This window comes from Athene cunicularia (assembly GCF_003259725.1).
Source record: "Athene cunicularia isolate RWA chromosome 1 unlocalized genomic scaffold, athCun1 chr1_part1, whole genome shotgun sequence".
Lineage (NCBI taxonomy): Eukaryota > Metazoa > Chordata > Aves > Strigiformes > Strigidae > Athene > Athene cunicularia.
In genome coordinates, this window is record NW_020799091.1 from 25,669,463 (window position 1) to 25,813,641 (window position 144,179).

Consider the following 144,179-nt stretch of genomic DNA (forward strand, 5'->3'; position numbering starts at 1 on the left):
TGAAGTCTGCAACTTTTTTTTTGGTGGTTTTAATCTTAATCTTAATAAACCACATCTGCTTCATTCTTTTACACTTCCACAAATAAGGCAACTTCTCAAGCACTAGATCAGTGGTTAGTGAACTCAATTTCATTGAGTTCAATGGGTTCAATTCCTTTTCATATCTGGAGGGTTCAAACTCATCCTTAAGTGTAGCAGTGTATTTTGGAGTATGTCCAACTACTTAACCATAAACTGTCACAAGATCTCTAATCTGCTCCTGCTGCAGTGAATGTAGGGTCCATAACTAAAACCTGAGCTAGACAAAGATTTGAAATACAAAGAAGTAAGGTTTTTAGTCTTGAGATTAGAATACTTTATGCTGGAGTACAGCTGTCCCCAAGGACAGTTTACTGGTGTTATCAAATGGTTGCTTAACATGGAAGTCAGGCAAACTAGATCAGGAATTAGAACTGAGGAGCTCCACTTCCCAGGGCTAAATGAATGGGATTGCTAGCATTACATTTGCTACTACTATTGCTACTACTACTACTACGTACATTTGCTACTACTATTGCTATTACTGTTAGTACTACTACTGCAATCACTACCACTACCATTACCATTATTTTTGTGAGGTTGCCCTACTCACTAAAGGTGTCGGTATCTCATAAGGAACTTGAAGATGAATTATGCTGTTGTCCAATTTGTACCTCTATGTTCCTAGAAGAAAACTTGATACCAAATGTTTTGAGCTGTATTCAAAAATTCATTGCCTCATCACAATCTTTAAGCATGATCTGCTTCTTTTCTCTTTCATGCTACTTCCCAGAATCTGTATAAATATTCATCTGAGGCTTAGAGAGGAAATGGGATGTTACAGCCTTCAATACATATATAGTAGAATTTGAGAAAACATATAATAATTTCTTTGTATCTTTTGTCTGTGTTTTATTCCTGTGAGGAAGCTATGCAAAAATGCTCCTGAAAGGTTGGTCCAAGAATGCTGTTCAGGAAGATATGCTTGTTTCAGAAATTCTGTTGAAGAACATCTGGGTGCTCAAATACCAGAAATTTCCTCAACTTTAACATCTCTCCATAGTTATATCTATGAAGAAGATGTAGATTCTTCTGGAACTAGACACTACTTATTCACAAAAAAACTCAGATTAGTAAAATTGTAGAATTTCTCATTAAATCCTGACCTATAAAATATAAAAGCTCTGCATGCAAGGTGCCTCATGCAAACAGTACATATGAGATGTTTGGCCCACACCAATCAAAAATGCAATGGTCATTCTGTGGACCAAGAAAATAAGATTAAAACCAGCTGCAGAGCCATGTTTCCCCCCTGAGAGACATTCTGCACTTGGGCCACAACAACCCCTGCATGGCTACAGGCTTGGGGAGGTGTGGCTGGAGAGCTGTCTGGAAGAAAAGGATCTGGGGGTTCTCATTGACAAGCAGCTGAACACAAGCCAGCAGTGTGCCCGAGTGGCCAAGAAAGCCAACGGCATCCTGGCTTGTATTAGAAATAGTGTGGCCAGCAGAAGTAGGGAGGTGACAGTCCCCCTGTACTCTGCACTGATGAGGCCACACCTGGAGTGTTGTGACCAGTTTTGGGCACCTCAATACGAGAGAGATATCGAGGTGCTGGAGCGAGTGCAGAGGAGGGCAACGAAGCTGGTGAAGGGCCTGGAGAATAAATCCTATAAGAAGCGATTGAAGGAGCTGGGGCTGTTCAGTTTGAGGAAGAGAAGGCTGAGGGGAGACCTCATCACTCTCTGCAGCTACCTGACAGGACGTTGTAGAGAGGTTGGTGCTGGTCTCTTCTCACAGGTAATTAGTGACAGAACAAGAGGGAATGGCTTTAAACTGCAACAGGGGAGTTTTAGACTGGACATTGGGAAAAAGATTTTCACAGAAAGAGTGGTCAGACAGTGGAATGGGCTGCCCAGGGAGATGGTGGAGTCACCATCCCTGGATGTGTTTAAGGGTCATTTAGATGAGATGTTGGGGGATATGGTGTAGGGGAGAACTTTGTAGAGTAGGGCTGATGGTTGGACTCGATGATCCCAAGGGTCTTTTCCAACCTGAATTATTCTACGATTCTATGATCTACCTGCTTGCTCTCCAGTGATATTTGATCACATACAGGTAGCACAGCAGCCTGCAGCCAACAAACAGGGCCTTGCGGTCTGAACCCACTAATGCATGGCTCCCACCTCTGCCATGCCCTTGAAGGCCAGCAAAGCATGCAGAGTCACAAGGAGGTTTTGCAATTTTGTTTTGAAGGTATAGCGTGAAGTCCTTACTTCTCTGACCTCTTACTGTGAATCAGTGAGTAGCCTGGACAGACTGGAAGTTAAACCAACCTTGATAAAGATACCCACTACCCAGTCTGTTTTGGCTCAGACTTGCTGTGCTTGGGGGTCTGGGTTGCTAGAATTCAAGCTGCCTCCTGCCCAGCTATACCAGAGTAGAAAAGTCCTGCTCTGCTGTCTGCACTCTTTCTGTTTCTCCAGGAGCTGATGAAAATGCAAAGGTCAGTCAGTTTTGGCTTTACAAAAAAACCCCAAAACCAAAAAAAAACCCAAACAAAAACCTGAACATTTTGAACAATCTAATATTTGGATTAAACCCTGTTGCATTTATATAATTTTCTAACTCCTTGAAACATTTTATGATTTTAAGCTCTGCTTTGAAAGACTGTCTTTTATAGACGTTTATATCCTGGGTTTTTGTATCTCTCCTATATTGATGCTAATGGAGGCTGCAGGCAGGGACAGGTAGGTTTGAACGTTTTATTTCTCTTGAGGAGAAAGTATGCTCATGTTAATAATGCTTCTGCTGTGGCATTACAAAACTTTCTCTGTGCACCTGTAAATCTTTCTTGGCACAGACGTCCTCTTGGAGATATTGAATTATAAATGTGGGGTTTTGGGCTGTCCGCAAATCAATAAAAGTCCATTCAAATTTGGACAGATTTTGGGCTCTTATCTGTTTTCACAGAATAAGGTGCTTATTTTCCATTAAATTTAAATGGAATGTGGTGAGGTCCTTATTGTTGTCAGGCTTCTCTGCCTAAGAATCACATGAAAATAGAGCAAATGTTGATTTGATGTATGCTTTATTTAATAGAACATTTCAATATTTGGTTGTAAAAGAAAGAAAAGACAGCAAAAGACTGACCACCTACTGCTATGCAATATAATGCCATGGTCCTATGCCTAAGTAACTTGCCCACCTGCACTGCCTTTGCTGTTCTGTATCTTGTATCTACTACAAGACTTTGTCTCCCAGCACATTGTGGTCATAACATTACAGCAAAGCTGATGGTTCAGATTAACTGTCCTGTGGTTTTGCCCTGTTGGGAACTTCATGTACAGGACAAACAGGCTCTTAGGATGGCAGAGCTCTTTGACCTGCGGTAGTTAACTTGTTCTGATAATGGTGCTGGTGGCATTATAAATACCTTAGGCACATTTTGTCTGGAATGAAACCATGTGGCTGGAATGCATTGCAAGCTGTTTGGAGCAAGGACTGTTTGTTTTGAATTTGGCTAGTGAAAATGTAGTAAGCTTAGGCCTCCAAGGTGTTACAAACCATGATGAAGAATGAGAAAGTGAAATCAGTGGTGGAGTAGGACTGTTAACAGGGATATAGAGAACTTTGTGGCATGTGACATATTGGCTTTATGTCATTCTTAGCACAAATGTTACAGTAGAAAAAACTCTCTAAAAGAGTTGTCCTAGTAAAAATGATATGAAGGTATTCCACCATTATTATTATTATTTATTTCTTGTTATGCTTTTAATAATTCAGGTGCTTTCCAAACAGAAAAGCTACAGGCCCTGCTCCGAGGAGCTCACAATCTAAAAGTGGACAAGGAGAGAGACGTGAGGAGAGGGAGTCCACAGAGAAGTCAAGACGCCAAGATGGAAATCAACCATATCTTAGCAATCAAATGTGGTTTGAATGCATTGCTGCAAAGCTATACAAATTATTTTCCAACTATTGCCCATATTTTTCATTCTGGTTCAACTAATTCACTCCTAGGTGCCATGGCATAGATGGATGTGTAGGAAGGAAGCTTTCAATATGTGAGCTCAGAGAGAGTAGCACATGTTTAAAGTAGAGCTGGAAAATTCACCTAGAACTACAGAGATGAAAGGGGTTTGTCTGGATTTTCAAAACTCAATTCAGTACCCGGATAGTTTAGATCCAGAATGGTATGGCTTTAGGTCAGGTCCTACAAGGTGGGAGTTACATGTGATGGATTCCATCTGGAATGTAAGTGTAGTCTATGCATCTGGAGGTTCCTTAATACAGGCTAATATGAACTACAAAATCTATCATGGCAGGGCTAGGGCAGGTAAGAAAGAAATGACTGCACTGATGTGGTATATTCATGTGTTTCCAAGGGAGGAGAAGGATGGTGCTGAGAGTCTGAGGGTGGTCATTCTTAATGTCAGTTGTAAAATTACATTTTTAATAATGTAGGACACCAGTCACTGATTAAAAAGAAACAGACTGTTTAATTTTAAAAATACTGTTTTTGACTAAGACAGTAGGTCACTCATCAGTTATGAAAAATACTATTAGGTTTTCCTTATACATTTAAATGTCTAAGTATTTTTTATAAAACCTCCACTCAGGTTCCCCCAAACTCTGAAATTGTCAAAGAAACTCTCTTAAGGCTTGCCTTTAAAAACTTCTCAACAAATTGCCATGTTTTTCCAAGTACTCAGGGGATCATTGTATGTTTGTTTATTCCTGAAGTGTCTTTCTCTTAGCAAATACGAGTGTATTGTGAAGGCAAAAGCTAATAAGCAGTTGAATATTAAAGTGCATAGGTTGTCCACATTTAGAAAAATAAATGGTTGAAGAAGCAGTAGCTGTTGGGATTACAGATTTCCGTGGAGTAATCCATCATGAGTTTTTAGCAAGCCACAGATATTTTACTATAAGAAACATTTATTTTTTTTACAGTCTTCAAATCCTGCAAATGCATTTCTAACAATGGTATCAGAGTGGTGATAATCCTCCTGCTGAGAGGGAAAAGCTGTAATTAAATAATCAAATAGACTGATCTTTCATAACTTACAGGTATTCATATTCCTTCAATAAATAAAAGAATATACTTTATCTTTTGATTCTGTATAGCTTTTGAAACAAATCAAGTTTCTAGCACTTTAAATAAATGATTCTAAGAGCTTGACATGAATTATGCTGACTGGAGCCACTTATGATAATTATGGTGCCCAGAATCTTTTAAGAACCTACAAAGTTAAATAAAGGCTTACAAGTCTCTTAAGCTATTTTTATTTGCATAGAAAAATATTTATCATAGGAGTCAACTATCTTATGAGAGAAATTGCATTTGTCGTAATTGAAAAAGATAGCTAAAAAGTTTCTGTGGGTTATTGCAACAGTACAAGAATACAAGATGCTTCCATTTATTAAAAAATGTAAAACAAATCGTGAAAGCTAAAGCAGGCTACAAAACAGAAGGCCCCCATATTCTCTTTCTCTTGACTACTATGTTACAAGATCATGTGCCACAGTTGAGTACTATAAAGTGTAATTCTGCATTTGCTAATATAATTCTTAAAACATTCCCCCCCCCCAAGCACTATGCAAAATATATATATATATTTGTAAATGTTTCCTTCTGTAAGCATCACAACCTTGTTATCACATAATCACCCTGATCAATTGTTTCCTGTTTCTCATCATAGTCAGTGCTGATATCCAACTCCTCGTCCAGCTGGTCCTGTGGTGTGGCTGGTTCTGAATTATGAAATTCCATTTTTTCTGTTTCTGAAGCACAAATACTTCCCTCTTCCTGTGAATCTGAAGAGTCACTGTTATTTTGTGACTCATCTAACATGCATTTTTCGTCAGGACTTTGGACTTCTAATTCACAGTTCATGGTCAGTTCTCCCTCTTCCAGTTCAGCAGTTTTCTCACATTGTTCTTCTGCCTGTTGACGTGAAACTTCTTCAGAAACTGTGTATATTTTATTTGTACTCTGCTCCACAGAGTTTGTTTTTGATCGTCTGTGAAATAACCCAAAATTTTTTATGTCTGTTACAAAATTCACACGCTTTTGTTTCTCCTTAGTGGACTCTGACACCATCATTGCTGAGCCGTTGCTTACATTATGTGCTTCAGAGGCAATAGTGGCTGATCTTGGATGAATCATTGTTGTTATGTCAAAAAGGCTGAAGGTCTTTTTCTTTGCTTTCTTGGTTCCTTCACTCTCACTGTTTTCCTCATTTTCTGATAGAGAGGCAGCATCTTTGTTCATCTTTGCAGTCTGCAAATTAGACAGTTTGCTTCCTTTTAACAAACCCAGGACTTCAAAACGAAAGCTGGAAATATCTTGTTTTAACTCCTAAAAATTAGGAAGAAAGACGAAACATCAGAGCATGAAAGCTAATTTGACTTTTCCTCTTGTAATTTTTTTTTTTTTTAAAAAGGACTTATGCTAGGGATCAGTAATGAACCTCACCATCTGAATAATACCTGGCATCTTCAAGGTGCTTTGCAGACTCCCTAATGGGTCTTCCAGGTGAAAGATCAGCAATTTTACCAGAGAAAACTTCAGAGGAAAATGTGCCTTAGCGTAGACTACTCATAGAAATCACCAACAGTGGTGGAGGAAGGATCATGGGCAACTTGAAGACCTACAACTAACCTGCTAGGCAGTATTATCCCATCATGATAACAGCATTTTCATCAGCTCTTAACACCATCCCTTACATATGCACACAGGGACACAAGTACACATAAGGCATACACGTGTGCATGCTTACCTGTGAATAGCAGTGCAGGTATGTCTTCATGCATTTCCACTAAATGTTTGGCAGATAACAGCTAAGTCAGAGTTAATAATTGCAGGCTGCTTTCAGCCAGCGAAACCTCTGTCTTTTAAAGGCCTGTCTCAGGAGAAAGTACCTTGCCTTCAAGAGGTCCCTATTTCTCTTCATTTTCTCTAAAGGGATAATCATAGAATCATTTGGGTTGGAAAAGGTCTTTAAGATCATAGAGTTCAACTATAAATCTAACACTGTCAAGATCACCACTAAACCATGTCCCTGAGCGCCACATCTATGTCTCTTTTAAATACCTCCAGGGATCTAGACTCAACCACTTCCTGGGGCATCCTGTTCCAACACTTGATAACCCTTTCGGTGAAGACATTTTTCCTAATATCCAGTCTAAGCCTTCCCTGGTGCAACTTGAGGATGTTTCCTCTTATTCTATCACTTGTTACTTGGGAAAAGAGACCGAAATCCACCTCACTACAACCTCCTTTCAGGTAGCTGTAGAGGGTGCCGAGATCTCCCCTCAGCCTCCTCTTCTCCAGACTAAACATCCCCAGTTCCCTCAGCTGCTCCTCATAAGGCTTGTGCTCGAAACCCTTTACCAGATTCATTTCATTTCTTTGACACGTTCAAGTGCCTCAACATCTTCCTTGTAGTGAGTGGCTCAAAACTGAACACAGTAATCGAGGTGTGGCCTCACCAATGCCAAGTACAGGGGGATGACCACCTCCCTAGTCCTGCTGGCCATGCTATTTCTGATACAAATCAGGATGCTATTGGCCTTCTTGGAAACCTGGGCACACTGCTGGCTCATATTCAGCTGTCTGTTGACCAACAACCCCAGGTCCTTTTCCACTGGGCAGCTTTCCAGCCACTCTTCCCCAGGCCTGTAGCATTTAATGGGGTTGTTGTGACGCAAATGTAGGACACAGCACCGAGCCTTGTTGAACCTCCTACAGTTGGCCTCAGCCCATCGCTCCAGCCTGTCCAGATCCCTCTGTAGACCCTCCCTACCCTCCAGCAGATCAACACTTCCACCCAACTTCGTGTCACCTGCAAACTTACTGAGGGTGCACTCGATCCCCTTGTCCAGATCATTAATGAAGATATTAAACAGAACTGGCTCCAACACTGAGCCCCGGGGAACACCACTTGTGACGGGCTGCCAAGTGGATTTAACTCCATTCATCACAACTCTTTGGGCTTGGTCATCCAGCCAGTTTTCTACCCATTGAAGAGGACGCTCATCCAAGCCATGAGCATCAATTAACCAGGAGAATGCTGTGGAAAATGGTGTCAAAGGCTTTACTAAAGTCCAGGTAGACAACATCCACAGCCTTTCCCTCATCCACTAAGGGGATCCCCTTGTCATAGAAGGAGATCAGGTCAGTCAAGCAGGACCTGCCTTTCATAAACCCATGCTGACTGGGCCTGATCATGTCGTTGTCCTGTACGTGCCATGTGATGGCACTGGAGATGATCTGAATGAAGCAATAATGAAGCAAGTAGCTCAGGCTCTGGCAGTATCTTCTGTACATGTAAACTGAGGCAGATGAATATAATTTTGAATGTTTGGAGTTTGAGGTGTGACTAGTATCAAAAATGTTTGATGCTAGAACTACACAGTGATGGATATTTTGGTATATGTATGTGATATATGGCCCAGTTCGCTTCATCTGTGTCAAAGGATTTTAATATGACTGCTTCTTTAAGTTTTGTTTTTTTCTTTTACGTCATAGAAAATGTGTTCTGTAAACAAATAAATGCACAACAGAACTCTATGGCAGAAAAATTTTATTTCCTACAGCACTGAAACTATTTGCACCTTACTTTAGCAGATGTTGTTACACACGCTTAGTCCCACTTTGGTGTCCCCTTACATGGGCACAATTTAAACTAGCTGATCAAACCAATTATTGCTGCAGCTAAAGAAAGACTTGTTGGAGTCCACGTACAACACTATCTCTGTGTGGTCCAACAGGACACAGACAGTGCTCTAGGAAGCAAGTTATATGCTACCTGAACAACTGAGGAGTGTGAGAAATATGCTTCACAGTCTTACAGTATCTTACACCTATAAACATATAAATAAACACATACCTTAAAATTTTCTTCTGTCAGTCCTTCCTCAGTTTTGGCATCTCTTATCATTGCTGCAACATATCTCTTAACCAGATTTCTCATAACTTCCTAAAAATATAAAATACTGTGTTAGCTTTTTTGGTACTAGTTACAAAACCTACACTCACTGGGCCTGATTGGACTTCATTGTGCTTTACGAACATGACAACAAAAGTACACACCTTAGATCTGGTTGAAAATTTGTTCTGCTTTTCAATGTAAAGTGCTAATATCAATTATCCTGAGAACAGCTGTATTGGATTTGACCAAAGGTGTGTGTCATTGCAGTCACATGCAGTCTGACAATGAGTGGTTGCTGATCCCTCATGAGGAGCTTAAGTCTCGTGCAGTTGTATAATGTTATTTCCAGCTATACTTTCCCAAGCCTCCTGTGATGTGGGATTCAGAGACTTTCTGAATCAGAAATGATAGCTCTAAGTTTAATGGGCTGTAACAAGTTTTCCTATGTATTTTGAACTCACATAAACTTTCAGCATCCACAAATCTTCTGCCAATGAATTCCACAGTATAGCTGGACTAAGATTTCATTTGGCGTTTTGTCTATTTTTAACCTGCTCTCTGATAGTTTCCATTGTTGCCTTCCACTTCTAAGAATCCTAAAATTATTTAGGTTGGAAGACATGCTTGGAGGATGTGTGATCCAGCTCAGGGCCATGTCCAGTCAAATGCTGAATATCTCCAAGGGTGAAGATGATGCAGCCTCCCTGAGCAACTTTTTCCAGTTCTTTACTACACTCACTGTGATGATTATTCTCCTTACAGAATTTCCCTTCTTGCAACTTGTGTCCATTGGCTCCCCTTCTTTTGCTGTGCACCTTCAAGAAAAATCTGTCTCCTTCTTTTCTCTAACCGCCCACTATGTTATTGAAGACAGCAATTAGACCCCCCTTAAACTCCTCCAGGATGAAATCCAAGCTTCTCCTTCTGTATCAGCCCTCTAATCATCTTGGTGGCCCTTTTGTGGATTCTTTCCAGTTTTTTAACATCTGTTGTGTAGTGGGGGGCCCAAAACAGGACACACTGCTCCAGATACAGTCTTACAAGTGTGGGCTGGAGGAGAATAATCACTTCCCTCAAAGTGCTGCCTACAGCTTTACTAATGCAGTATGGTACGTGTCTGGTATTCAGTTTGTGGATAGATGGTAAATAGCTGCTCTGTATTCACTTTCTGCATGATTTTATAGATCCCTGTTGTACTTCCCACAGCTGTCTCTTTTTTCAGGTTGGAAAAGTCCTAGTTTACCTAGTTATTTCCCATATGGAATCCATTCATTACTAAACTTACAACCGTACACCCCACATCTTGCTTAACTTCCAGCCCTTTTAACACAACAAAAATTGAAAATAAATCTGAAAATTATCCCTTGTGCTACAACAGTCTCAAATAATCAAAGGTTGAAACAGTAAGGATGAAGCAGAAGAACAGCTTACAGGGGATCTAGGCAGAAGGGTTATTAAGGGACAGGAAATTGTCTATGGGAGACCAGAGCTGGAGAGATGGAAAGCAGGTTCTGATGGAGCATGTCAGTGAGTTGCACATGCGATCCTGATGGATACCAACAGGGAGGTGGGACTACACGTTTGCTTTTATAAAGGCAATCCATGTTAGAGTGGGCAAAATACTGGTTAGTATATTATTACTCTAGGAAATATACTTTTGCACCCCAAAAGTAGAGAACCCTACTTCTCAAATGCTCCTGTTTAAACACCAAAAAATACTATGCTTGTTTTCTGAGGATGAAATAAATATGCATTTTGTGTTTTCTTTTCTTTTCTTTCTTTTTTTTTCTTCTGCTTTTTCTTGAAATTCTTCCTTTTTTTTTTTTTTTTGCCTCACAAAGACCTTTTTGAGGCATAGAAAAATAATTGCCCCCCAAAATTAACATGGGTCTGTACCTGGTATTGGTGATGTCTTCTCAGGTTGTCAGCTGCACGCCTCTGAAAAACAGAAAAGAAAAGAACAAAAACCATGAATCCCTGTCTGGTAGTAAAACACAGCATAGCAAAACATAAGGTCTGTGCAATATATGGTATCTAGCAAGCTGAGAGAGATGGTTCAAAGTCTATTGCAAAAATGGCGGTGTTGGAGCAAAGCCTGTCATTAGCTTTACAGAAGGATGAATGTTGTTCTTGGGAAGGTAAAGTGGATTTTCTACATTTTTGCCAATGTGCTGCTATTCCAGCATTGGTATGGATGTGATGGGGCAGTCAGGTCTCTAGTTGCAGAGCCGCAGAGTCACTGAGCTGAGACAGAAGGGTAACAGCGTGATCATGTCACTCTCTTGCGAAGATTAAAGTGTATTTTAATGAGTTGAGAAAAGCTTGACATAAGCATGGTCTTAGCAACACACTTCTTATGACTTCTAATGTTTCATTTAAGATAGAGCTAACCAAAACCTGCGCTATAAAACCATATTAAAGAGAAAATTTCCTTCTTAGTTCCCTGTTAAAAACACTTGGTTACAGAGAGGAATATGGAAGAGAGAAACTTACAATGCTGAGTTCGGTGTTGATAAGGAGGTAGGGTAAGAGGGATAGTAAGTCTGAAAAGGAACACCAAAATGATGTGTGCTACAACGAAAGCATGGTACAGGCTTCAAGCAAGTATTGCATTAGATTATACTGCCATACCTAAGGGCTGTCCAGAAGAAGATGGGGGGAAAAAAAGTCCCAAATTAATTAGTCCTTGAATTACTGTCATCCTGAATAGCATACTGAGTCACATCTTCCTATTCTCTACCTTAATTATCCCTCACTGGTTAAAGACAGGTTTACAATTTTAACTTGAGTTCTTCTATCAACTGCTGGTGAGAAAAGAAGGTATCTGACCACTGATTGTATTCTACAAAACAGAATACTTGCCACATCTTAAAAGAGGGTAAAAGGACATCCAAGACACTTGTTAAAACTGACCTCACTTGCATAATGAAGTAGGCACAGTACGATAGTCATCTTCCTTTACTTGAAACTGATTGGTAATTTATGATTAACAATTTCCCTGTACTAGGAATCAGTTTACACTTCACGGTTGATTTGTTGTTTGTAATTAATTTGAGGGATACAGTAGCTGTGTGGTTGAGCTTGACAAAAGGTAACAGAAAGGGGACGATCATTATTTCCTAATCACTCTGAACAGCCACTGTGGGGTATCAAGATAGACAAGCGTCTTCAGTATTTTTCCAGATTGTGTTTCTGTATCGATGCCTCATCCAAATTCTTTTTGCTTAAGGGTGGAGGGACGGATGAGCCTGTTCACCACCAGGGCTGGAGGGGGCAAGGCAGCCATGGGAAAGCCGATACCCTCCCACCACCTGCCTTTAGTTGTTTTAGAAAAAAAGTTATAATTTTTCACAGTTGACCACATGATGGAGATGTTTCATTCCTGCTGAGAGAGCACTAAGGGAGTTCGTGGCTAAGAGAGCTCTCAACGACAGATCTGACTCACAGGTGAAGAGAAAAACACTTCAAGGTGTAATTGAAATGCACTTCAATTCAGGTAAAGCTAATAACTCCTATAAATAAAACAAATGCTGATTCTTGTCTCACAGAATACTTTCTGCCGTTGCTGTCTGTTTTGCTTTATTTTACAGTGAAATGTGAAATAAATGTATGGGTTTAATTCTGTATCCATAACAAGAAATAGCTAAATTAGGTTTATCTTTTTTTTTTTTTTTTGCAATCAGTTCTGAAATTCCCAGAAATAGAGGCTGTGGCTTTTCCATTCAATGCACTGTCCACAAGAGCAATTTGGGATGACTATGTAAACGAATTTATTTGTGTAGTAACGTGTCCAGAAATGTTCTACTGTACTTAACAGTTGTTTTCAACCCATACCACTGAGAAGCTGAAAGAGAATGTATTTAATGGTGTGTTTTCATACACAAACACATGCATAATACATAGGGAATTATGCATACACATAACCTATCAAAGTTGTTATCCCCAGCAGTTCTCTAGCTCTGTTTAAATGTTTGATTCAGTCTCCAGTTCATAATCACTTTTTGATTCCTCCTGAAAGCAGAATAAATCTTTGCTTAAACACATCTGAAAATCAAGCTGTTCACTATAAATAAAATGTCAGTAACACTCATATTGTCCTTATTTAGTTCTTAGCCAGCCTGCTTTTCTCTACCTGGTCATAGTCTAATTTGGGGTTCAAAACTTCTTTCAAGAAACCGTTGTGCATGAAGTGTTGAAAACTACAGCTGACTAAAAGTAGAAACAGGGGGAGAAACACTCTTCTGATGACAATGTTGTATGAGATCATGGAATTGATGAGGATACTTTTATCCCTTTACAAAGGGGACATTAATATCCTTAAGGAAGCTTTTAATACTAGTTCTACTAGTAGTGATAATTATTTTGGTCTTCCTGCTTATGCTGTTCCTAGTAATTTGTATGGTTTGAAAGAAAAATCTCTTTAGCAGTCAAAATTTGTTAAATTACTTCTTTTGAAGTGTTTTATCGAAATTATAACTTTTATAAAATAGGAATTTAAATTTAATGTCTGCATTTGACCTCAAACTGCTGAGTGATAAAGGTCCAGAGAATCTAAGGATTGTCTGAAGTCATGGTATATATTCCTAATCTTGAATGGAAGCATCCCATAAAAAGGGTAGGTAAGAACTTGACAAAGAGGTTTCCCCATGAAAGAGGTTTCCTTGGCTATACAACAAACACTTCACACTACTGATTTCCATTCCAGGTGGAAGGCGTTATTTCTTCACTAAACTTTCAGTAACACACATTACAGAGAAAATACAAAATATGTATATTGACTTAGGAATTGCATCATTTTGCACTTGAAGAGCAAAGAATAGGAGAAGAGGAAAGAAGATTTTCTATTACAAATTGTAATAATTATCATGTAGGTTGCTTGGAAAAATGGCATAAAAATCTAGATAGCTATAAAAGAGATAACTGTTTATCTAAACATCAGATGCACAAAGAATAGTTAATTACTGAAGATATCCCTGACAATCCTTCCCATTTTCTCCTCTGAAATACTTGAAATTATAGGTAAAACACTTTTTGACAACTGATCAGACATGAAGGGAAATGTAATTTGAGGAAAATAGTCCAATTTATTCCTGTGGGACTGGGGTTCATTTTCTTACATCGCTTCTTTTTTTAAAAAATAGCAATGGATTTCAGATGGCCAACAGGAGTTGTCTTGAGACACCTGAAGGCCTTGGGCAGTCAGGAAAACTTCAGCCTAATCAACAGAATTACATTACTAATCTGTTTTTTGCAAAGGCGAGCTGGCAAAGTTAACAGAACTGATATATAATTATATATATATATATAATTATATATATATATATATATGAGCATCACACACCTTTATTTCAGAGTTTTAAGTGTAGGAGATACTTTGCGATAATAGCTAAAGAGAATGCTGCACACCCAGGATATGTCAAAATGACAGAAAATAAAAATGTGCTCAAATATGAAAGGTAGAAGATCTCTGATTAACAGCAGAGCTGAAGTATTATAGTAAATCACATGTAAGTGTCCTGGCCTTCCTTCATCAGTAGCTGTGACTATCTAATCTGCCATCAGCATGCATAGGCAGTGTATTGCTTTGGAGAAAAAACCTTGAAAAAGTTCCCCTTGACTCCACCACTCGCAGCTTCAGCTGTCCCAGTAAAACAAAGGATGGCAGAACCACAGAACTGACATCCAAGGAGAAGCAAATGAATCAGCTCTCTTCAGAGGCACTTCACTTCCCTGCAGACCCTGTTCTTTCCCATGATAGCTTTGTTATAAGCAGCACTGTAGATGGTCCTCCCAAGCAACAAAGCCTTACTGCTGACATTTTTCTTCAGATGAGTCAGATAAATCCTTTCACTAGGATGTCTGTTGCAAGTCTGTTGCTGACCCTGAATGAGTTCTGCCTGCATATAATGAACTTGCAACTGTACATTTATATATATTTCTACAGTGGATTGTTGGTGACACATTTAATACATCCTTGATTCATTCCTAGCTCATGATTCCTGGCTTTTTGGTACTAAGGTTCCTTATGCGGATATCACGCCTAAGCCTTGAAAAATGCTGGCTTTAACAAGCCAACTTCATTCTGTCTATCATCTGTTTTGCATCCTCCAGCACTGACTCATCCTTTGGATGCACACTATTGCTTTTTCTACTGGAAAACACCATAGTACGTCACTATTGATAAGAGCTTCCTACTAGAAAAGTTAGCATTTAGAGGGTTCAGAACAAAATGTTTTGAAATCTGAGTTCTGTCGTGCAGACAGCATGGCATCCATACATCCGTATAGCCAATGTAAGAAAAAGAGCCTGAAACTGAATCCATAGTAGGTATTTTTCCCTAGTACTTGTCATAGGAAAGGAATCTGAGTTCATAATGCAGGACTCAATGAAAAGAAGTCAATCTGAACAAAGCTTATCTTGTAGCTCTGGGGTCACAATTATTACAGGGGAGATTCCAGTGAGCTGGTGTCAAAGAGCTGTCAAGATTTCTGAAAAAATGGCAGAGAAAACTTTTCATTTCCCTTTGGTCGAAAGGGCATAGAGGTTCTAAATTTAATTTGTGATGCACGTTGTTGGGACAATTGAAGAAGTTTGGGAACCCAAGGTTGAACTGTGGGTGACATAAGTAAGTTTTTCAAAGCCAGAAAGCAGTGAACTCCCCCAGGATAAACTGTGAGATCACCATGATGTGCACATTCATTCTCTGATGACTTAACCTATTGGGGAAAATCCAATTAACAGCATCTGGTTTACATCTACCCAAATTCTGTGTAGACCTGACTGCTGGAGTGAATAGTGGCTTTCACACTGATGGGTACGGACAGATTTTCATAGTGTGGAAATCAGAGTGCGGAGTGCATACCCACACCTTAGCCCATTTTGGAGCCTGGGCACATAACTGTTCCAAATTCAGATAGCCCTTACGGGGCTTCTGGTTATAGCAGAGAAGCTAACTGAAGAACTTCATATATTTATGAGATGCCCAGATGTGTGGACTGAATTTGCCTGGTCAGTCACAGCCACTCATGTTTTCCAGGCAGCTAGAAGTCTTGTTGCCTGGTGAGCCCTCTGTTTCAGAGGGATTTCAACTATACTTGCAGCTAAGCACCTAGTCTGTAGTGGAAACTAGCAATGGCCCTACTGTTTCACAGACTTTGGGATTTCCATTTTCTCTCATCAAACAATTTCTTTACAGAAATTAACCAAAATGTCCTGTATCTTTCCCTCACCTATGTCCTCCACTCTCCAACAGTTCAGTAATTAGTGGTTCACGTTCAAATCATAAGGAAGCCAGGTTCAGCTCCTCAATTTTATTCTCCCAAGAGTGTGCTTCCCCCCCCCTCCGCCAGGATCTTAATGATTTTGAGATGGAAATCTCTCCTCTCAGAGCTGCTCTGCTTGGGGTAAATAATTAAATATCCACTGGAGAACAGAAGTGAACCTGGGTCTCCCTTAGCCCAAGCTATTTGCTTTACTTGGCACCTGCTCCTTCTCTCTCCAATCAAAAATTCCCTCCTGAACCTGAAAAGTCTTTCCCAACAAAAGCTTATTTGAAACTGGTATATATTAATTAGTTTGGGTTTTAAGGATTTGTCACAAACTGTTCATAAACAAGAAACTTTATAAGAGGATGTCTCAAACAACTCCAGTGGGATGCCCTGTGGGGGGGGAAGTGGAGCAAGCCCTGCAGAGGTGGGATGGTGGGCTGTTTCTCTCCTCCTCCCTCCTCTTGTTGCCTAGAGGCAGAACTTGCCTAACTGCAGGTACAAGCCAGAGAAAATGAGAACCTTCTGGAACAACCTATTGTGCATGTGTAAGAATGAGTATATAAAGGCAATACCCCATGTGTGTCTTTGTCAACTCACCACCTACAGACCAAGCTGGCTACTCTGAGATAATGCAGGATCCAAGGGTGGTGAGTTCTCCTTTTCCTATCTCCTCCTCCTCTCTTTTCTCTTTACTCTTACTGCTCTCTCCCTCTCTTACATATATTCATGTGTGTAAGTTTTGTAGGAGTTGAATTGAGATCGGTTGATCATTGAGGTGTCTCATTGCCAAAGTGCTTTTATTCGTTCTCCCGATGGTGATCAGTTGATCATTTCCAAATTGTCTCCATTCACTTACTAAAGTGGTCAGTTAATAAAGTCACCAGCACAGTTCCTCTGAGCACTGTGGTGACTCGGCTGCCCTGTGGCTCTGCTGAGCAGAGACCGGCTCTTCCACCACATTCAGGCTCTCGAGGAACTCAAAAGATTCAACCCCCAACCCCTGTAACCCACCGTGTGGGATAAGACAGGATTTTGAATTTTTTTAATTTAAAAAAAAAAAAAATCCAGTTGGAAAGCTTCGCAACCAGCTCTGTGTTTAGACTGTCTGCCCTTTGACCCTTTGCTGCACCAGTTTTCCAAACCCAAGCTGCTAATTTCCAGAAGGTGGCATTTATGTACCCCAGCAGGAGATAGCCGCAGGAAACCTCTTCCTCATCATGCCATTCAGCATGGGACTGACAGCACCCTGTCTCTTTATTATTCCACAGATCCAGGAATGAGTTACTCGCTGAGCTGCAGTTCAGAAAAGTCTGACAGAAAATATTGTACTGAAGGTTTTGCTAGGATATATAACGGCATTCTGGATCTGTCTCAGTCAAACAGGGATTTTATGTTAACCAAGCCTAGATCCTCAGCTGCTATACACTGGCATCACTCCATTAATTTTAATATCACTCTATCAGTTTACACTAGCTAATCATCTCTACCAAATGTTTAACAAATGCCTAGAAGCATTGCCCACTCCCCCACACAGACAATTACATCACTCTCTTGATTTTCTCTTTCTAAGAAAATCTCAGTCTTTCCTCCCATTGGTCTCTGCATTTACTTCTTTCCCTTGTTGTTTTATGTTTTAAATTCTTCATCATTCATGCTCGTTCATGTCTTTTATTTTCATCTCTATCTGAATCACCGTTCATCTATCTTCACTGCTTTTCTGATATTAATTTTAAATGGATTTTTTAAGTGTTTCTTTCTTGTAGTCTATTACTGGTTTGTTTCAATGTCATCTTCATGCTTATAAGCTTCTTTTTCTGGCTGTTTCTTTTCTGTCTACAAGCATGATGGATAAGTGAAGCATATTTTGCTTTCACAATGTAGATACTGGCCAACAAGATCAGGATACTGCAAAAAGCCTGATTAGAAGCTTTTCACAAAGAGGACAAGATCATCATTCATCAGCTGAGGAACTGTGGATTAGTTTTATATGTCACTCTTCCTCTTTACTGTATATCTGTACAGTCGTGTGAACTTGTTCCTCCAAGTATACCTGGTGATTAAATTGAATGCCAGGATATGACAAGAGAATACATAGGAAAAGCCTATCCTTATTATTCACTTCTCAGGATACTGGGAAGAAATATAAAGAAAAGGTTGTCAGAGTAATGGTCCAGCAAAGGATTGTATGATATCCCCTGGCTTCTTCTAAATGAATTGAAGTTTTGCTACTAGGGTCAACTGCATGAGTACTATAACACTTTCTTTTCTCCTTACCCACACATGACACTCATACTCTCACTTAATGATTTGCTATCTGAGTTCCTAACAGACTTGAAAACATTTATATTCACCAAATCCCTATGGTATAGGGAAAGTGCCATTATCCACATTCTATTCACGATAGTTTTCTTTATGTTGGAGCTGACTAAATACAGTCTAGTTACTGAGGTACTGACTTGCTTAGTGAGGGAAATGCAGAGAACATTAACTAGAGAGATTTAGTTGTTGTTGGGTCAGGTGGTTGTCTGGATATTTCCCTTGAAAATATATAACAACTGTGCTGCTGTCTGAGGTATCTCAACTGGATAAATCTAGGAGGTATAAATTCAAATCTGCTATACCCACTGCAGCTATCAGAGAAAGTCCATGGCTGAAATATTACACAGGCATCTGCTGAATCCAGGTGCAGAACTATTCTTGCTCTCCTTGTGTGGTTTTTTCCCCTCTTTTTTTTTTCCAGAAATTTCTCTGCTAATCAGCACTATTAGAATGGAGTACCAATGTGAAATGCTAAGGCTTGGACAATAAGCCCAAGCCAGAGTTGACCTATAGATGAATCCTGCATATTTTATAACTGATAACCATTGTGCTAGTAGGTATTGTACTAAGTTATAACAAAACACATGTTCTGATGTCAAAGGTGAAAGTATTGAAGCCTGAGCAACAGGCCCCAAGCCGAAGCTGCTAACTTAGTATGTAGTCACTAACGAAATATGTATGTTCATTAATGAAAGATGTAGCTTAGATACCATATACTCATTACTGGTGATGGATGTAATGAAAACACGTCTATCCTGAAAGTATCTTTCTTCTTCTCTGTGCAGGGGTAAGTTATCAAAGCCGTGAAGCCAGCTGTCCGGCCTTGGGACAGACATATGGCCTTGTTTTAAAAAGAACATAAATAAATGAGATAAGGAGGGAAACTCCCTTAGCTTCTCCCTTGAGCCCTGGCCAGGCTCTGGAGGAATCTAATGAGAAAGTGAAACCAGATGTTACGCCCTAAACAAAGGTGCCAGCTCTTCTGGCTTGCTGATTTTTAATATATAAGGCTGGACCCACTCACAGCGACTCTGGAAGCCTCACCTAGGGTGGACGCACCGCGTAGGGTTTCCCCCTTGCCGGGACAGGCTCCCCAAACCCTCGCTGTAACCGGGGCTGCCCAGCCACTGTGGGTCTGGGTGATGGAAACGTATGCAAGTGGTGATGGATCTTTCTTAATTACTATTTTCTCTCTCTCAGGTAGTAATGATTTGATGCATTACCCTGTATTTTCCTATTTGTTTAAGTGCACTGTTCTGTCTTTTCTTACTGTATGTTTTCTGTATTATTCTGTTATATTATTTAGTTATTTCTAGTAAAATATGCCTGCTCTTTTCATTCTGGTGTCTGAGTTTAATTGATATCCCTAATCAGCAAAACACAATGTGATTCTGAAATAATTGTACCTGTAAATTCAAATAAACCATTCCAAGTAAATGCTGGATTTCAAAATGATTTTTTAAATGGGAGCAGGTTTTGGTAAGAATACTTTTATGGTAAACCCACTTCATTACAGGGAGAGAGAGAGAGAGAGAGACAGAGAGAGAGAGAGAGAATATCCCATGATGAATACTTTACATGAGTCTGTGATTCGTGATACATCAATGATACTTGAACTGTGACACTTGAACTAGAGACCATCAACCACACTTTTGGGATTGGCAGACAAGTATATACATTTGATCTCTCATACTTGGTTTGCTTTTAATCTTTTTTGCATTATCTGTAGATGAGGCACAGTCATGGTTCATATTGTCATTGCACAGGAATATGATGATGCTTTCTCTTCAAATACATTGACATAAATGTAAAAAATAAACATTCTCGGCTAGAATTATTCCCTAACTCATATGCACATTATTTGACAGTTTGGATGCTCTGTAAGGCTGAAAAAGACTCATCTAGATAGCAAAAAGCAGGACTACAGGTAGAATAAAACACAGGACTTACCCCTATTGTTCCAAAACTTTCAGGCTTCCTTCTAATTTTTTTCTTGCAAAGGTGTCTCCATAACCATTTGATCAGATACCACAGAGACTTTGGGCTTGGTATAACATTAAAAGGAGTGGGCAGAGTTCCTCCTTCTTCAAAGTAACTCATCCATAGTTTTGTTCGAGCAAACTTCCACTCAATGTCTGCATGATCCTGCGCACAAGAAACACAACACCAGCAGAGATGCAAATAAGGAGATGAATCAAACCTCTACAAAAATCTGTAAACCTAAAACTAGAACAACCCTGAAATACTAATGAATATTCTTGTTAAACTACTAGCATATTCTTTTGACACAAAGCAAAGCTAGGCTACTTTACTTCCATTAAGAGATGTTAGATATGTACAGTATATTTCCACTTTCAACCTTTCTTTCCTTGCTACAGGCTTTTAAATAATTAAAAGTCTCTCAAACAACAGAGGACAATTACAAGCAGAAAAATGCAACATTTCTGGAAGAGATGTTTTGTTATAATAGCAGCTCATTATTCCACATAAATCACTCTAATTACTCTGCTGTGTAGCAGCTTCAACAAGTCTGTAAGTCTCATGCACTCTCTTAGTAATTGCCAGCCCCAGAAATTCACAAATAGATTATCCAACAAATCACGAGGCTACTTAAAACTGTTGAGTCAAGTATCTTTTTTTCCTCCTACTTCAGAAATATATTTAGAAAAGGTTGGGGGGTGGGGCAGTATTTTTATTTGAAATTTTATTTCTTTTGGATTCTATATAATATTGTATAAATTTGAAAAGTTTGAAACAAATCAAAACTAAATTCCATGGAAAGATTGCTAAGTCCTTGCAGCTGAACAAGAAGTTTAAATTACTAAGATTTGGAGAACAAATATAGTAGCCAAGAACTTAAACTACAGGTCTAGCTCTAGTCTTCAATGTTTAGTTAGTAAATATTAAAATATTTAGCCAGATCTACAGTAATCAAACCAGTAATTTAGAAGCTGTAGTAGGAGAAGTATTCTACATTCAGTCTGAGTTTTGATGAATGCTAGTATTCTGTGTTATTGTGTATCAGACTTTGCCAACTAGCAAATAGTCAGTATTTCTTTTGTGGAAAAACTTGTAATTTCCAGATTAGCAAAAATGCACATTTTAAAATCTTACGACTGTGAAGCTTTCTTTTATTTGTTTGCTTTCTGCATGATCATCTTTGAATTATCATATGACGAATCTGTTTATTTTCATTAGTCTTCACTGGCAGCTGAGAAATAAAAATAAGCCAATAGCTCTGATAAGGATAGAGACAGTTTTCACCAAAGGAGAGAAGAGGACACTGCTGAATAAGAAGTCATAACCTTTTGCTTGAATTGCTAATGGGTCCAAAATTGTCCATGAAACAGGAGCACCCAATTTCTATTAACTGTATATTCATGCTATATAAAAATCCAAAAATAACAGCCTTTGAAAGGTTAATAAATATAATGTATTAAAAATAAAGCAGAAGTAGAACAATCTTTGGCAGAGTCTCTTTCTTAGGAGAGGTCCTGCACAGTGCAGCTTGGGCAAGGCTGTAGCCCGTCTCACTTGCCAGCAATTTCAGGACACCCTTCTCAACCTACAAGCTGTCTTCTGCAGCAGGGCCACCTCTTCCCCATCCAGAGTTGTGGGGAAATTCCCTTCTGGCCAAGCCCAGTGGGGTCTGGTTTCTGTGTCCTTCCAGAACAGTGCAAAAGAATTAAAACAAATCAGGGAATTTGTCCCAAAATCCTGTCCGTAAAAAAGATTTACTGCCAGAAATGTGGTATGTAGGAACAGAGAGAAGGTATATATTATTATGAATGATCTAAGGATAAGGAACAACTTACAGCAATAAGTTGGTAAGAATTATTCATCATGGCTATTAGCATGTTGAGTAGAACAACCAGAGAGATTACATTATAGGTACCAAACATGGTGGCCCCAACAAATTCAGTAAATTCATGCCTTGCTTTCACATTGGTCACATAGAGATTGATGAGTCCAAATATAGACCAGAATAATGACTGTAGCGTTTCAAATAATCTGAAAAACAAAACCCGAAAGGAATAGCTGTATAATAACAATTCATGTACTTTTCAGATTGTTGTTTCCTAAACACACAAAAGTCCTTGACTTGACAAGATGAATGATACTTATCACAATACAGGCAACATGGAATATCTTTCTGGGGAAACAATGGCTTAATATTTCAAATTCAAACCTCTAGATATACAGTACTGAATCTATAAATAGCCTACAAGTAAAAGGCTGATTGTGTCCAAACTTCTGAGGGATAAAGTTTTAGAGATCTTATTTTGGACATCTGCCTTTGAATTTTGATCCTTTGCCTTGACTGCAGAGGGTAGAATAAGGATCCAAAAGTAACTCAATGATTGTGTTCATGAAGATGTTAAGACAGTTATGGTATCCTTGCACCTTCTTAGTGTTGTCAGTTTAAGCAATTTCTGGTTTGTGTTGAGAGCCATTGAGATAAAAGGAGCTGTATAATTAGAAAGACATTATTATCATTAGCATATGTTTTGTTTTGCAAAGAATGGAGACATTAAAAAGACAAACATGTTACTCTCAAATGAAATTTGTTTTTATAACTATATTTTACGATACTGCCTTAAGAGAAGTTTTGGACAACAGCTAGGAAGATAAATAACAATAACCAACTTTTAAAAAATCCTCTGCAATTAGGTAGCTTGACATAATTTCACTTTTGTACAATGTTCAGCTACACTACAGTGTCGTAAGCAGGGGTTGAATTGTATGGACTTCATTATAGTATGCAATGAACATTATTACAGTGATGTAATGTGGTTTTTTTTTTTTTTTATTAGGGTAACTTTACATGTGTTTGTCAGGACACCACTGTAATACCAATAGAAAACAGACAGTGTCTTTCCTGTAAACAACATCTAAGTGATTAAAATACTGGGGGCAGAGAGGGGGGACAGAAATAGATCAGCCACTTACGTTGAAAATGCATTATTCTGCTTTTCACATCGTATTCCTTTGCAGTTGCCAGATTCATTTGTCTCATAGTAGAAGTACAGCTGGTTCAATCCATTTGCAAAAGCTAGCAGCACAAGGCAGTATATGAAGAGAAACTTCAAAATGTCCAGCAACATTCTTCCTAGAGATATCTGCAGAGGTCCCAGGTGAGAATTTGCAGTGAATAATGAGATCAAGCGTAGGGAGCTAAAGATGTTTGCAATTGCAAACAGGGCTTCAGCCACCAGGGTTGGATGCCACATGTCCCAGCTCTCCCGTGGAACTACCCCACTATACTGAAAACAAGCAGAAGGGAAGAAATTACTCCTCTATTTTTATCAACAAATGAGTGTGTCAGTTTCTTAAGCTGTTCAGTTAATTTGCAAGTAGTACAATAAAACTAAACATCTTTTGGAAAGCAACTTGTCTTCAGGATGTTTTTTTATTTTAGCAAAACAAAAAATGTGCAGTACCCACGTTCTTGTCCTTCATTATTATCTGCAGGATGGTCTGTGCTTTCTAGGTTTTTGCATGTGTTTTGCATTTGGTTATAATTTACAGTAGCAAAAGCAAGTCTAACAATTCTGACTGAGAGTAAAAGGAACAGTTTTTGTACACCTGGGTTTTCAGAATTATAGAAACTTTCAACTGTAAAATCAGGTAAATTATTTCTTTGGAAAACAGGGGAGCTATGACAATGATGGACAGAAACCTGCAAGAACTTTGGCAAGTTAGAAGAAAACATTTAATAACGGAATGACTATATTGCTTAATCACTAACACTGGCCCAATGATTAAAAAGCTGTTTACTAATTAACCATGGCAAACTTTTTGTGTGTCTCCTTCTCAAAGAGTCTGATCCCTGGAACTGTGACTCTTTACTATTCCAGTTCTGCCAAAAAAAATTATTGAAGATGAAAGATGTTACTTTGAACTGAGGCTTAACTACTGTGGCAGACTCATTATTATTTATTTCATCTCACTAATCTGTTTTACAGAATGTATCAGAGGACAGAATTATGCTATGAAGCACTCCAAAATAATGGGATAATATAATATGAAGCAGATTTCAAAGAGTGTCTATGGTGTGGTCCATATTTACCTACTCTATGCATCCTTCTGCCATTCTGCCTCATCCACTATTGTCTTCAGACCAATTCTGATTGATTCAAGATCAGTGATGAAGCAATAGGCAGTAGAAAACAGAACTTAGTTACTTAGTTACATCAGCTAATAGATAAAAGCAAGAAGAAAATGAAAAAAAATTTTCAGTGTTTACTGAGATGAGAGGTGAGAACTCCTCAGCATGTTTTCTATAATGTCTTTCTTTGGATAATATTATACAGTATATTACTGTGAATTCTGATGGTTTACAACCATGGTATGCGAAAACTTGCATCTATTAAATAGCCAGGAATAACTGGTAGTACAAGCAAAGATTAGGTGCTGAACAGTGCAGGAGATGCTCAGATTAGGGAAAAATACACAAGGTGTGTTGGGGGAATAAGGTAAATTATATTAATGAAAAAATGTAAAGATATTTGAAACTAGGAAGAAATGTAGTTTTTGGCAAAGAGTCAAAAGCATCCAACTGCAGACATATATGAAGTGAAAGTAAGTAATGGCAGATTCCAAGGAAATTAAACAATCGGGGGCGGGGGTGTGTTTGTGTGTGTAAGAAAAAAAATCTAAGGAAACCCTGCTCTGAGAAAAACATGGAACTACAGAACACTGAATACTATGATTAGTAAGACAGCAAGGATCAAGTTAAGCCAATCGGGTGTGGACAGCCACATCTGTGCTCTGTCACTTGCTTTTACAGTCAGCAAAGAAAAATGGGCATTTCTAGAGTAGTATGAAAGCAGATATCCCAAAGAGGTCAGATGAGTTCCTCTTTAACTTCCTCCGTTTCTCCTCATTGATGGGGTAGGGGAGAAGGTATCTTATGGTTGTAGTCTAACAAGATGTATCCAATGTCACGTTTTCTAGAGGAGATCAGGTTAATGAGAAAGGTGAGAAGAAAGGACTTTATCTCTGATGCTCCAGGTTGAGACACAGAACTGCTGTTAAAACAGTCAGAAAAGATCAAATGTCCTCTTATTTCTAAAAGGGAAATCAAAAGCACAAATGTGTTACTTCAGCTTAACTGACTCTGCCTTTCTTGGTGCCTAGTGATTCCTACATGTGTGGATGAAATGCAAAAGGATTTATGGTTGTAAGCAGAGAGTGAGGGCTTTTACTTTAGTTTTGAAGAGACGGGATTTAATAGACTGGAAATAGTTGTCTGAAAAATAGTGAGAAAGGTGAAGGCCTGAGAAGTAAGTTTGGAAATGATCTGTGAAATATACTAGCTGAAAGAAGACAGCAAATAATATAAAGAAAATAATAACAGAGTTTTGACAGCAAAGCCCTATTGATTCCACTAACTATAGGATGACGAATTCCAGAAATATCAAAGAAGAACCAGGAAAACAAAGAAGCTCAGGTGAAAAGGAAAAGAAAGCAAAGGAGCCAGAATTACTAGGCATATTAAAACCAGAAACAGTGAAAATATGAAAAAAAGAAAAAACATATTTTAGGACTAAACAATCCAAAACACTCAGAACTGAAGTATTTGTTCTCTCACTCATGCTTGTTCTTCTGTTCTATATAGAATAAGTAAATGATTGTTGTCCTAGGAAATGGAAAATGGTAAGAGCAAATATAGCAACAATGACCTTGTTCTAAATCATGATGTTGATACTGTGTGGTCTGTCTTTTATTATTTTGTGACCCTGTTGAGTTTCTGTCCCCACTTAAAATGCAAACACAGCCTTTTGACATATAACAAAGTGAACTATCACTTAATGTGATTAAATTATACCTATCATTGGCTTGTTGGTTGAAGGAAATGTACATGGTACATCAATGGAAAATTAAGAGCAGAAAACAAGCTAAGCAGCAAGTACATGATGACTGTGCAATGTCACCCAGAGAATACAAGATAATAATGTTTGATCCTTACTCAAAGAATTTCAAATGCAAATCTAGTATCAGATTTGTGAGAAAGAAGCTGAGTGATCATTGCTTTCCCATGAAAACAAAGTCATGAACAGTAGATCTCATGAAAGCAGCAAGAGAGATCAAATGGAAATGTAGATCGGGCTACTTGAATATTTAATGGGCTGTTGGACCTTGGTCAGATGTGACCCCCTTTTTATTCTGATAGGAAAAAGAAAAGTTAAATAATACCCATTTCAGGAATTGTAATTTAAATTCTTTCCTGAAAGGCCATATGTGAATGTGAACTCTTCCCATTTTAAAATGTAAGTCCCAATCTTTGCATTCATTATGACAAATTTCAGAGCAGCAGTAGGAAGGAAGGGGGACGACCTAGCAAAGAGCTTTGAAACAGCAATTATATCGAGGAATCGAGTCCAAAACTTTGGGGCGAGGGTGGGGGGTTAATACTCCTATGTCAATGGACATTTGGTCTGTCAATCTGGTGAAACATCAATCAAAACCATTTTACAATGCAAACATATACGATGTCAGCTTCTGCTGAAATGGTGGCAGAAGAGAAATATAATATTTACTACTGAACAAATTAGATCTGACACAGTGATCACCAAGACAGTAAATACTGAGACAAATAATGTATTTTTAGTTAATTTTAAGAGTCCTTGCCTTGAATAGGAACCTGTTTCCTTACTAGCTTTTCATGTCAGTGGCTGAGACATATAACCAGTAATATGAACTTCATGCAATTTCTAGCTGAATTGGAAACAAGCAGCACTAGGTCCAATGCTCAGGTTTAACAAATATTTAAGATAAAGAAAGCAGGGTCTGCACCTAAGTTGGCACTGCACCTAACTTTATGCATCAGTACAAAATAAATTATCTTCCAAAAGCATACCCCTCCCCCCCATTTTTCTTAGAGTACAATGATTTCTATTTCTATTCATAACCCTCCATCAAAACAGATGTGTTGCTTAAAATCTGTCATGTTGTAGTCTCATAAAACGTGTGAAAATGCACTATTTATAATGACATTATTTATCAGGAGAAAGCATTTTCAGTGGATACACTGGATAATTTCAAAAGGCTTCACATGTTGATAAAAAACATAGCCCTTTGAAAAATATGACATGTACTCATTTATTTGAATACTAGCAATGAAACAGATAACTTTGAGTTATCTTAGCAATTCTCTCATCCTGAAATTACACTCTTTGGTGTATTTTACACTATCCCATCATCTGCTTAACTACTGTGTCAGTCAGAGAGCCTCAAATAGGCCATAAACACTACTTTCTCTGGGAATATTTATCACACAGGAGAGTACTACAAGGACAATCTCATAATTTTATTCAAGGGAGTTGATTAAAATGTTTTCTTAGGTGACTCGAGCTGATTCACAGAAGGTAGACTACATCTAAGAACTGGGCTTATATATTTGATTCAATAAATACAGTAAAGCTGTATTTTAGAAAAACCTATCTTGCAAGGTTTAGGAAATGAAAATAAGAGCTTTACATCAAAACATACTGGTTACATTTGGCATTCTCCTAATCTCATCTGGCATAGAGGTGGGGAACTCTGCTATAGGTATTTGAAGGAAATGTGGTTGGGTATTAAATTACACTTGTATTACTCTGTTCATTGCATCATCATGTGTTTGAACTGATACCACAACTGAGTGTCTAAGGAATAAAAAGGTATTTGGGTGCAACGCTGCACATGCAGTAAAAAATGAATCGCTGCAGAACCAAAGATAGTGCTTTATGCACTGTGTTGATTATGTCATGCAAGCACCAATTTGGAGAGTAAATGGATGCACATTATCCCAGATACTGTCACCCTGGAATCTGATTACCACAAGCAGAAGCTGTCTGGGAGATGAAAGGATTGTAACATCTTCTAATTAATATTATGCTGAAGTGAGTAATTAGCCATCTCCAATGCTTTGGAGACATACATTTTCAATGAACTGGTTGCTTTGTTACACAGGACAGTGAAACGGCTATTTATTTTCCAGTCACTTTATGGTAAGGCATCCTTGTGTGTAAAAAGGCATTTCATCAGTTTTAAATGACGGCTCTCCTCACACTTTTGAGCACCTTCCTCTTTCAAGCAACATCTCTGAATCTCTTTGAGTGAGAAGACTTCCAAAGGTTTGCAGCCAGAGAGACAGCACGCCAGAAACCTTTTGTCACAGGAGGAGGCTAGTGTGTCAACGGATCACAGGTCTTTGCTCATCCCTGTCTCGATCAGCTGACATGTGAACCCTTATGAATAGACACAAGATTATATAAATTAGAGGTTCCTATGTTTCTCTATACTTATGGCAGGGCTGCAGCATGAACAGCTGCTGTTTGAGGACAGGGAGCTGTAACCAGCTACTTGATGGCTCTCTCCTCTTCTTTACCCAGCCAAAAGGATCTTGGCAGAGAAGACTCTTTTCATGCATGTAGGGTAGCTGGTGGCAGGGAACTCGAAAAAGCTGAAATACAATGCTGATCACAGTGACCAGTAAAAATGGGCTTGTTGGATGTGATAACAGATCCATGACAGTTGCTAAGAAATGCTTTCATTTCCTTTCAGATGTGGTTTCCTTACATTTGAGACCCTTTTTTGATTAAACTATTTCATTTTATGAGGAATTTCTATCATATTATAGATTCATGTTGAATACACACAAAATGCAACATGTTCCATGGCTTTAGAAAGAAGGGCTGTTTTGCTGGAAGATATTTCAAACAGTGGGAATATAAAACTATTCATAAAATGTCCATGAAAAGCGTGAGAAAATGAACATACCCAGCCTTGAGCGACCATTTTATCCTGTTCAGCTTTACTTTTTCATGTTGCACTTATCATAAATTTTCAAATCAAATTTAAAATTTTGTTCTTTAGCTTCCCCCCCACTATTATGAATAAATATTTTTCTTGGATTCCTGTCCAGAAGTTTTGCACAGTGCATAAAATTTTCCTAGGGGTAATAATTTCTTACTGAAAAATAGTAACACAAAACATAATTTTTGCAAACATTATTAAATATTACCAGTGATTTTTCCAAGAAAATGACAGTATGACTATTCAGGATCAAATAACAAAAGATTGCCTGGGCCAAGAAGGAAGAAGTATAAATCACAAGGTTTTGTTCACTCTTATCCTGGTCTAGCTTCTTGTCATAAGTTGCAGAACATTCAATGAGTGCATTTAACATTTCTTGCACTGCTAAACCTGAGAACCTCTAAATACAGACGAAATTTTGAAAAAGCCTAATTTCATTTATCTTAAATATTTTGCTGATTTAAAAAAAAATATTTACCTTTGAAAACGCAACAATTTTCAAAGAGATTGTTGCTAAATACAAGGAGTTCATTACAAAATCCATGAGGTTCCACCAATCATGAATGTAGTCCTGTAGTCCACCATCCCACATCTGTTTAATTTCACCCCAGATAAAACCTGTAAATAGAACATAATTCATTAAGCATGAATATTACATAAAAAGGGCTGTGACTATTCTAGACACTTATCTCACAATGGAGCGATTCTCCTTACATTAGTTATAAAGGGGAGGTGGGTAAGTGCTCTAAACTACACATCTATTTAGGTGAAATTTTATCTTCCCATTAATTTTTCCGGAATTAATTTGTCAGGAAAAAAAACAAAACAAAACAAAAATCTGCCTGTACAAGGGCAGTTTGGATTCCTTCAATCTCTTTTCCCACTATATCCTAATAAGTATAAGAAGAGTCTTAAAACCAGTCACCACTGCCAACTCTCTTCTTGGTATCTGCTGCAATGTAATTCAAACTGGAAAATTTATGACAGGAGTCCACCCAATACATTAATTTATTTCAACTGGAAACCACACAATAAGGAAGAGAATTTCTATTGTTATTGTCAATGCTAAACTAAAGTCTCCCTTTTCCATAGGAAAAAGCAGTGTCTCCAGCAGAGTACTTTCTGTTGATTCCTTCCTTTGGAATATGAATGAATGGAAACTGTGTTCAGGTGTACAGAGCACGCATTGTGCTGGACAGAAACTGATACAGAAATATTCAATCCCGATGGGAAAATTTGCAAGTTCTCAAGCATGAACTTGGTTTAGTGGCTCCAGAGACAACTGTGTGGAGACTCCTTAATGCTATAAACATTAAAACCTCTCTGAAGAAGATTCTCCACATTACTGTACAATATGGTATGATTAAAATTGGAATATTTAGATGCATATTTCATATTATTATCTACAGAGCTTTTTGATAAAAATACCAATAGAACTTTAAATTTTTCACAGGTAACTTTTTTCTTAAAGAAATTTATTACTTTTGTGCTCATTACAAGGACAAAATTTACCACTGAAGAGACCAGTCTCTCACATATATATGTTGAGACATGGTTAATTCAACATTTTCTCCACCTGCTTATCACATCTTTGTTTAGAAAATGTTGAACAGATTTCATGCAGCCACCTATAGAGTTCTGCATCACTACTGTGGGTTTAATTAATCTTGAACCTTAACTTTTTGTCTTAATGGTCTTTTAGTTGACTGCATGGAAAAATCATGTCTTCTCTCAAACATGATCCCTAAGCAGTAATTCCAGGTCTATTCTTGTTTGTGTCAGGTAGGTTTTTGAGTTATTTGGAAGGCAGAAGGGGGATAGATGTGAGGAGTACAATTTAATTTTTTAGTGTTTTGTCTTGAGTCTGTCTTCTGATTGCTTTCAAAAGGAAAGGTTCCCTTCCTCACTGCTTTCTCCCCTCAAATCTCAGCCATATGTTCCCATCTTTGTGTCATCATAAGTAATTTTGAGCCTCAGGATCATTTTCAGCCATGCCACCATCACTATTTCAGCATTCTGCAGAGCTGAGGGGAACACCATGGTGGGACATATGGACAGGAAAGTGGGATACGCCCATTTTAGTGCCTACAACAGCCTAGACAGGCTGATTGCAACTCTATTAGGTTATCAAACTAATCCACAAAATATAGCACTATTAAGAAGCACTATTTTTTTTTTTTTCAAGCTGCAATCAGTTGTGATGAGTCACAGTGAGAAAACAGCTGAACTTTATTGCATGGCAGGGTCAATATCCACTAACAGCATCCACTACTGCTGTTAATTGCGCAAGTGTCATCACAAAGAAAACACACCTTCACAGGCTCCTACATGCCTGCCCGTTTCAGCCTGTGAAATGACTTAACCACTTACTCTTCAAAGACCTGACACACAGTATGAACATGATGACAGCAGGTTTGGCTTCCCATTCCCTCCGCAGTACCCTCCAACCCTTCAACATGCAGTTCGTGTATTTGCAAATATCCCTGCTTGCTCTTCCACTACCTTTTAGACATAACATGTTAAGCACTATTGGGTCATAAAAGCAGCTGTTTTGTTGGCTGCAGTATACACCTCACATTTAAGAACCGCTCTGAATCACCCCTGCTCCACATGCAGAAGGGCACATAAAATCACCATTGTGCTGCAGGAGCCTGAGGAGACCTGGAGCCAAAGTCTGTGTAATATGGATATGGCCTCTGAGACTCAGTGTTAGAGAACAGTTCCTTGCTCTTTTTTATTTAATAATACAGCTATAGCCCCAGGTTCTTGACACTGGGAAGACTGCTGTGGCACAGAGAGCAGACAGATGCATTGATAGATCCCCAAATAAGAAGACCTTACAGAAATCAATGCACATGCTAACAGAATTAAATGAACTCTTTTATAATTCATCACAGTTAATCATTCCCTTTAAAATGTGTTTTTAAAACAGAGCAGAAATAATAAGATGAATTCTTAAGCAAGAGGCTATAGGTTCATCAGTCTTCTTTCATGATTCCAAGGAGCCAAAGATGTGAACTGACACAAATACAAGAGGGCTGTTCTCTGTAAGACTGTTGCTCAGCATCATATGCTTTGATAGTACTGCCTAAAATATAATAGAATCATGTAGAGATTGAAAAACAAATGTTGACTAATGCTGCTGCATTTGATCTCTTTTGTGAGTGAACAGCCAGAGTGTTTTTCCAAGCACTTCCTGTGCTTCAGAAAATGAAATGTAAAGTTGACACTAACTGAAATACTAACCTATTACAGAACAGTGGAAGAGAGTATATGGCTATTATAAATTAGATCATTTTGAATTAGAAATACAACTAATCCAAACAACCAGCAATGTTGAAGTCATTTGGCAGCTGAAAGTTCTGAGTATTCTTTGGCATCATAATGGTGTTGGTTTTAATTTTTTTCCTTGGTTCAAGACAACTTTTATGTTCATCCTGATGCAGCCTTGTTCTTTTCAAGAAAATGATAATGGAAAACTGGAAATCCTACATTTTTGTGGGCTGAAATGGAGATGTGATAGCCTTTCTTGCTAGCCAAAGCACCTAAGTGCAAACTCCATATATAAATACTGTTACTGAGTTCTCATCTGACTCCAGAGAACTCGAAGCTAGGCTGATGGATGCTGTGTTTGTGACACACACACAATCCATGCAAGCACAGTAGAACTTCCTCGACATGTCTTTTTGAAGGCAAATCTTTGAAGGTATAAAGTCCTAAGGTTGACTGACAAAACTCACAACTCCAGGGCAATCTCACCATGAAAGCTGAGATCAGAGTCTTTGCAGGCACCAGGTCTCTATGGCTAGGTATCCTGAAGGGTGCTCAACTGGAGCAAATGAATGGTGGAAGAACAGGGATCTCTGGAGTACTGTAAATCCTTCCAAGTGTGCCTGAAGGGATAGTCTGGAAACGTGTACTCTGAAATCCCAGAGCCATTCTGCAAAGCTGAAGATTTCTTTAAGGCCTGGTGAGCTTACATGACAGAGCTATTGTGAGCAATGAACCTCAGGGATTCCGAGTTGTGCTGTTTAGGACTAATTTACAGTCACATAGGCAGAGGCCTTGAAATCTTGTTGTAGATCATAGCTACATTTTTTTTTTTTTTGCAAAAAGGAAGGGTCAGCAGGGAGAAGTCAGTCAGCTCTCATCTTCACAGTGTCTGATACAATATGCCAATTTTGTTCTGTGACATTCATTGAGAGAATCAAGAGAAGGCTAGGAAAATCTATGTATTTTTTTTAAAATGACATCCAGAGATCAGAGCAGCATTACCTCTGTGACCTTGCACACTTCCCCTTTCTATTCAGAAGACATGGATAGCTGAACATAACCTGACTTTATTATTTAAGGAGACTTTTGGGCAATTCCAAAACACGACCTGACATTATAAAAGAGGAGAAGAGATGCACTGACAGGAGAGTCTAATGGGTGCATTATTACAGGCAGGAAAGAGATCTAGAGTCCAGGCATTGTCTGCTTATTACTGTGCCAAAACAGCAATGTTACCACATGGTGACTGAGATCATGTCAGAGCTACATGTTCAACAGCAAGAAAGATGACATCTCAAAAAAGCAGAGGGGACAGACATCACCAGTCTGTACACAGGTACTGGGGAAAAACTGCTAATAGGAATCAACCAAATACAAAGGGTAGATCTAAAAGCAAGAGTGTTTAAACAGGCTGGGGACAAGTTCGTTGCCCAAAGCTCTCTTTAACTCCCTGGAAGGAAGCAAGCATCTCCAAAGCAATAATCCTGTCATCCGCAGGTGGGTCAAAAGGGAGGCATGGATAATCAGGCTGAATTAAAACAGATGTCTAACTTCCAGGTGCCTGTTTTTAGCTGAAATAATTCCACATAGAGCAGATTTCACTGTTTTAGCTGGATAATCTTTTCTATGTTGTGGTTGCCTCTTTGCTCCAATTGTGTCCTTCCTATCTCTTCACACCAGCTAGAATTCACACCTTCCTCTTATGTCCTCACCGATCCATTCCCCATCAATCTGTTTCTATCATTTATTGCCACTTAGAAGGAAATGATCAACATTATGCAGCTCTTCCACCTCATTAATCAAGGACTTAAATTGTAAAGTTGAAGGTGAGACTTTCAAGCATTTGTTCATTGTTTATAGCTAGATACTGGAGCAATAAAAGAGAAATAGCAGCATGGGTATTTTGAAACAGGCTGAGATGATAGAAACACATTTCATTAAATGCCCCATGGTTTTAATGGAATGAAAGAGACATAAATTCAGGGCAGGAATCTCACAGACCACATGAGGCCCTGGGAATGACGGACATAATGGAGAGGTTTCATACAGCACTGTGAAGTATTATACTTGCAAGCTGATCAGTGCAACCATTTGACTGAAGTCCAGTTTACATGATGTAATAAAGAAACTAAAATGGATCAAATAAAGTTGGAGAAAAAAATGGAATTTGTGTGTTAAGTATATCTTCTTTTTTTGCAGTAAACATTTCTGAATATTAATGAAAAAAGTTCTTTCTTCTAAAATAAACCCTACATATTGTAGAAATGCATTTTATCCAAGCCAACAAAACAAACAGGAATTAAAATACTTCTTAGTGAAGAACAAAAGGTGCTAAAATAAGAATTTGCTTTAAAAAGTACCATCTTTCATTAAAATTACCTCATAACAATTTTAAAAATCCTTAAGAATTGAATAATGGATATCATGTATTCCATAGGATCATTGTGTAGATTTTTATATATGTAGATACATCAATCCATGTACACTAATAAGACTATTTTATATCTTTATCTATAGACTTAGATTTTGAAGGTGTATTTCCCACTGAAATGCCTTTTAAAAAATGTGGAACTACTTTTCCGTTCATAAAGTAAGATGCCATTGGCAAACCTTGCAACTGTGAGCAGGGCAGCAGCTCAATACTCTTACAAATATTTTCTGCCTGTTTGGATGAAGCCTTGGGTTAGACAGTATTTTTTTTGTGTGGGCTGCAAGATAACTTTCAGACTGTAAAAACTCTGGATCTATCCTGACTGATCCATTATCAGTTTTCAGCTACCCAGATCTGTAATTTTACTCACGAGGAAAATGTCCCTTATTGCCATGCAAAAGAAACAAACAACAAATGAATAAATCCCCTATTAAATCCATTCAAAGGTGTATTAAATTCTAAGAGAAAAAATCTCAGATACACTTTGCCTAAATTCCTGTCTTCTACTGAATCTTGAGTAACAATTTTCCAGCAACTGTGGAAATACACAAAAATGTTATGCCATCTCCACAACACTGCCTTTTATTGTTTATAATTATGGTTAAAGTCTCACTGTAAATAATGACATCAAGATTTGTCAAAGAAATAAATGAAAGGCAGTATCCTGAACTATTTTTGTTTTTAAAGAGATTTATGGATCCCTAGCTAATTTTGGCCTTACCTTTCCCACAAAAGGTTGGTTGGTCTGTGCTATTTTTGCTCCTTACCATTAAGTGATGGGAAGCAAGAGGTTTTTCAGAGTCAACTCTGCATGCCAAATTCAACAATAACCTTCTAGTATGTTTCTTGGAGAATATATTCTCACTGGACTGTGAAACCATTTAACTGACAAACTCAACTTTGTTCTACTACACAATTTAGAGTTTCTCAGGTACAACAAGAAGTGAGGCAAGCTGCTAAAGATCTAAAGCTCTCTGAAGCAAAGGGAAGTCGTTCCACGGAATTCACTGAACATCGATACGGAAATATCTCTCTGGCTGATGAACTGATCTCTGCTGAAGGTATATGAAGGTAACAAGAGGAATGGAGAGGCATCCTGGCATAATCCAGGGGCTCCCAATCTCTGGGATATATTTTGTTAACAGAATAGAGCTACTTTAAAGGAACATGCACAAAATCAAAAGCAGGCCTCTGCTTTCCCCTGGGGTCAGGGAAATGGCTGTTTGGGAGGGGGACAACTGTGCACAGTGTCTGGGTCCTGTGTCAGGTCAGGCAAAGTGCTGGGACTGACATGGTCAGAGGCACCATTTATATCCCAGCTCTCTTCCCAGGACAGTTACACAAGCAAGTTGAGCCTGGGAATTGATGATTTAAATTATCTGTGCACACCACTCAACACAGAGAATACTTACTATCTAACCTCAACTGACTCTTTGTCTTCACTTTCCTATCTGTACAATTAACTTAATTCCTTCTCTCAAAGAAGCAGTGAAGACGAATTTAGTAATGCCTCCGGAGTGCAGTGAAAAGGTAATGAACAACAGAAGGATTATGGAGCATTCGAGCTTTTTGGATGAAATATACTCTGTCAGAACTAAGAGTATTCAGTTCTGAATATGTACCAGGAGTGAATTTACTCTTGTGTTCAAGGAAAAGTGTAATTTCTAAGAAACACTGATCAGCTGCGAATGAAGCTGGTCTAGGCATGGCATTATGAATTATGGTGTGTTATATGTATATTTCACCCACTATGGAATGGCAGGTGCAAACAGTTTGGACAATCATTATTGAACAGTCCCTCAAATATTTATGGCTTAGTTTCACCACCTAGTCTAGTAGCACTAGATTGTGCAGTTGCTTGAGTATTTATGCAGTAAGGCATCCATATAAGCGGGACAGCTGTTTCCTAACCCAGTATCTTTAGAAGGGGCAGTAGCTAGGATATTTAGACCACACACTTTATTTCTTAACTTGAATAGAAGGAAGTCTGAATTTCACAGTACTCCTGTAAGTGCCAAAAGGAAATATATATAATTAGCAGTTAAATTTTTTAATCAATCTTTTGAATTTCCTTTGCAAAATATTCTGAAATGCAAATACATTGTAGTTCATTAGCACAGTGGAAGCTTAAAGTAGATTTAAATTGCTACATTTATCTTAACATTAATGGTCTTTTTTTTTTTTTTTTTTTTTTTCCCCCTCTAAAACGGGTTTTATGTAAAAAATAGAAATATAAGCAAAGAGAAAATGTTTAAAGTCCTAGAGTGTATGCAAAAATAAACTGTAACCCTGAATTGACTGTTATGTTCAATACTCATTGGCTAGTAGGGTTAATAAAGTTTGAATTAACCAAAAATGACCATCCAAACCATTTCAGGTTCATGCACCTCAGCCTTCCATACGAGTGGACTGTAAATGGTGATGGTATAGTTGTCACAATCTAGGGGAACATGAAAGACACTGTATTTTTTTAATGTATCATGTCTAAATAGAAGTGTCTAGTGCTATTTTAGATGCCATACTTATCCAAGCTGGCCATGCCATGTATTGCCAAAAACGGTACAGGTTTCCTGTAGGGTATTTATCACAGGAACATCCTCTCTGTGAGTATATCGGACTTCAAAAATGGGACCAGGTACCTCTTTATAGGCATGTAAGTAGCTTTCTTTATTTTTACTTTGATTTAATCTCCTAATTCATAACAATCAAACCTGCTAAATGCCTGAGTTTGGAGTTAGAGGCTATGGACAGGTACCTAAATAGGGAGACAAGAGTACAAAAATTCTGCATATTTCTGCTTTTGAACTCTGCTCTACAATAACATAGACAGAAATTTAGCCAGACAAAAGTATCGGTCTAATTCTCTAAGGTACTTTTGCACAGGAGTCTATAAATCTCTTTAAAGTATATCCTCATTTACTGCTTGTAAATCTCTATTAAGCTCAACAGGTTTACATGTGGAGTGAAGCATGCATAATTTTACTTGTTATCCTTTAATCTCCATGGCTTCATTGAAACTGTTTGTGTCATGTATTTATCCAAATTATTTAATACAGAAAATAGTTTCTTGCTTTCACAAAAATATTGTGGAGAGGGTAAGGAGCAAGGTTTATGTCTTAACTATTACCACAAACAACCATCATTTATAAAGCAATATTTATGTACAGTACTGCAATCTAATATTCATTAAAGTGTTGTATCTCCAAACATATGCATGTTCCTTATCTTTGCCAGCACTTACTATATTCTCTCAGTGTTGCTAGAATAACGTGATTTATAGTTAATAGTAGTAGTAGTTAATAGTAAGTAGTTAATAGTAAGAAATAGTCTTCAAGCATGCACAGGGATTAGATCCACAAAGGATCCTGCAGGCAGAATAAATGCATGGATAGCTTGTTTATGAAACACAGAAAGGACTTTAAAGCATTGCTCAAAAGCTTTCAGAGTCCTGCACAGACCAGCTTGGCATCGTATGTGCAACTCTAGGAAAGGCCAGAAGTAGATATCCCCTTCTCTCCTATTAACAAGCATATAAGGATTCAAACATCTCAATACTGAGATTCTAAACTTATATTTGGGAGCTCAGTCCCATGAAGGGGTATAGTCATTGAATTATTCTGTGATTCCATGTCTAAATTAAGTACACAGTACTTAGTAAAATTCACCATGCAAGGGACAATTGAATTCATGCAATTCCCCATAAATTGCATTTTATGCTCACTTGGAGCTTCAAGCATGTAGCTGATGTCCACAGCCTATGAATACTGAGTGCTAAAACAGCCTGGACAAGAGGAACAGCAGGAATTGGAAAGAAGAATGAATCTCAAACACTGCGTCTCACCAGCACTTAGAAGCGTATCTCAGGGCTTCAGTTAGGTATCTACATGAGAATTAATTTCAGTATCCCAAACAACTTCCTCTCCTGAGATGTTTAAACCATATCCCCCAAGAGTAGTGTGAATATTTGGCGCTGCAGCTTTATGGCTAAAGTTCCTGCACAGGGCACAGGAAACCGGGAAATTGTCTTTTCTCAGCCTGAGGGAAAACTGAACCTCTATACCAGGAGAGTACTACGGGCAGGAATAGTGCAGGGGTCAAACATGCACCACTCCTGCTACAAAAGGAAGAAAGGGAAATTTAAGGAGAGAGAATTAAAGAAGACAAAAAACTCAACAGGTGTCTTTTTGCCTCATTTCTAAGGGACTCTACTAGAAAGCAAAGACATCAAAGCTAGGCTTTGCACACCCACTGCAGGCCTTTTCTGTTTATCCTCAAGACTGTAATGTTTAAACGTGAAATATTTGGATGCTAGGGGAGCAAGCACAATGGTACTCAATTGAAAACAGAACTTAAGTCCAAAGAGTATCTCAGGATCCTGATAAAACCTGCTTCCTTCAGCAAAATACTGTGATTACAAGAAAACATCTCATTGCATTGCACTTGTCTTTATATGATTATGTTATCCTGTAAAAGCAGAGTCCTTGCTTGCAGTTCTAAGACACTGCCAGTGGTAGGGAAGTTTTCCATAGTTAATAAAAGTGTATGTAAAATGAATGTTTAGACAGTCATTGTTAAGGAAGAGAACTCCTATTTAAACACTGAAAAAGGCCAGTAAGTATAGGCAGATCACTGTTCCATCTAGCCTAAACTGCAGCAAATCCTGAATGCTTAGGGAAAGGATTCAAAGAAGTAAAAGCTTCCACGTTTGCTAAGTTTAGGGATATCCTTGTCCAGAGATCACATCTCTGTCACTGTGACTAGGAGCCACTGATTAAATCTGGTTGTGACACTATGGATGGCATTCAGGAACCAAAGCAGTCTGTAGCTCCATTTTAGATTGAGACACATTTACAAAGGCTTTTCAAATATAGGATAGACTTTTACTAGAATATCACTAAACCCTATATGGCTACTTATATTTAACTGGAGGTTATGGCACCACTGAAAGTGTTCTCCCAAAGAAAAAGACTCCTGACTTTTTTTATCATAATCGAAACAAGACATTTTACTTTGCCCTTGGTTTTGGAAATGGCAAGACCATTCTAGAGTAAATCTTAAACACAAAAAGACATATATCAGACAGCATCAATAAAAACCAGAATAAAATAAAATCATCTACACAGAAAAATGTTCATCTTAAATATCTGAAACCTGGTAAACCTACAAGTAACTAAGTAAAAGGTCCTATTACATCACGATACATGCAGTCCTGACACAAAGTAGCTTTCCTGATTTTTAAATAAAAAATTTCATTAGTATGTCCAGTTTTGGGATCCCAACAAAAAAAAAGAGATTTACTGACTGAAGTGAACCTAGTAGAAGGCCATCAAGATGACTGGGGTCTGGACCATATGATGTACAAGAAGAGGCTGAGGAAGCAGAGTTGTTCAGCCTAGAGAACACTAACGGGGGGATATTACTGCTGTCATCCACTAATGAAATTGCTACTTATGAATAACTGGAGCCAGATTTGTCCTAGAGGTGCATATTGGAAGGATAAGAGGTAATGGTTGCATGTTGTGGTACACAATATTCCAACTGATACTAGAAAAAAAGTTCACCAGTGGCTAGAGACAGGCATGGTTTGCTGAGAGAGGCAGTAGAGTATCTGTCTCTGGAGAAATTCAAGATTTGACTGGACAAGAACCTGAACAATCTGATCTATCTTTGCAGTTAGCCTGTGTCGATCAGTAATCTGGACTAAATGGCCTTGAGTGGTCATTATGTGTGATATCCTTCTTTCTGACTGAAGTTGTGTTCCAGCTTTGTCTGGCATTATTTTCTTCTTCTGCACTTTGTCACTACTGGTTATGTACAGTTTCATCTTGCTGGTTATATTATTCTTTATATCTGCTTCCTGGACCATGTCAATTTGTACTAGCTGTTCCAATTTTTACACAACACTTTCCTGACAAAATTTAGAAGATGATGCACAGTGTACTTGCCACTTCTATGATCACTTCATCTGAAGTGTCTTGCTGTGCCATTGGTTTGAATGTACAATGTGCTAAGTACTGACAAGACTGTACACTCCAATACATCCCACCAGCAGTTTGCTGACCACAAAAGTCTGCTGTTTGCACAGTTCCCAAACATACACATTCTCTATAGATTCACGTACTCCAATAGCAGAAACCACTCTGACAGAAAGGATGGAGAACACATTGTTAAAGAGACCCACTAGGGCTGCATTCCTGCTCCAGGCTGTATTCTCAAAAACAAAATTACGATGAACATTTAAAGATGCCCATAAAATAGCAAAAAACTCATCAAAACATATTTGCCTAAAAAATGTTCTTATTGCTGCAGCCACCACGAACAACTGGCAGGGAGCTTTTTAAGCACTAAATTTGTCTGGTTGTTGGCTTTCTCCTCTGAATTTTGTAGCATTCCTTAGTGAGCCAAATGCCCACTGTGAGGACATTTAGCATGGTCACAGATAGGTTTGAGGGTAGGGGTTAGGGCAGAAGAACAGGTATGACAAGTCTACAGGGATCAATAAGATCTTTATGTGAGCTGCACTCAAGACACACAGAAGGTGAGGCTGGGTCTTATTTGATTTCCCTTTGCATGACTGTTATCATGCTCAGAGGCCACTCAGCAACTGGATGGGGAATTAGATGATAGAAAACACTGTTCTTCCTCACTTTTTTTTCAAGGTTCTTGTGTTTCCTGTCTTCTTTTTCAGTGGTGATGGATTCTCAAGTACAGGAAAAAGGCCTACATTTCTGTAGTTTGAAGCATCTGGCATGCTTGGGAGATCAGAGTCAACAGCAAATCAGAACAAAATTAATTTTCATCACCAGCAAAAGCTCATTTCTTATTTGTTTAAATATAAGGACAGGAGTCTCTTGACTCGTCCTACTGTGAGTTTTTTCCACAAATGCTTCTTAAAGCTGTAACATTAGCCTTGGTATACTGACTTATTGTTCCATGGATAAATACCACATAGTGTAACACCACTTGTGTAATCACCTAATCATGCAAAAGACAGAATTAATGCAGAAGTTTCCTGAAGAGACTTTTAAAATGTAAAATCAATAGTCTCCATGGAAATGTAGCCCAATACAAGTTTTTCCTCTGAGCTTCCTACTCTAGTGACACTTTTAATATATACTAATTATGCACATTCAGTCTTCTAGTACATAGTAGTAGGTAAATGCTAATTCCTGGAGAGCTTAGATTGTTATGGACAATCTTGAAAATTTTTAAGTTCTGTGAAATATGCGTATGCTGAAATTGATGTCGATGAGAAGACTACAAAGCAGAGCACCTCATCCTCTCTTCATTTTAAGGGAGGTAGCTCTTAAAATGCAAACCTCAAGCCTTACTACTGTAATTAAGAGAAGGACAAGCAAATAATTCTATTGTTGAAAATGTTAAGAATTTTGGCATGCTGTAGCTGCTCCAGGATAATCTTTGCTTTGGGAAAAGGTTTTACTTGGTCATGTTTTCAATTTGAGAGAAAAACTGTGACCCTAGAGAGACATTAGTTTTGTCTCAGATGTCAATATTTTTTGCCTACACCCAGAAAATGCAAAGATTTACCTCAGATTTAAGCTCCACTGTGTAATTCAAGAGTTCTGCATTTACGCTTTTTTAAGGATACTGCATAACTGTACAGTTTAAAGAGATGAGATGACAGACTAACTTGTGGCCTGGTAACTAACCTTAGATAAGGAGTTAATAAAACTATTTAGTTTCTTAAAAGATGACTAGATCAAAGTTTGTATGTATGTGAATATGAAAACAACTCGTTTTGGCTGAGATTCCTTCATTAAAATAAAGAAACAAACAAAAAGATGAAATAGACACATTCATCACATGCTGTCACTGACGTGTCCTCTGGAGATGTGTGTCTGTCTCCTCCAATGATGGGGGGAACTTAGGTACCTAATGAATTGCCTGAGATTACAATGGCTGAATCTGGGGCCTTATTATTTGGGTGGTTAAGGTTGAAAGTCTGAAAACTGAACCCAGCAAATGTGAAACTGGAACTACAGGAAAACACTAGTTAGAAACTGCTAGAGATCAGTGTGTAAAATACATCTTTTTAGGTGAAAGAGATTTTGGAAGGCACAGTTTCTCTGAACATTACAGTCTAGATTAACCACAAGCTATTTGACCACATGGTATCTGCTACTGATTTTTATTCATGCTCATGAATATTTGTTTATGCAAGCAGTTCCCTTGACTTGACCGGTACTGCTTGCAGAGGAAGGGCTTATTCAGCACAGGCAGTACTGGTGTAATCTGGCCATATGAGTCTATACTGCAAATATTAATGCTGCTTTTAGAAATGATAGTCATCTTGATAGTCATAATTTAATGGCTCCTTCAAACAAGTGCTTTGGGATGCTGAGTTACTAAAACCTTTCCTAAGTAAACAGCAATGTCAGAGGTTGAGGGCAATGGAGGTTCTTCCTCTTCTCACTGGATGTTTTCTGGAGAGGAGATAGTCACCAAGGTTTTAGAACTGCCTTTAGCTGAAACTAGCCCTTGCCCTTCTCAAATTGTGCTTTTTTCTCTGGGCTCTAATTTCTTTCTTTAAAAAGGCAGGTTAAAATCCACTTTGGCATGTCAAGATTTATGTGTCAGCTATGCATCTGTTCTTATTATCCTTCAGACTCAGGATACCATGAAAGCTGGGCAGATACTGACCAATTGCTATTTTGAAAGGTTGGACAGAAAAGCTACTAATATCTCCTCTGGGCATATGGGGCAGCACAGAAGAAACCCTTGCTCCTCCTCAGCATTGCAGCATTTGTTTCTAAGGAAGTAATGTATCAAACTAATTATTTTTATATTGGTTTCTTATTTCTTGACGGTATAAAACTGGGAAAGTTTACTGGAGAAAGTTTTGGTTTTAATATTTAAATGTCAATCTCAACCACAGAAGTTAGTCTTACCTGTCTGTGGGAAATGTCATTCTAAGCGGCCTGCCAGATTGATTAATTCATTTGCAATTATACTAGATACTGGCTTTTTCAATGTTAGTAGCAATTTTTACCCAATGAAGGACAACACAACTTACAGTGAAGGCTGGTGGTAAGGATTGTTTTATGCTGTGCTATCATGGTGGACATCTCAGAAAGCAGTTCATCTGTGGAAGGCAGGTCCTTCTGAGAGGTTCCCAACAATTAAGTGGACACAGGGTTTTCAGTCCTGCATGCTTGTTTTCTTAAGTAAAACAGATGTAGCCCTGCTTCTTGCAGTGCTCTACCAAGGAACACAGAGGAAAAGCCACTGACTCATTCTCCTTTGCAGTATCAGGCACTGCCAATTAGTGTATTACAAATTCAACACTGCATTGTAAATTGTATATGATTAATGATTCCAAAAGCCTTGTCGGTTTGGTTGCTTTTAAAAAAGCTAGGTGTTTGAGAAAAGTTGCAAAAATGAAGAGAAATGGCATCTTAATGGGAAACTCTGGGAGAGGTAAAGTACCAAAATCCCACCAAAACATTTCAGAAAATTTTGTGCATGAACTTGTCTATGTGATGACAATTTAAATGAAGATATCAAACTTAAATTCTTTCAGTTAAGACTACTAAGTCCCTCCTACAATTTCATTCCACTCAAGACCAAGTATATTTGGCCTGATCTTGTCCAACTTGTGTTTGTTCCTAAAACAACAATCAGAGAAAAGACCATGGCACACCAAGAGAGACATCACCTAGTAGGTTAGACACACAAAGGTAGGGAGGACCTACAATAATCCAATCTGATAGGACTGAGAAATCACACAGGAAGACATTTAAGGCCAACATGGCCCACACAAAGTAGGCTTTCAATAATCTGAGACCAAAATTTTTATTTTAATCTATCAGGACAGAATGGTAATCTTTGTCCCCATTTAAAAAATGTTAGGGGATTCTCTTATTTCTTCTGATAAAATATTTTGTTTGAAGTTGTTTGACAAGTTCTCATCAATGGTTTTGCACATAAAAAATACTCTGCATGCATATTTTAATGAAAATACTCACTTGAAATGATGATCATCACTATTTGCAATAGGTAGGTCTGTCATATTAGAAAAAAAACATACTTGAGGTAACTAAGGTCCAGAAATTACATTAGATCTCATTCTAATACAAGAAAAATAATTATCGTGGTAAAGGGGCCCTTTTTTAAAAAGTAGACTCAGAAGACACTCAGAAGAATCAGAACAATTTCTGGGCTGGAGAAAATAGATATTAAAAAGATATCAATATGTATGTTTCAGGGCACTGATTAATCACAGGAAGGAACACCCGATGTCTTCCCTCACTGTAGTATATCAGGTGGTGACATTTGGATTTTTAAACTCTTCCCAAGTTGTCTACTACTCTTGCTAGGTGTTGGAGGAGACAGACTGTTTGCCTGTTTTGATAAGTCAATAATTTATGACAGAACTCTCTACTGTATCTTCCTCCCTCAGAATGCTTGGCAAAACCACAGGGGTCAAAACACTTTTCACTGTATTTTCTTTAGTAATACATTTACCCAGGACCCACGGTAATATCATCCACTCGATGATGGTTGGTGGTGGTCCCTGCATGCGCAAGTCTGACCTGTCAATGTGCTGAGAGGCAAGCAACAGTAGGAACAGAAAAGTCAAGTAAGATGCAGTATGGCAGATAAATTTGATAAATGGCTTTCTGATGAACAGCCCCAATGGGCTTTTGGGAGCTATCAGGTAGCACACAGAGAAGACCGGGAAAAGGAGTCCTATCACAACACATGTCAACATCTTCACAGCCCAGTGTCGCCTCCTCCATCCAGGGAACTCATCGTACCAGCGGGATGCGAGCAGCTGCTGGCAGTTGGGCTGGGCAACAAACTATAAAGAGAAAAAGAAAGGTTTTCTTGTTAGCTCTGTGAAGTTATTTCCATGCCATGTATGTTATGATAAGTAACTTTTGGGTAGAGATTAAAAAAAAAAATAAAAAAAAAATCCACAGCCTGTGCAAGCCCACTCATACTGATAATACTAGTAAGACAGGGCTGGGTCAGCCTGCCCTTCCTTCAATGCAAAAAGTATAGTACAAAGCCATCAAAATTCACTTTTCACAATAAAGCTTGACTTCCCTGACAGTTGAATACACAAGGAGCCAACAGACTGTAAAACACATGTACCTCAAAAGCTAATTTCAAACAAAATAAATTTCACAAATATTTCCATTATTCAACCAGCAACATCTGTGGAGAATTCATAGAACATGAGGTAGAAGTCACTATGAAAATGAAAAGCACAACTGAGATCTGTAAACAGTGAAACTAAATTCCACATCCATGAATAAACTATTGTCAATATCTTCCCTGCTAATTCTCAAAAAATAAGGCTTACGTACTTTTATAATGACAAAACTCTTACAAATACATTACATAACACTTGCACAATATAAACTAAGCATTAGCATTTCCCAGTGTTTCACTAATCCTTGTCAAGATATATTCCTAACCTGTACAATATTTTATGGTCTGTCTGTTCTCCATGATGGGATTAAAGTTTTTAAAATATGATCCTCAAGATTGAATGTCACCAAAAAAATCCCAAACCCAGGAAATATTTAATGTTTTTCAGATAGCTTTTCAAAGAACTTTAAGTATATTCCAGGGTTTTATGCCATATTTTTATCTGATCACCAGTTCCTATTTTTCCTAATGCTTACTTTCATAAAGGGGATATTGAGTAGCAGCATGTTAGACTTGACATAAGAGATACAGAATGGAACCAACATATGTATTGAAGACAGCCAGAGCTGTTGCATTTTGTTTTTTAAAAAAAGGAAAAGAAAGAAAATAAGCATTTTCCTTATGTTACTGTGGTGGCTTGACGTTGGCTGGATGCCAGGTGACCAGAAAGCTGCTCTATCACTCCCCCTCCTCAGCTGGACAGGGGATAGAAAATCACAGAATCACAGAATCATCTAAATTGGAAAGGACCCCAGAGATTATCTAGTCCAAACGTTCACCTACCACATTTTCCACCTACACCATATCCTTAAGCTCTAAATTGACCCTACTCTTGAACACCTCCAGGGATGGGGACTCCACCACCTCCCTGGGCAGCCCATTCCAACGCCCAACAACCCCTTCTGGAAAGAAATGCTAATACCCAGTCTAAACCTTCCCTGGTGCAACTTGAGGCCATTCCCTCTTGTCCTATCGCTTGTTACTTGGTTAAAGAGGCTCATCCCCAGCTCTCTGCACCCTCCTTTCAGGGAGCTGTAGAGGGTGATGAGGTCTCCCCTCAGCCTCCTCTTCTCCAGACTAAACACCCCCAGTTCCCTCAGCCGCTCCCCGTACGACCTGTGCTCCAGACCCTGCACCAGCTCCGTTGCCCTTCTCTGGACACGCTCGAGTCATTCAATGTCCTTTTTGTAGTGAGGGGCCCAAAACTGAACACAGGAATCGAGGGGCGGCCTCACCAGTGCCGAGGACAGCGGTCAGATCCCTTCCCTGTCCCTGCTGGCCATGCTATTGCTGACACAAGCCAGGATGCCATTGGCCTTCTTGGCCCCCTGGGCACACTGCTGGCTCCTGTTCAGCCAGCTGTCAATCAACACCCCCAGGTCCCTCTCTGACTGGCAGCTCTCCAGCCACTCCTCCCCAAGCCTGTAGCGCTGCTGGGGGTTGTTGTGGCCCAAGGGCAGCCCCCGGCATTTGCCCTTATGGAAACTCCTCCAGTTGGCCTCAGCCCATGGCTCCAGCCTGTCCAGGTCTCTCTGCAGAGCCTCCCTGCCCTCGAGCAGATCAACACTCCCACCCACCTTGGGTTCATCTGCAAACTGACTGAGGGTGCACTCGATCCCCTCGTCTAGATCATCAATAAAGATGTTAAACAGGAGTGGCCCCAACACCGAGCCCTGGGGGACACCACTCATGACCAGCTGTCAACTGGATTTAACTCCGTTCACCACAACTCTTTGGGCCCGGTTGTCCAGCCAGTTTTTTACTCAGAGAAGTGTGTGCCCATCCAAGCCTCGAGCAGCCATTTTTGCCAGGAGAATGCTGTGGGAAATGGTGTGAAAAGCCTTGCTAAAGTCAAGGTAAATAACATCCACAGCCTTTCCCTCATCCAATAAACAGGTCGTCCTGTCGTATAAGATCAGGTTTGTCAGGACCTGCCTTGTCCCTCATGTGTTGCATGATGGTGTTTAGGATGAGCGGCTCCATCAGCTTCCCCAGGCACCGCAGTCAAGCTGACAGGCCTGTAATTTCCCGGATCATCCTTCCAACCCTTCTTATATATGGGTGTCACACTGGCCAATTTCCAATCAGTCGGGACCTCCCCTGTCAGCCAGGACTGCTGGTTAATGATAGAAAGTGGTCTGGCGAGCACCCCAGCCAGCTCCTTCAGCACCCTCGGGTGTATCCCTTCTGGTCCCATAGACTTGTGTGTGTCTGTGTGATGCAGCAGGTCACTGACTGTCTCCTGGATTGCAGGGGGGTCGTTCTCCCAGGCTCTGTATTTGTCTGTGGAGGCTGGATTCCCTCAATACAACTAATCTTGTAATTAAAGACTGAGGCAAAGAAGGCATTAAGCACCTCAGCCTTCTCCTCACTTGTTACCATGTTTCCTCCTGCATCTAGCAGGGGATGGAGACTCTCCCTGGACTTTCTTTTGTTACTGACGTACTTACAGAAACTTTTCTTGTTATCCTTGATTGCGGAGGCCAAATTAATTTCCAGCTGGGTTTTAGCCCTTCTGATTTCCACCCTGCATAGCCTCACAGCCTCTCTGTAATAACTGTGAGTGATTAATCACTGTGAGCCCCTTCTTACAAAGGTTGTAAACTCTCCTTTTTTTCCCTGAGATACAGCCAAAGCTCCCTGTTCAGCCAGGGTGGTCTTCTCTGGCGTCAGCTTCTCTTACAGCACCTGGGGCCACCTGCTCCTGAGCCATTAACATTTCCTTCTTAAAGAGCACCCAGCCTTCCTGGGCCACTATACCCTTCAGGACAGTCTCCCAGAGGGTCCTTTCAAGCAGGTGCCTAAAGGAGTCAAAGTCAGCCCTTTGGAAGTCCAGGATGTCAGCCCTGCTTAGCTCTCTCCTGACCTCTCTGAGAATAGAGAACTCTATTATTTCGTTATTGCTGTGCCCTAGTCGACCTCCAACCTCCACGTCATCCACCAGTCCTTCTCTGTTCACAAAGAGCAGTTCCAGCAGGGCACATTCTCTGGTCGATTTACTCATCAGCTGCGTCAGGAAGTTGTCTCCCACACATTCTAGGAATCTCCGGGACTGGTCTCGTTCTGCCGTGTTGTATTTCCAGCAGATGTCTGGGAAGATAAAGTCACCCACAAGAACAAGGGCAAGCAAGTGCCTTTCACCTAAGTGCCTCTAAAATATGTCGTCCGTCTCTCTGTCCTGGTTGCGTGGCCTGTAGTAGACTCCTACTACACCATCTGCCCTGTTGGCCTTCCCCCTGATTTTAATGCAAAGACACTCCACCCTGTCTTCACTACACTTGTACTCAAAGCAATCATAACAGTCCTTAACATACAGAGCCACCCCCACCACCTCTCCTTCCCTGTCTGTCCCTCCTAAAGAGCTTGTAGCCATCAACTGGCACACTCCAGTCATTGGAGACATCCCATCATGTTTCTGTAATAGCAACATCGTAATTTTCCAGTTTCATCACGGCTACAAGCTCCTCCTGTTTGTTACCCATGCTGTGTGCATCGGTATACATGCACTTCAGATGGGCTAATGTTTTGCCCCCTTCCCCCCTCAATCTAGTTTAAAGCTCTGTCAGTGACCCCAGCTAACTCCTGCCCCAAGATCCCCTTCCCTCTCTGGGACAGGTGCATCCCGTCTAATGTCAAAATGTAATGAAAGGTTCGTGGGTCAAGATATAGACAGGGAGATCACTGAGCAATTACCATCAAGGGCAAAACAGACTTAATTGGGGAAAATTAATTTAATTCATTGCCAATAAAATCAGAATAAACTTATGAGAAATAAAACTAAATCTTAAAACACCATCCCCCCACCTCTCCCTTCTTCCCAGGCTCATCTTCACTCCCGATTTCTCTACCTCCTCCCTCCAAGCAGCAGAGGGGTGATAGGGGATGGAGGCTGTGGTCAATTTATCACACATTGTCTCTGCCGCTCCTTCCTCCTCAGCTGGAGGACTCCTCACACTCTTCCCCTGCTCCAGTGTGGGGTCCCTCTCATGGGAGACAGTCCTCCATGAACTTCTCCAACATGAGTCCTTCCCACAGGCTGCAATTCTTCCCAAAATGTTCCAGTGTGGGTCCCTTCCACAGGGTTCAGTCCTTCAGGAACAGGCTGCTCCAGTGTGGGTCCCCCACAGGGTCACAAGTCCTGACAGCAAAGCTGCTCCAGTGTAGGCTCCTGTCTCCATGGGTCCAGAGGTCCTGCTCCAGTGTGGTCTCTCCATGGGGTCACAATCTCCTTCAGGCATCCATCTGCTCCCCAGTTACCCTCCGTTGGCTGCAGGGGCACAGCTGCCTCACCATGGGCTGCCCCACAGGCTGCAGGGGAACCTGCTCTGGCACCTGGAGCACCTCCTGCCCCTTCTTCTTCACTGACCTTGGTGTCTGTAGAGTTGTTCCTCTCACATATTCTCACTCCTCTCTCCAGCTGCTGTTGCTGCTGTGCATTTTTTTTCCCCCTTCTTAAGCATACCCACGAGGCAAACCACTGTCACTGATGGGCTCAGCCTTGGCAAGCAGCAGGTCCATCATGTAGCTGTCTGGCATTGGCTCTATGATACATGGGGGAAGCTTCTAATAGCTTCTCACAGAGCCACCCCTGTAGCCCCCCCACACACCAAAACCTTGCCATGCAAACACAATACAGTTACACACATTCATACATACATCCAGTGTATTAAATAATTAGTAGAAACTTCATGTCATTAAATAATAAATTTGTAAATGTACACAAAATAATTTCAGATTTGAATTCTTATCAAATGCATCTATTTGGGGATTTTACATTATTTTGATAATACTTATAACCACAGAAGCCATGTTCCTTTGGGGAGGAATAACAGGTAACTTCTCAGTTTCTGAAATCACTGGGATTACTACTGGTAGAAAATACTGTTTAGTTTGAAATGAAACAAGAGTCAGCACGCATCTTTTTATATATGTCTGGATCTTGTCAGAAATGTTAACCTGAGCCAAGTTCAAACCTGGTGTATGTTAATGAAATGCCAGTGTCTTTAGCAGAGACATATTTGCCTACCAGACTCCAACACTGAAGCTGCTTCTGACTGTTGTGAACAACAAGAAAATTTACTCATACCATAAGCATCTTGAAAATAGCCTTAAAGAAGAGTAACAGAGTGTTCTCTTCCATTAGCAAAAAAATGCATTCACAAGGTTTCAGAGTGTCTGTTTCAAGATACAAATATCTGGAATAATACTGCATGCAGTCAGAGCAGATGGTTTCAAAGTTATGTTTTTGCCAAGTTATTAATGGGGGTCTCCCTACAATTTTTTTTACCTCAATTTGCTTGGGTAGGTACAGATTAGCGCTTTGCTTGACTAGTGAAAAAGTATGACTCGTGGATTAATTCCTGAGTAAAATATTTCCCCCCCCCGGAGTGTGCCAGATCTGTGTTTGTTTCCCTTTCTTCATAATATCTTCCTATTACTGGTACTCTCACCTAAAATTAAACAGTTCCTAAGTCTGGCCTGTGTTGTTTTTTTGCAACACCTTTGGGCTGCTCTCATTGTGTTGGGGACCTAGGTGAGGAACAACTTCCAGTGGCTAGCAAAGGCTGGTGGTAGACCTAGGGGGCCTACTCCTTGTCAAGCATGGCTAAAAAGCAGTTAATTTCCCTTGATGTAATGTGGAGGAAATTAAGGAAAAAGAGGCGTTTTTTCGATGTCCACCAAGTATTGGGCTGCCCTGGGGTTGGGTAGACCAGAACTGATGCAGAGGTACCTCATGCCATGAGGAGATGGTTGCTGACCACTATCTGGAGAGTGCTTCACACTGGGTGGGCAGTAGCTGCTTAGTTCTAATCTTTAAACAGATTAATATGCAAAACTTTCAATGTTAATACTGAAAGCATTTCTGAGTAGGCTTGAAAAATTGTTTCTTGTCTCCTAATATCCGTATTAGATTTTCTCATGTTGTGACCAAGGTATGATGTGTTAAACGATTGCTTTTGGAGGCACAGTAAGTTTTTCAGTAAGTGCAGAAAATTTTCAAATCCCAGATACTGAAGAGTCAATTTTTAAAATTGTAATTTAAAAATAAATTAGCTCTCACACTTTTCTTTAAATTATGACTGTGAAAGGACAGATTTACCACTGGTTGGATTCTTCTGACTAGAACAGAAAACTAACATAGACTATATAGTTGATATGGCTAGAGTTAAGGGGAGCACCATTGGCAACATACTTCAAATGACTAACTAGACATAAAACACATAAGAAACAACTAATATGGAGCACACATATAAAATATTATGTCATCATTTTAAGAACTGCATGAATAGGGAAGTAGTTCTAGGAGTGCAGGCAAAGGTCTATAACAGAAACCACAACGCAATGCCTACAGATGATATACTGCATTTCTGAGAGGCCCAGATATCCAGTTTCATACTGTAATTTTTATCTAACAACACTGTTGGAAAGGTTAGTTTATGATGTCCTAAAGCAACAAAAATATCTGGATCTTCACTGCAGCCTTTTCTTTATGGTTCTTAGCTCCACTGACCACATAACATACACTAGGAACCACTCCAAAGTGTCTTCTTCAGACAACTGGAAAATTACCCTAAATCTCTTGACACTAGTTATGCTTTTCTGATTAATTTATCAAGAAATTGTATGACATTATTAAAAATGTTCAAATTACTTTTCACAAATTTGACTACTTGCTCCATTTTTGTGGCTGAGAAATTGTCATCATATGCTGTGAAATATGTTCGGCAGTGATACCTAATTTATTAAATTAGCTGAATAATGAAGGAATTTCTTGCATGGGGAACAATTGGGGTACCCTGATGGAAGAAAACTGTACTCAATGGTGAATGCTACAGTCTTGTTCCTCAGCTGTCCAGAGAGGGGGAGCTTGTTACTGCACACTGCATCTCCCTGCTTGTCCCTGTGGACATGTTTCCTCCAGACAAAACAAGGAGATGTGTACCCGCACCTTGTCTTCATATTTAATAAATAAGTATTTGAGGCCATATAGGAACTGGGGGCAGGGAAGTCTTCCTGGGACCCACAGCATAAATGGTGCCTGTATAGGCTGTCTCAGAGACATTACTCATAGGTCACATATATTATCTGTGACTAATATATTTTGTTATTGATCCTGAATTCTTATTTACACTTGACTTTCTGATTTAGTCACTAAAAAGCCCTTCTCTACAGAAAAAAAAAAAAAAAAAAAAGTCTTCAAGGCAAAATTCTGTAGTCAAATGAGATTTATCCTCTATTATAAACCCTTCTATTAGAACAACAGAAGTGGATGGAAAAAGACATGCTCCGAGCCATAAGACACTTCCTGTATAAATGGATAGGATCGCATCTAGGATGATCACATAGTAAAGTTAAGTAGATATGTAAGTCCTCTGCTAAACTGGCAACTAAAAAATATTTTTTAAAAAATATTTTACACAAATATTTTATGATTGGCAGAAATAGAAATACTCTATGATATTAATTTGCCAGTTCTGCATTTCCTATGCCAAAATATTTTCACTGTAGTATATTTTTTCTTCCTTAATTGGAGATATTGCATCCTGAAGTATTCAAAGTATCTGTTGTACTGTCAGTATTATGTTGTATGGTATTTGACTTTGACATTGTCTCCATATAATTAGCAATCATCAAGTTTATATTTTCACATTACAGTGGCTTCCAATAGCTTCCAGCAGTTTGTAATTATGTGAGGGATTTTGCTATAATGATTATTCCTGGTTGTAGATCTTTAGCTCCTTCATAGAGTCTGCCCATCTGAAAATGTTAAGCTATTCTTTCTCTTAGCTGTCATGCTGGGAATTGGCTCTTCCTTGAGACTGATGAAAATCAAAAATTATTCACAGTGCCAGCAAAAATAATCTGGTATAAATAATAGCAGCCTGATTCTAGTGATATCAAGCATATACGTAGCTCAGAATTTAATTTTTGATTAAATCTGATATTTAGTTGTGTTATAATACCTATCCTTCAGCCAATGGAAATGATGAAGAATAACACAAGTGATACTATTAACTATATACTGTCTTTCTATAAATAATACTTCCATAAAAAGAATTATTTTTATAAATAATAGATCATCAGAATATCAAGTCAGTTCTTAACTGTAGCGCAATATTACCTTTAAGTATTTATTTCATTGTATGAGGAAATATGCAGATATCAAAAAACCCACTTGTAATAGAGTGCTCATTTTTACACTTACAAATATAACAAAATCTGAGGTCCAAACTAAATTCTCATTCTGCACCAGTAGATGGTTTAGTATATGTTACATAGAAAAATAATGTGATTTGTCATCTATAAATGAAAGATGTCAAAGGAAAGTGATTTCCTTTTTGACTTATGTACAAATGAATTGTGCTGTAATACAAACAGCTATCCCTGACACCATATTCTAACAGACGAATGCTGAAGATCTTTTCTGGGGGAGGAAGCAAAAGAAAATGCTTATCATAAACTTTCTTAGTAATACTTTTTTAAAGTCACGGCCAGATTCTCTGTTGTGCTGGTTTGTACTGCCTTACAGCCAAGCTGGTAGGAAATGTTAGCTCTGACGTCTGCTGCTTTGTCACACACATTTTCCAATGATCATGCCTCAGTTCAACAAGAATTAAACCCAATTACTTTTTCTTTCTCTAGAACATTTTACTTTTCATATTTTACATATTTTCCCAGATAGTTAATGAAAACCCAAGCTCTTCTAGTTATTTTAACTTCAAATTTAGATGTCAAAATGCTCTATCTACTGGTTGTGAAAAGTATATTTGCTTGGCACTAATGACAGATTCAAGTCCCAACCTCATTAAGTAGATTTGTTAGATTGTTTCTCCCTCTAGAGACATCACTGCATATTCTTTTCTATATCTTCCCCCAAAGACTACATTTGTGGATTTCTGCACTTACTCTGTGAGGACTGTTTCGTTAAGACAAATAACATTTAATTGCAATTTAAACGCTTTAATGTTATTGACTGGATCAGCACTAGATGTTCCTTTCTAAAAGCTAGAGACCATGTTCTGGACTCCTTTGGGTACAGTTATACTGTCTGTTTTCTGTCTCAGGCCAGAAGTCCTGTTTCCTCTGCCAATTACCGTGAATCTTCCCATGTCTATCCCATCTATATCTAGTGCCAACTGGACCAGACTATCATCATGATCATGATTCTGGCTGGACCCAAACCCCTGGGTCAAATTTTCCTCTCTGCATGCAGCTGTGTCATTAAGGAAACTAGTCAGCTCACTTGGGTTCAGAGCACCAGAGCACAGTAGTTTGTATATCATCAGGACAACCTGCTTCAGATCAGGTCCCTATAGCAAAACAAATTCACAGCATAGTTGTCTTCATCATAAAACCCAGAGTTTACACTGCTCTCACCAAGAATAGAATAAAATGCCAGGGTTTTTTTATTGTAATTATCCTATTGTTTAACTTCAGATATGAGGAGGAAGAAACAAAGGAGAAGGAAAACATGAAAGTGAAGACTGAAATGCTTCGTTAAAAGGATTAATGAACAATATTACACGAACAATGACACTGCAGTTTTTAACATTTTAAATTTCCTTTTTGCTGCATCAACACGAGCAGAAAGTCTTCATTTGATTCATTGCTCCTTCTCAATAAAATGAATCAGCACAGAGAAAACTATTAAATATCTATTAAATAAATCAAGAATTATCTATAACTGCAGTGATTCTGATTAATTGCTTAGACAAGGCAAAGGCAGCTGAAACCCGAATGCAGTCCTTAGGAACCAGCTATGCCTGAATAGCCTTGTTAGACTTCCCAATGTTAAAGAAAAGTCAATCAGTTGTTGGGCTTCGGGATGAGTGTGTAAAATAGCTCCAAACTTCCGAACTGGGATGCTGGTATAATGCTTCTTGTTCCCATTCTGGGCAGGTGTTAAACTCACCACAATTCAAAACATTTTTGTAGTGAAAATCAATTAAGGAACCCCTGTAAATATCTGCAGAGATAATACAACATGAACTTGCTTCTTTTACATTGGATCCCTGTTTCTCACACTTAGCTGGTGTATATTCATGCACAGCAAACAAAAAATAAGACTGATTTATATGCAAAGTCCTATACTTATGACAGAATAACGCTGTGCAACAGTACAGGCTGGAATTCCCTGTCTAGGGAGTAGCTCTGCAGAAAAGACCTGGGGGCACGAGTAAGCAAGAAGCTTGAAATATGGCTGGGTCCATGCAGGGCAAAAGTATAGCCTGAGCTGCAGTAGCTGAAGCATAGCCAGCATGTCAAATAGGGTAATAATTTCCCTCTCTTTGGCACTTGTGAGACTACATGTGGAGTGCTGTGTCCTTGTTTGAATCTTTCACTACAACAGAACATAAGCAAACTGAAGCAAGTCCAACAGGGCACCTCCAAAAGGTTACGGGGCTGGCTCTCATGATGTACAGAGACAGAAGGGAGTTGGGTGTGTTCAGCCTCAAAGAGAAGAATCATGGTGGGAACTATCACTCACTTGCTGTCTTACACAAATGAAAGGGAGGTTATGGATAGAAGTAGGTTTTTCTCGGGAGCACAGTGAAAGGATGAGGGTGATCATAAACTGCATCAACAGAAATTCTAGTCTGATCTAAGGAAAATATTCTTCCCTATGACAGTAGTTAAGCACTGGCATAGGTTGTCCAAGGAAGATGTGGAATCTCCACCCTTGTAAATATTCAAAACTTGGCTGGGCAAGTTCCTTAGCAACCTGATTTATCATCAGTGTTAGCCTGGTTTTGACCAGGAGGCTGGATTTGAGAGGTATCTTTCAATCCTACAAACTTACTGCATTAAGCCAAGCAGTGTTTTCTGGGGCAACAACTCTTAGAAAGTCATAGTAATTGTGTTTACAGGTTTGAATTTATTTATCTAGGTTTGAATTTATTTATTCCTATTTTTCTAGGAATACAAAGTATTACAAAGTTCTTTTTCACTATTGGTTATTCCCTTTGAAAAGAGGCAGAGCCTGTCTCTCTCATATGATTGAATCATATTATTCCCAAACAATACATAAAATAATTTCAACTGTTACAAACACTTGTGGTGTAATAATCTGTGCATCATGTGTATGGAAAAAGACATAATAGTCAAAATACTGGCTTAGGTATCAGTTATATCGATCCTATTATTCCCAAAGCAGTCTTCAGATACCTCTCACACCATTTGCTGTCTGCACCAATAGCTTCCACAAAATAAATTAACTGGTAAGAGAATAGAAATAGTGACTGACCATTCTCCCAGTATTCATTCTAACATTGAATAAACTGAGATAGTAAACACATTTTGTTTATAATCTCAAAAGTCCAAGGTCATTTTAGGAGACTAAAATCAATATATATTCTAAGTAACTTCATATATTAACACAGGTAGCAATCACATGCACTGTTCATAGTGTACAGTTCATGTAAATCATGCTATCAGCTCAAACTATGGAAACAAATAGCCACTTGTATAGTCTGTTGCCTGCCCCAGGGGCTGTAAAAAGAAAAAAAACTAAACACCTCTGGACCAGTGAGCAATTACCAGTTGCATGTTTCTTGCATCCATGCTTGCTGCGTCTCCTGTATTGGTAAGGCTTCTAAGCCTAAGTCAGCCAGAAGGGGTTAGAATTTGTTAGTTACAATCCCATTATATGAGAAAACCAATGAGTTCCCTCACATCCAGCTCATTGTACCACTTTGTCTACTTTTGTAGCTGCCATGTTGCCAGAAGGAAAAGTTAGAAATTAATAAACCAACCTTTCAAAATTCAAGAGGGAGCTGCAAATATGTTGAAAGCAACTGAAACACTGAACGCAGTGTGGGTTTAACTGGAGAAAAATTAGCTGGGTAAAGCTCTGAGTGAGGGAAAGGTAGGAAAGCGACTAGAAAAGCTAGATTGTTCCCCTAGGCAGTGTTTGCTCATCTGAGAATTTCTACTGGGATCCCTGGAGACCACCCTGTTCCTCATTTGCTCAGACTGTTGCAGAGGCCAAAACATGGTAGAGAGACATTCTTGGCTCTATTTTCTCTTTTTGAATGTCCTTTCAGATTTGGGCAGGGTATTGAGCTATTTGGAAGAAACCTGACTATAATTTTTTTTTCCTTTTTTTTTTTTTTTTTATTTTTCAGGCTCTTTGCCTGTGAAGAGAAACCTTCTTGCAGCATTATTTGATTTTTTTTTTCTGTAAAACAATGGTAATCATCTTCCATTAGCACCAGGCAAATTTAGGTTTCACTCTGTTAGCTAAGTTTTACGAGGTGCCATCCTGCATCCCGATGTGAAAAATGGGTATGAGCATAACTGTTCTTGACTCCAAGCTTATGCTGTTCCAGCCAAGTGATAAGAGAGCCAATAACAGTAACACTGAACTCCAAGGTTTCTGACTTTCTTTAGAAGTGGCTGTTTATTATGTGAAGCTTGTGTGGAACTGAAGATGCCAAAGTTCCCCAAAAGCAGTGTGAATCCACTTTTTGGAAAGCATAACACTCATTTGAAGGCTGACTGAATACAGAATCAGAGGAATAAGGGAAAAATAAAAACAGGCTGATTACAAAGGCATTCGAGCTAAATAAAGCAATAAACTGCACATTTTTCTCTTGAAAGTTCTCTATTAACATGCTGTAGGGAGGTCTGGCTTTGTAGTTTCATTAATACTTAGGAACAGAATGTATATAGTCACTCAATCTGCTTTTCTCTTCAAATACTTTACCATTTTACATCTTTAAGTTCCTCTTGTTTAACTTGGCTGTGTGTTTATCTGAGAATGTTAAAGGCTGAGAAATCAGATTAATCATCCAGTTCCTGCATGAAGCCTAAGCTGAAATGATAGGTCTTTGGCAATGATACTCAGTGAGCATTATTGTAAGACCATTTGCAGGAGAAATGCATGTGAGTCTGAAGCAGATGCATCAATAATATCAGTCAAATGTAGCCTTCACGAACCTTCCTTCTGGCCTCCAGAAATTACGATTTTCAATTTTTTCATTATCTCTACCTTTCTTCCCAGTTTCACCTTAAATGAGTTCAGAGGCACTGCACTTGAATGGCCAATTGACAGCTACCATGTGTAGCTTCTGTGGTTTAAACACAGAATATGAATCTTGGAAAGAATTGCAGGGAGTATAATTTCTTGTTCACAAGCCTTGTTCTCCAACATCTCCATTACACTTCAAAGTAGGTTGTGGTTGAAGAAAATGTCCTTCTCTTGTAAACAGATATAAGAAATACTGTGCTTTCCCATAAAGGGAAAATACATACAATGTTAATGAAATTCTGTACACCCAGCATCTGCCAGCCTGAAGAAATAATGACAGTCCTTGGGTAATTCTTCCCCCTTATGGAGCTCTGCTATTAGTGGCAAAACATTAGAGTCTGATATCTCAAATGAAAACCTGGAGCTATTCTCCCTGTTCTCGTACAGAGAGATCTCTGAACACTGCTTGTTTCTTTCATACTGAGGAACAAGAGCAATGAAGGAATCAATAAAGACCCTTTTTTACTTGAGTTTTACATACGTGTCACTTTTAAGGGTGTTCAGGTTGCACCTACACTGAAGAAATCAAACAGCAAGTGAGTCTGAGCGCTAGACCACAGTCATCCCCACTACTTACTTGCTCTTGCCTGGTTCCAGTTTTGACCTCTCCAGATGGCAATCCACAAGCAAATCTGCAACTTGCTGTAGACTTTGCATGTAAAACTCTTAGTATCACTTGGTCTTACGGTCAGGCTATGGTCTGCTTTCATTCAGTAGTACAGATAACATCTCAAATAACAGTTCCTTGCACAATATTTTACTGATTTACGTCATACATTTCTGTGTTAGACTGGTGTTTCTAAAATTCATTGCATGTTCCTGGAAACTGGATAACTCAAAATGTGGTAGCACGCCCAACTTACCCAGCTATTCCTTATGGAGATGGGGTAGAACACATTGGCTTATAGTTTCAGAGAAAGGAATATATTTTATTTTAAAATGTGGAGGAAAAATGACCACTTGAAAAAAAGATAGAGGTGGAAGAGGAGTATGTGGAATAATGCAAGCAAAGGCTGTGTTTCAGTCCCTGAAGGTTTGAGGCTACATTCTTCCTTGGCAAATCACAGATGATTTGTTCACTGACAAAAAAATACGCTCCGTAGTCTGTTGTCACTGCTTCATGACATGCATGCCCTAGCTTCTGCTCTAACAAGTCAGAAAGGGTACATTTCTAAGAAAGAGCTGCTCTTTAATCGTTGTGAAAGATAGCTTCACTGGTACTCTGAAGGAATATTTTCTTCTGCTTCCTTTGCACTCTTCTGAGGTGTTAAGCAGATACATCCTGATCATGTGCATGAAATCATGATTTCCTAAACTGAAATTTGAGAATCAGTTATATGTTACAATTAAGAATAAAGAAACTTACTGTATAGTAAGATAAAAGTGAATACAGAGAAAATATTGTAAGCAAACCTACAAAACCACTGAAGTTCCTATGTGATATGCAATTTAAATTTAGATTGCATATGTACCTTTCTCATCCCCTGCACTTTTACATAACACACATGCTTTAATGAAATCAGCCAGCTGGAGGACTTCTGCCTTGACCCACAGGCAGGCTGGGTGATGCCTCCTGAGCTAGAGTCATATTCAGTATCTATTTTTCACCATAATATCCAGCCTGCAGCTGTAAAGGTCTCATGCTAAAACCATCAAACACTGTAATCAGGGAAGCAAGACCATTTCTTTTCCAAATGCCTCTCAAATTCACTCCTGAAATACTCCCTTGATGAGCCAACAGTGGTGAGACCCCCATACATCTCTATTACTTACTGCTGCCTACTCTGTGTCAGGCAGCTCCAACCCTGACAGAGCTGTAGTGCTCCTGACTGCAGCCTCTATCAACATAACAAAATTGTGATTTCTTCAGCATCCAAACACTTTAAATCAGAGGCAGAGGATGGCAGCCAAAGCAATGCATACTCGGTAACTAAACTATAATGTAAACTAAAAATTACACTGTAATTGTGCAGGGAAACAGCAACAGCGCTCTTAAGTTTCAACTGTTAGCTCCTTCAGTGCTTCATTTCAGAACTTCAAAGATAATCCAACATCACTGTTTTTTTGTGGGAAATTTTAGAAACCCCAACAAGGGATCTGACACACAAACCCCTTGATTCTCTAACTGACTGCTCACAAAGGCAAAAACTCACCTCCTGTTCTGAAAAGAAGATTTGATGGCAGATATATCTCACTACTGCTTTGGGTAAATGTTTTGCCTCTTTTGAAGTACTCAACTTGCTGGACTTGTTGCAAAACCCAACTTTTCCGTGGAAATTGAGGGAGGATAGAAGCCAAAGGACCCAAGGCTGAGACAATAATATTTGTGTTTGTATTGGCAGAATATTTATATTGACAGTGTTTCGACTATGGTCAATTTACATGAATTGCATTTGTAAAGAAGGGAAAGCAGAAAGAAAGGGATCATTTTTGTCTTAATTTTCTTTTTGAAAATTACAGGATAATTTTCACCTCAATGTTCTGAGGTGGTATCATCATATTTGTTGAAAAGTTGGTAGAGGAAGAATAATATACAACCTCTAAATAGTCTATTGTTTGAACTTTTGTTTATTTTTCTACTTTTACTTCTAAGTATTTGTATTTCATTCCAGGGGTGGGGGGGAAAGAATCTAAGCTGAACACTTTTATATTCTACCTTCTGATGTAATAAATAATTTTATATTGATCCACCCTTCCCCTTCCTTAATAATTTGAGAATTCATATTGCTTGGTTATTTCACACTTGTTGAACTATATGTAAAGTTCAATATCCCTGTAATACTGCTACATTATTAAAACCAGCAGCAATATTCTTTCTGTACTCTTTTAAGAGGTGTTAAGGGTTAAGAAGATACAAAAATGTTTCTCTCTCTATGCTTTCAGCTGAAATGCCAGAGCATACACCAGTAAACACATATGAGAAAGACTAACATGGCCCAATTTCTTAATACCACAGAAGGAGAGGCAAGTATCTCATCCTCTGTACACTTGATGAGAGCTTCACAGAGACGTCCAAGCACACTGGGTACAATGGATATGGCTTCTCAGTTCCTGTCATCAGATCACAGGATAATTCAGCCTAGAAGGGAACTCTTGTCCATCCTCCTGCTCAAACCAGGGTCATCTATGAGATCAGACTGGGTTGCTCAGAGCTCTATCCAGTTAAGCCTTAAAATCTTCAGGGATGGAGACAGAACAACCTGTCTGGGAAACCTGTTCCAATGCCTGACTGTCCTCATGGGGAAATCTTTTCTTTATCTCCAGTCTAAACCTTTCTTCTTATAATGGATGCCATTGTTTCCTTCCACCATGAACCACTGTGAAAAGCCTGGCTCACTATCTATCCTCAATGATGTCCCTGTAGTCACTGGGGAGTGATGTTAGTTCCCCCTGAAGCAATCTGCTCCAGGCTGAATGGGCCCTGCTCCATCAGGTCCTCCTCAGAGGGCAAGTGCTCCAGCCCCCCGCCATATCAGTGACCCTCCACAGAATTTGGTCCAGTTTGATGCATGTTTTTGGTATTGAGGGACACAAAGCTGGATACAGTATCAAGATCAAATGAGTGCTGATTAGAGTGGGACAATCACTTACCTCAATACACTACTTATCATAGAAAGGTTTGGGTTGGGAGGGACCTTCAAAGATCTAGTTCCAACCCCCTGCCATGGGCAGGGACACCTTCCACTAGACCAGGTTGCTCAAAGCCACATCCAACCTGGCCTTGAACACCTCCAGGGAGGGGGCTGTTCCTGTTAATACAGCCCAGGTTAATGTGAGCCTTCTTTGCCGCTGGCTCTCGTTCAGCTGGCAGCCCCTTTTCTGCATTGCATTCCCCAGCCTGTGTCACTACAGGGGTTTCTTCCTTTCCAGGTTCAGGACTTTGTATTTGACTTTTTGAATTTCATTAGGGTTCTGTCAGCCTGTTCCTCCAGCCTCTCTTGGTCTTTCTAAAAGGAAGCACTGCCTTGAGCATATCAGCTGGTCTCTCTTGCTGGTTGTCATCTGAACACTTTTCAAGAGTGGATCTTCTCCTGGTCACTGATAAATCTGGGCCAGTAAAGATCCTTGTATCACTGCAGAGTGTCTACTTGTCTTCAGGTAGAGTACTAACCATTAACCACAATCCTTTGAGCTTGATCATCCAACCAGTTTTTTACCTATCTTGTTCTTCCATCCAGACTGTAACATTCTAACTTGGATACAATGCAGTGAGAAACGGTGTCAAAAGCCTTGCTAAATTCAAGGTAAATGACATCTCTTTGGCCACAAATCTAGTCAGTGTCCAAGCAGTATTTCTGTGGTCAGGTTATGTATACTCTACCTTACTGAAAAAGTTGCAACAGAAAAGCAAGTTAAATTCAAGCCAATATAGTTTTAAGTATTGACATGGTCTTGTTTAACCATCACTTGTACACTGTAATTTGTTATGATTATACCTAGAAAGATCTGTCACCAAACCAAAAAGTGGACCTACTCCCAGACTACTTTTGGCAAGGTTTAGTACAGAGCAAGAGCAATTCTCCACAGCCAGGTTAGGAAGACCTGACTTTAATTTACTGTAACAAAAATTATGACTTCTCTTTGTGTGATTATGCTACTCACCTTTAATGTGATTTGACTAATATATCTGTATTGACAATAGGGCCACATGAAGTGAAAGAAAACATTTTTTCAGTGCGTATAAAAGCTTTGGCTCTTACTTCAAATTTGATGATTTGAATAAGTCCACTACAGATTTCGCTTTGGAAATAATGATGAAGAAATGGCTCAACACAAGAGGAGTCTTGCAGGCCGTCACAGCTATAACAACAAGTTATCTCTTGCAAAACTTTCCATCTCATCTTGAGAATCTTCATGTAAAATTGAGGATTTTTCCCCTCTGACCAAACCTTTGAAATGCAGCTTTGCACGATGCTTACTTCTCTATGCAAAATCTGAAATCATCACCCAATCTCTGTATGTCGGTGCGAAATGTCCTAGCATGGCATGAAGGGGGCTCCTAAACACTTGATGTTCCTAGGAGGAAGGTGCTGCCTGCGCAAACAGTACAAGTCCTATAAATCTATCTTCCAAGGACACATTGCTGTCTCCTCTGTAAGGTGGATACATGGATAATGGTGGTCAAAGAGAAGTTATGTTTCACTGAAAAGTGAAGAGTAGGTTCATGCACATTAGTTCTTGGTATTAGCCCAGCGAACTCTGAGGCTTGCATACTTTTGTTCAAATTGTGGTCTCTTCATCTTTGTGTAGCTCAGGTCTGGGAAGATTAAAGTGCTTAGGAAGAGCTGATCTGAGGCTGTTTGACCACTTCTATTATCCAAGCATGATCTGTCCGGATGGCAGGAGTGTGGCCTTGGCCCTAAAGCAAGACAGACTTTTAACACAGAATAATAGAATCACAGAATGGATTGGGTTGGAAGGGACCTTAAAGATCATCTGTTTAGGCTTTTCCCCTCCAATGAACTCTAGAGTGAGTCTAAGCCCACTAAGTCTAAATATGTAACTGTATATGAACAATATACGTAAGTCTTTGTGGGAAACTTGGTTTCCCTCTTAATTTACCTCCTAAGGCAGATCCCTTAGATCACACAACGCATTAGAAAGGATTCCTGTAACAGGTTCATCTATTTCAGTTTAAGGGGCTTTTCCAGTTCTCAGAACAACAGAACATCAAGACTCAAAAAAATTAGCTTTTGTCCACTGTCACCTACCTTCTAGAAATTACATGCTATTCTTCTTAAAGGATCTTATATTTTTTTTAGCCTATACAACACATCTAGTTATCCCATGTCTCCTCTGCAGTAAGTGTAAGTGACATAGGTAGTGCCAAAAATTGTTTTGTTCTTAGATGGTCTTAGTTGCTGTTTGGAGACATCTGTCTCTTCCCATGAACTATGAAGGCACCCAAGGCTAGGCTGCTGACATAGGTGCATTAGTTAAATACCTGAGGTTATGTGGAATGTGTCAGGGACTTACAGCACAAACACTCTAGAAGAATGGCTATTTCTAGTTTATTTCTGCATGCTATTAAGAAGGCAAAAAGAACCAGTCTAAGCCTTGAACTAATTTTATTAATAAAGTGTCAAATGTTTTTTACCTTCTGTTACACTTTCAGCTTGCCTTAATGTCAAATGCTGCATAATTGAGTCATGTTTTTTGTGAACCATAACAGGGCTGCTAATGAACCCCTTAAGGTTAGCTATTTGGAACAACCTCTAATTTAAATTACTGCATTACCCTGGTAATTAAATATTACTATCTTTTCTGCACAGCAGACAGAATAAAATGTTTCTTTTTCCTCTTCATCCACCTAAAAAAATAATGAGCCAGATCCCATACTTCAACAACAGAGCACAGGCGTGTTGCACTTCGTAGACCTTCAGCAATTTCTACATGCTGAAGGTCTGCATTGCTCTTTCTCTCCCACAAATGTTAAGGACCCTCACATTTTTCCAACATTATTCTGGAATGAAACACATTCAAAGCATAAAAGCAATGACTTGATGTAATGAGTAACATGCCAGAGGATGTTAGGCTCTGGATTTTTTTCTTTTATTCATATGCATTCACCTTTGGCTTTCTCCTCTTCATCAAAATTTTCTGTAAAATCCTTCCTTATGAAGTCCTTGCTTGTTTGCAAGTGTTCACCCACAACTGAGCCAGCCTATTCTCTTGCAAGCAAAAGAGTTTTCACTTTCTTAAAATCTTTCCTCAAAATGCTTATTTTTGCAAAACTATTTCTTCAGTCTTTTGCCTCACTAAAACTTTCGCATCTTTCACTAGAGGTGTATTTGATATTAATACAGTAGCGGAAACAGTAAATATCCAGTTAGAATAGCAGGATCTGAATTAAGCAGAAAGATTTAAAAAAAAAAAAAAAAAAGGTATAAACCACCCTATTTGGAGATTCCACAGAGATTCCATAATTCAAGCCAAGAATGAAATTAAAAACTAAGTGGAAATACTGGTGGATTCACTGTGTCAGAGGAGAACAGAGATGAGGGAAAGAAACAGCAACTTGAGAAAAAGAAAGAGCAACTTAAGTAGCCGGTGCTGTCAAAATGCTATTCAATAACATACACAGAGGACAGGGAAATCTGTCCCTCCAGAATGGACCCATAGTTGTATGGAACTGGTCAAGAATAGTGATAAATCACTGGATAGTAAAGAAACAGTGCTTACCAAACCACACAGCTGTGTGACTTTTGTTCTCTAAGGAACACTGCCAGTTGCTGTTGTATACGGTTACTGAGGGGCAAGTGACAGTATGAAATGGTGATGCCAGAAGGCATTTCCCTTCTTGTGCTAACACTCGTAGATAGCAGCATTCCACAGAATCTCTGAATAATGCAACACTGGACACCTAAGTTGAAATAAATTCTATTATAAATTCAGCTATAGAAAATGAGGTCTAAGACAGTCATCAGGACCTCTCTTCACCAGCCAATGATAACTTCAAACACCAAATAATCTCATTTTAGATTAGATAAACAAAATGATATTTTCAAAGTTTCTATTCCTCTCCGTGAATGACTACCACTGACTAGGGATCAAGTTTGAGGTTGAAACACCTAAATTTAGGCATATGTAAGTAGTGTGCATTACTTAACTAAGCTCCCACCATCAGTGACTATCTAGTTAATACAGTCAATTGATCCTAGGAAGAAATTTACCTTACATCTGGAGATACAATTCAGTTACATACAGACACCTAGTGCTGTTTCAGATTCCCTGAAGTATTTAGTTCTGTCATCTTGATCTGGAAGGGCACATATCCCCTGTAGATATTGTGCCATATCTATCAGCTCTGTTTATTCATCTCAAATAGCTTAGGTGATCTCAAATACCAGTAGACAGCTGTGCTTAGGAAACTAAGCTGATTGCTTGTGCCTGTTAAGGTGAATCATGCTCTAGGACCCACTGACTGTAAATTAGTGAGTGTAACAGGAGCTTACCCATCTGGCTCTCCTATAAACCACAGGCAGACCTTAAAGAGGTTTCAACTCCTCCATCTCTCCTACCAACTGACATGCCCAAGTATATCCACGGTACCTGCACAAGACTGAGATACACAGAAAAGATGGGTTATTGTAGAAAGGAAAACTACTGGTCTCTTGAATCCCTGGAACACCTTCTAATGGGGAGTGTACAGGATATGATGTGTACAGGAAGAGTCTGTAATCTCAATTCTTTGTTTGGGGCTGGCTAAGCATTTGCCTAAGCAGAAAAAGAGAGAAAACTGAAAGCAGTTACATGTCAGATAAGCAGATCAGTTCCTGAGTGTGTCTGCAAAGCCTAACATGTAGTACATATGACCTGCTAAATGGTCTACTTCCATTATTGTGAGACCAAATATAATACAAATATAATTGTGCTTTCAGTTCTATCATCTATTGTTTAACCCCCCCACAGGTTTTATGTTCTGTCAGGTCCTGTAAATTTAGCACATATAAATGTAAGTCAAATTACCAGGAAAGTTAAGCAACATAGAAGAAAGACTGTTATATTCTATATTCATTAGTGATATTAATGAAATACAACTATCTAGGCAACAAAACTAGCAAGCTTTTCACAGTCTTTCAGTAAAAGCTCAGCATGCTTTTATTTTTTTCCCCAATCCTTCCTTCAGTCCTCACAACAGTATTTAGCAGATATTGATGTGTTGTTTTCCAGACTACTGAAGCTGTAACTAACAACAGCAATTTCTTCTGGAGTTTTTCCCTCAAAAGGCATAATCCTTGCTTTGTTGTCATGTTTTAAAAGACAGTTAAGAATTTATTTTAAGGAGAAGAAATGGATGATACTGTATTCACAAAAGCAAATGAAGAAAAATCCTTTTTCTTGTCCCAAGAAATCATTCTCTTAGGCAGATACAAATGACAAAAGGTCCTCAAAATTTCACTGAAGCACAAGAAATAGAGCAGTTCTGTGGCACATCTAAGCAGGAGCTTTATCAAGTAACACAAAAGCAGGGGTACCATAGAGTACCATAAACTGCTCTAGCTGTACCCTCTCTGCTGAGGTAAATTGGATTAGTTTCATTCATTAAGTAGAAAAAAAACCCACATTAATTTGTTTTGCCAGTGTCATGAGTGCATTATCCACAAAACAAGTAAAATACAAGCCTTAAGAAAAAAAAAAAAATAATAAAGTTATTCCTGCTGTATTTGCTGCACCCTTCATTATTAGGAGCTGCAATCAGCCTTACAATGTAATTACTGATCTCAAGGTGCCCTATCTGTAACCACCTTGAAATCTGACCTGAAGCACACTTATCAACTTCATCAGAAAGGACTGAGACAATCCTAAGGCAGTGTAAATTGGGGCACTCTTCATGGTTACGGAAGTCTCAAGGAGCACCCCTTCAAACAGAGTAAGAAGTTCATGTCCCCCTTCGGGAATCCTTTTGTGTCTCGGGTATGAATAAGGCACCAGGAAACTCAACATACATTTCAATGACTTGGATGAAAGGCCAAGTGGCACAGATAGCAACACAAGTAATTATTCCATAAATCTTTAAGTGATTAGGGAGTTAACATACTTACGAAGTTGGACAGAAGCTGTGGATACCTATACTTTCTTTGTGAATCTAACATGCAATCAACTTTCTAAAATCACTGAGCAAGCTGGTGACAAAGGAACTAAAATCCACTGTTCTGCCTACTTAACCATACTGATTCTTGTGTTACTGAGACTGGGAAACAAGAGAAGTTTCCTTTCCTGAGTGTGTATTCACAAGGGTTTTTATTCCTAGGAGTCCTGTTTGATCTGCTCTATCTCCCAAGATAGAGTCATTAAATTAGGGAAAACAAGATTCAACAGAAATGTGTGAGAGTGCATGGCTCTGAGACACTGTTCTCCTGGTGCTCAGCCTAGGGAGTGATTGTATCTAAGCCTCAAGCTCCTTCTGCCTCCTGCTGTGTGTAGCTTCCTTCTTTGGGAGGCAAAAGCAGTGACCTTGGATGGGGCCCAGGAATATTTGCCATAGTATCAGCTGTGTGGATAGGGCAACAGAGAATGGGCAATTCAGTAAGAAAAGAGAGGCAGTGTTAGAAAAAGGAGGAGACAAAGGGTGATGAAGACATAAATATGGATCCTGAGATTCCTCGAGTGTGCCAATAAAAAGGAGAAAGGACATTTAAATGTATCACTACACAAAGCTATTGAGTCTCGTGGTATATTTTGTGTCCAAATAACCACAAATGAAGGTTTTTTTCAGTGGTGTCATTGAATCCAAATTATTGACTGAAAGCTATTCTAGTATTTGGACTAACCATGAAAAAGTAGATTGTGAAAGCTCAAAGTTCAAATGAGCATTATCAGAGTGCTGACAATTTCCCCTTACTTGTGATACCTCCACTGTGCATCAGGATTTATCAAGTCTTAGGCTAAAAGGAAGTGGGTCAAAGGAGAATAGGAGACTCTGCTAGACCATGCCAAAGGAGATGGTCTGATGATGATCTAATGGAGTGGGGAAGAATGCCGTCCTATTATTTGCAGAAGAAAGCCAAGTGTTTCTGTAAGGAGGACGTAATAGTTTTGTGTGATCATTTTCTTTTCAGTATGGAAAATACCCTAGAAGTTCAAAGGCTAACAGTCAAACTTGAGAGCTATATGACTTTCACAAGTATAAGCTCCTGTTTCTCATACCGGTTCCATACTCAACACCTCTCTTTATTTTTCCACCTTAACTCCTGACTTGGAAAATTTAGAAACTTTTATTCTCTGCTTAAAAAATTCAGTAAAGATCTGATCTCTTTGGAAACACAAGAGTATGAGTTAATACAACAGGAGTTTGTTTTTCTCATTAAGCTTTGGTTTGATAATGGATGTACATATTGATGGAGACAATGGAAGAAGAAACCCTTTACTATTTTAATCGTGATAACTAAGGCCTACAGCAAAAACAAAGGGTAAGGAGGGAAGAGAAGAATGCTCTGTGGACATCTGGTGGAGCAAAGAGAAGGCAGATAAAAGAACCAGCAGACAGGCCTCAAACAAGTTTGCTTTGGTTGTCTTGTCTTATTGTTCAATAAACACTTATATTAATGGAAGGAGTCCTGCCAAGCAGTGGAAAAATCTGCACTGCAACAGCATGCAAAAGTTTCAGTCAGCAGGTTCAAATGTGCTTTGGTTAAGCAGTCATTCTATCTTACGCCAACTGCACCTAGCACAGGCATGGAAAGGTTAAATCTTGGACAAGAGGACAGAAAGCTTTGTGTAAGAGCCTTCTACGAGGTATGAGATGTTTAAGAGTGCCCTGGGAGCTAAGAAACAGAAAAAATAGAAAGAAATTAAATACTCCTCTATGAGTTAGATGCCTCTATGAGCTCTCCATGCTGCAAGGGCAGTTACTAGAGCTGAAATAATGCGAATTATCTGAAGCTCCTGGGCTTTGCTAAAATGACTTGCAGTGAGGAGTGAAGCGTAGCTGTTGGTGTAGCTGTAGCAGAAGGTGTGGGGAGCACGAAGGAGTAGCTACACAAGGGAGGGTGTGGCAGCAGTCAGGAATGGCTGATGGAGGCCATGGGAGGAACGGAGGTAGCTTGGTCTCATCATGCAGCAAAACTAACTAACCTGAGCTGTGGGTTAGGTGCGCTTGCAGGGGTGGGAGGAAGAACAGCCAGATCCTCAGCAAATATATGGAGGGAGGAAAGAGTAAATTCCTATAGTTACAGGTTTACATTCAAAATGAAATCCTGTATGCTAACTTTATTTATTCACCTTGTTCAAGATTATTTTTTTTCTCTAAAATTTTGTTTGCTAAGCAAATATTTTGTTATTCTAAGTAGAAAAAAATAGCTCATGGTGATAAATCTACCCCAGGTTTGTAGGGAAGCTTGTAGGTACATTAGTAGTGACTCCTTCAAGCCAAAAGCCAATTTCTGTTGCTGCCAGTCATATTCTAACAGAAGGGTTATGAACTGCTGATTAGGGATATGCCCTACTGGTTGTTCCTGCTTGAGGCTGACAGTCCAGAAACATTTCTTTTAAGGAAGATGCAGAAAAGGAAGTGAAACGAGCGATTTCCACTGCACTTCATTAAGAGCAGATCTCCTCCTCTTTGAGTTAATTACTTCTAGCAAGTGTTCAAAATAAAAAGACGGTGTCAATTCATGGCTAGTTTAACCAGAACTGTGATGAAGAGGGTTGCAACTTGTGTGGAGCATATAGCATTCAAAGGTTACTGACGCCTTCTGAGACATCATTAAAAAGTTAGTGCTGAGATCAATTTCCCCTTATGTGGGCTCTAAGCCTTCAGAAGCTGAAATCTATTACCACAGGGTAGAAATCGCAGTTGATGCTGTAAATTATCTAACTTGGATCTACATTTTCATTGCCTAGTAAAGTAATTCTTCTAATTGAAGTGCCCTGTTTCCTTAGCCAGCCAAAGGAGCAGGGAGATGTCTCTGGAGTTAACATCGATGTCTTATCTTGAGCAGACGGGATCTCCCTCTGCGCATACCTCTGTCTTTTGACTGTATAAGGAATTTGCTCATATACTTTAGGAGGATTGCTTTAACATGCATTTAAAATGTAGGCACAATTAAATGCTGTATTAAGCATATATGCTCCCACCCTGTGATTAAAGAATATTTTTTTCTAGCAACAATAAGTACAGCTTTCACAGGGTCATCTACACTTCATTAAATTCTGAGGTAATAGATTACCAATTAGAGTAAGACTTTAAGTATGTGTAGCAGATAAGGTACGTACATAATTTATGCTATTTAACAATCCGTGAAGTCTTTATCTATAAACACAGAGATTTTTATATGATTTACAAAGCAAACATATAACCTATTTTAGACTACCTGGCTCTTTCCTGGAAAAATGTTTATCAAACTTTTCGAACACTATAGCTGAGAGTCTGCAGAAAAGGGTCTTTTGGAGACATGGACCTAAACGTGCATACATCACTCCTCCCAGTTATGGGATTCATAGACTAAACACATCTTCCTTTGGTGTTAAAAATGTCCAAACATTATCAGAGTCCACTTTTTGTGGGGTTTTGCTATTTTTCACATGGAGACTTCTGACTACACCTTTCCAGTCTTCTGACAAATATTCACATACACAGTGACTTGCTAAGAGATGGCTATTGTGTTTCTGTTTATCTTTCAGGTACATTTTTTGTTTAAACACAGGTTAATTCGTAGATGTTGTGTTTCCAAAGTCATTCCTGCTTGCAGAGTCAATAATTCAGGTTGGTGCATCTGAAAGAGTTTTAATGAGAAATTAATTGTAATTGCTACTAAAATTACTCAAAATCAATCTGTGGTTCCAAAGGAAAATTATACTCTCTGAGACAGTCACAAAGCTTGACTTAGACTCTTAAACTATATTGTTCCTGGAGGTGTTCTACAGAAATTCTCAGCATTTCCAGACATATTTTATATTCCACAGGTGAATAGAAGGCCAATGTTCCAGCAGAATGGCAGTTTATACATTAAAAAACATTACTAAGGACATAGCAACTTCTCATTTCAGTACTTCAAAATTATTTTCTGTAGGCATTGTTGAGATATGAAATTTTGGTAAGGAATAACTTTTGCTTTCTCTCATATTTATACTGCTTTGTTTAATAATATTATATGGAAGATATAAGGAATAATTAAGCATTGCATTGTCAAAAATGCTAAAGTCCAAGTGAAATAAGAAGAAACTGCAGTCAAACAAAATGCTTTATTGAAATGTTTAGACAGAAACATGAAATGACAGATTTGAAATTATTTAACATGTTTTAAATGAAAATTTCACTGAATTTGTGACATTATTATGAAACATTTCCAATTCATTGAGGCTGTACTTTGCATAGAAAACTAGTAGAGAACTGATGACTGCATTTTGAAAAGTCCTCTTTTGAGCAGGAGCAAACAGATGGCTTTTATTATCAAAAACAAACACCTTTTTTTATCCCTTTGCCTAGAAAACAGGAATTGATCAATGAAATGTGAATATCATATTACTTTATTTAAGACTTTAATTAAACAATTAATAATTTAGTGATACTGCTCATATTGGTAATCACTGCTGTGTGTTTTATGGGAACATAGAAGTTTATGTTAAAAACAATTGATCAATGATGTGTGTTACCTACGTGGGGGAGTCCTATCTCACTTCTTGTCAACTTGTAAATAAGTGAGAATCTACTCACAAGCTGGTCTCCCTGAAACATTTTCTGTGAAATTCTTATTAAGAAAGCCTATACTCTTGTAAATGTTTTTAACTGTGTTAAATTGTTAAAATCCTCTTTCACTCTTTCTCTGCCTCTTTGCCCATTCAGGCTCGGTAGGGGCTAATAACTCAGAAAACCAGGGCCTGCTCCCGGGAAGTAGGAACTACTATAAGATCAACTAGAGGTATTTGGGAGAGTTTTAGTAGTTAAGCAGCTGAATTACTGCTAAACATTGATTATTCAGGTGCATAGAAATGTACTGAAAAGAGAAATGAAAATTTAGAAATGGTTCTATGTTTTAAATCAAACCTTTAAAAAAGTTAATTCACGATCAGGAAAAATGTCCTTCCTGAATGTATCTTTTAGCACATTTAGTTCCTGCTTCTTTATCTACACCTCAGCATGATACATAACTATGCATGGGTGCTAGATAAACTATGCATTTACTTCAGTTTTTAAAGTAGTAAAAAAGCTTATTAAAATGCTTCCAGAGCATCAAAACTGAAACATAGAGAATTTAACCCACTTCACATCCAGCTAATATCAAGTATTCTAAATTGTCCAGTGATTTTGTACTTACAGAGGAAGGTAAAAATGATCAGAATAAACTAAGATGGAAAATAAAAAAAACCTCAAACCAAAATCAGCTAGTTTTTTTTCATTTGAAAAGTGAAAGAGAAAAAAGTAACAGCTATATACTTAAAAATTTATATTTCCGCCGTATTGATATCATAATGTCTAATAACAAAGCAAAATGAGACAGCACTGACGATAATTATAACCTCATCCTGTTACTATGTTTGGGCTTATACAGATATAGTTTAAATGACATGGGCCAGTTCGCATGAGACGAGACAGAGATATAAATTATTAGTATTATTAGTATTTAAATTGCACTAATTAAACTTATTGTGAAATCAGAGCATATTGATTTAGTCTATTAATCCTTCCCCCTACTTTATCTCACATATATGGGAAAATTAGTGAGCATTTTAGTAAGCACCTTCTCACGTATGTGACAATATACATGTAATACCTAAAAAAGAACCAAAACTAAAACGAAACTAACTGAAGGGTGAGAGACGCTGGGGTTTTGCTGTAATTTCTCTATTAAAAACTCTCAATATATGAGACAGAACATGCATTTTTGAAATTGGTAGCAAAGAAGACTGTCCACTATTATAGACTGCTACTATTCACTGCTACTTAATTGCATTGTTGCACCAGTGCCTGAAGTCAGAATGTCATATTATTATTACAGGTAGAATAATTTTTGCTTGTGAATCATATACAGAACTGGGGATTTCCCTTTTACATCCATGAATAAAGCTGCAGTTTAATCAGGTAACATTTTTATTTGGTTCAGGAAAATGGGAAACTATTTCTCATTACTCATTGTGTGCTTAGAATCTAGCAAAATGAAAAATTGTAAGTGACAGCCTTCATAAAGCCAAATTCTCCCTTGGTTGAGATAGTATTATATGATAGATAATTAGACAACAAAATGTTTGTGCCCAATGCAGAGTGGCTGCATGAGTTCATGGAATCCCTCTTTGCTGCTAGTTGTAGCCCAGGCAACAGTAGGTGTCAGAAACTGGCACCATAAGCATCAGCGTGTCTTTGCTTATAATCAAACAGCATCAGTGGTACAAAATGAACAGGAAAAAAAAATGGTACCTTGGGTGCTCTGTCCCATGTGCTATGCTTAAAAATACCTGTGGGTAAGGACACAAAATATACATGCTGGTAGATACTCTCTGGTTCTGCCACTTTACTCAGAACAGACAGTGTCCACTGTCTCACCAGACATTATTCTGAAGTGTAAACTTGAACCTATAAATGTCTTTCAACATCACTAGTTATTAATGAAAGAAGATAGATGGTTTTATCAGGGAATTTTCTTCTTTGGTAATCCATAGGAGATTCCCTCATGACTCCATGGACTGAGAATTGATATCACTGAGATGCTTTTTGACAGTACACAAATGAGGATCACAGTATTATGGCAAGTGTGAAAGGCATGGATATGCAGAGGATAAGCACCTTTCCCTGGGGAGAACCTCAAATCCAGCTGGCATAAACTTTTTGGTTTTGTGGAGAAGGTCCACTTCAGGAGCAATCTGGTGACCATGAACAATGTAGACAACTCTGAGAATGAACGTGCTTTCTTCATTTCCATAGATCATAATACAGAAGTGGTACCAGGGATTTGCAGACCACTACACTAAGCATTGCTTAATCACTTCACTTACAAGAGCTCTTCTCTGTTCATTACAAATTTCTAGATCTACATTTGATCAAACACTATGTAGTTTTAGAAGCTTCTCAACAACTCCCAGCTTTTCTCATGTTTGTCAACTTTCCTTTCTTTACACAATGAAAATTCTTCACCATCCACTTGTCCGCTTTTTGTACAAGTACCTTCATAATCTCCTGTTCCTACCCAGTCTTTGGGATTAAACTAAACTGTACTATCCAAAATTTACTCCAGTCCTTTACAAGGACTAATATGTTTCATACTCCCTTGATTATTACTGCCAAGAGGAATTACTACTAATAATTTCTGGTGTTGTACTAATAAGTTTTGGTGTTTTGGTAAAAGAAAAAAAGTAATTAACTCTTGAGCAAATAATTGTAAAAGCAATGTAAAAGGACAGGTGTTCCTATTTTACTTGTCCTCATTCTTCATTATTTTATTACTTTTTCGTGCAATTTCTGGACTTAAGACTGGATGTTCTGAACAACCAGACCTGACTGCTTACTTGTGAGCTCTGACCAATACAGAATTACAATATCCTATGGTAACAGCGTGAATAAAGGCTGAGGTGTTAGGGATGGGTGGTAAAATAAGAAGACTATGTATTCTTACCGGTTTTGATGTCTTTATGGGGTAGGGGTGAGGGGGCAGGAATAGGTTGGAGGGCTTATTTTGTTATTATTTTGCAGGATGCAGGAAAGTTAAGAGAAAGAAAGATAGTAACTAAAACTGATAGCATCAAAAAACTATGTCAAAATCCATGTTTGCTTCTGCCATGATAGAAAAGTCTTTGGTGGAGAACTGACTCTTGGTGGCTGAGACACACAGAGCAGAGGAAGCAGATGTATCACCCCAAACCAGTATTTTTAAACAGGTTAAATCCAAAATAATGTATTAATGCATTAATTAAAATCCACCCCACACTTTTTCCTGCCATTTTAAAAATAAAATTTGTAAATTGCATCTGCTGCTTGCCATTAAGCTTACCTTAGATAGTTGCAGTGTAAGGATATATGAAATGTGAGAGCATGTGGTTCACTGAATTATTTGTTAATTTAATTATCTGGTTAAGGATTAATTAGTATAACAGAGATAGAAAACAACAAGAAAAGTGATAAATTCAACACAGTATCCAGGGATGAAGATGACGACTTCAGACTCTGACAAATGTGCCATTAAAGGACCGGCTGCAACTGCCTTGAGGAGGGTCAACCCAACGAGTATTATGGGATGTTTGAGGGGGTTCATGGGACTCATGGGAAGTTCAAAGTTATTATGGGATTTCAGAGGGGTCTTGTGGGATTATATAAAATTTATTATGGGATGTTTAGGGAAAGGGTAAATGGTGGGGAAGGATCAGGGAGGAACAAGCATGGCAAAATAGAGAGGAGAATGCAATCAAGGGGTGGGTCTGTAAGCAGGGCCAGTCAATATGTTTGTGCCCGTGACAGAGACCCTGGGGTCTCCAGGTGCTCCTGGCTGGGCTCCAGTCCCTGGGCTGACATAACCCCCAGGCCCTCAACACTGCTGTATTCAGTGGTGCCTGTAACATCCTTAACACAGGGAATAGACTTGTCCGATCTGTTTTCATCATGATCCATACACACTAGGACAGCCAGAATCCAAGCATGTGCTATGCCTGAAGTAAGTTTCTTGACCTTGGAGCTGTACCTACTAGAATACTGGGTTTATAATCAGAAATAAAACAACTGATCAGTTATAGTGGATACTATTTGATCCAGAATCTAGCAGGGAATACATTTAGAAACACAGTAAAAGAATCTAATAAAACTTGATTTTACTTCAGGGAGACTCAAATGGTAGGGATAATGGGAAATATTTATAGAAATTTAAAATCTATGTAAAATATAGACGATTCACTGATTTAGAATTGTTGCACTAAATCAGTATTTCTTTAATATTTCCTATTACGAAGAATCAATGAAGTGGAATCAGCTGTATTACTGCATTTTAATTAGGCATGGGAATGAGATGCAACTATAAAAAACACTACATCCTACAGATGTCTCTCACCGTCTCTATCTCAAATTTAAAAAATTCAAGCTTTGTATTAAGGTTTAAAAAACAACAACCATGGGAAGTTAGGATTCTATTTCAATGCATGTACCCTTTTGAAAACAAGTCCAAGCTAGAATTTCCTAAGACTGTAGGACAAGATTGGCATTTCAAGAAATAGAAATAGTAGTTATTAAGAAAAGTCTGGAATAGAACCATCTGAAAATAATTTACAATGGGAGTGAGTATGTTGCCTAAAACATTATACTATCAAATATAAAATTATGCAATAAATTTTATGAAGGAAAAAATGCTTCTAAGAAGAATTATGAAGTAAGAGACCAATTGAGATATCTTACCAGCAGTACTTCAGTAGGTCTCTACCGTCACAGTAACTTCTTAGAACTACTAAATTGTATTTCAAATGGACAACAGAATACTTACATATTTCTTGTTTCTGCAAATCTTTCTAACATACTTAATATATTAAACCATTTACTATTATATTGTGCAGAACAGAGATTTAGCAGTGATAGACTAGTTCAGTACGACACAGAGATTTCTTAAGCATTTGCCATATTTTATATGAACAAGTAATATTTCATTACTAACAGCATTGTCTTGCCTATATACTTTCACAGTTCAGCTGACTGGATGTACAGGTTCCAAATGAGATGATAAACCATGTCCTGACATGATGATGAGCAGGGATCAAGTGAAGTTTTGGAAATATCAGAGGAACTGTCTTCCTAACTCATTTTTCTGGTTTGATTCTTTTGCTTTTGCATGCACATAATAACTAGAGTATTTTTAAAAGAAATGCAGACATCTTCTTATACGAATTGAATAGCTATATCAGTGAATCAAACTCATGAAGTTTTAACTGTCATGGAAACCAATACCCAGGTATCTCTGTTTTGGATTCTTTATGAAAAAGAATATGAATGTCAAAATTTTGAGGAGTCATGCTTTGCTATTAATCTTATGTTTCTGTATCTATTTATAATAGCTATTTTTTGAAGAAACCTCTCTACAGAGGTACCATAGTATTTATAGGTGTTTAAACACAGAGCCTTCTTTTAATGTTAGACAAAATTAAAGCTAATTTGAAGTATGCTGTATATATTTCTCCTCTTATTACTGAAGAGCTCTTCAGAGCACAACTACCGGAGGCTATCTCTATTCAGGTGCAAAAGAAAAAAAAAGTTTCTGTGCTATAACAGAACATTTTAAATTCTGATACTATCAAACTATAACAGCTACTCAAACTCATCTAATTAAAAATATAAAAAGAGAAGAGACTCTGTAGAACAAAAAAAGATAAGCAGCAATTTGTCTCAGTTAGAAGGATGTATTTCAGGCTATTATCTATCACATTACTACTACTAAATATGCTTAAATATTCTCCAGCACTCACCTCTTTTTGACGGTACTTAATTGCCAGTTTCAATCTTGCAAGATCATTACCACTTTGTTCTTCTATCAAGCTATTATCATCTCTGTAATTAAGAATAATTTCCAATTCCCTGGAACTCCGTGTCTGATCCAGGAGATCTTTTGCAAATTGCTTGCATTGCCGTGACAGTTCCTCATACTCTGACTTAAATTCATTTTCGACTTTACTCAGTTCCTGCAGCTCCCAGCTCAGTTGAAAAGCAGTAAGAAAAGGATCCTCGCTGGACAAAGCAATCAATGATGGGCTTGCCAGAGCCTTGTAGATATTGAGTCTGGATCGAGAGTGGCGGAGGCTGTCCACGTCTGAACTTGAGACACATTCAACACAGTTACAGCGGACCTCGTGTGGCCTGGGCACAGAGACCCCTTTCTGCACAAGGAGCTTTATGATTTCATAATTGTTAGTGTGGGCAGCCAGAATAATGGGTGTGATATCCGGTGTAAATTCTGAAAACTGCTTGTCCAGAAGCACTGGTGGCACCTGTGAAAAAAGGCAAAACCCTTATAGGCCTCTTCATCGAACAAGAGCTATAGAAAATTAGGCTACCAAGTTTACTGGATAGTACACTTACTGATGGATCTTTGCTTCTGGCTAGAGTTGAAGGAAACACTTTAAATGTTAACAATTCAGTTAGCTAAGATAGCCTCTTTTCGGTTAATAAATTGCTATAAACAGGGTGTGATTTTTCATAAAAACTGTACATAAGCAACCCATGGGCAACAATTTGTTAGAGCAAATGATTAGATAAACAAGGAAGACTCAGATACAGAGGTCCTGTTGGGTCCCTTCAAGTGCCAGCTGTAAACAAGATGAAACTGATTTCTCATCTCTCACTGGTTAATCTGAGTTTTATAGGAAAGACAGAATCATGGAGGCATAATTTTCATTATCTGAAGGAAGCTGTGAACAGGACACAGATGAATTAGAGTTAAAAAATAAAATGGGCAAATAAATGAGAAAGAAAGGATACATTTTCTTAAAGAGAAGGTTAGAAATGTGATCATGTAGAGAAACAAAGACGCTGCAAAGACTTTAACATCTTCAGACTCAGTTCTACATTTACATGCACAAAGATACTCTCTTTAAAGGAAAATGGGTGAGTTGACAGAACAAGGGCCCCAAGAGACCATTTTTAAAGCCTCTTATGATGTGTATTTCTGTATTTTCAGTCTTCTGGTATGTTTCTGTATTTTATCAGAAGACTGTAAGTTCTTTCATTTTAAACTTTTTTCTTTATTTCAGAATACCAGACTCAAGTCTTTCCCATATCAAGACAGGTCACTAGACTAGTATGATGAAGTCATATGTGTAATTAGCCAATGTCAATCAAAAAAATGGTACTGGCATCATCACTTCTGAACTGCCTTTAGTCCATAGCTCAATAACCAAGTACAAGCTCAATCCATGTCAGTGAGGTGCTCTGAGTGATGCTCCTTTAGGAGGAAGGAAAAGGGAAAACATTTGACTCAAAGTTATCTGAAGGCTAGGGAAATAGATGGCCACTGAAGGAAGGAAAAAATGTTTGCTAGAAGTCTTATGACAGCAGAATGACCTTGTTGCCAGCTGGAAAAAACACAAATATTTATGAAGAAAAGTTAATTGGAAACAGGTAAAGCATGTGAGAACAGTGTGAGAATGAGTTGAAATGAGATACGTTTAGAGTCTTGAGAGGGAAAGAACTAAAGCAAAAAATGGAATCAGGCAGAAACTCAGTGTAAAAGGAAACTAGAATGAAATTAAGCCGAAAATAAATGGCAGTCTGTAGATCTAAATCCATATAAAATCCATAGATCCATGATTTTTCTTCTCCCTCCTTCTAATGAAGACATTATGTACTTTGTACATTTTCTAGCTGTTCTGCATGTAAACCAGCTCATGTTTGTTCAATGGGACTGTGTCCATGTAGAGGAGCTGCTATGTGTGTGGGCTGTAAAACAGGGGCCTGAAGCACTAATTAGCTGAATGAGAAAATCACTTTGGAAGGTGGACACTTATTCATGTAAAAAGGGTCGGAAAGTCAAAACTGGAGATCTGGCATTCAGGATTGTAATCATATATCCCTAGGGAAACCATCCCCGCCCGTCCATAGCATACTGCTGACCTTGAGCAGCTGTGCCAGATTCTGAGAAGGCATGGGGAGTCAACGGGCAGAAATCTCTTTTCTCTCTTCCCACGCACTCACACATGCACACCTGGCTTGGCACTGGGAAGGCTGGCACAGAGTATGTTTTATAGCAGGACTGTGGAATGCCAGAGCTAGCCCACTCACCCACACGACCCTATGCAGAGGGAGCAACCATCCTCACAGCCCTCCCCATAAGCTTATGTGAGATGTTTATAACCAGCGGTTTTGAGCTGAGCATCTCCTGAGCAAATTTTCTTCTGCTTTCTTTATTCTGAGGTACAAACAAGACAGCATAGAGTCTGCAGGAATATAGATAAACATGTGTTTAAAATTACTCAGGAGGTAAGGAACCCAACTGAGAATATACTGAAGGTACATATGAATGTGGGAGACACAAGAACAAGCAAAAGGTCTGTGTGCTGTGCCTGGTCTCAGCTGTGGTCAGGACAATAAACACAACATGGGCATATGTCTCCTGAGAGGACTCTCTGGCTATGTCCACACTGCTCTGTCAGGTCTTTTCCAGATCAACTCTGGGTCATCTGTCACCTCCAGGTTGAACACTGGGCAGAGCCCACCTGGGGATGCCCATGTATCCTGATAACTTCATTATTCCTGTCCACTGTGGACCAAGGCTTGACATCCATATCTGTTTTCTCACCTGTCTGTGGTGTCAGTGAGGAAAATGAGACCCATTTCCAACCCCAGACGTCACTGGTTGTTGTGTCTTAGATTTATCTTCTCTTTTACTTACATATTATATAGAAAAAGAAGAGAGGATATGCATGCATATACACACTACTCCTCTTTCTAAACTGCAACTGTGGCCAATGCTTTTGAGGCTAAAAAGAGATGAAAATGGCAGTAGAGGCTTAAACTTTGCATTAGAACTGAGATTTTGGGCTACCACAGGTCTGAAAAAGGATTATAGGGAGAGATATGTTGTGCTCAGACAGTGTCTGCCACAATTACTGACACTCCCTCATGGACCCAGGGTCAGGGTATCAGGGAATAGAGGAGAGAGCTGCAAGGGCAGAAAACTCAAGCCTACAAAGCTGTAACTCCAAACTCACTGACTGCTCAGAGTATTCATCTGACAATTAGCGTGTCATTATCTTTGTACTTTCTGACAGTACTAAACCAATATTTGCTTCAACCCCTGCCAGAACTGAAGGCTATCTTAACATGTCATTAACCACAATCTTCTCTGAAAAATTAACAGAGACACAGCTTCAAACAACATGGCATTACAATGATTGACTTGTATGTGGGGTCCATTAACTCAAAAGCTGCTTGTTTTTCTCATAGGTTATCAAAACCTTTCATCTTAAGGTAACTCAGCTATAAAGCTAATGCATACATTTTGGAATTCACACCATCAGAATTTACCCAAATATAGAATTGTGTATGAAATAATTTCAGCCTTAACTTACAGAAACATTTAAAGTTAAAGAGCAAACACTAAGACTGCAATTCAATTACATCATGAATTTAACCCCCTGACCCTTTACCTCCTATTTTAAGATTTCCTACTCAATTAAACCAAAGATATAGAGAAACCAAAGCAATAAGGTCAAATTATTCCCTCATCTGCAGCATAATGAAGTATTTATCTTTTGAAGTTCTGAGTGCTCTCATGGCACTTAGAATATTTCAGCATTTAACTGTTGACCCAGAGTACTTGCTCTAAAGTCACCAGACTCATGATGAATTTTACTCTCAAGCCTCTGAAAAAAAAAAATCCACTCTAAAGAAGCCAAAGCAAATAACCAGCACACATTGGTATTAGCCACATAATCTAAAGCTTTGACAGAACAGTCACAGACAACATATGAATCTTCCTTAAATCCTGGGACAACGGGAAGCTGCTAGGTCTTACAGTCACTGACAGTGATTGTGACTTCCGCAGGGTTAGGAGTGGTGTAACTACATTATACACTTCAGCATTAACGTGTTAGCATGAGTCTGCTTAAATGTAGAAAGGTCAAATGATTTTTGCCTTCGTACATTTTGTCGAAAATTTTCTACTTCAACACTAGTTATAGAATCAGAGAATGGTTTGGGTTGGAAGTGACATTAAAGATCATCTAGTTCCAACCCCCCTGCCATGGGCAGGGACACCTTACACTAGAGCAGGTTGCTTAAAGCCCCGTCCAACCTGGCCTTGAACACTGCCAGGGAGGGGGCAGCCACAGCTTCAATGAGCAATCTGTTCCCTCACAGGGAAGAATTTCTTCCTTACATTTAATTTAAATCTGCCCTCTTTCAGTTTAAAGCTATTACCCCTTGTCCTATCACTACACTCCCTGAGAAAGAGTCCCTCCCCAGCATTCTTGTAGGGCCCCTTTAGGTACTGGAAGGCCACTATAAGGTCTCTCCAGAGCCTCCTCTTCTCCAGGCTGAACAACCCCAAGTCTCTCAGCCTGTCCTCATAAGGGAGGTGCTCCAGCCCTCTGACCTTCTTCATGGCCTCCTCTGGTGTAACTCGCACAGGTTCATGTCCTTCTTATACTGGGGGTCCCAGAGCTGAACACAGTACTCCATGTGAGGTCTCACAAGAGCGGAGCAGAAGGGGAGAATCACCTCCCTCTACCTGCTAGTCAGACTTCTCTTGATGCAGCCCAGGAAATAGTTGTCTTTCTGGGCTGCAAACACACATTAACTGGGTCCTGTTGAGCTTCTTGTCAACCAATACCTGTAAGTCCTTCTCCTCAGGGCTGCTATCAATCCATGCTCTGCCGAGTCTGTATTTGTGCATGGGATTGCCTTGACCCATGTGCAGGACCTCGCACTGGGCCTTGCTGACCTCTCAAGCCTGTCCAGGTCCCTCTGGATGGCACATCCCTTCCCTCCAGCATGTTGACTGCACCACACAGCTGGGTGTCATTGGCAAACCTGAGGGTGCACTCAGTCCCTCTGTCCATGTCATCAAGATGTTAAACAGCACCAGTCCCAACACCGACCCCCGAGGAACACCACTCATCACTGCTCTCCACTTGGACATGTCAAACTGTTCACTGCACCACTTTGAGTGTGACCACCGAGCCAATTCCTTATCCACTGAGTTCCATCTGTCAAATCCATGTCCCCCCAATTCAGACACAAGGATGACGTGCAAGACAGTGTCAAAAGCTTTTCACAACTCCAGGTAGATGACATCAGTTGCTCAGTTATAGGGCAGTTTATCAGTTTGCTAATTATAAGGCTGAGCAAAGCAGTTTGGTGACTGTGTATACTTGTAAGCATATTTGCATGGAGATGAGTAGGCAAAAAGAAAACAAAACCGGAAAGAAAGCATAGCTCAAAGTCTGTACACTTCATTGCTCAAGGACGTGAGATGTTCTTGTTGCATTCCTTTTCCCTGCACTTACTGCAAGTGGGAATGAGTTAGGCTGACTTAGATATCTAACAATTTTTTTAGATACCAACTTGAACAGCCCTCTTCAATACGTGTTTAAGCTCCCTGTGTGGTCTGTGTGACGAGAAGCCTCTTTGCTATGACAGAAGGAGAAATCTTGGATAAATTAATGCCAGTTAGGTCTGAGGCATTTTCTGTCCCTAATGACATCAAAATAGAAAGACTACCTGCTTATGATCTCTTAGATATCCAGGAAACAGAAAAAGGTAACAGTCAGTTTTAAAAGGAGGAACAGAAACACCAGGTGTGCTGATTTCTCTATCTAGATTTCTCATAATGGCTCTCATTACTGCAGTATCTTAACAGAGACTGAAAACTGCAGTGCCCCTTTACTTACATTTTAAGTGAAAGAGCTCAGAATCTACATAAAGCAACCTATTTCATTGGGCAAACAGACAGCTTGACTGCTTCTTGTCTTGATTTATTTACAATTATTTTGCCTTTTGCTTTAAAAGGAGAGCAAATCCTGCACAGGCTGCAAGTAGTTAGGTGAATAAATTTCTGAGACATGTCAATCATGACAGCATGATTCATGGAGAAACCTAAACCAAAGAAAAAAAAAAATTATACGTGACATAACAAGATGAATATGTATGTCATCTCAAGCAGTACCACATTATATAAGGAAATTAATATTATAAAGGTGTGTCATCAAGCTCATCAGTTGCTTCAGCACTATTGTTCTATAGCCGTCATCAGTCAAACACCTAGAAAATGCTGAACTCTACATTTTGGTACAACTCACAGCATACATGTTATCCCTATGCACATGCAGTTTTCTGATTTACATTCTGGTTTGTTGAGTTCTCTTTTTTGGTTTCATATTACTGTATCAGCTGAAATACATCCCGATTATGATGATGGAAGTAGTTCCACCAAGAAGGATTCAAAAAATCCTCCTACCCCAATTCCTTTCACATGCATTAAGACACAGGTAACTTGAATGATTTCAAGACATAACTTCACAATTACTTGAATTCAGCTGTCACACCACTGAAGGGGTCTGTACACAGTCTATCCTGAAAGCCATGCTGAAACTATCATCACAAGACTGCACAAACTGCAAGCCTGTAATGGTGACCCCAGATTTGGCCAGAAGTCCTTTTCCCCATACCAGGTTGCTTGCTGTGCGTTGCACAGCTGGCATGTTGTTTGGCTGTCGAGCAAGTGGATGGAAGTTGCCAAGCTGAGCCCAGGGACAGCATCATTTCAAAGCAGTGTGCGATATTAGCCATGTAACACCCATCTGGTGTACTGTCATTTTCTGCTTTCCATAAGCAGCTTCCCTGGCCTCCCTGGGAAGGGATCAACTTGTTTATTGTCCTTGAACTCATTACATTTCCTAAAGGTAAGTACCACACTCTTAATGTGCTACTGAAGTATTGTCTTTCCTATTAGAGTATTTTGCCTCTATGTCTGATCTTTTTCTGGGAAACATGTATCCACAAAACGCCACCCTTGCTCTGAAGCATTGTAAGCTGACATTAGTCTGAGGACTAAATGTAAATGTATGAAGTGCAATGAAATTTCTTAAAAGATCTTCTAGAGAATGCACACTTTAAATATTAATTAAATATTTGAAATGCTGACTAAGTCCAGCAGATAAGATTTCATTACACATTGCGTCCTTTAACATTTTCACACCCACAGTTCAGCTCACTGCTGTCAAGGTATGTAATGATCATCTTCCAGATTTCTTTTCTCTGGAGACTAACCACAAGGAACAGAGATGATAAAAATGGGTCTGTATATATTTGAGGTTAAATGATGCTTATCTTTTTGGGTCTTAAATAAAATATTGAATCTTAAATGAAGTGTGCTTAAAAAAAATAACATTGGTTCTTATATAAAACGTATTAAGACCTCCAATTAAAATTCTAAATGATAGACATATAAGGCCATAAAACCTCTCTGCAGTGTTAATTATAGGATGAGGTTCACAGCAAAATGAAAAGACTGATTAGCCAAAATGAAATTCTAACCAAAAGTTGAGAGTTTGTGGTGGAAAGGTTTCTTTGGGCTGCAGCTTTGAGATGGAAGTATCTTTTGTCAGATTCCAAACTATATTATGAATGGAAAAAGTGGAGGATTCCTTGAGGGGAAGAAAACACATAAATCTGACTTAAGGCAGTAACAGATGGACAACTTATCTGGACTTCAGGACATGGGTTTTGTTACCAGTTCTGCCAGTAACGCTGTGTTGGCTAGGCAGACCATAATTTTCATCTTCTCTTCCCAGTTGGGTATACCTTTTTGAGCAAATGTTTTATAACCCCAAATTTAATTCCAGTTCTGATTTAATGTCAGGAATATACAGCAAAAAATAATAATTAAAAAGTCAGATATTTTTGTGTGCACATTTTTAAACAAAAATTTATACATTAAAAAAATAATGAAATCTTATTTTATTCCAATATTTGCATGTAATTTAATAAGAAGGACCAATCCCCAACATTTTGTTTCAGATTATTGTGATTATACTATTATGACAATTCTAGCTATTAATTTTATAAAATGTTCCTAATATTTTCTTATTAAAATATTATTTTTCAAGTCAGGCAAGAAAGGTGTCTAACAGAGAGAAGCTTTGATAAGGAACCCAAAACAGATATCTAATTTTAGATAGCTAAATTTGAATAAGGTAAACACTCCCCTATAGCCCAACAGAATTTATTCAGCAGATACAAGCCATAAACTGAACTAGCTCAGAACCGCTAGCCACAGCTTAGAATAGCTCATGCTTCCTAACCTGCATTGCTGCGATACAAGATGGGTATTTTTCAGAAGTACTGGATTCATAATTCTTGCCATTTTTGCAGGCTTTGTGAGAAGAACGTATGAACAGTTAATGCTGAATGTGTTACCTTTAGGAGTTCGCTTTTTGTCTATCTCCTATTGGTAGAGGGTGTTGCCACTTTTTCCTCCTTGCAAACCCTTCTCAGTGTATACCACATCATAACATTTTCCAAGTATTGGGCCTAAATATCCTTATCTGCTGCTAATATGCATTATTGTTAGCAAAGGATAACTTCCTCCCAGTTAGAATAGTGGTTTATGTAATATCATGTCCATTTTTTTTTTCTGAAAATTTACTTTCAGATTTGCTGGGACATGACTAGGAACAGGTATATTGCCATAACTAAGACAAAATCCCTGTCACATTTAAGGAGGATCCAGTGCTTGCCTTTCTGTGTACATAGGAATTTGGAAAGTTAAATTTACACATTTGAGATAGTTTAGTTTTTATTATTCCAAATACAAGATGAGCTTTCAAAACCTTGGAGTTTATCTTTTTTTTTATTATTATCAGTTACACTTAACCTACCCTAAAATGTGAGCCAATGGTTTTCTAATGTCATGCTCATCCTATTACAGCTGAATCAATTTGGGTGTCACAATAGTCACAGCATGGACTGATGACTTCCAGGCTCTGTGCCAGCCACACTACACAAAAGGCATTAATGTTACATATTAAGAAAAAGAATTACAATAGCATTTCGTAATTCGCTGAAACCAACATCACTTTTCTAAACAATGAGGATGACTCGCATAACCACATGATAGAAATAATGGTATATACTTAACACATCTGCAGAACATTCAAGCAAACAGTATACAAGAATTCAGCAACAGAAACACTGGGCAGCAGGAAGGCACTTGTCAAAAGGTCTTTTTGCTCCTTTAAACCCAAAGTATGGTAAGTATGCCTAGATCAATCCCCACAGATACTTGACCAATCTGTTCTTAAACCCTTGCAGTGGTGAGTGGATATGTTGCAACATTTCCAGACAATGTTTCTGATATTTATTTCACCTTTGTGCAGTTTAAGCCTATAATGTCTTGTTCTACAAAATGTGGATACATTATTTATTTACCATAGTTTTCGTTTTCTCTTTTCAACACTCATTCCTTCAGACTTGCCTTATGGGATATATTTTCTAATTTTTGGAACCTTCTTATTTCTTTCTGCACATTCCTTACTACTTCTGAGTATAACAGAGGACAACTTCACATATAGCTTATCATCTGTGCTCATGCTGATGTGACCAAATACGATACTGACTTTTGCACAGTAATACGGTATTGCCCAGTCTTTTTCTGTTAGTCTTGTTTTAATCCCCCCTGGAGACTGTTATCTTAATCGTTTTCAATTCCAATATATACTTGGCTGATTATTTCCGCTCTGTTTAGAACCTTACACTTTTTCTTACTGAACTATTTTTTACAGAAATGATTTCTCTTGCTTGACAAAACCATCCTGAATTCTGTGTCCTCCAACAGCTTTCTGATCCCCTCATCTTTGTGTTGTCTACAGATTTAACACACCCTCTATTTTATCTGAAATGTCAGAAATGAATATACTAATTGAGACAGACCCCTGCAGAACTGCGCATTTCATCCCTCTGTTTGAGGGTTGAAATTCATCTGTCCTGTTACACCAAGTACTGTTGGCAACTACTCTTGAGTGTGGTTTTCTTAGACTGTATTTTGAGTGACAGTTTATGAAATCTTTACGAAACAGTCACAGCATGGACTCAAGCTATATGATACGTACTGCTTCTCCCCAACACACAGATCTTGCTATCTGGTGATGAATGAAAATTACATTGTTATGACAAGATCTGTTCTTGACAAATCCTGGTAGGCTGCTACTCATGTTGATGTTTTCTTCTAGGTGCTTACAAGCAGAATGTTTCATTATTTTCTTCATGATCCTCCCTGGTGTGAAAAAGTATAGGTTTCTTTTATTTGAAAAAGGATAATAGAGAACGGAAAGGAAATGCTGTAAAATAAACTGAAAATATTTTCCAGATAGAATCAGAGGAAAAGATACTTGATGTGATAGATACGGGTTATGCATTTGTTGGGTGGGATTGATGACAAAAAGCTTTATCACGTTCTCTCTTTTTTTTTTTTTTCCCTCCTTCCTGTACCTCTGAGAGCTGATCCAAAATACAGACTATATATACAAAACTGGTCTTTTTCAATTAATGTTTTTCTGTGAGCATTATTAGTGTATGGATATGCCCTTCCTTCAGTCAATGTCAATAGCATGAGCAAGGACGGGGAATGACTTAAAAGTAGACTCTCAATAAAAGACTCTCAGGATATTCTGAATTTGTTTTCAGATCTGAAACTCATACCTGCTGTCTCACCACATAACTTTTAAAACTATGTAGAGGGGTGTTTCGAGTATAATTCTGGGCATTGCTTGTGTGCTCCTAATTGAAAATGAAAGCAAACTGTTTTCATTCAGGGACAGAGAAAGAAGAAAATGAAAGTGGTTTGGAAAAATGAGAGCTAAGAAAGAAAAATGTTTTTATTATGGAAATTATTAAATGACAACACTAAATATTTCTGTCACATCATAATAAAGCTCATATAAACCTCTGTCAAAGTTTGTGTGATAAGCAAAACCAATACAGAATCACAGAATCATAGAATCATTCAGGCTGGAAAAGACCCTTGGAATCACTGAGTCCAACCATCACCCCTACTCTACAAGGTTCTCCCCTACACTATCCCTGCAAATCACATCCAAACGACCCTTAAACACATCCAGGGATGGTGACTTCACCACCTCCCTGGGCAGCCTATTCCACTGTCTGACCACTCTTTCTGTGAAAATTTTTTTCCTAATGTCCAGTCTAAACCTCCCCTGTTGGAGTTTAAAGCCGTTCTCCCTTGTTCTGTCACTAATTACCTGTGAGAAGAGACCAGCACCAACCTCTCTACAACGTCCTTTCAGGTAGCTGCAGAGAGTGATGAGGTCTCCCCTCAGCCTTCTCTTCCTCAGACTGAACAGTCCCGGCTCCTTCAATCGCTCCTCATGGGATTTATTCTCCAGGCCCTTCACCAGCTTCGTTGCCCTCCTCTGCACTCACTCCAGCACCTCGATATCTCTCTCGTATTGAGGTGCCCAAAACTGGTCACAATACTCCAGGTGTGGCCTCACCAGTGCAGAGTACAGAGGAACTGTCACCTCCCTACTTCTGCTGGCCACACTATTTCTAATCCAAGCCAGGATGCCGTTGGCTTTCTTGGCCACCTGGGCACACTGCTGGCTCATGTTCAGCTGCTTGTCAATGAGAACCCCCAGAGCCTTTTCTTCCAGACAGCTCTCCAGCCACACCTCCCCAAGCCTGTAGCCATGCAGGGGGTTGTTGTGGCCCAAGTGCAGGACCTGGTACTTGGCCTTGTTGAAGCTCATCCCATTAACATTGGCCCACTGATACAATCTATCCAAGTCTCTCTGTAGAGCCTCCCTATCCTCATGGAGATTGACACTCCCGCTTACCTTGGGGTCATTTGTGAATTTACTGATTATACACTCTGTGTCCTTATCAAGATCATCAGTAAACACCGAGCCCTGAGGAACACCACTTGTGACAGGACGCCAGCTGTATTCAGCTCCACTGACCACCACTCTCTGGGACTGCCCATCCATCCAGTGCTTGACCCAGCAGACTGTTCACTCATTTGGGCAATGGGCAGCCAGTTTTTCTATGAGAATTCTATGGGAAACTGTGTCAAATGCTTTTCAAAAATCTATGTAGACAATAACCACAGCCTTTACCTTGTCCAATAGTTGTGTCATCTTTTCATACGAGGAGATCAGGTTTGTCAGGCGGGACCTGCCTTTTATCAACCATGCTGACTAGACCTGATCCCCTGGTCGTCCATTATATGACTTTTAATGGCACCCGAGATGACCTGCTCCATGACCTTCCCTGGCACCGAGGTCAGACTGACAGGTCTATAGTTTCCTGGATCCTCCTTTTTGCCTTTCTTGTAGATGGGTGTCACATTTTCCACCCTCCAGTCCAATGGCACCTCCCCAGTTAGCCATGACTTCAGGTAAATCATGGACAGCAGCTTGGCGAGCACATCTGCCAACTCCCTCAGCACCCTTGGGTGTAACCCAACCGGTCCCACAGACTTGTGTACATCCAAGTGGTGCATCAGGTCTCTGACCACCTCCTCTTCAACTGTGCTGACCTCAATCTGCGTCCCCTCCCCATCTCCCAGCTCATGAGCTGGGTGTCCAGGGAACAGCCAGTTCCACTGCTAAAGACTGAGGCAAAGCAGGTGTTGAGCACCTCAGCCTTTTCCTCATCCTTAGTTACCATGTTTCCCTCTGCATCCAGTAAAGGAGGGAGATTTTCCCTAATCCTCCTTTTGCTGTTAACGAATTTATAGAAACATTTTTTATTATCCTTAAAAGTTGTGGCCAAATTGAGCTCTAGCTGTGTTTTGTCTTTCCTAATGTTCTCCCTGCATAACTTCACTACATCTTTATAGTCTTTGTGAGAGACCTGGCCCCTCTTCCAAAGTCAATAGATTCCCCTTTTGTTCTTGAGATCCAGCCAAAGGTCCCTGTTTAGCCAGGCCGGTCTCCTTCCCTGCCTGCTTGTTTTCCAGCACACGGGAACAGCCTGCTCCTGTGCCTTTAGGACTTCTCTCTTGAAGTATGTCCATCCTTCCTGGAATCCCATTTCCTTCAAGGCAGCCTCCCAAGGGATTTTGTTAATCTGTCTTTTGAATGAGTCAAAGTTAACCCTGCAGAAGTTTAAGGTGGAAGTTTTACTAACCCCTCACTTTGTTTCTCCAAGGATCGAAAACTCAACCATCTCACAGTCACTGCACCCTAGACGGCCTCCAACCTTTACCTCCCCCACAAGCTCTTCCCTGTTCACAGGCAGCAGGTCCAGGAGGGCACCTTCCCTGGTGGGCTCACTCACCAGCTGTGTGAGGAAGTTATCCTCCACACATTCCAGGAACCTCCTGGATTGTTCCCTCTCTGCTGTGTTGTGTTTCCAGAAGATATCTGGGAGGTTGAAGTCCCCCAGAAGAACAATGGCACACGACTGAGAGATTTCTCCTGACTGTTTGTAGAAAACTTCATCCACCTCACCGCTTTGGTTGGGGGGTCTATAGCAGACTCCCACAGCAAGATCTGCTTTATTGGCCCTTAACCTAATCTACGCACTCTCAACCCCGTTATCACTATACTGGATTTCTGAGCTGTCATAGCATTCTCTTACATATAGGGCCACTGCACCACATCTCCTTCCCTGTCTATCCCTCCTGAAGAGCTTGTAGCCATGGATTGCAGCACTTCAGTCGTGTGAGGCATCCCACCACGTTTCTGTGATAGCCACTATGTCATATTATGAAACTTCATCGTTCAAAGCAGACCTAGTGGGAGCATCCTAACTGAATGTTTTTAAATGGGTGCATACATACTTTCCTCAAACACAAATTGGTTCATAAAGGCAAAATCATTCCAATGAGGTTTATGTCTGACACTGCATTTCCTGAGAATCCTTGTCTGGTCTGATTAGAAAGCTGTGGAAAAGCTCTTGCATTTCCCTGTTTTTTGCTTTCTCCCATAATGACTCCCATAGTTAGCTGAGGCAGCAGGAGGAAATCAGCTTGCTTCTCCAGTGGGGTCTTGAGAGAAGTTAGAAAAAGAGTTCTTAGAATCTGAGCTGGATCCTTTATTTTTCCCTAAGCTTCACAGATTTAGAAACAAGAAAAGGCATCCCACATGCTAAGGAATGAGTAAGATAGTTTTTGAAAAGAAGCTTTTGCAGAAAGAACAGTAACAGATTGGTGGCCTCTCTAGGTATCAACAAACTGTTAAGAGATAGAGGCATCTCAGAGGGAAGGGTGGGAATTAGTTAAACTTCTTTACAGCTGATTGCAATTATTTAGCATTGCAAAGTAATCTGAGATATCTTCACAGCTGGGAAGTAAATATCATGTCTGAGAAAATTAGAAGGGTTATACTCTCAAAGAACTAAGTGGGAATCAGGCAAATTTGCAAAACATTTAACGAAAATTATTTTCTATATTTTCAAAATATTATGAGAAAGGAATACAAAAGAGTATGGCAGGAACATAAAAACTCCATAAATCTGCAGAGCATGCAGAGAAATGTCACAGTAAGCTGTTTCATAAATATGTTATTCATGGTATGTTGTTCAGTGGTTTGCTATTTAGCAGTTCTAGTTTTTGTACCACACTATACATTTTCCATATTTTACAGATGCAAAACAGGACTTGTTTCTGAAATAGAGGACAGAGGAAACCAAGGGTGGCAACTATGCTAGGATATTCTGGGAGTGAAAAATAGAAGTTCCATTGAGAGGCAAAGGATTGACAATTGAATTTTATTACAGGTTATTAATATTCTCAGCTGTATTCAATTCCTTAACAATAGACACTTTAATCCTCCCTACAAGCAAGAATAAACTAAACAATCCTACTGATTATGAGGTTTTGGAAAGATGTAGTGGTAAACAACAGAGTTTGCTAGAAATAAAAAATTTCCTGTTGCATTTTCACTGCAAAGAGACCAAAGGAGAAATGGGAGAGGCGTGTACTATTATACCATGTCTTATGCAGTGAAAGACCAGGAACAGAATAGTTAGTTAGAGGTATTTAAGGGTTGTTTGCTAGAAAGAAGTCTTTGAAACTGGTGCCAAAGGGAACGGATTGGTTCAAATCCTTTAATACTGTGAGTTCTCCTTGTTTCAGGTTAGTCTTATCTTACTGTTGCATTTCTCTTGAGGTGATTGATTGCAGATCTTGATCTCTACACCTCTTATACACATGATGGATCCTAAGATGAAGAAGTATTTATATATATATACTAAAGGTAAAGAAGTATTTGTAATGTGCTGAGCTTATATAAGTATATTTTTACTCATTTCAGTGCATGGTAGTAACAGAGGCTTAATAAGCAGAAGTTTAAATGAGCAGCAAAGAGAAATTTCATCTTGTCAGCCAGCTTGTGTGTACTTACAGTTGACGTCATAAAACTACTTAGGAACAAATAAAATGGCAGCAGACTTTTTTGCATTCTCTGCAAATATTTAGCTGCATCTTGGCAGTACATAAGAAGAAATCAAAAGCTTTTTTTTTTTTTTTTTTTTTTTTTTTTTTTTCTGCTAGAAAGCCTCACACATTGTGACAAGACTGCAAACTTGGATAATATTTTATTAACAACCCTCAGTAATATTTTAGTTGCTGAATTGAAAGGGGAAATAATTTTGCTTCTACCCAATCTGGGGTGAAGTGGAAGATATGTATCCTGGCATGGGCATAAAGGACTATTAAAACACTTCTGTCAGCACAATATGTGATGTGTATCCTCTATCCAGAAAACAGCTGGTAAATTGATAGGCTAAACTGGTAGTCTCCTAAGAAGAGTAAGCCTCTGTAATCACATTAATGGACTCTGTCAGTTACACCATCGTAACTTTTGAATTTGTTGGGCTATTTCAGCTGGATGTTAACAGGAAGGAAATTAGAGATACTAAATTCCTGCAAGTTTCGTAAAAGAGGTGGATGATTGATATCTGAAGAAAATTCTGGAGTGTAAGATCAACTGTGTTACTAGATACCAGAGAACTCATACAAAAAGAGGATATTGTAAGTGGATCAGCCTCTTAAAAAGCTTTGATGAACAGTCATGACATTAAAAACTGAGGAAATTCAATCATGATGCACACAGCTGTGTGGAAATCAGACTTCATAAACTTCACCGCCCACAGAACAATTTGACAAGGGATGCCCTATGACAAGAGCGAAGTTGATGATGGAGTGTTGAGGACCATACATGAGCAAGCTTCTCAACACTGGCATGTTTCTGTTTTTTTACATTTTCATAGGGTTTTCCTACGGCTGAAGGTTTGGAAAGCCATTCATTTTAAAGATTATTAGGTATGATTGCACATTTGACTCAAAAACTAATGTTCACTTTGAAAAAGTCTTCTGAATTCTACTCCTCCTTGCATAAAACTTACTTAAGAGGTATCTCCACAGGAATGTTCCAGGTAACTGCATTTTAGCACAGTGGCTCACAGACAAGGAAGAACTCTAGAATGGCTCTTTGAAAGTATTTTTCAGTGGACCACTTTGTGGCACTGGATTGCCTGGGAGTTTGTGTCCATCAGGAACTTCAGCACCTATGAAAGAGATTCTTTCAACAACAGGGCTCTGGTGGTCCTATTCCTAAAGTCTTTCCTGGGTTTATGCATTGGACACTGCCAGAGAAAGGATATGTTGTAAATGAACCTGCAGGATGGGATTTATCTCTGGATTTAAACTCCTAACAATAAACTCTATACGTGGATTAGGTTTTTAAGCTCCTGTTATACCCAGTGTAAATCTAGGGCTCATCTCAATTGCCCCCACGTAGGTGCGTAGTGCTATTTCAGATAGTCCAGGTGTCCTGTGTGACCTCCAGTCACCACTCCACACAGGTACAGGTCTCGCACAGGTCTGCACAGGTCCTGTCTCATAACTTCCAGGCCCACATGTCTCACAGATATACTAGGGTGCCTCACATTTCCCCTATCCACTACATGTGAGCCTCCGAGCTGCGCCCCTTGTTGATGCAGTCAATAGGGTCCAGAGAACTATTTTTCTTAGCTTAAGGTAGACACTTGTATTTGGTCAGCAGATCATTTAGCTCTTTACTGAATTTACTGGGAGAACAGATACCTGGCTTATATGTAATCACTAAAGGAGTGATTCAGGTACCTAGACATAGGCATCTAGTACCATGTAAAATACCCGAGAGAATCAGAGAGACTTACATAGATATGACACAAGACTTACTGGAGGGTATCACCCCTTTGCAGCACAGGTGAAGCACAGACAAGCTGCCCTGACACAGGAGACATCTCTGCACAGACCCCTGGTTCTTCTGCTATATTGAATTCAGATTCACGCGTCTGAATTGGGCGCTGATGCCCACCCCTTACATACATATATCTGTATATATGTATTTATATATAGCACAGATCTTCTCAATCTGTTTTATCAAGGACAAAATCATTAACTGTCCCCTGGGAGGCTGCTCTGGGCAGAGAAGATACTGGTTTGTTTATATTGCTCCTTTAATCTTTATAAATTTGTTAACTTCCTAAGTTAAATTGCATAGCCGAATGTAAAGATAATTGGCTATGGGGATTTATAGACCTTAGAAGACTACTCAACCAACTCTATTTGGTAAATCTCTTGTTCTTTTTAATAGATTTACACTTCCAGCTTCAGAGCTGATGTTTATCCTGTTTTCAAGCATTGAAAAGCTGTTAAAATCTTTAGTTGAAATTGTATTTACAGTTGTTGAGTTGTCAGGAAGTGAAAGCAGGTAGGTTTGGCAAAAAGGATTCCAGGCATGGAGGTTTATGAAGATGACAGTACAGGACCACTAATTGTGGAAAGCAGGGATTTGGGACATCTTCTTTTCTTATTTGTATGCTGTCCCTATTCTGATTGTAAACTTGGGTGAGTCCTGTAAAGTGGGGCTCAACTAATATATGAGTTAACCTTCTAAAGATTTTGAATTATTTTAGATTTTTCTAAAGATTTTTATTTAGTTTAGATTTTCAAGTGCTTATTGATAACAGCACTCATCTTCTCCTGGTAGAAAGTGCCTATATTTCCAGCATAAACTGAAAAAAAAAAAGAAGTCTGAAAAAGACAGAAAATAATGACAGAAAAGCACTTAATCTTTCTGAATCTATGACACTTAAAGTTTAGATAGAAGTTTGGTTCACAAATTGTCTTTGAACTAAGTCTGTATTTGTCATCATCCATATTTTCTGAACTTCTACAAACTCTTAAAACAGACAATTTCACAGCTGGTGTAAATCATCATCAATAACACTACCTGCCAGGAATCTATCTGTAAGAATTCTGCAGGTAAGATTTTTTTTAATGTTGCAAATAAAAAATGGCTCATCATTTTGTACAGGTCAAGAAACTATCACATTTCCCCATATTTTGGCATGCTTCTTTTGCCATTGCTTCAGTTTTGGAATATTATGATTTAGCATTTGTTACAAGGTGATTGGTGCATATTGCAGAACACATTGCCTACCTCAACAGTGAAACTGCTAGCAGCTCTCTTTGATGGAACCAGCAAAACAGCTTCTTGAGTCTTTAGTAATCATCACAGGTTTTTCTATAGAGACACCTACCCTACCTCTGATGCTTATAAATACAGACAGTTTGGGTTTATTGCTTAGGTGCAGATTTTTTTGGAAATTGAAAACAATCAGCTTCCCTCTAAAAAAATCAAAGAACAATTCTTATTTAAATCCATATCTCTATCTCATATGCAATTAGTCATCTCCACCTTTATGGTACACCTTTCCTTAAAAACTACATGCTGATGTGTGTACCCAAATGATTATATGAGAGACTGAATATGTGGATAGGCTGCTATATCTGTTTCATCAGTAAACTGAAATATCCCCTACACAGCCTCTTCCATTCATCTCTGTCTATCAATATGTTAAAACCTGTCAGAAAATTCTAATTAATCAGATGCCACTAGGAAAAACATACTCAGCTACCCACTCAGGCAGCTAGGAGTGGGAAGAACCAACTCTGTGCCCTCACATTCCACTTCGAGACTGTGTACTTCAAGCCTGACAAAATAGCTTTGCATTGCCTCCTCCATACTCATTACTAGCTAGACTGTCATTAATCAGAACATTCAGAAAAGGCACTTAGTTCATGAACTTCTGTGGGAGACATTTTCAAAACAAGAATGATGCTTTAATCTCAACAGACGAAGAGCACTACACAAGTGGTTGTGAATTATATTTTCCAGTTACTGGAGAAAGAGTTTTTGATAAGAAAAACTTATCTAAGTGGTCATAAAATCTTTTTCTTTCTGTCCCTGATTCACCAGTATATGTCCCAGTTCAGTAACTACACGAAAATTTTACTAACCTCTTAAAACAACTGGTCCAACATCTTTGTAGTTAAAGTCCACTGGAGGTGTGCTGGGCCTACAACCTGTACATATTCCCTGGTCTTCTTCATGATGACCCACACTGTTACCAAGAGGAGGCAGAACCCTGACATAGCAACTTCCCCATGTACACTGTTGGGTTGTGTGGCAATGCAGGGCTGAGAAAATGTTATCATCCCATGAGGCTTGGAAGCAAAATAATTTATCAAAGCCAACTAAAGGCTCTGCATGTACTAACTCCTCAAAGGGCAGCTTCAAGAAGTCCAAAGATACTAAGAGACACAAAAGGAACAGAGTGGGTGATGAGGACACGTGGGGTATTCCCTAGAAAATAGGCACTCTGTCAGACCTGATAGGAGCTCTGTCAGTGGAGCAGATTCTATGCTGCCAACATTTCAGAAATGGAAAATGACTCTTCAGGCTCTGTGCTGCTTTTATGCTGTTTCCTGACTTTTCACCTTTAGACTTTTTATCTGTTTCTGGGAATGCTGCCAGACTGAAGGCACTTTGCCTGCATGGCTATCTAGCCCTGCTGTCTGTAACCCTTCCCAGATAGCTTAGGTGAGTGCCTGAACATCCATGTAGCAGCCTGCCCCAGTGGCCTAGAAACTATACTGTACATCCTTGACACATCCTCACAACAGGACCATTCCCTCCTCCTGACTGTTCTCTCATATCCTTTCATTCTCTCCAAAACTGCATGGCAACACTGCTAAAAATATCAGATGTTAAGACACATTTTGGCATAAGATCGAACTCTGTTTATGCTGATGAGAACTGCATGCAATAGATTCAAGTGAAAGACAACTTGTATTGGCAGCACCTCTACTTCTACCTTCCCACACCCCAAATAATTATCAATCAGCTAAATGCATCAAGATTTGTAAAATATAACTTTAGCCTGTGACAGCAAAATAATACCCCTTCTCTCCCCACCTCCCAAAAAATGTCAAGATAGCAAGCCTTCCTACTGATCCACCTGGGTAACTCTTCCTGTCCACAGTGCTCATAGCGGCTGCTAAAACAGAGTAGCACATAAATGCCAGAGCAAGCTCTGAGGTGCTGGTCTGCCTATCATCCAGATCAGGGGGCTGGCCAGACCTCCCTCTAGCTTTCTAATAGCTCTTTCAACACCCAGATGTGGGATGATGGACTCTTGCCTCTTGAGTGAAGATGCTTTCACCACACATTCTGGGGCTCTGGAACTCCAAAATGTCCTGGATCCTATTTTTCAGATATGGCTAAAATGTCCCTGGCAAGCACTGGATATGCAGCATAAAGCACCGTTAGGATGCTTGGCTGGGTTAGATTCCTGGATTCACATCTGGTTTGCAAGGTATCAGAGCTGCTATCCTCCTACATACGACTTCTCACACTGCCCATCTCTTCCAGATGCCATTTTCCTTATAATATAAAAGCATATAATCACAGCTTGCTGTCCTTACCTCCTACACAAAAGTTTAATCTCTTTCATTTCTGTCCTTTCTCCCAGAGATAAAGGATAGAACATACCATACCTTTTGCCCAGCTGCTCAGGAATATCCCAGTTGTAAAGCCTACCATGACCAGAGAGACTACTAAAGAGTTGATTAAGAAGGGTTTCTCACGGTCTGTCTGGAGATAAAATGGTAACTATCCTTATGCTCTTCCTGAGGGAGTCTCAGACCTAGCAGTAAAGTCAGAAACTTAATCTATAGCTCTGAGTACAACACAAGTGGTAGCTAACCAGGTTTACAGAAAGCATGGGAACAATGGGAAGAACTGGGATAGTGGAAGTGGATTTTGCAAAGTGAGTATAATGTCTGGGGTAGGTGGACATTTTCAGGTCCAGTGTAACCAGGTGGCATTGACAATCCCTGCTGTGCTCATCTCCATCTTAACTAACTTTTAGCCTTGAAAAGGCAGTAAAAACTCATGAAGGTGCTGATATGCTAATTCAGGTATCAGTATCTTCTACCACTTCCTAACCACATGCCAGGCTCTTATACTCTGTCTCTGGTACCCACATACAATACGCTCTTCACCAAGGAATATGCTATGTCTTTCAGTCCTTCCAAAATGTCTGTCTGTACATTTTAAGCTTTTGAGGTTTGGGGTTTGCCTGTTTTTTTTTGTTGTTGTTGTTTTGTTCTTTTTTTTTTCCCCAATACTTAGACGACACATTGAACTTACTCTTTCTTGGGCCTTCAAGACACTGCCAGGAAAATTCATGAAAACCAATGAAAAAAAACTGTCTACGCTATGTACTTGCATTTTTAGAGGCCAACACATTGAAGAAGCTGAGGCCTGGCTTTCCAGTTTCTCTTTGACTGTCAGGAAAAAAGACTGAATTTGTAGAAGTGAGTAAGCAGCAGAAAAAGAGGTTGCAATTATGATGGAGAAATTCAACATGTATAACATTTCTCAGCACAGTAAGTAGAAGGTGGGGATTTTGCATAAACTATAGTATGACTTTATTGGTTGTCCCAGGAGAGCAAAAAGGTCGCAGGAGGTGGATATAGTCTCTTTTCAGCTTTCCATCTTCCAGCACTATGCCAGCAATTTCTTATTTTCTCTGCACGTGGTGTGAGAGCACAGTACACAAAAGAAAAGAGGAGTCAAGCTGATCCCAAAGACCTTCTGTCTCCCCTTCAGGAAATGAAATGCACAATTCACAGCATTTTTGCAGAGGTGGAGTCAACTGTAGCAATTCTTACAAAGATTTCCTAAGGCAGGGTATCAGAAAGTATGCACTGACTGCTATTCATTGACTGTTCTGCTGATGTTGACCAAACAAGACAGGAGAAAAATTTAGATATGTACTTTGCTGTGACACCCTGGAAATGCAGAGGTGATGTACAAGGAGCTGATGCACTACAGGCAGACAAATCATCCTGTTAAAAGAGAAACCTGTCTGGACAGTGGGCAGGGATAGAAGCCTCACTGAAGACACCAGAACCTCTAGGAAAGACTGTGTAAGGGTGACATTAAATCTGTGCATCCAAAGCACCCACAGACTATAATCTGTTATACGGATTTACCTCCCAAACTGCCTTGATGGCTATTAACTTTTTGGTTCCAAACTGTCTGGAAAAAAGCTGCAGGGGCTAAAGTCTGCCAGCTTCCACCCTCTTACCATGACCTTCCCTCCGTGCCCAGCACTGTTTTCATTTTAATTGACTTTTGCACCACAGAAGGAGTGAAGGAGGGACACATCACTGTGATCCCTTCCCTCCATGTCCTAAAGTTCTCTCTCCTCTAGGAATTCTCTTATGTTTGCAAATGCCATTCTGGCATTAGCACAGTATTTTTTTCAGACATCTGCAGAAAGCTATCCCCTAGGGTGTCCACCTATAAAAATACGCACAGTATCACAAAATTGACTTCTAATAGTGAACAGGGAGGTACAAGAGCACTACCATGTGCTTCTGCTAGCAAGGCAATACCTGTAAACATTGCAGTCAGGTTCTCATGCCCTAAGTCTAGACTGCCAGCTAATACAATGCTACACAGATTCGAGTTTAATAACTGAGTCTTGATTTACTTTTGTGCTTTGTAGCATCCTTAGAAGACAACTATACCTCTGCTTCAGTATTCCTTAAATATATGCATGTCTAGGTGGTCAACCACCCAGCTAGAGGTTCATGCCTGGGTAGTTCAAGCAGTAGGGCAAGCTGTGATTTAGATAAAGGTATTCTCTGTTGTTGTTGTTGTTGTTACCTAACCCCCATCCATCTGTAGATGCTGCATGTAATTTAACAAGATAAAAATGTTTTCTGCAGATACCAAATTTTAAAGAACAGCTTTTTTCCCTCCTAATTTGGCATTTAACTATCCATCACAGTAAGCAACAAGTGACTTGGCAGATAATTTAGGACATATGGCTTTGAAGAACTGGTAATTTAAAAGTACTTGGACAAGTTTCCTCAACTCATTCACCTTAATTTGTGTTATTCTCTTTTATATGTCCTCTAGCAGCTGGTACAGCTAAAAAAGTGTAGAAAATAGAATGCAAATGACAAAATAACCTTTTCCTGAGTTGTACTGATGTATACCATAAAAACCTCACTCACAGACTACCAGGAGTCAAACACAATTCAAAGCTGTTGTACATCCCTCATCTGTAGTCACCAGGTGGCACCAGATGTATCCATCACATATTGATAATCAGCTTTAACTCACTGTAATCCATGTGGTCATTGAATACAAAGCACATCAGATATGGATATTAGGTAGAGCCCAACAGCTGAGTGGTCAGTAGACTAGGGAGCTTAGATAAAACTTTAACAAGATCTGACTGTTGTTTCCTGTGGGGTTTTTTTGGGGGGTTGGTTTGGTTTTTTTTTTTGAGGAGGAAGCATTAGTGCAAGATTCAGTGGTATCTCCTAATTTTGAAGATAATGTTTGGAAAACTTTTACAAAAAATGCAAAAAAGCATTATTTTAAATACATTCATTAATTCTTGGTTGGAATTAACATATTTTTACATTTTTCCCCTTTTTAAAAATTTTAATGTTGAAAGAATTAAATTTTGGAGAAAAAACAGTTATTACAAAAGATACATTTCAGCTGTCCTGAAGAATTGTAGCTTTCTGTTGGTACAAGAAAAAAAATTTTTTTCTAGCTTTCTGACATTGTCAATGAGCTCTAGAATTATGTAGGAAAACCTATGCTTAAAAATTCTTTGATTTTATAAGTATAATTACATTATTGTATGAAGGTGAATCTGAAATTAGATATGCATCATACATAGAATATTATCTCATTAATATAAAAAATATGAAGAGCTAATTGATTTACTTGTAAATCATGAGTCATCAGTTTTTTCTGCATTTGAATGTTCATAACTTTCATCACTAATGAAATATTTGAGAATCTAAACTGTTTAAGCTTGGAAGTATTTGGCGCATGTATTTTTCTTATTCCTTATTATCTGTCTCCTCTATGAATAACTTTTCATCGGGGGCAAAGATAAATGAGCAAAAGGGTGAAATCATGACCTCAACCAAATCAATGGCAAAACTCCCACTAACTTCAAGGGGCTAGGATTTTACCACACATGACCAGCTTTATACAAACAAGGAAAACCAAACAGGCAAAGATATCATGTTATTAAAAGCACAGAGTCTGAAAATGAATCATCATCTAAACAATATGGCAAATGTTTACAAATAAAAGTAATCAAAAAATGTCTAGTTTGAAATAGAGTTTCAAAAGGAACTTGATTCTCCAGGGAAAAAAAAAATGCATCTTTGTGTCTAAACACTGAAAATATAAATTTTAGTATATAATTCAAAGCATCCAGATTTTATATCTTTAGCGTACCATAGTGATTTTCCAGTCATCAAGTGCTTTTGATTATATTAAATATGCACAGTTGTATCTGCTTCACTGCAGCATTACCGGCAAAATGTAATCCATGTTTACCTTGTCTTCAACATGACCTTTTCCTAAAAATGAACCAACTTGATTATTTACACATACAACAACCATAGAAGTTTAATGATTGTTGGGGTCCCCAGTGCAAAAAAACGGCATGTGTGTGTAAATAATGTATTTGTTTAAAGACCATTCTTTGCGACCGCTGGCTTGCAAGCAGTATTTGCATTTGCAGTGCGCTAGCCTAGCCTTGTACAGACACAGAAGGATATGTGTCTATTCAAATGCTTCATGATTATTCTTCATGCTTTACAGTAATGGGAAGACCCTTAGCAAGTGCAACCAGGGAAACTGAGGAAGAGACGGAGAAGCAGCACTCTCCATACCAGCCAGCAGTGGAGCCTGGCACTGAAACAATGCCCTTAAGCTCCGGCCCAGAGAACTAACCTCTAGTTTGAACCAAAGCAGTTTGTGGCTAATTTTGCTATTTGTACTCATGCAGTTACACTGAGGTAGCTGTGGTACATACAAAAAAGTAGTTCTGAAAGTCTAAATAAAAGCCTGAAATTTAAGCTCCTAGTGTGAGGTAAATCTGTAGACTCTACCTAGTTGAAAAACTGGTTTATGCCGTTTTAAGACACGTAATTGAGAAAGACAGTATGAGTTGCTCTCCAGGGATCTCCTCTTTTTTCCACTGGCAAGGGGAGCCTAGGCAGCCACATCAGAGATGAGGTACAACTTTGGATGGCTACTGTCCAGTGAGATGAACTCCACTCTGCACATAACAACTTCCATTACAGATGATGGAGAATGGAGACACAGGTGGTTTAACTGGCTTGTCACAGGGCTATGCATTGATCCTTCTGGGCCCCGATTCACTGCATTGAGAAATTTCCATATATTGTATTCTCATCTCACTATCAGCTGAGAAATAATGAAATGAGATAAACATAAAGTGAATCTATTTTTTTTCCCTTTCTCTTGACATAAAACTGTTGTCATTATAAAGGATCTCTGCTTTTATTGTCTAGAAGAGAAGGCAGACACACACATTTGTACAAAGGCCTACTATATTTCTTTCTTTCTTTCTTTCTTTCTTTCTTTCCTTAACAAAAAAAGCATAGAATTCATGTTATTTTATCAGCAAAAATTATACTCTTTACCTATTACCTGCAATTCTAACTATAGCAAGTACATTATACTGTAATTAAAACATATTGTATGCATTATCTGTAAAAGACCTGTAATCATTTCAGCATAGTATCTATTGAAATACATTAATACAGTACCTGTAAAGCATGAAAATTCGAATATATGAAAATATAATACAATATTCTAACTATTTTAAAGGTTTTTCTCCTGGAAGAGTCCTAGGAATATCAGAATTTTGGGGCTATGTTATCCTATCTCCACTAGTATCTCAAAATGAGAAGGATACAAAGGAGGCCATCTACCTCCTAGAGATGTCTCAAGGCAGTGAAAGGGGAAGCAGAGTAGGTATCACATTTATCATGAATGAGACTGTATGTAATGATTTTTTCATTTGAGAGAAGACAGGGAGAAAGAGAGTGGAGTTTGTAACTTTTTAGCTGTACTAGATAGGATAGACCACTACTGGAGACAGAGATGGAGTTCTGACCAATTCGGTCATGTCTTCCAGTATTGCCTTCCTGACTTGGGTGATGGTGGCCTCCACATGGAGGGGTTGAAACTCTCATTGACAGAGGTGACCTTGATATGCTTGAGAAGTGAGCACCATGTCAACCTCATGAAGTTCAACAAGGTCAAGTGAAAGACCCTGCACCTGGGTTGTGGAAAACACCAGTAACAATACAGGCTGGGGTGTGAAGGGATTGAGAGCAACCCTGCCAAGAAGGACTTGAGGATGCTGGTTGATGAAAAATATTGGCATAAATGAACAATGTGCACTTGCAGCCCAGAAAGCCACCTGTATCCTGGGCCATACAACAAGAGGCATAGTTAGCAGGCTAGAGGAGGTGATTCTTATCCTCTACTCTGCTCTTGTAAGACGTCACCTGGAGCACTGCACCCAGCTCTGGGGTCCCCAGCACAAGACAGACATGGACCTGTTGAAGTGGATTCACAGGAGGGCCACAAAAACTGTCAGAGCGCTGGAACACATCTCCTGTGAGAAAAGGCTCAGAGTTGGGGTTCTTCAGCCTGTAGGAGAGAAGGCTCCAGGGAGACCTTATTGCAGCCTTCCAGTACTTCAAGGGGGATTATGAGAAAGATGAAGAGAGGCTTTTAACCAAGGCCTGGAGTGACAGGATAAGGGGCAACTGTTTAAAAGTGGAGGAGGGAAGGTTTAGATTGGACATAAGGAAGACATTTTTTACAGAGAGGGTGGTGAGACACTGGCACAGTTTTCCCAGAGAAGTTGTGACTGCCCTCTCCCTGGAAGTATTCAAGGACAGGTTGGACGGAGCTTTGAGCAACCTGGTCTAGTGAAAGATGTCACTGTCCATGGCAGGGGGTTGGACTAGATGATCTTCAAAGGTTCATTCTGACTCAAAACATTCTATGATGTCTGACAAAACCACGAATGAATACAATGCATATGGCATCAAAGTAATTGGTTTTCTGATTTTAAATACTTGTGTGGAAGGATGATGGGTTTAGTTTTCTTTTTGCTTACTCCCTTTGCATAATTCTTCTATTTTCATTAGAGTATACTACAAACATAGAGAAAATCCTGCACATACCTGTTTCTCCCCACTGGGCTTCTTGTGGTTTAACAGCAGCTCCACAGCACCAACTACCTCCTTTCTTATGGCATGCAACAAAGCGTCTCCCACATATACATTAAAACTTAAGAGCAGCTCAATAAGCTCAAGGTTCTCATTTTCAATTGCAATAAGGAGTGCAGTTCTTCCCAAGGGATCAATGCAATTAATATTGATCTTGAAATAAATTTCTGCTTCCTCCAAAGCTTTCTTTACACTGGCATAATCTCCTTTCTCCACGGCGTTCAGATAGGCTTTCTCTGAATGAGACAGTTCAGATTCTGCCCGCACAATGCGAAGAGGAATACGATCTCTGTAGGGAGCATTGACACTTCTTTTGTAGTAGAACTGGGCCATATTTTATGCCATTCTAATGCTTTGTCTCTGCAATATGAAAAGAAAAATTAAATCAGTAATATATTTTGGGGGTACAGTGCACCGAATTAATTTTTGCAAAATACAAGTATTTCAAACTCCTACTAAAAAGTGATGTTGAAACAAGTACAAATGGTCTCTATCAATAGAAATCGTAAGATCACCAGCAAAACATGGAAACCAAAACATATAACCAAACTGTTGCGATTTACCAAGTCAAAGCTTATCTGTTAGCATAATATTCTCCTCTATGTATTCCTTAAATCTGTGGTAAGCATGAGGTAATAATGATACAATGTACTTTGCACCAAATGTGTAGCTCTACTTCATCCTTAATTTCTTCATTAAGTTCCACTACCTCATGTTTCCCACAGTTTAAGAGTATGCTCACACACAATTGCAGCTGCTCAGCAGACTACAGGGCACCTACATATTTTAAGCTTGATGGTGGCAGTAGCTGTGTAACTTAGTGACTGGTTCAGTTGCCCATCTAAGGTACCCAGACCCCTTTGAGATGCACTAGTTACCTCATCAGCAGTGCAGCATGGCTTGGGTCTTTCATAAGGCCTGTGAACATCTGGTATCTCCATGTAAATATCTCTGATATCGCACACAAGCCTGGTGTCACTCAATGCTTGTGTGTGGACAACTAAATACAGCCCTTTGTATTTGTTTCTTTAGCTTAGGGAGACAGAACACATTATAATTGGCATACTTATTAGCATTTACATTTTCCCAGTGCTGCTGAAATACTCTGACTTACCTGTGGCAGGCACATGATTGCACAGGTCAGTGGTGAGCTTTCCTACTAAGATTTGCATTCAATCTCATATGCTATTAGAAAAACATTCAAGTAAAATGCTTTTCCAACCAGCACTTACTAACATACAAATCAAAAGTCAGAGCCTAAAAGGAAAACCAAAATCCATATGAAATAAATTTCCAAGGACTGGCAGACAATAATCATGGTTTTGATTCTGAAATATTCAGTTCTAAACTATAATTAATACTGAAACACTATGACTATAAAATAACTCTAAAGTCTTACACATAATAAAGCATTTAATGACTCTGCTTTTAGCCTGGATACTTTGTGCAAGGGCTCTGCAAAATAATCCCTTCTAACAGGATGATTTTCTCCTGGCTCTACCTTCTACCTGGGGGGGGGAAAAAAAAAAAAAAAAAAAAAAAAAGAGGGAAGAGGAAATTCACCTTCAATAACAAGGTACACAAAAAATATTTCCTTCTGCAGCTCAATTAGAGGTTGAACAGCTTACTGGTCAAAGAACTGTAGTTTCTTGTCATTTTAACTGCTGACAATGCAAACTGCAGTAACCCACTGTCTTTTCCTCCATTTCCTTCAGGCTTTAAAAAATATCTCTGTTGAGATTCTAGTTTGGAAAAGATAATACACATTTTTATTACTGTGAGGTTTTGATTCATCAAAAATTTGACTAAACACCGTGAGGAACACAGTAACTAATCTGCTCCAGTCTCCTTACGCAGTGTGATGAGAGGTAAGTACAAAGGCTGTTACTAATTTGTTTGTTTTCCAGAGCAGATCAACAGTGCTTTAGGCAGGCAGGAGAGAGAAAAGGAAACACATTCGAAATAACTTCCCTCCAGATCCATATACAGGAACTGAGCAATTGCAATCCTTTGCAAGATGTTTCCCACTTCCCCCTCCAAGACAGTATTGGTCTGCATGCAATCTGGGCTACTAGAGGTTGCACAGCCTGTGGATTATGTTCTGTTAATCTCACTCCACGTAAAACAAAGATCATGTCTATTGCACAGTTTTTTACCTCTGGAACAGAGATACCACATTCTTACTGTTAATGCACTGTTATTTTACCAGTTTGCTTTTCATTCTTGTTTTTCAAAATTGCAAGTTCAATTCGAGAAGAAAAGTGTGTCATGTACGTTCAGTTCCAAATTAACTGTAGATGTTTACAAGGAGGTATCTACAAGAAAAGTGGGTTGCTATATTCCCATTACAGCCACCAGAAATTTAGGGCTCCATTCCACTGCTCACAAATTGTCATCTGATGCTGGATGCTGAAGGGCGTTCTGCCTGACTCCAGCTGCTGCCTCAGAAAGACTTAGGTCTCCCAAGGGGTCTATTTCATATCTGTCAGACAGATGTTGGGTTAACACACAACAATGCACAAAAATTACTCGGTTTCTTAAAATTTACAGAGTTCCTCAAGACCTCTAGAGTAAATTGAGTGACTGCAACTGGGAGGTTATTGCTAAAAGCTCCTTTCTTGAAAGCACGGGAATCAATAAATGGATCACTGACTTCCCATTTATTAGGAGCTAAACCAGCAATTAACTTTTATCAAGGAAATTCGGCATCATAGAGATGATTATGGTAGAAGAAGAGTACAGCAATTTGCAGATGGGATCTATTATGATTTCATTACGATGATTTGGGGGTTTTTTATTTCTTTGTTTTCACGGTAAATCTGAGAAAGGTCTGTTGTTGCTTCACTGTAAACCCTAAGGAAAACACTTGCTGGAACCTCTTTTGTTTACCTTTTCATGATTCCTGAATGGGGAAATTTAAATCTAAGCTTAGTTTGTCTCTTTCAGAAGAGACATATTAAACACACATTGTCATTCTTCTAAATAGCTGTCCTCTGCTAGTCTTTCTCTCTCGCTGTACCCTGTCCTGAAAATAATCAACCATAAATAAAGTTCTGTCATAACTAAAAATGTATGTGTACATGCAATCAGAAAGTAGAGATTGATTGCTGATACAGTACACTTCTGGGAGGTGAAATACAAATCAAAGATAATGTTTCATGGGTGTTTACAAAAATAAAACATTTATTTTGATTTTATCTATAGGTAGAGAGTGTTGTGTCACAACTGATGCTGTGCTGTCACATGTAAATGTATGCTTATGATAAATTTACATGGGCTCACCATGAGAGCGGTAAGAGGTAGGAGCAGACAGCAGCAGTAAGGAAGTCTCCATTTGCTTTGAGTTCCTCTACAGGAACAAGAGTCTAAAGAAACAGGAGATCCAGTACACTAGACAAGTGTGAGGGGAATAAAAGAAAATAAAAAATCTATGGTGCAAGACTCCACAAAAGTGGAATTATAGTTTCCACATACTCCATACAATTGACACATAATAAAAATACTTCAGAGAAGAGATAAAGACAAAAAAACTTGCCCTGAAAATAGGAATGAATATATTCAACCAACAGAAATTCATTATTCAGATGCCAATAAACACTATCTGACAGACTTTACCTGAGCCATGCAAACAATTAGACTCAGAGTGCTTAAATTCATATCCTGGAGTAATTATTTTTGTCTCTTTATTGAACTTGCTGAGGGGAATTAGGGAGTGGGAAAGAAGTTCAAGACAAAGAGAAGAACTGATCTTCAATACTGTTCTGCTCTTGCCTGTCATCCCCATAATCCTGACTGGATTTATTTAAAATGTGCCATAACTAACATAATTTATTCAACATTTGGAGGAACGCTCTCTGACTTGAGAAAGAACATATAATGGACTTGGTAAAGCAAAATAAATCCTTTTGATCAGTTTGGAGAAATATCACAATGTCTTCTTTCTACATAATCTGTGGGTTGGTTTGTATTTTTGAAAGGAAAAACAAAATATTAGACTTGGCTTTGCAAGACATCTGATAATTCTTCTGACCCACCTGATAGCACTGAAAATTACTACTGCTTTAAGAAGTAATAGTACATTGATCAGTATTCTGATCTACTAATCCATGCTCTATTAATCCAGATAAGGGACTTAGTTACAGCACTTACAATAAAATCGCTAAAACTTAACAATATCAAGCTGTGCAAGTAGTGAATTTACTCTTTAAGACACCTTGCATGAAGAGATTATATAAAATACTATGTCTCTGTAATACCTGAATAGCAAGGCCTCAACACACAGAGAAGATTTTGAAATTGTGGTGACTAAATGTAAACCCAGCTGTGAAATGTTTTAGGATTAAGATTTATGCTAGAAAAAAAAGCCTCACTGCATGCAAAAAGAAGATGTATTAATTTCAAAATATTCTTTACAAGATAATTATAGCAGAAAATATATCCATTTTGAAAGTGCATGTTTCTCCAACTACAGTTAAAACCCAATAAAACACTTAGCCTAACCTTTCCACCACAAAAGAAATGAGCATCAAATAGGGTCAGACAGTTCGGTGATGAATGGACTGAGCGCAGCCCTGTGGAAAAGGACCTGGGGATGCTGGTGGATGAAAAGCTGGATATAAGCCAGCAGTGTGCACTGACAGCCCAGAAAGTCAACCATATCCTGGACTGCAACAAAAGCGTGGCCTGTAGGTTGAGGGAGGTGATTCTCCCCATCTCTCCCACTGTGGTGAGACCCCACCTGGAGCACTGCACCCAGCTCTGGGGTCCCCAGCACAAGACAGACATGGACCTGTTGAAGTGGATTCACAGGAGGGCCACAAAAACTGTCAGAGCGCTGGAACACATCTCCTGTGAGAAAAGGCTCAGAGTTGGGGTTCTTCAGCCTGTAGGAGAGAAGGCTCCAGGGAGACCTTATTGCAGCCTTCCAGTACTTCAAGGGGGATTATGAGAAAGATGAAGAGAGGCTTTTAACCAAGGCCTGGAGTGACAGGATAAGGGGCAACTGTTTAAAAGTGGAGGAGGACAGGTTTAGTTTCGACATAAGGAAGACATTTTTTACAAAGAGGGTGGTGAGACACTGGCACAGTTTTCCCAGAGAAGTTGTAGATGCCCCTCCCTGGAAGTGTTCAAGGCCAGGCTGGATGGGGCTTTGAGCAATATCTGATCTAGTGAAAGATATTCTTGCCCATGGCAAGGGGGTTGGACTAGATGATTTTTCAGTGTTCCTTCCAACCCAAATCATTCTATGATTCTGTGTTTTCTTTATGATAATCTTTATCAGTATCTGCAAATATGCTGTTCATAACCAAGCTAGCTGTAGAAACTGTAGATCAAATATTAACAAAAATGTTGAATAATATGATATACAATATCATAAAAAATATTTAATTATTTTTCTGCTATTAGTTTGACCACATTATATACTATATACTTTAAGATACATTTAAGGGAAGTTTTCAAAAATTCAGTATTAAATCTACAAAACATTGAGGCTTCACATTGGTAAATTTTTTAGCTGTAAGTTAAGTAATTACAACACATGAATTATAATGGGTCTATTGATCCCCTGAGTCAAGACATTTGCAATGGCAGGAAGTCAGGCAGAATGCTTTAGTGCTTCTCCAATGTTATGAGATGTGTCCAAACAGGGCACAGAGCCAACCTCCTAAGGAAGATTCTTCTCAGTTTTAGGAGCACAGTTGATTTATTTAAATATTGACATTTATCATCATATTTTCACATTGCCTAGGATATGTCACTGCACCTTCCGCTGTTTCTACAGAAGGGCACAGGTTTTCTTGGCAGGTCCCACGTCATACCTGCCAGACCTGGATGAGAAAAGTTATACCCTTCTATTAACATGGTTAAAAACTAATTTGCTTTTTATTTCCCTTTCAATGGCCTCCTCAGCTTGATTTATGGCTACTCTCACATTACTGGACTTTGTGACTTCTAAACCTAGTTTACTGTATTGATTAGTCCTTTCTTTCTTCCTTGTTTGTGGGTTCCCAGTTACTCCGAATTTCCTTTCTAAACTGAATCACAGAATCATCTAGGTTGGAAAAGACCTTGAAGATAATCCAGTCCAGCCATTAACCTAACACTGACAGTTCCCAACTACACCATATCCCTCAGCGCTGTGTTAACCCAACTCTTAAACCCCTCCAGGGATGGGGACTCCACCACCTCCCTGGGCAGCCCATTCCAATGCCTAACAACCCCTTCTGGAAAGAAATGCTTCCTAATACCCAGTCTAAACCTTCCCTGGTGCAACTTGAGGCCATTCCCTCTTATTGACTAAGATCTTGAGCTATCACTGTCCTACAGCAGCTGTACCCATCAGAACATGTGCACACACACACACAACACTCTCTCTCTACAGTGCTTCCTGCCTTCTGAAGCTATCAGAGGAATATCAGCATCTGACTAGAAATATATAAAAGAAGAAAACCATAATACTTGCAGAGAAAATTGATTTTTATGAGGTAAGATTTCTTTCGTAACAGGCAGTTTCATTTACACCTGCTACAAAGCACTATTTCAAATTATATGGGACCGGTTTTTCATAGATTGTTATTTAGGGCGGAATGGCAATGTTCCACTTTATTTGCAAACTTTTAACATTTCCACTCCTTTTATCATTATCTGATAATTCAATATTTCTTAAGAAAAGATGATATTAATTTTACTGATGCTAAAATAAATCACTGGAAATTGTCTTCTGCTGCTACATCATGTGTATATATACATGTATAATATAACCACAGGTACACAGAAGTTTCTCCATCTAACTTCAAGCTCAAAAAAAAAAAAAATGCAGTTAGAACTCATTGACTTTTATTCAACCTCTGCTTTTGCCTTTTTTGCTTCCTCTACATATATGATCAATTCCTCACCGTTTTTCCAGTGGACCCTGACTTGCATTTCCCTTGCATGCTGTCCCCTACCCCAAAACACTATCACAGCTGGGTGTGATGGAGAAAGAGGAGTATCAGAGTGACCCACGAGCAGGCACCAAGGGCCTCTGTGACGAGCCACTTCTATTACCAGCCACAGTAACTGTGCTTATGTATCATAGCCCTCTCAGAGACAGGAAAAGACACCCCATGACAACACATCTCCTTGAGTAAATGGGCAGCTGGACAGACAAAGATGTGCTACATAATATCCACATGTGAAACTTCTGAAATCCTCACTGATGCTACCCTTCTAGAGATATTTTATTTCCATCACTGTTCACAAAGTTATACTTACCTTAGCATTATTATACTATACAGCTTCTTCTATGAAGCTTCTATCAAAAGTACACTTCTGATTTTTCTCATGAGTTTGGTTTTCAGATGGCATGAAAAAAAAAGTGAAACTTCATAAGAAGTAACTATGGAAGCACCCTGCTTACGAAACCAGAACATTTATGACAAGTGAGTAACACGCTGATTTCTCTGTGATCTTCAGAAACTACTTTATACGCACTTTTCATGGCAAAGGAAAGTTTCTGACATTTGCTATACTGCTGAAAGTATGAAATTTTCTTTCTAAAATAGATCTGTGACATACCAGCTTTAATCTGACACAGAATCCTATTCAATTCACAGTAAAAATTATGTTCAAAGGGAATTTTTGAAAGCAAGACTCTAGCTCTGATAAATCCCAGTCCAAAAGAAGCATGAAGTTCCTTCACTTTCAGTTACCAGAACAGGTTCTTTCATTTGAACAAGGACAAAAGAAATTCAGATAAACCTTTGATTTCTGAACCCAGCATCAGTCTAGATACTGGTGTACAACCATATGTCCAGATAAGTAACTTAAACCTAGCACTGAGGTCAACTGGATAGGCTGTGCTCGTACTGTTAAACTCTCTCAGCCCCCAAATAGGACAGCTGAATGTAAACTGTCTACCGGGAATAATTTGGGGTCCATGCTAACTCATAAACTGTGTCTGGAAATTGCACAGGAAGATGTTAATTGGCTTGAGCCAACACCATTCCAGGGACTGTTCTAACAACTCCAGCTGCAGGTGATGGAGTTCTACTGCCCATGCACACCTTCTAGCACTGTTTATTTTACAGCTGTTTTAGCTGGCAATACAGTATACAAGGTGCTCAATTGAAAGTCATTTTTCATTGTTAGAACCATGGTCAGCCTCAGACTGGAAAGCTAACAATAGCAAAAGTACCAATTTGGACTTTAACACTGAGTCATGCATGCAGGAAATAAACTGAATAGCTCAATATGGTATATGTTCCCTATGAGACTGTTGATTAATTTGGAATAGAGCTAAACATCTTGTTTGTGCTCTGGTTTAAAGTAGACTATAATCCAAGCTGCAGTAAAGCAAAGAACATGACATAGTATACAGCTGTCAGAGGATGATGTGGGCACACTGTCATGTTGTCTGCTTATATGTGTTCTGGCTTCACAACCAGCAATGCAGGACACCAGCTAGAAAGGACAACTTGCAGGGGCCAAGACACGATGGATATATGACAGATGAAATTCTACCAGTGTCTCACATTAGCAGCTTAAGAGATCAAGTCACAGGAGAGTGCAAATGCACACACTGAATGTGATAAACCTTTCATCATAGAATCACAGAATGATTTGGGTTGGATGGGACCTTAAAGATGATCTAGTTCCAACTCCCCTGCCATGCGCAGGGACACCTTCCACTAGCCCAGGTTGCTCAAAGCCCCGTCCAGCCTGGCCTTGAACACTGCCAGGGAGGGGGCAGCCACAGCTTCTCTGGGCAACCTGTGCCAGTGCCTCACCACCTTCACACGAAAGAATTTCTTCCTTACATCTAATGTAGATCTCTTTCAGTTTAAAACCATCACCCCTCATCCTATCACTACACTCTGTGATAGAGTCCCTCCTCATTCCTGTAGGATCCCTTTAAGTAATCTGGAAGGCTGCTGTAAGGCCTCCCTGGAGCCTTCTCTTCTCCAGCCTGAATAATTCCAACTCTCTCAGCCTGTCTTCATATGGGAGGTGCTCTATCCTCTTGATCATCTTCGTGGCCCTCCTCCAGACTTGCTCAAACAGGTTCATGTCCTTCTTATGTTGGGGACACCAGAGCTGAACACAATACTACAGGTGGGGTCTCATGAGAGTGGAGTAGAGGAGGAGAATCACCTCCCTCAACTTGTTGCCACACTTCTCTTGATGCAGCCCAGGGTATGGTTGGCTTTCTGGGCTGCAAGCACACATTCCTGGCTCATATTCAGTTTTTGCATCTATTAATACCCCCAAGTCCTTCTCTGCAGGGCTGCAATCCACTCATCACACAGCCTGTATTTGTAGACAGGATTGCCCTGATCCATATGCAGAACCTTACACTTGGCCTTGTTGAACTTCATGAGGTTTACATGGGCCCAACTCTTAAGCCTGCCAAGGTCCCTCTGGATGGAACATCCCTTCCCTCCAGCGTGTTGACCACACCACACAGCTTGATACCATAGACAAACTTGCTGTGGGTGCACTCAATCCACTGTCCATGTTGCCAACAAAGATGTTAAACAACAAAGGTCCCAATACCGACCCCTGAGGAACACCACTTGTCACTGCTCTCCACTTGGACATTGAGGCATTTACCATAACTCTTTGAGTGTGACGATTCAGCCAACTCCTTATCCACCAAGTGGTCACAAAGATTACTTGCTTAGATGTTTTTTTGTCAATTTTAAGATAGGATGCATCTTCATAGTAATTCTGGGGGTTTAAAGCATAGTGATTTATACATACTGTAAGGATGTTCTGTATGTTCACTTAGGCTCACTGAATGGGAGGAAACTAATCTTCTAGAGCTAACATTACATCAGATGTTAGCTGACAACGACAGGTTCTTCTTGTAACAGCAACCTTTAAAGTCAGGACTGGTAGCAGGCTGAGGTTTGAGAAATATCAAGAGATCACTTTTAGGAGATTATGGAAAAAACATTTTTGAGATATTAGAAATTATTAACAGATCATATGGGGTAGGATGATTTGGGGTCAAGCACAGAGTATTGCAAATCTGCGTAATTGTTAAAATCAGAGGTATTCAAGAACCCAATTCTTCAAATACAGCTAAAACTGAGCCTAATTTCACTTACCTTATGGGCAAAAATTCAGATAGCTCCCCACATGAAAAAATGAGCACCACAAGCTCACAGAAGTACCATCAGATGATAACATCTCTCTGGTAGATATTAAATTAGTTCATCTTCCCAATTTTATTTATACTAGAATGAAGTACTCTGAAGAAAACAACATGCCTGGTTACCTCTTGCTGATAGGTATATCCTTGGGAAAGACCTTAAAGCTTGAACTATTTGTTCTTTGCTCAGAGGGGAATTCTGATGCATCAAAACCTTCTACCAAGAGCAAAGGAGAGAAAGACTGCTTTCCACTGACTGACATGACTTGTCCTTTAAAATAATGGAGCATGAACAATGTCAGCCCAGCCTACACGCTGTAGGCAGTCAGTTTGAGATGGGAAGGACAGAGAGGGCAATAACACAGATAATGATCTTAATGAGTGACAGCACCATCCAGTTGAGCTGACCTCCCTGTCTCCTTGGCTAGTATTATTCTCCTGGGTAAATCAAGGAGCTCTCCACAATAATTTTCAAGAGAAAGTACTTCAGTGTCATCTGGCTACACAGAAGGCTGCCTTCCAGCATTTCCAACAGTAGCACTGACCTTATGCTCTGTGGATGTGATCCTGCAGCATTCATACAGCACAGCAACATTTCTCAGGAGACATGGGGAGGGGGCTGTCCCTTGCTCATGGAGATTGTGGGCTGTCTGTCTCCAAATGAGGAAAGCATGGGAGAAAAAACACATAATACAATTTCTGCTGAGAAATGAAACTGTGGTTGGGCAGAAAGGGTCTGACTGTACAAGATCACTTGAGGACAAAAGGGCAGGGGAGGCAGAGTGGCTTGGGAAACACAGGACAGGAGCATTACTTGTGGGAGTTATGCTACAAGTGGCAGTAACTTTTCTATGCTTCAGGATATGTTTACGTGTAGATCCACATGTCTTCCCATGCTTCACGTGATGAAGCTCCAGGCAGCATGCAGTTTCTCCAGAAAAGGGAGGTTTGGGGCAGACTGCCCAAATACCTTCAGTAAAGACTTGCTAATAAAAACACACCAATGTGGGTCCATTTTCAGATGTACAAGCTAAGCCACCCCGAGAAGAAGTTAAAACACTTTCTAGTGTTTAGGGCCAATAGAGAGCCAGCTGTTCAGAGATCTGTGTACAAACATACACGGTCACATAAACATTTTAGTACTGGCTGCTGCCCTCAGAGTGGTATGTGCATTTTGTGGGGAGCCTCAAAAGAGGCTAAGCTAAAATAAAACAAAAGTTAGCAAGAAATAAAGACTAGTTAGGGGGAACTATTCAGTCTTTGGAATTTACTGGACTGTTTCCACCCAGATCCTTAATGGTTCTGCCTTGCTTATTCAGAGACATGTGAGTCAGTACATTTTAACATATTTTACTGAAAGAGTTCATAAAAAAAATAAAATCAGGAAAACATTACCTAAGCTCAGCTACCAATAATAACAAACTAACTCAAGTAAAACAACCAATCAAATCAGAATCAAATTGATATCAAACCAAACCAACTACACTCAATAGTAGATAATGTTCCACAATCCAGTTAGTGAGATAACATAAAATGTAGTTATGCAAGTCTAGAGAAGATGGTTACCCATTGGCTATAAAACTTAACAAAGAATTTGATTTAAAACAATCAAATATATATAATTTGATTAGTTAACTAACTCAACACCAAAACCTAATTATTATCTGGACCAAAGCAAGACAAAAATAGTAATTATTTTGTAAAGAAATTCTATTCCTATGTGACGATTAACCTCTTCCTGCCCTTGTAGCAATAAAGACTTCAAATAATAGAATAGAAAACCAGAAGTCTGACAACTCCAATTTATCAGATGTCATAAAATGACAGCCTCACGTCACTGAGGACCTTTAATGTATAGCAGAGAATATGGCCAGATGAATAGCTTGATGAGGTACTATACAACGCTGCCTAAATCCAGGAGAACATTTCTTTCCAGAAATTTGCCTGCATGGCCAAACTGTCATTTACACATATACCCAAGTCACAATTCAAGATTAAATGTCTCTAGATAAATGGGAATAGGAGTAAAAACCATGAATAGTAACAATAAGAGAATTCTCATAGCTAGGAAGTGGTGAAACTAGAAAGCTGTCTTGTGAATTCCCTGGCTTACAAAGGCTTGTCTATTATAGTGCTCAATAGATACCTGACCTAGCAGTAATTATGTGAGCTTGGTAATAGCTGAAATATTTTGAGTACCCTTCAGGAAGTTTGTATTTTCTTCCTTGGGTGGGAAAAGGTCAGAAGAATGTCTACAACACAAAAACTTTAAAAACAGATCACATGAAGATCTTAAACCTAGCTCCTCAGCACTCACTTATGAGCTGCTTTCTGAAGTATTATGTAAAGTCTTTTCTCCTGAATAATGACTCCTCTCCCAATACAATTATTCCAGCATGTTATTCACAGGAAAAATATATTTGACAGAGATGGAAATAGGAAATAATTGATAAATAAATCTTTAACTGTAGAAAATGCATTATTTCATGATTTCCAACTGGCAGAGGATTAACTGTGCACTCTTTTAGATAAGGCTTTCACTCATCTAGTTTAAAAAGTAGTCATTCATATTTATCTGTGGAACTAGGAGCAAGCAACTTGTTTTTGAAGCATCTGTGGTATGTTTCCTGCACCTAGAGCCAGAGGGGACAAGTTCATCTAAACACAAACTAGCTTAACTCAGAGCTGCAACCAGTTCTCAATTTCAGAATACTTGCCTGGCAAGACAATCCAATAAAATCTGAAGAGAACAGGAAGTGCTATTAAAATTTCAGCAAAACGAAACTTGGGTTACCAGGAGCTCTTTGAAACATTATTTTAGCTATGAAGAAGCTCAAGTTATGAGAGATTCACAAATATAAGGATTATTACAAACACTTCATCTGAACTCTGTTGTAAAGCAGGTCAAGAAAAAATCAGCATTGCTTCCTGGTCCTGAGAATCCAGAACTGGAAGGGGCTTCCTGAGTCAGCAAACAAAGCCTCTTTATCACGGGCAGCTCACTCAGACAATCTTTCCTTGAACAGATCAGACTGCCTGTTAAAAGCAGTTGGGATCTCCCTGCTTAATCCATCTTCCCCTCCACTGCTTCTGTGAGCGGTGGTAGACAGAGCCTCATTTTTCTGACAGGATAATTTCCTCAATCCTAAATTATGTTCAGGTCTTGAGAACTACTGACAGAATTACCCTTCCTCCAGAATTTTTGGAGAAAGAGCTGTCCTTTCTTTAGACTTCGTTTTGCCACGCCACACAAACCTGGGTCCTTTACAGCCCACTGCTCCCACACTGATGTCACCATGGTGTCCTACTTGTCACCCAGATGCTGCCCTGAAAGGCCATGGATCCACTCCAGCTCTTGTGTCATACCCCAAGCCCCTGGTACCCTCACACATTTGACCGGCAGTAGGTATCTACAAGCAAGCAGCTGTATTGAATCCTTCCACGTTTGAACTATTTCTTTGTCATATCCCTTTTTCTGAGTGACCTGAAGTGTACATGTTATTCCAAGACATACTTCCCTGCCTTCTTGTACAATGATTTCAATACTTCTCTATCTCATGCTTCAGTATTTTTCTTGATTAAGCACTAACCTACAATCACCTTGTTCAAGGCTATAGCATAATCGTCACCTTCAATCTGCTGATAACCTATGTCCTTTTCCTCCTCAGCTGTTTTCAGTCAATAAACTTCCAGTTTAAATTAAAATAAACCTTTTTAAATTATTCTGTAAATGCTTAATCTTGTAATTTGCACTGCTAGATAGATTAGACTAACCTTTTGTACTTTGCTTCCTGTAATAGTGAAATCTGGTCTTAAGGGCAAAGCAAAAGAAACCTCATGATGCATGTACTTGATTCTGCAATGATTCATATATATATATATGTTTTTCTTCCAGCTTTGCAGCAATCAGCTTTCTCCTCAACGCTTGAGTTTTAGTAATTTTTCTCTTTACTTACATGTCTCACAGGTCTTTGCCTCTAATAGTACTCAGTAACTCTTTGACTGTATGACCTCTTGTAGTTATGAATGTCAAATGTTCCCTGTGAACCACATGAACTTTATTCTTGAATATTTTGTTCTAAATATATCTGCCATCATTTTATTTTACTGGGTAAGACAGGTGGAACACAAATATAAGCCATTCTATTCCTTCCTTCCTTCCTTCCTTCCTTCCTTCCTTCCTGCCTGCCTGCCTGCCTGCCTTCCTTCCTTAAGTTAATTCTGAAAATGCAAATAAGAAATTACATTTGGTCAACCACAAAGGAAGCCAAATGTACAAAGGAAGGCATGCCCCTACCTTGATTAGGAATATCTCCTGATATATGAGATATGCAGGTTCCTGTCACTATTGTAAATCAAATACAGAAATAACCTAACTGCAGGCTATGAGCCAATCTTGTTTTAGAAGGATTTTCCTTTGCAGGAAACCTATTTCTTACCCTGATTCCCTTCTAAGTATGAACACATACAGCAGCAGCTGATGGACTGTATCATGAGTTGTGGCACATGTCCCCTTGCAGATATGGTGCTAAACCAATGTACCAAACTGTTGGTGACCACTAGAAATCTTATTAAATGTCCTGAAAGATTAAAGAAGGGATATATATGTACAGTCCTCTATAACTGGTAAGGGGAGCAATAGCTACTTTTCCTTAAAATTAGTTTTCTAAGAGTTGAAATTGACCCCAAGCTACATAAAGAAGATGACCTTCAAATATCTGTGTACAACCTACTATGATTAATCATCATTGTGCAGGTGTATTCTACATTCTCCACAGTTCCCTGCCTGATAACACTGCAGTTATTGAGTGTATTAATTTCTTTCAAACTCAGTTGATAGTAATGGAGCTTCCTTTTGCAATTATTTTTTTCTTCTGTAGATGAGAGTTTAATACATGCAGCTGAGCAAAATCCACATAAGCCAAAGGTAAAACCAGCCATTAGTAACACCACTATATACTTCTCCTAAAAATCTTCATGCTCTCTCTTGAAAGTAATTAGTTTCTTGATTCCATGCATCTACTATCTATCTATATATGCTACTATCATTGCAAAACACACTTTAAAATCCTAATTTTCAGTCTAAAATTACTCACAGACATTCATACTTGATTTTTCTCATTCTAGCACCTGCTTCTAGAATAACTTTTCAAACTCTCCAACATATACCTTCATGATGCATTAGCAGAAGAACAATAATATCTTGGGCTCTTTGGGTCTCTGAGTAGCTCTGGGATTCATCTTAAATGAAGGATTAAGGTTATCTTTAGCAGAAATAGATAGACTACCTGCATTGTCATTTTCTCCTTAAGAAAGAATTCAGCTTTCTTTCTGACTTCAGGGAACAGGAAGAAATTGAAACAATGCTATTTTGATACTGAACAGAAGTTCGTATCAAACTTATTCCTGTGAGCAAGGAATAAAGTAGTACTAATAAAATGAATGAGAACTGTTTGGTGTAGCTACAAAAACCAATGAGTTTGTAAAGACGGTGTATGTTTAGATATTATCTAACAGCTGCAGCATTTTATATTTAATTTTCTCACTTCTTAGATTGCCGTGTTAATATGAGATCAAGCCAATGTTTTGAATAATCAGCATATTGTTCCAAAGCATCATGGTTCTAAACATTAATTTAAGCACTTTTTAACATAATTTTAAAAAAATAACACCAGGCTTCATCCAAGCCAGTGTAGGCTCTCAGGAAATTTTATCTATAAAATCAGAACACACTTCAAGGTGCTTACACATATATTTTGAACACAGGAGATCAACAGCAAATAAATTGGTTTCAGGTTCCAAGTAAGTGCAAGACAGAAGATCCAGGCCAAGATGAAATTTAGTTGCCAGGAAAACCTGCTAGAGTAAAATAGAGAGGCAAAGCAAGCAAGAAAATTGCCTGTGAAGTAGATGAGTGGACATACCCAGACCTGATGAAAGAAAAGCAAGTATCTAGGGTAGATACATAGGGAGAACAGCAGGGCACAAATGAAACTGCAAAGAAAATGCTGAAAAAAATAACAATGACCTTGTTAGAAATTCCACGTGCAGGAGGTGCATTAGCTAAGTAAGGAACAGATTGTTCTGGCCTGACAGTAACATCTCTGATAGCTCAGCTAGCACATTTCATTACAGCAACATGCCCTCCAGCCACCGCTTCCCTATAACCAAACTGGTTTCCTTGGCTTGGCTCTCCATCGGTCCCTGCTGGGCTGTGCTGCCCCACATGACAGAGATCACCTCCAGGCTAGCCACAGCTGGCTATGCTGAACACTGCACACCACTGAAGTGGGTTAGTGCCCTGATGTTCTGGCCAAGACTAGTGGTTTCTATTCAAGGAAATCTAAAATTATGTAATGACATTCTTTCCATTGAGAGCTACAGCTCCAGACATGCAATAGCCCTTAACAAAAAATCAGGAACTGTTAACGTAGCATCACCCACCAAAAAAAAAAGCTGATACTGTTTTACCAGAGCTCTGAGGAGAAAAGCTGGCAAATAAATTAAAACCATCCCATTTAAAATTAAGGCTTGTGAATGGAAAGAAGATTCGCTTTGGGAAAGCTTAAGAATCAAAATATTCAAAGTGATTTTTTTACAGGAGAAAAAATTTAAGGCTATGAGATGCCTGGGATAGCTTGTTACTAAAGCACACATCCCTCAGTCCTCTACACTCACTGCTTGGAACAAGAGGGAAAATGAAATTGCCATTGGTACGTACTCTGCTTGAGTGCTTACTCAACTCTGGTTGAGTAAGGAAAGACTGGAATAGATTTTAATGTCATTCACACTAATCATTCTCATGGTAAAAATGAGTAACTTTGTTTTTCAGCAGTCAAACTGTTTCTAGACTAATCACACTCAGTTGCTTAGATAGCGAGGCAAGTGGGACTAATTCAGAGGTAGTATAATTTAGACTGCCTTTGCAGAGTAGTTCCACTGCTCATTGCACAGTGGCATGTCAGGAAGAACTTAATCAAGCTAATTGTCTGAAAATATAAGGTCAACCTCAAGGTAGAAAAAAACAGCTGGTAGTAAAACCCTCTTCTTCTCAGAAACAATTATTTGGTTTGACTGAATGAGGGTATCTTGGTGCTGCATATTGTGGAGATCAGTAGGAGTAAAAAATGTTCACCATTTTTAGCAGCGGCTTAGCAACTGGCAGAACTGAGCCAGAAAAGAAATTGTAACAAATCAACAACAGCAACAACAACAACAAAAAATGGGCAGTGGATGGAGCAACAGAACGTGTCCATCTGATTACGGTAAACTACACAGAACTGAGAGTCACATCTAGTGGCAAGGGACCCTAAAAGCATACTCGTATTTATTTCTGAAAAGCCACCAACTGTTTGGATGAGAGCTGTGTCAAAGTGCTGCATATATTTGACAATCATTTACTGGAAAGTTCTTGGCATTTTGCTTCAGGCAATCTCATGCCCTTAAGACTACTTCCTTTTGGAGGATGAAACTGTGGGTGGCATTCAGTTCAGGGTTAAGACACCTACGCTAATGTCTAAATGTAGACATTGACATTTGAGGTAAGTCCCTAAACTCCTTGTCAGTGGATAGCCAGGATGAGATTAGATTTTCTAAACAGAGAGTCTAATGACCTTTAAGATATCCTATGTGCTCGGGACATCCCTGGGGACTGACCAAAAGGACCCTTCTTTGTCCACAAGTAGAAAGCAAGCAGGATGCCATCTCAGATGTCACTAGACACCCACCTTTATGCAACTTTATCACAGCTTTAGTCAGCAGATTTATAATAGAAGCACTTGCAAAGAGATTCAGCTTGCCTTAAGTATCTACATGCCAGTCAGCTGCAACACTTTTGAGGCTATGCTCTCACCTAGCATACTTATGGGCACCTGTGTGTAGACTCTGTGTGCATCTGGAGGCAAAACGCACAATGCTGATCATAATTCAGTTGTCTGAATTGGTGTTCAGAATTGGTGTGTAGGGGCATCAAATGATACATTAGGTTATCAGAGATGTCCACAGGAAACTACCCACACACTTCTAGAGTGACAGCCAAGCTATATTCTGCTGCACACACATGCAGAGTGTGGCTCTGCCCCACAACCAGTGATGCCAGTAAGCCATCCTGTGTCTCAGATCAGCAGTGCAAGGTCCAGCTCACAAACTGTGGATGCCCACAGTCACCTCTAATTAATGGTAGCTGGATATAAAACATCAGTAGGGAAAGAAGAGTCAGTTCACCTGAACTGGGTCAGGTGAAAGTCATGACAGGCAGGAAACTGGTTGCCTCTACAGCAAGTATCCTCTGCTAGGTTACTCATTAGGAAGAGCCAAGGAGCACACTGAGTTTAGGTATCTGCTGGGGAAGGAGGAATGCACACAGTGTGGAGCAAGGCAGCTGCAACACCAGGGGTGTTACTATCAAACTGCTCCCTGGCTGTTCAGTCTATAAAAAGCCACACACTGGGACAGAGGGATTGGTAAGGAGCATGTCTATTCTCCCCACAGTGTCGGAAGTCAGCAAAGACTGAGACTTCAAAGATACTGGCAACACATTGGGGTGGATGGAAAATGCCTGTACAGTTGCACCTCACTGCATGATCCAGAGTTTGCCATGCACTTGTTGCTACTAATAGTGAAGTCAAGAATGTCTCCCGTTAAATCCGTATCTGATGAGAAAAATCAAGAGATAATACATTAGCAGTCATCACTTGGCACATATGAGGCTGTTGCAGGCACTGCTCCACTTTTGGGGCAATTAAAGTTTTTGCCTTGACACAAAGTGCTAGTGTGCAACCGGGTGTCATCATCCCACAGTTTGGTACCCTGTTACTCCACATTTGAGCAGACGTCACGGCCCTTCTGGGTTGCCATCTGGTTATTTCTGATCTATGATACTTGGCTCGCTGTTTGCCCCACTAGAGATATATACCGCTAGGATTAAATCAGAGGCGCCAAGATTTCCCAATAATTTTCATAGATACATGATTATCATACCACATTAGAAAGGCAAAGCAGCACAGAATATAAATGATATGCAAGCATTTCAACACTAGGAGAGAAAGTTTCACAGTCCAACACACTTCAACATTCAAAATGCTTTCCGGATATTAGCTGATATTTTACTTTGCTAACTGTCACTTCATTACTTCTAATTATACTTACACTGACCTACTTAAGTACATTTTACTAAGAGCCTGCTTATTGACAACCATTCATCCAAGATGCTTTCATCTAGGACATCTATTAACTAGAAAAATCTGAGGTATATTGGCTATATGTCTGCCTTTCGTTAGGGGACAAAGGGCAAAGCTTTCTAGTTCATTCACAACTTGCTGCTGTCACATCTTCAGGGGTAACAGCACAAGATGACTTCATTGCCATGTGCCACCAGTGAAACAAGAGTCTTTATCCTTACCTTTACATTTCTTCAATCAACTTTTCATTTCATCCACACCTCTCCTCCAAAAAAACCCCAAACCCAGACTAAACCAAAAATAGCAAGTGTAAAGGAAAACAAGACAGCGCTCTTGAGAAAACTGTTAGCAGCCTATCTGCTAAACTTGAGTTTGTGTCAGGTGAGAAGGTAGAAGTGAAGAACTGAATTGGCTGGTGACCAGCTCTACTTCTACTCTACAAGTCCAGCCTGATTCGATGAAAACAGCTGAGTGACTGCTAAAATAGCTAAACACTGCAACATTGCTTCTAATTGTAAAGCAAGCCTGATGAAGAGCAACCACCAAAGAGGAAGCAGGAGCAGGTGTACCTGTGCCTGCCATGACAAGGACCCTGATGTCTTAGCTATATTCAGAAAACCGCCTGCTACTGCAGCTCTGTGAGTGACAGAACCAAGGCATAAGGAAGGTACCAGGTTTGCTTATTGAGACTTGCTTTGTCCTCCTTAAAAGCACCTGCAAGCCTTCAGTGAGTCACGACAGTGCACTGGAGCATGAACGTTATTTTTTTCTTGCTGTGAAGCCTAGAGGAATAGATACTCTAAGACTGCATCTGCCTCAGCAAATAATGCAGTGCAACAGGAGGAGACCTCTAGAGTGACACAAAAATTGCCAGAAGCCTTGTATTTCAGGAGATTTACTTCAGATGAGCTCTATCCTGGTCCTGGAAGCTGAGTGTTAGCAGCTGGAGTGTGGTAGGCACACCCCTGGAGTGAATGCACTGGCTCTGGGTCCTGTGGAGGAATCTAGTGCACATGCTCCAGGCTGCTCTGCAGTGACAAACGAAGTGTGGGAGGAGAAGAAAAATTAGGAGATCTGAAAGGGTACTCCACTGATATGATACCAGACTAATATAGATGAAGCTACAATAACTGTATCATTTTCAGAGTTGAAACTCTGTGCTGACATAAATTGCTCTGATCATTAAATACCTAAGAAAGTTCCCCTCGGCTTGTTCATACTTGAGAGTACTGCAGTTAATTTTCATGGGTTCTGGTGGCTGGTACATGAAGTTGGTTATTTTTTTAAGAGGTACTTGGCTTGATCAAGGGAAGAATTCAGTTAGCTGTATTACAGCATGATTTTTACTGCATAAATACATTCTTGCTCCATGTGTTGAAATGCTTAAATCCTTCAGAATGGCATCTCAAGTGACATATTTCAAAAAGATATAGCCAAGGAATGCACATACATGGAAGGGTGTGCAGGAAGGGCATCAATCACCCTACCAGCTCAAAAGGTGAGTTCAGTTGGTGGCTATCCCTCTCCCAGAGTTTAGCTATGGTATCCACCTGGCAGAAGGCTATGTCCTTGACAGAACTGATGTGGCACCCCAGATAGAGCACACTCAAAAATATGCAACCATTCAGGTCTCAGGCTGTAGCATGTGACAGAGCCTTTCACTAGTAACTGATGGCAGTAGCTAGAACATCTGTGTGAGCTGTCTGTGGCAGCACTACAAGAGGAAGTAGAAAGGTTAAGGAGCATCAGGGAGTCTGAAAAAGAGATAAGACTGGTAGAACCATGCTCTGCTCTCCCTCAGGCAGAAACAGGAATAGCCACCAGCAGATAAAAAGATCAGGTGGATCCTGTACCCTCTCCCCGCCAAGCAGAAGATGGTAACTTAAAGGAGTGAATGGAGGCAAGTCTATGCTCAGGAAGCAGGCAAACTCCCTCCTTCCTTACCTCACCTTTCCAGAAGCCTCTATGCAACAGGCTTTGTATCTGGAAGGTCAGTCAACTGATGATACGGATGATGGCCAAGGTCAGAAAGGCCTACCCTCCGTATCATGGCCACCTCCACACAGAGGAATTGATGGATTATAATTGTAGGTGCTCCCTTCTGAGGAGAACGGAGCGTTCAATATGCTGGTCAGACCCTCTTACGGAAGGCTACTGCCTCCCTGGGACTTGGGTTAAGGACATGTGCTGGTTTTGGCTGGGGTAGAGTTAATTTTCTTCACAGTAGCTAGTATGGGGCTATCTTTTGGATTTGTGCTAGAAATAGTGTTGATAATTCAGGGATGTTTTAGTTGTTGCTGAGCAGTGCTTACACTAAGCCAAGGACTTCTCAGTTTCTATGCCTCCCTGCCAGTATATCAGCTGGGGGTGCACAAGAAGTTGGGAGGAGACACAGACAGGACAGCTGACCCCAGCTGACCAAAGGGATATTCCATATCATATGATATCATGCTCAGCATATAAATCTAGGGAAAAAAGAAGGGAGGGTATTTGGAGTAATGGTATTTGTCTTCACAAGTAACCATTACGCATGATGAAGCCTTGCTTTCCTGGAGATGGCTGAACACCTGCCTGCTGATGTGAAGTAGTGAATGAATTTCTGGTTTTGCTTTGCTTGTGTGCACAGCTTTTGCTTTACTTAAACTGTCTTTATCTCAACCCACGAGTTTTCTCACTTTTCTGATTCTCTTCCTGATCTCACTGGGGGGGAGTGAACGAGCAGCTGTGTGGTGCTTAGCTGCCAGCTGGGGTTAAACCATGATAGGACATCCCTAGGACATTTCCTAGCCTGGTACAGTCCTCAAACTATTACCCACTATTTATCTAAGGAAGTGGGTGGCAATGAAGCTGCAACACGTAGTCCAAGGGCAATCAAAGGAGACTTCAGGGCCTTGGGACAGTTGGTAAGGGCATTCAGAGCAGGTAATTTTTTCCTCTACCCTTCCAGATGTAGGCAGGGAAGCATGGTATTAGAATTACTGCAGGACTGTAATCAGAGTATGTTCAAATTTATGACATGGTCTACAAATAGAGAAAATGAACAGAAATTTATAAAGTAATTTTTGCCCTATAAACTCTTTGGTTATAACTGGCCATAGCAAAAGGTTGTTCTGCCAGTGTGTAATCTTGATTCTGAACATGTATTGAAAAGAATTTGGATTTATGCTTTCTATGCAGGCTACAGTACAGATCAAGTAAGCAGAATATTAAACACAGAAAAGTCATTCTATTTTGAACGGCACTATAGACTTTTAAAACTATAGTTCTTCAACTCTATTCATGATTTGTACTGACCTTCAGAATAAGATAAGAGTGATTTGTCTCTAGCTACCTCTACTTTTTTTCTTCTTCTTGATGGAAAAGAAACCTCTGCAACTGCTTGTTGGGTTTTGTTGGGGTTTTTTTTGTTTGTTTTTTTGGTTTTGTTTTTTTTTTTTTTAAATTTTGTAAAATGGCTACATATAATGGACCAGAATGGGTAGAATATTATGAACGATTCATCAGCTTTTTTTTAAAGGTTCAGATTTCTGCAAATTAACCTTGACAGTGAAATACTGCTTCAGATGGTTAGACAAGGAAAAACTGTTTTATGCTTAAAAATATCTTCGGAGAAGTCTCCTAGGAACAATAATTAAGGGATTTCCAATTGCTTATGTTCATTTGCAGGTCAGAATGAACTCTGTCATCTGGAGAACTATAAGAGTTGCTGAATTAATTAACATGTGGCCTTTATAGAAGCAAATCTGCCTAGTTGCTACAGCTATGTTGAGTCTGAATAAAGATGCTTTGTATATTCTTAAGATAATGTTCTCCACACACCACCTACAAATGCCTAAATGGAGCTACATTGTATTGTGATACTATTTCTGATTATTACTAAAATAAATCTAAAAAAAGCTCCTCACATGAGAGCGCTTTATTCTCTATGTTTGCTTCAGTAGACATGGCAGTATTCTAAATTACAGAGAACATATGGATCAAATACATCTTCAGCATGGATGTTTCCTCTGAAAATACATTCCTATGACTTCAATCTTCTACTTGCGTAGTTTGCAAAATGCAGTTGGAGGATAAGAGACAGAGATGTCAAGCAGTCTGGTAGGTTGCCAGGTACAGGGGATGTGAGATGTTTCCTGCTGCTTTAAAGTGGAACCAGTTATGACTTTTTTAATAGTTGGGCATTTGAGAATAATGAAACCCCAAGGACCATTCTATCAAACTTGCAATATAGCGTTAAAGGAAAAAGGCTGTAAGCTTCCATCAAGTTAATGCAATTCAAATAATTACCACTCCTGTAAGACCATCACTCTCCATCTCAAATAGATCAGTTGCCAAGTGCAAAACTCTAAGCTTTTGTCAGCCAGCTGATGAATATTTCTAACTCCTCCATGCTGAGCTTGTAAATCAAGAAAAAATGTAGTTAAAAGAAGACGTTCTTAACTACACCTTCCACAGTGGTCTAGTCAAAAACTAAAAACTACCTCATTACTCATATAAATACATAATTTGTCTTACTGGAATACCTAGAAGCTAATAACTGAAATGAAGAGCCATCACAGTAGTTACTGTAAAAGTTACTTTGGAACGTAATAGATTATGTTTGAAAAAGGCAACAAACACCCAGTATCACATACTATGCCAGAAACATACTTGGAAAAAACCCTCAGATTTCTCTGCACTTTTTCTGATCACTGGCCATTAATTCACACTGCAAGTGTACCCAGGGCTGCGCAGTTTAAGAGTGTAACTATTTCATCTTGAGTGAGAGGATGCAGTCAAAGAAAATAATCTAATCATGACAAGATGACAATGAAATGACTCTCAATCAGTTTTGAAGCAAATTGCATGAGGAACATACTGGAGTGACTACTGTGTCTCTAGTAGCTTCTCAAAACAGACACAGAATGGGGCAATTGTGAAAGCTTCTCCATGTCCTGATACTATGCCTTTGCTCTCACCACGACAGCCAGTTTCATCTTTGCCCACGACAGTGAGATCATCATTTCTAACTGGCATGTAAACTGTTGTGGAGTAATTCCTCCCACCTAAGTTTAGTTGTCTAAATTTAGTTGTCTACAGTAGGCTTAGTTAAATTTAGCTGATTAACTAAGGGAAGTCCTCCTTTACAGTCAGTGTAGTGAAGCAGGCCGCTACAGAGGGAGATTTCTCGTACATATCTTAGATACTTCCTTTAGGACCACACTAATTCCTCCTGGCAATCTTGGGGACTACAAGGCAGGCTGACATTGATTTGCTTAGATTTAGACATGTCTAAATGAAGTAGGAAGACTCTTAGTATGTCATCCAGAAGATGGATTTAGCCTGCAAACTCTTTCCACGTGGGACACAAAAGAGTTATGAAAGGCAGCCAGAGAAGGCTTAATAATACATTAAAATGTGTTTTGGATAGATGGTTATTTAGATCCGCAGGATGCATTTTTATACATTTAGAGTTATATTAACCTTTATAACAACTTCAAGAATTATATTTGTAAAAAAAAAAAAAAAGTGTGACATGCCTAATTTTAACACTTGATAAATTATTTGTAACAAACCTTAATTAATAGGTCTTAGTTTAATTCATGTTTCGAAGCAGTTACTCTGAAGATTGACAAGTTTTATCAGTTTTGGGAGACTGTACTATTGTACCTTTAAGGAAACTTAATTTTAATCTATTATAAAATAAATTCTTAACTTATTTTACCCAAAACCCTGTAGCCATTTACATACTTGCTACATAAAAGGAATTATGACCCATTGGAAAACACATTTTTCCCTTTCTTGTTAGGTGAACACAATGTCTCTGGTACAACATGTAACAAATTATGGAGTCACCATATGACAATGCAAGGCACATTGGAGAACTCAGTTCTAAAATGGTACAATTCTTGGATTTTAAATCTTTCATTCATGCCACTGTGTGAAGGTCAGATGTTGATGTTTGAGTTGGTTAAGGACTGTGGAATGTTTTGCTTCTCAGCTGAGAATATTCTTCCCAAGCAGCCACAGGGCTCGTTCCTGGGCCTAAATCAAGACTCAAAACATTCCATGACCCTTTGCCTTGTAAACTGAAACATCAACATCTGCCCCACATACCACCTCTCCAGAAAGAGGACATGTGGACTGAAATGTCATCAGAACTATTTTTACATATTATTTAGGAAGAGACACCTTCAAGTCATGACAGCGGTTGTAAATAATTAATTGGATTTTAAAAGCTATTATTAATAGGATTTTTAGCTGGTATAGCTTTGAAAGAGCAAATTCCAGGAGATGTCAGCTTCTGCAGGTTTTGCTTTAATTTTGTAAATAATTTGGTCATGAGAGTAGCCAGAAGGAAGGATTCTCCAGACTTTCTGCTGTAATGGAGTGTGCACTACAGCTTTTAAAACCTGGTGGTGGGAAACTTTAATTTACTACCTTCAATTTCACATCTTTTTGTACAGTTTCTCCATGACATGCACCTTACTGGAGACAGAACAAATAAGCTGTTACCAGAAATGAATACTTCAGTAGCATTTTTATCACCATTTCCTATTTTTAATAATGATATTCATCATTAGGCTTTGTACTTTAGATGGTTGCTTATGTTCAGAACTGCTTCTTTTCTATTTTTGGATCTGATCTTTCAGCACTAAACATTTTATTCCCACACAACAGCCTTAAAGAGACACTAAGGCGATGTAGGAAACTACAAAAAAAAAAAAAAAAAGTTTAGAAACAAATACCCTTGCAGCATGTACACAAAGTGTAGCTGCCATGTAACAGAATCTTCACATCTCTAATATATCACATATTCTCCCTGTGGTTCCAAAAAAAATCAAGGTCAACCAGACGACATGCACTCTGACAGTAAACTGTGAAAATGCTTGTTTATTACTTAATCTACTGCATATTTCCTGTTTGTTTTTAAGCACAGAAAGATCTTCCACAAAGACAGCCATTGTGTTGTAAGAAGCATCTAACTCTATTAAATCAGGAGGCAAACAATACCTTTGATTTTATGATTAAATCCTACTGAATAGCTGGTTTAAATTACAATACATTCAGCAATGGATTGGGATCAGGCAACGATCAGGATGAGTCCAAATTGAGACAAAGAAAATGTGGTAATGTGGGAAGCTGTCACTAATTCAGGTCTTCAAGGAGTCAGGGAGTGATCCAGGAGACCTGCAGAGGGAAGCAGGTGATCCAGTACAATGGCTTGTTAGGTTCAGATGCTATCACTCAAGAAAAGCAGCTGCAGAAAGCAGGCAGAAAAAGGGTGCAATTCACGGCAGACTGAAGAAAGTGTGGAGAAAGAAAACACTCACTATAGGGAAGGAAGAAGATTATGGTTTAGGAGGAGAGCACCAGAATCATCACCAACTTCCCTTGGAAGACTGCAGCCTGGACAGAAATATGCTACATGAAGACTGAAATGTAGGCTAAGTCTCACATTTCAGGGGACTTTTCATCCAAAATAATTCCAGTACCTCCCTAAATGACATGATCTATGCCAACAAAAGCACTTGTCTGTTGCCATAGCATTTTTAAAAGTATATCTGTGTTTTCTGGAGAGTATGGCCTTTCTTACCCAGCTAAATTACATAAATATGTAAGGAAAATATTTTGAAAGATACCTCTCCAAATTTAAGCAAGAATGTTGAATGACTGAAGGCTTCTAAGTAATTAAAGGTTTTCTTCCCTCTCTCTGGATCATGTCAAAATTTTTAACCTCTCACCTGTGTGAGATACATTTAAGAAACTGCTCTGAGATAGGTATAATTACTTTTTTAATGGATCAGTGACATTTACTCCCTGAGTGGATACAGTATGCCCTCTCCAAATGAACATTACTGAAAGCAGCCTTGCAAACAGGATCTTAAACTAAAAAACAGTCTGTTACTGGCTCCACCTTAATTACCAAATGTAACAGGATACTAGGCTGAAATGATTACTAAATCAATTACTAAATAATTACTAAGTTTCTTCATAAGTAGTCAAAATTTATTAACACAGAACACCAAATGCAGTACCATTAGATACAGTTCCAACAGCTGGTCTTTAGTGCAGTTCTTAAAAGTAAAGTAGATTAAATTTTGCCTTAATGTCTTAAACTTTTGTCTTAAAAGGTGGGAATCAACTGGTGTTTATTCTTTGCTGCACTATCTTTTAAATAAGGTGTGCAAAATGTTGATTCAATAAGCGTTCTGAAAGGGGAACACAGTTGATTTGGAAATGAGCATCTTTTCAGCTTGTTCTCAGGTCAGACCTGGGCAAACATCTCCATTTTCTAAGTCCCATCAGAATTTTCCAAAGCAAATAGAACACATAGATGAGATTACTTTAGTAAATTGTAGAACCATCTTTTATGGTATTTCTTTCTAGAGAGATAAGAGTCCAGGTTTGGTTTTGGGTTTGTTTTGTTTTTTGGTTGTTTTTATTTTCTTCTCTATTTAAGCCTGTGTGTTAGCAAATATAAAGCAGATTATACTGATCACAAATTTTCTCAAATTAAGCATTTTATAGCATGACCTTTTGAGGTGTGTTTATTCTTCTGGTTTGCTCAAATTCAGATTTGAGATCAGTAGCTTGACTGATAATCAGGTGAATTATTGCATCATCTTCCACTGCCAGGAGCATGAATATATTTCTGCTTGCAGAAATATGACAAACAATTTCTGACAAATTCTGTTCTACTTAAAGTTGTGTTCAATTTATATAATTTTCATTCTAAACAAAATACCCAAATTTTGAAAAAAAATATTTTTTTTTGCATAGAACTAAGTGTATAAACTACTAGGAGCAAGTACTACTAGTTTAGATGAGATAATTTTTTTTTTTAAAAGGCTGCTGTAATATTTCTTACATACTACATCTAATTCAACAGAAGAGCAACAGAGGTTGAGAAAGTTACTGGGGAAAAACAATAACCTGAAAGCTAGAGGGTGTGGAAATACCTAATTAAAGTTCGCGTAATAATCTCTGCTTTGCTGATTTCCTTTGTATGGAAGAAGAGAAACCTAGCAATTATCATCTAAAATAAATTACACTCCCTCTAGCCTTTCTGAATGAAAACAGTGTGCTGTGTTGATACACGGAAACACAGACTACCTCTGTCCTTCGGACAAGCTCAGAAGGTGTGTCACTAAAAAGCAGTGCTGATGGGCTTGGGGTGGGTTTAGTCCTTCATTAATGCCAGGAATGATCTAGTGCCCCTGTGTTGAGTGAATGGTGGCACAGCCCCTTCCCAGTGATCATCCCAGTGCCTATGTAGTATAACACTGTGTACACACACATCTTCTTCCCTCTCTGCATTTTGATCAGAGCTGCATTTGCTGCTGGGCTTATTTGCTGTCAGTGCATTAAACATGAAGTTTATGATGTGGTGCAGGAACCTGCTAAGCTTGAACAGAAATGGCAAAAATAAAGGGTGACTATCAATGCAATTCCAGCTTGTGGAGACAGTAGCTGAGACACCTTGTTGTCAAATCTGCCAATAAAAATACACTTCTTTCTTGGTATTTCTTCTCCTTCTTCATATCCTTTAAAAGAAAATTTTTCATTAGATAATTTATTCTTACATTTACCATTGTAGCTACTTGTTTGACCTTGGTGTAGCTCCAAGCAGGGGCAATTATGCAGATAGACCTCCAGGAACCTTTTAATTTAACCCTACTCAGAGCTGAGAGAGGGTACAACAGTTCAACTGTACTAGGTAATCTCCACTTTTTTTCCCCAGCATAGAAACAACCCCAGGAAACATTCAGGAAAATAAAGCTAATGTGAACAGACTGCCTGTGTACTTACTTTCTCCTCTCTTTTGCTCTCAGTATAGAAAACCTGCAACTCAGAGGCACAGTGCCCTAGGCACTGCATTTCTTTGGAAGTTTATGCAAATTTAAAGCAATGTGCATTCATTTTGTCCCTCACTACTCTGTTTGTTTTTTCTATTACTTATCACAAAGTAATTTTGCAGGGAAATTTATTGGCATGCAAAGACCATGTCAGAGGAGGTAGCTTTGCTCTAGGTGCCCAGAAAGCCCACCTGAAATGCACAGTATTTGTAATAGCTACTTGTCTGAGTGTATTATTTGGGCCTTTTCTTCTCTGCAGACTTCTATACTTAACATGTTTTATGTTAATAATTCATAACTCAAATTACATTAAAACTTTTTCACCATGTCAATAGTCCAAGGACCTAATGAATGTGCTAATCAACTCTTAAAATTTACAGAGTATTACACAATGTGCTGCCAAAAAGTAAGATGAAATCTGCACACTGAAATACTGACAAAGTCTTTTAGTTTGGGGTCATTACTTAATGACAGACTAAGGCTTTGCAGAGGATCAAAATGCAATTTTGCAGTGGATATCAAAATTCCAAAATCAGGTTTAGTTCCAAATAAGACTATTTCAATATTCCTCAAGAAAATGAAATGCTGAGAGATAGAAGTGTGGGGAGAGACTATGTTGATGAATCAAAAGTAAAAATAAAATGTTCCAATTTTGACATTAATAATGTATTTAAATAATTTTAAAATTAAGTAAAAAAATCAAGTAACTAAAACTTTTCGAAACATTGTTCCAAATATATCAAATCTGATTATTTCAACATTCTGAGAATATTTATCTCCCCCTACAGTTTTCATCCAAAATATAATTCTGATCTCGATTATACTGCTAAAAGTTAGGTGCAATTTTAATCTGTCTTCTTATTTTTACTATCTCTAAGTTTTACTGACTTTGATTTACATTGAATGGCAACTCAGAATCTCATTAGTAGAATGGATTACATTAATTACTTCCTACTTCAGACTTCAGATGCAGTGATTTTTTTTTTTTTAATGCATAATTTGTTAAATACACATTACCAAATCTGTGGGCACAGAACAAACTGCAATATGAACTATCTCAAAAAATATTATTACTTGAGATGCTCCTACCATATAACAGGTCTGCATTCCTACTGGGATATTTATATTTTTTATATTCATATCTGAATATATATTTATATATGCTATTAAACTGATGGCATTTGTGCTATGGCTTACATATTTAAAGACAAAAATAATTTGCAATTATGACTGAAATAGATCCAAATCTCTGTAACATTCAACAGATTTTTGGATCAAAATGTAAGGTTACAAATATGGCATATATAATATTTTATGTGATTTCATTAAGAACACTCATATACTCTTTAAGTCACATAGATAACAAACTACATTAAAAGAAATTTCTGTCCTTCATAAAACACCAGTGCAACCTGGGTGCCTATTCCCATGGAAATATTCCATTATAAATTAAAATTAAATAATAAAAACCTCTGATTTGTGTGTGTATGTTTGTGTGTTTGCACATGGGGAAATTTGGTAGTTCTTACAGGTAAGTTGATACCTCTCTCTTATTACCTTCCCGTTTGGTTGATGAAGTTAGAGGAACGCTGCATTGAGATTCAACATTTTTTATATAAAATATGCAAATAGCAGCTATAAAAGATTCAGGTGATCTGCATAAAGTGCCCTCAGGCAAGGTTCATTACACCTTAATGGAACCAGAAATTTGAAAGAAGTCCCATGTGCCCATGTTTAACTACCTGAAATAAATCATGAGCCGAACCATGCAACGCTGATTCATTTCCTCAGTAGGTGTTTTACTCAGGTAAAGACTCTCATAAAGAAGACGGAATTAGCAAGAACCTAAGATACACTGCCAAAGGCACCACAGCAGTATCGCTTAAGAATCTCCACAGAGCAAGAAATGTTGGTTCAAGCCTTATTTAAGAGCTTTACTGATCCTTACTGTACCTTAACTATGCTGATCTGCCACCATCCCTGCTGCCTGTGAAGATCTGCCAACAGTCCTGTGTTGCTCACTGCAAAACGCTTTCACAGGTGATGCACCACCCTGTTATGGGAAGTGGGAGCCTCTGACCCACTGAGGACAGAGGGGAGGATGCCTTCATGCTTTAGCTGTTGATTTAGCTGCTGCTAGACTGTCCCAATCACACATGCTGAGATGCTTGAGTCCTAGGCTCCAAGCAGAGAGACAGAAGGACAGGGATGGAGCTGAGGACCACATTGCCCACCTATGGCCAGACATGGCTTGTGTCACACTGCATTTCTGCCTGCCAGGCAGGTCTATGCAGAGGAATTGCATGTATCTTCCTCCCTGGGCCTCTTGACCTCTACAATACAAATTAAGCCTTGATCTTCCTTGGTGTTTTGTGTCTTGTCAACAGAGGTGGGTAAAAGAATATGCTTCAGACATACTCAGACTTGTACTGAGGTAACAGAGGGACATAAAATTTATATATTATTGTCTCTATTCTTCCCTTTGGGCAAAGAGATGCAACCAGCCTGAGTGGGATGTGATGGGATGGCATGAATAGAATAGAATAGAATAGAATAGAATAGAATAGAATAGAATAGAATAGAATAGAATAGAATAGAATAGAATAGAATAGAATAGAATAATAATAATTTCAGTTGGAAGGTACCTAAAATTATAATTTAGTCTAGCTGCCTGACAACTCCAGGGCTGACTGAAAGTTAAAGCAAATTATTAAGGGCATTGTCCACATTCCTCTTAAACATTCCCCACCAGACACAGTGCACATCCTGCTGCTTCGTGAGAGACTTCTTGTCAGGCGAGGGAGTGCTCAGGTGCCACATGCCCAGTATTAATTTACAAATGAGTCTTTCTATCCACAAAATGCCGAGCGGCTTGATCTGAGGATAGTGCTGTGGGTGTGTATGCCGGGTCGCAAACTTTCTGCGTACACTGACAGTGTAAAAGTACCATAAGTATTCAGGTTAGAAGATTAATGGCATCTAAATTAATGACGCACTTGTGTTAGAAGACTAACAGCGTCCAGATTAACGACAGCTAAAAACAAAAGAATTTTTGCTTGTTAGGTAAGAAACAGATAAGGGATTCCTTAAAATAACAAAGCAGAAATTTATCTACCGGCTGTGCGCGGTTACTAGTATTTGTTGAAAGTGCTGAGAAGAACTAGTTTTCGAAATGAGCATGTGCAAGAGCAACATATGGATCTGCTGTTATTTTTAGAATGTACAAGAATATATAAGGACTTATTTTTCTAATAAATTTTGGAGCATGACTGTTAACCATATTGGTGTGTGTCTTGACTCTGGCCTCATCCTGCAAAATGGGTTCCTGCTACATAGTGCATTCACCCTGTGTTTGCTGACAGCCTGGGTGTGAAGATAACTTTTTGTTTGGCTGTGTGGTTTCAGTTTGCTTGGTAAAAGTTTAGCTCGGTTGTAGTTTGGTTTTCATTGCCTAAAGGATACATGAGGCTGCCTGATGATGCGAATTGCAGATCGGCTAAATGAAAGCAAGAATAATAAACAGTCTCAATAAATTCAAAAGTCTTTGGATCAGGAAAATGTCAGTGAAAGACAGAGGTTTTCTCGCCCAGTTATTGTGAAGAATGAAACAGTTAAATAATGTTTAACTCTAAAAAATTAGGAATGACACATTTTTATACTACATATTGAATAATAATCACAGAAAAAAGCAAATCAAGATTGAATAAAAACTGCTACCTTTTCCTTAATTTACTCTGATACTGCAGCTCAAATAAAGGTACAATTTTATATTTTGAAATTCCTGATACACTTATGGGAAAACTTGGCTTTAATTAATGATATCAGAAGAGGCACAAGCAAGATGCTTGAAAGGAAAAGCCTGTAGCTTTCATTTTAATTTAATTTCTATTGTTTCAATTATTTTTAAAGGAATTTACCTTCTTGTTTGTGATATATGGCACTGACATTCAAACATAGCACACTGAAGTAATGTGACAGTGATGACTTCAAAGCACAGTCATTGCAAGAACTATATTCAGAGAAGTTCCACTGTTTCTGCTGTTATTATGCAAGAAAACATGATGTATAAGGAAAGAATTAGTGTACTAATTGGAAAGACAAGTAACAAAAATGTGCTTATTTTCAGCTGTCTTCAACTGCTTGATACCATGTCTCTGCTACAGCAGCACTGACAGGACATCCCTCCCCCAGAGGGGCATGATGCTGATGGTCTTATTGCCAGCTAATGGTCGTATTCTGATGTCCATAAACCAGGAAACCTCAGTTGAAATTGTTCTCTGAATGACAGATTATCTCTCTTTTACAGACAAAGTCTGAGGCTGAATTTGTACTTACTTGCACAGTGGCACAAAGGCAGCTCACTGCCCAGGGGGAGGTGAAGTCCTGTCTCTAATGTCTTAGTCCAAATGTGAAAGACTATCTTTTATTTGACTGAAAGTGCTTTCTGCCATTCTGATGAAGAGTCAGTTATGGATTTGCTACATTGAGAAGGAGAGGGCAAGGAGAGCTGTCAGAGTCATTGAGTTGCCCATAAACAGCAAGGATTGGACCCCATGCTTCTTGTTACACCATGTAAGAGGCCATGTCCTCTTCTTCCCTTCCTCCCACACACATCAGGAGAGTTTTGCATGGGCCCAACTCTCAAGCCTGTCCAGGTCCCTCTGGATGGCATCCCTTCCCTCCAGCATGTTGACCACAGCACACAGCTTGGTGTCATCAACAAACTTGCTGAGGGCGAACTCAATCCCACTGTCCATGTCACCAACGAAGATGTTAAAAAGTGCTGGTCCCAACACTGACTCCTGAGGAATGCCACTCATCCCTGCTCTCCACCTGGACATCAAGCTGTTGACTGCAACTCTCTGAGTGACCACCCAGCCAATTCCTTATCCACCGAGTGGTCCATCCATCAAATCCATGTCTCACCAATTTAGAGATAAGGATGTCATGCAGGACAGTGTCAAATGCTTTGCACAAGTTCAAGCAGATGATGTCAGTTGCTCTTCCCTTATCCACCAATGCTGTAACCCTGTCATATAAGGCCACCAGATATCAGGCACAATTTGCCCTCAGTGAAGCCATGTTGGCCATCACCAATCACCTCCTTATTTTCCATGTGTCCTAGCATAGTTTCTAGGAGGATCTGCTCCATGATCTTGCAGGGCACAGGTGAGATTGACTGGCCTGTAGTTCCCTGGGTCTTATTTCCTTTTTTAAAAAATGGGGGTTATGTTACACCTTTTCCAGTCAGTGGGAACTTGACCATGCTGCGACAACTTCATAAATATGGTGGATAGTGGCTTAGCCACTTTGTCCGCCAGTTCTCTTAGGACCTGTGGAGGCATCTCATCAGGTCCCATGGACTTGTGCACCTTCAGGTTCCTTAGATGGTCTTGAACATGATATTCTCCTACGTGGGCTTTTCTTCATTCTACCAGTCCCTGCCTTTGATTTCTGCATCTTGGGCTGTGTGGCTGGAGCACTTGCCGGTGAAGATTGAGGCAGAGAAGTCACTGAACATCTCAGCCTTCTCTATGTCCTGGGTAACCAGGTCTCCTGTTTTCTTCTGGAGAGGGCCCACATTTTCCCTAGGTTTCCTTTTATCACTGACATACCTATAGAAGATTTTCTTGTTGCTCTTGATGTTCCTGGCCAAATTTAATTCTGTCAGGGGTTTAGCTTTCCTAACCTGATCCCTGGCTGTTTGGACAATTTCCCTATATTCCTCCCAGGCTACATGTCCTTACTTCCACCCTCTGTAGGCTTCCTTTTTGTGTTTGAGCTTGTCCAGGAGCTCATTCATCCATGCAGGCCTCCTGGACTTCTTACCTGACTTCCTCTTTGTTGGGATGCATCACTCCTAAGCTTGGAGGAGGTGATCCTTGAATATTAACCAGCTTTCTTGAGCTCCTCTTCCCTGCAGGGATTTATCCCATGGTACTCTGCCAAACAGATTCCCGAAGGCGGCAATGTCTGCTTCAATTTAAGACACCTTTGGGCATGCAGTGCTGTGGAAAACAATTCAGTAGTAGTAGCAGCAACAGCAAAGCAAAATAGCTATTACCTAAGATCTGTTTCCCCAATTGTAAATTATCCCAGAAGACCAAACCACATTTTATTACAAGACTGGACCAGCCACACCAGATGAAATTTGCCAAACACACTGTCATCTTACAAGAGGCAACTACTCAATTACCATCCCTAAACAAGTCAGCACAGTCCAGACAGAGCTAAAGCAGCTTCAGGAAAGAGACCATAAAAGCATAAAAGGCTAATTCTCCAGACTTCCCTGATTAAAATATATTGAAGACCTATATTTAGAATAAAATTCCACTACTCTGGGATTTTAAATGGAGTATGATTTTATGAATCTTCATTATATCTGTGGTGACCTACCATGAACTTGGGAACTATGCCAGTGAGGGAGCCCCAGGCTGGCTCAGAGGGGACACAGATTAACTGTGATGGACAGAAGGAAACTGTTCTCATGACTGTGTGCTGCAGGGAGGAGCATATGTGCTCGGGAGGTAATGTCACTGTGGGACACCAGGCACAGACTGACATACAGTTTCTTCCTGATAAAGGAACACTGATGATTACCAACTCAGATGGCAAAAGCTTTTACTCATCATACTCAGTGAGGCTGCCATCCCCTCAACTTCCCACGATTACAGTGCCCATGGCAATTTAGAAAACACTCACAGCACGGCCCAGAGAGAAACTCTGCAAATGATCTCTGTTTCAGATAGCTGGATCATGAAGCAGAGAACCAGTGAAAGACTGAACAAGCCATGAAAAGCTCTCTAGCCATGGACTTCCCTAAAACTCCTTCAAAATAATTGTTCTGCTATGTCAACAGCAGTCACTCCCATACTAACTAGAATTTCATCCATAAAAGCAAAATGGCACCCTAGGAGATTGTCCTACCAATCAAGACTTGCTCAGATGCTAAGAAAATGGAGGAAGCAACAAAAGGAAAACCCATCACAGCAGGGACAAGTTCATTCCTACACCTCCACCCAAAAGGAAAATAACATGTCCTTTTTCAGGCCAGTAAGCCTAATGTTTGCCTGAGTGTTTCCATGTTTCCTACTTGATCTAAACTAGGTCTGTAAAATCAGGGCCAGTGATTGACAGGTTTTGAATGAGAGCATGGCAAGAACAACCTGAGCTTTCTACTGTTTGTATCCTTGAGGTATGGCCAGTACCCATCTCTCAGCTACCTGATACTTACATGCAAGCAGGAGATCTGTGGCCTGACTTGAGTTATCTCAGTGCAGTCTTGTGGGACAGTGTATTAGCACTGAGACCTTGGGGAGAATGGCAAAGGGACAGTGGTGCTGAAGCATCACAGGGAACACTCTGCACAAAATGAATGCTCACTCAGCTCTTCTCTACCATCTCTCATCATTTGCTCACACATGGCTGCTATGGGTAGGGCCAACGTTTTTCTTCTAAAGTGGCATCTGTGGTGGATTTAAATTTAGAGGTGGGACATGAAAATAAATAGCAAATATATTTTCATAAACAAAGTCCTACAAACAGAGCTAGAGAAGACTACCCTCAATTCAGAAAGCACTCTTGGTTTAAAGGTACTCTGGATGCTTTGTCCTACACAGCCATTACAAGTGATGCTGTGAATGCACAGTGCATATAAAAGATTGTATTAGGCTTATGAAAACCTCATTTTTCCTTGAGTTGTACAACTTCATATAAAGAAAATCTCGGAGACCATTATTTCAGTTAATTTTGTTGCTTACATTTACCTACTAGCTTTCTGTTTTACTGTTTCACTTTTACATCATTCCCTGTCTACCATATCCTGAAAAGCAAAAATCCAAGACAGAAAGGAAATTACATAAAGATCTTGGTTAGACTGAGTAATACACGCCAGAATTTAGCTATAAAATTATGTTTGGGATTTCAAGAAATAGGCCACATTTCAGATCTTTAAATGTCATGTGATAGAAAGTATTCACAGACTTTCTTCCTGCACATGCAGATATTTCTTTTTTTATAGAGCCACTGTATAAAAGCAACCTTTAATATAAATGAAAAGTGAATTTCATTTGAAATGCAAGTCGTGTGGCAAATTAAAAGGAATTAAATGTGCAATCAGTGGATCTAACTTTGGCCTAACAAAATTTTTATTAAATTGTTCCACTTACAGATCACATTACCATATTTAACTTTTTTTTCTCTTCCCTAAAACATTCATCCTACAGTATTAAAAGTAAAGGAGGCTCTGAGTTCACTGTGTACATGATTTAAATCCTAAGCACCTGTTTAAGAATGACAAATATGTTTTATTTCCAGAAGAATGGCACATATCCCCTTCATCTCCATTCAAAAGGAAAAAAGTCACAGATATTGCAAGACTGAATAAAAGAACTCATGCATGCAGCTTCATATA

The 144,179-nt window shown here is 39.1% G+C and overlaps 1 protein-coding gene across 5 annotated transcripts; it reads right to left on the minus strand.

The window, feature by feature from the left end:
- Positions 1 to 3,529: 3,529 nt before the first annotated feature.
- Positions 3,530 to 108,051, minus strand: TRPC4 (transient receptor potential cation channel subfamily C member 4). Of its 5 annotated transcripts, XM_026854663.1 has the most exons (11): positions 108,013 to 108,051; positions 106,569 to 106,973; positions 79,126 to 79,644; positions 45,534 to 45,870; positions 29,823 to 29,962; positions 23,492 to 23,805; positions 22,357 to 22,552; positions 20,492 to 20,686; positions 10,851 to 10,892; positions 8,913 to 9,002; positions 5,663 to 6,379 (listed from the first exon to the last, which is right to left on the minus strand). In XM_026854663.1, the coding sequence occupies exons 2-11, from the start codon at positions 106,944 to 106,946 to the stop codon at positions 5,663 to 5,665; spliced, it is 2,928 nt and encodes a 975-aa protein (XP_026710464.1). In that variant the 5' UTR covers positions 106,947 to 106,973; positions 108,013 to 108,051. The 5 variants fall into 5 exon arrangements, with proteins under 5 accessions (XP_026710472.1, XP_026710481.1, XP_026710499.1 ...); XM_026854671.1 differs by lacking the exon at positions 108,013 to 108,051 and having other exon boundaries at positions 3,530 to 6,379; positions 106,569 to 106,946; XM_026854680.1 differs by lacking the exons at positions 79,126 to 79,644; positions 106,569 to 106,973; positions 108,013 to 108,051 and adding an exon at positions 66,958 to 67,035 and having other exon boundaries at positions 3,530 to 6,379.
- Positions 108,052 to 144,179: the final 36,128 nt, after the last annotated feature.

Excerpts from the sequence above, each read along its gene's own strand:
- TRPC4 (XM_026854671.1), bottom strand. The coding sequence starts at position 106,946 with ATGGCCCAGTTCTACTACAAAAGAAGTGTCAATGCTCCCTACAGAGAT. Across the intron at positions 29,963-45,533 it reads GATATTACCGTGGGTCCTGG|GTTTTATCTGGGGTGAAATT; the intron begins GTAAATGTATTA and ends TTCTATTTACAG. Across the intron at positions 6,380-8,912 it reads TGACAGAAGAAAATTTTAAG|GAGTTAAAACAAGATATTTC; the intron begins GTATGTGTTTAT and ends CCTAATTTTTAG.